The sequence below is a fragment of the Phyllostomus discolor genome, chromosome 5 (genome assembly GCF_004126475.2).
Source record: "Phyllostomus discolor isolate MPI-MPIP mPhyDis1 chromosome 5, mPhyDis1.pri.v3, whole genome shotgun sequence".
Classification (NCBI taxonomy): domain Eukaryota; kingdom Metazoa; phylum Chordata; class Mammalia; order Chiroptera; family Phyllostomidae; genus Phyllostomus; species Phyllostomus discolor.
The window spans coordinates 37,182,343-37,326,521 of record NC_040907.2 but is presented as its reverse complement, the minus strand read 5'-3'; the positions used below and the strand labels follow the sequence as shown (position 1 = coordinate 37,326,521).

General features: G+C 38.3%; 3 protein-coding genes, 1 long non-coding RNA gene and 1 other non-coding gene across 10 annotated transcripts in view; 2 read left to right on the top strand and 3 right to left on the bottom strand.

Annotated features, from left to right (window-relative positions):
• The window catches only part of ECHDC2 (enoyl-CoA hydratase domain containing 2), a 16,299-nt gene extending 10,233 nt beyond the window's left edge, over positions 1-6,066 (top strand). For 3 of the 5 annotated variants that reach the window (XM_036026094.1, XM_028513989.2, XM_028513988.2), the window contains 5 exons: positions 465-521; positions 737-924; positions 3,229-3,279; positions 4,685-4,732; positions 5,420-6,066. In XM_036026094.1, coding sequence (XP_035881987.1) covers positions 465-521; positions 737-924; positions 3,229-3,279; positions 4,685-4,732; positions 5,420-5,497 — 422 coding nt within the window. In that variant the 3' untranslated portion in view covers positions 5,498-6,066. The remainder of the gene's footprint in view (positions 1-464; positions 522-736; positions 925-3,228; positions 3,280-4,684; positions 4,733-5,419) is intronic. The other 2 variants (XM_036026093.1, XM_036026095.1) reach the window with 1 other exon arrangement.
• A 156-nt stretch (positions 6,067-6,222) lies between these two features.
• Positions 6,223-60,990, bottom strand: ZYG11A (zyg-11 family member A, cell cycle regulator). The gene is given in 15 exon segments (XM_028512636.2): positions 6,223-8,069; positions 14,080-14,177; positions 14,569-14,630; positions 19,105-19,299; positions 20,250-20,294; positions 20,371-20,532; positions 23,924-23,977; positions 24,070-24,169; positions 25,530-25,594; positions 27,245-27,421; positions 29,718-29,858; positions 36,718-37,259; positions 37,262-37,468; positions 43,065-43,230; positions 60,781-60,990. Coding segments are annotated over 15 exon segments (2,268 nt in total). The 5' UTR covers positions 60,871-60,990; the 3' UTR covers positions 6,223-7,905.
• A 1,723-nt stretch (positions 60,991-62,713) lies between these two features.
• LOC114498257 lies at positions 62,714-62,817 on the top strand. Its single transcript, XR_003684699.1, has one exon. It is a non-coding gene; the product is annotated as a U6 spliceosomal RNA (small nuclear RNA).
• Positions 62,818-74,403: 11,586 nt separating this feature from the next.
• Positions 74,404-142,181, bottom strand: ZYG11B (zyg-11 family member B, cell cycle regulator). 2 transcript variants are annotated; one of them, XM_028514171.2, is made up of 14 exons: positions 141,975-142,181; positions 119,004-119,169; positions 111,201-111,955; positions 105,306-105,446; positions 102,283-102,459; positions 101,136-101,200; positions 92,825-92,924; positions 92,550-92,600; positions 88,710-88,871; positions 88,565-88,612; positions 86,010-86,207; positions 85,825-85,877; positions 84,169-84,266; positions 74,404-78,070 (listed from the first exon to the last, which is right to left on the bottom strand). In XM_028514171.2, the coding sequence occupies exons 1-14, from the start codon at positions 142,002-142,004 to the stop codon at positions 77,880-77,882; spliced, it is 2,235 nt and encodes a 744-aa protein (XP_028369972.1). In that variant the 5' UTR covers positions 142,005-142,181; the 3' UTR covers positions 74,404-77,879. The 2 variants fall into 2 exon arrangements, with proteins under 2 accessions (XP_028369972.1, XP_035881985.1); XM_036026092.1 differs by lacking the exon at positions 141,975-142,181 and adding an exon at positions 125,946-125,967.
• Positions 98,464-98,912, bottom strand: LOC118500629. Its single transcript, XR_004903204.1, has 2 exons — positions 98,753-98,912; positions 98,464-98,556 (listed from the first exon to the last, which is right to left on the bottom strand). It is a non-coding gene; the product is annotated as an uncharacterized LOC118500629 (long non-coding RNA).
• Positions 142,182-144,179: the final 1,998 nt, after the last annotated feature.

Sequence of the window (144,179 nt, the reverse complement as noted above, 5' to 3'; positions counted from 1 at the left end):
ATGTGGACAGAACACAGGGAAAGTTCAGGCTGATGGAAAACTGGGAGGAATAACTGGTGGGAGGCAGAGCTAAGTTGCATGAGACAGAGAATATTAACCCACAAATAGGTATTGGGCATCTTCCAGGAGCCCCCTCCTTGTTCCATCACCATCACCATTACCTCATTTGATCCTTAGCAGCTCTTTGAAGCAGGCCAAAAAGGGGCAGTCATCTTTTTTTCCACCTATGAGGCTTAGAAAGGGTGAGAGACTTGCCTGGTGATGCACACCCCCAACCCCCCACACTGGTGGGGGTGGCAGGATGAGGGCCTGGGCCTCCTGACCTCCAGGCCAGGGCTCTTCCAAAGGCAGTGGCCAGGCCATGATGGAAGTAGTTGGCTGAAGGGGTGAGCAGAGCCCAGAGGTGGGTGTCACTTCTCCCTAAGGACTGGCATTTGAGGAGTGGGGCTTCACTGTTTACACAGCTTCCTCGGCTGTCATGGGGCTGATCGAGACCACCCGAGGGCTCCTCCCAGGAGCAGGTAACATCACCCACAGCACCCATCCTCTTCTACCTGCACAATTCCTCTATCCAGAGTACTTCCTGGCTTTCCTCTTTTGCCCTGTTTTCTGGGCTCTGCCCTTCTATCCTAACTCAGTCTCCTTCTGAGAAGAAGTCTTGGCTGACTCCCAGCCTGGGCCTTCTCTGGGCTCCCACTTCCCATGCTGACTTACTACCCCTATTCCGTCCCGGCAGGAGGGACTCAGAGGCTGCCTCGATGCCTGGGGGTGGCCCTGGCGAAGGAGCTCATCTTCACAGGCCGACGACTAAGTGGGGTGCAGGCCCAGGCCCTGGGGCTGGTGAATCACGCTGTGACCCAGAACGAGGAGGGCAATGCAGCCTACCACCGGGCACGAGAACTGGCCCAGGAGATCCTGCCCCAGGTGCAGCCCAGCACAGGAGGGAGGGCTGTGCCATGGGGGACACAGGTGTGGGGAGGCTGGGCCATGCCACAGGGCCATGCAAGACCCACTCACCACTTATAAAATCCACCCTTTCTGGAGTTTGTATCCATCTAGCCATCTAGCAAACAAAATTAAATCAAATTTTAGGTTAAAATGAAAACTGAATTCTGAGGGACTGGAATCAAATCTTCAGAATAGCGCCGTCCATGAGAAATTTCTGAGATGTCAGAAATGTTCTACTACACTTGTGCTGTCCCTAAGGCTGCCTCTAGCCACATGCAGTTATTTAAATGTAATTTAAAAATTTGCTTTCTCACTGGCACTCCCCACATTTCAAATGCTAATAGCTACATGTGGCTAGTGGCCACTATACTGGACAGAACAATGAGTCCCCAAAACTAAAAAAGCAAGATAAAGAACCGTAAGCCCATCTTCTGGCCATATAGCACAGTGGGGAAATTCTTGGAAGGTGTCGTGTAAGACATTAGTTAGGGCTCATTTTTTAAGCCCTCGAAGAGCCTCTGAGCAAATCCTCGGAAAAGGTTCAGAGAATGCGGGATTGGGTGAAGGCTCTGCCTAGGTGCAGCACTAGCGGCTGCCGGGCCCAAAGCCTTCAGCAGGATGCCTGGCCCTGAGTGACATGAGAGCCTCTACCAGCTTCTCATGCTCCAATACAACCCAAAGGTAGGTCCCAAGTTTCCATTAAGGTAAGAAAGCAGCTGAAATGGAGCCAGGTTTTACTAATTTAATATAAATATTGACTTAGCCCACATGGAGCACCTCCACCCATCAGACACAATCCTAGTGCGTCCATGACCAGAACCCAGCTAAGCTGATTGTCCTCACTGTGTGTTGTGGTATGAGAGACCCAAAAAGCTTAGGTGACTTGTTCATCAGGGTCACAAAAAAATGACTGCAATACAGAGAGACAATACTGGTATTTTGGCATTTATTTTGCATAATACAAAAACTACATACAATATAAAAACTAGTGTTTTATTCTCAAAAGTACAGAATATGTACAAAATTTCAAAAACAAACTATTACATTTCAAATATGAAGTTTTACAAACATTACAAAACAAAAAGTGTAAATCTATAAAATTGTTATCCATACATCATTTTAATACTAACAAATAAAACAGTATGAATTGGGAGGGGTAAAAAAATTGTTTGAATTATTAATCATGAAAATAAGTATTTTACTTTGGAAAAAAATTCTGTATCTCCTGTTTAAATAATCCTATCTCTTTTTATAAGTTTGAGGTCTTCCTTGAGGGCAGGGACTATAACTTTTAAAAACTGATAGTGAGTTTGGTTTAAAAGAAAGCATGTTTTGTCTTCTTTATTTTTAAATTTCATCACATATAAATGGAGAGTCCAAAGGTGTTGCCAGGACTGCTCTAATGCTGTCAGATTTCTATTACACTCAGTCACAAATTATCTGGACCAACACAAACCTGACTGACTCAAGGTAGTGGCTGACTGCACTTTTTCACAGAGGGGCCCGTCTACCAAGACTTGTAGACTGGAAGATTTATGTCTTTCTGCAAAAACTGTGTGACTGGATCTTTGAACTTGATCTCAAGAGGATTCTGATTTCAGATTTTCAGTATACTGAAATAATAGTATTCCACTAATGTACGTACTAGTATTTCAGTACTTGAAAGCAGCTTTGCACTCCAGAACACCAGCATAGCAAAAACTAGCACCACAGTCACTAACCCATGCCAGACCACTTGACACAGCCTAAAATACAAATCTTCAACTTCCAGCAATTGCTGGATATGTGGGTGCTAGGGATGGTGTGGTAGATGGCTTCCCTCTAGTGGACAAACCACCAAGATTAGGGAGTCAAATGGTTCCAGATATTAGGGCTCAAAAAAGATTTTTAATAAATGCAAGGCCTGCAACTTACCACTTAGATTTCCCCTCTAGAGTAACTACTCATTATGCTTTAAAATATGGATGTTTTTTACTTGAACATAATGTGGCCATAGTGTGTGTGACTCACTTCACAATTCCAAATAACATGGAATTATTAGATTTCTCATAGATATATCTTTATACTCAGAAACATAAATATGCTAACACAGGGAGGGGGAAAAGTAGGTTTACAGCTGTGAGTACATGAAACAGTTTATTCTTGCATTATTTATCATTATTATTGCTATTTTATATTCTTTTGATTTATATTTTAGGTAATGATGGCTGGTAATTTAACCTACTTTTGCCCACCCCCATCAGCACTGATCCCCTCAACCAAGCTTTTCCTTTTCCCTAGGCCCCCATTGCTGTGCGGCTGGGCAAAGTGGCCATTGACCGAGGAATGGAGGTAAGAGGGCCCTGGTCAGGACCTGGGCCCACTGAAGCCAGTGGGGTGGCTGGGAGGCAGAGCTCTCACGGCTCACGACTCTGACAGCACAGCTGGAAAGGACTCAGGAACTAGACTCTTCTTATAATAACACACTTCAAAGCTGGCTCTCCCTTTTTGTGCCTTAGTTTACCCATCTACAAAATGTAAAGTTTGGCCAAGGGGATAGTCCAGATTACATCCTCATCTTTTTCCCTTGGAGAGTAGGAAACAGGTTCAGAAAGGGTAAACAACTCATCCAGGGACACAGAGCAACTAATAAAAACCAGGTCTGTGTGGCTCCCAGTCCATGTTCTTGGGTTTATGCTGATGGTCAGTAATGTGGCCTCAAGGACAGGAATCAGTGTGGAGTCTTGGGTGCAGCTAATCCACCCTTACACATCGACTGACTTAATCATACATCACACACTGAATCTAGAGCTGAGCCAGACATTGGGACAGAGATAAGTCAAATATGGCCACTGCCCCCAGGGTGGGGAGGGGGACAGACACAGACCCAGATCACTAATAAAAGGTCAGGGGTACCAAACAGACACCCTGGAAAGGTTAGAGCTGCACTGTCCCACTGGGTAGGGCTGAGTTAGAGAAGATTTTCTAGAGTTGGGCCTTGGGAAGGATGAGAGAATTCCAGAAAAAAAGGGAAAAGTATGAGCAAAAGCACAGAGGCGACTTGACTGAAGGGGAGGAAGTGGTGAGACAACAAAGCATGGAGGTCGGGGGCATGGGCTCTGGTGTGGGGCTGTCTGGGCTCAAAGACCTGTTTTTCTGCATACTGCTGTGACAAATTCCATCACCTTTCCATGCTACAGATTTCTGAACTGCAGAGTAGGGATAGTAACCCTTGCACTGAGTTTACATACATGCAGTACTTCTCTCAGAACAGTACTTGTTAAGCAGTAGTAATAGTAACCTGGGCAGTCAGTGGAGGCTGGGAAGTTGCCAGGGGCCAGGTCATGAAGGCCCAGGGCTTTATTCCTAAGAGCAAGGGAAAGCCTACAGAGTTCATTAATGGGGGTGGTGACAGGAGGCACAGTGAGGCTGCCCACGGAGAGAACACTGGCTGTGCAAGCACAGCTCACGCATGCCCTCCTCAGTTTTAAGAGCTGTGTGCAACCCACCCCACTGTTCTCACAGCCCCCACTTGACCCAGCACTGTTTAGTCAGTTACGGTGTTCCCTCTCTGGGCAGGGAACTCCTTAGCATAATCATCGCTGCTCATGACTGGCATACAGGAAGCCTCAGTAATTCTTTGCTGGAGGAATCCACAAAACAGTTGGAAATAGTATAAATAGAAGGGCAGCTGGCTCTAGTGCAGATAGAGGTGGACAAGGTCAGGCTGATCCAGGTACTGCCTTTTTTCTCACAGGTGGACATTGCATCAGGGATGGCCATTGAAGGGATATGCTATGCCCAGGTACATGGTTGCTGCCAATCAGTCCATGCATGCTTGTAAGGAGGGGTTGGGCCCTTGTGCAATACATGACCAATTTAGTAGGTTCCTACCAACCCAAAGGGTCTTGCTCCATACTACTTGCTCCTCACAATCAGCCTGGGGTGATCCCAGAGGAACCGCATTGCTTCCCTCTGGGACTGTTTTTTCTGCCATCTAATGGTACTTGGGAGAGTTGGGATGTCAAGGCCTTGGTTACTATAGCCTGCAGGCTATGCGTTTGATTGTGGGGTGATCAACCTAGGGCTGACCTAGTTAGCCCTGACTCCTGGGTGAGTCAAAAATACTAACCTCCAGGTCAACAAGTAACCAAAACACTATTAAATGCGAGGTGCGGGGGAGCATCCTGGGACTTGCAGGGCCTGGTGTAGATTCAAAGCCAGATTTCTTACTGCAAAGCCTCATCAGACTGTTGCAGGAGACTGTCAGTTCTTTGGAGGCATGTAAGCAGCATGCAAGTGGAGGCTGTAACCATAAGAGGCGGCCTGCCTTCTCTAGGAGACTAAGGAGCCACTGAGGCCCATACCTTGGCATGGCCCAACACTGGAGCCTGCAGACAATGGCAAGACTTGTCAGGGACTGGACGAACTTAAGCAAATCTTCATGTTCTCTGGCCCTGCTCCCCGACAAACTAGTATTCTGTTGTTTCAGAACATCCCCACCCAGGACCGGCTAGAGGGCATGGCAGCCTTCAGGGAGAAACGACCCCCAAGATTTGTGGGCAAGTGACTCCCACTTAACCTCTAGCATGGGAGATGCATACCTTGAAGTGCAGGATCCAGAAGGAAAATTTGCAGCGTGACTGCCCTCATTATTTCACCTCTCTGGGCTTCGGTTTCCTCACAAGGACAATGACGGATATAAAACAACTGATATGGTGCCTGGTACTAAGGTGCTGACCATGCCAAAGACCGCTACCTTCATCATTCACCCTGGCTAGCTAATAACTGGGGTCAGGTTTACTTGGAGAATACCCGTGTCTCCCTATTTGAATGATAAACTAAGAATTAAAATCGACTCCTCTGGGTTTTTGTATTGTTGGCTCTCAGGCCTGACCTCTGCCTTTAAGTTATAAGGTACTCACCAGAAATGGCAAGAGGTTGTAAGATTCCCACCCCCACCCCGGTTTCTAACTGTACAGTTGAGGTCATAAAAACACCCTGATAGGTGAGTAGGTGCCAGGAATCAGGCTGCAGATTCCAGCTCTCTGCCAATTACTCACTGTGTGCCACAGCTTCATCTTCAAAATGAAACTGTTGTGAGGATCTTTTTAAAAATAAAATGCCTCATGTTCAATATATGAGTTATTAATGTGTAGTGTTCTTGTGAGAACCGAATGAAAGCATTGCTGTGAAAACCTTTTGTAAACTACAGGGTGGCAGGCCAATCTCTGCAGGTGCACGACACACTGAGAAACAAAGGGGGCCGATATGCATATGTGCACACTACTATCAGGCGCCACCCTCCTGTACCAAGGCACAGGAACAGAAGGCTACATCCTTCACCAGGGCCTCGTGGTCATTCTTGAACAGATCTAAGCTTCCTAAGCCCATGCCTGGCCTAGAGTCACTCAGTCATGGGCATGGACACATACCAATAATATTAATTTACTGTCAAATACAAAAGTGCCCCAAAGCTGTGCTCATTTCCTAGAAGGGAAAAGAGCCTAGACTTTAGAATCAGCTGCAAACTACTCAGGCAAGTAACAAAACTTACTGAACTTCCTTTTTTCATCTGTGAAGTGGGGGAGATTAAACCCCCAGAGGACTGTTGTGAATAAGACGAAAGTCGGAGGGGTACCTAGTGTAGAATTAGACCTCAACAAGCACAACATCCCACACCCTTACAACTGCAAAACCTAGTTAGTATCTCGTAATAGAATATTCTGAACTACTAGAACCGAGAACAGGAAACTAAGATGGCTTCTGAAATCACACAGAAAAGTGAATGAAAGAAAATACAGTGCAGTTTTGGGACTGTAGGAGGAAGAAGGTTACAAATTCACCTTATCCAGTGGGACACTTGGTGAGCAATAGTTTGGAATATGGTTTAGAATAAGCCTCATTTGATTCCAAAAGATGGTATGTAGCATTCCAGTTAAGCATGTGGCCACCCTAAGAGAATAAAAATCTAGTCCTAAAACACGCTACTAATAAAATAGGAATTGATTTTTCTTTGGAAAACTTAAAACACATGAATGGCAAAACATGTTTTGTTAGTTGTCAATAATATGTCAAGGAAGGAGCCCACACTCTCTTCTACAGAGGGGATTTGAAGAGGGCACAAACAAAAGCTTCTGACAGTTTATATAGTGACTGAGGCTGGTTCTCAGAAATGTCTGTATTTTTCCTGTCTCCATGCTAGGTAAGAGACCCTCTTGAAATCTTCAGAAAAGGGCTCTTCTATCCCTCTCAGTTCTAATCACAGTCATACTCAAGTTTGAAGGATTGAGATATACAATTCCCAATCTTTTACTTACATACCATTCTCAGTCCTAAATCCTACCATGCCCCTCCAGCATACCCATATCCACAGAATGTTATGCCACTCAGTTTAATGTGTAAAGTTGGAGGGGGAAAGGCCACAAGGAAAATATTGAAAATTGCAAAAAAAAAATTATATCTTCCCACCACCCTACAAATAGAAGGTACTTTAGTGTCTATATTCTTAAAAAGGTAGTTTTTTTCTACCTTCCAACATAAGTTCTGTCTTCCAACAAACACATTTATATAAGCATAGGTTTCTCAGGCTACTTTTCACGTACTTCTTTTCTAGTGGCTGCACATAACCAGGAATAACAACTCAGGAAGTTTCTTTCAAACACAAAATTTAACATAAATATCAAGGTCTCCCTGTAGGCCTTTCTTTTCCCCTTCCAATGACAAACTCCCAGAGTTAAGGAATTGACCAGGGGCTAGAGAAAAGTGACTGGCATCGGTGTTTCCACACAAGCTCACAGGTCTTCCCGGAGCCCAGGGCTTGACTTTTCAAAACTGCTACAGCAGTGTTCTCAGAACAATTCTGACCTGATTTAGGATTAAGACCTTCATACAAATGCAGCCATCTGGTAACTGACAGACAGGGTGGAAGACCTGCCTGCCACTGAGCAACAAAGAGCACGTCTGCAGCCCCTCGGCTTAACGCAAAGGGAGTCTCTGATAATTCATGAAGTGCATTCTGAAGTCATCCAGAATGGAGGTTGCAATCTTCTGTGCTTGGGCGTCTGCCTCACTGTGCTCCTGGATGTCACACAAAAGCTGCAATCCTTTTTCTTCAACTAACATTTTGCAGTATTTGCTGGCTGAAAGAAAATCAAGCAAAAACCTTGATGGACAAACTGGTATTTTAAATATTCCCACGTCACCACCTTCACCCTTTTGAAGAAAGGGCACAAAGGTTTAAGCCTTTTGACATAAGAAATAACCTAAAATGAGTCAATTCAAAAGAAATATATCAAAATTTATATACTACTCAGCTTGTATAGTGACAGAACAGGTGATTATTTTAGTATGTTTACTTCCAGACAATTCTATGCTTCACATATCTCCAATCTTAGGAAAAAGGGATAAGGACAAGAATACCTTTTATTACAAAATTAATACACATTTCAGGTCCAGGCAATAAGGTGATCTAGATAACCTGAAAGCACCATATGCTAGATAAAATATAACTGAAAAAATTTAAAGGCAATAAGATGAATGTACAAAGTAAAAGAAAAATGCCCAGAAGCCAGACACAAAGAGAAGCAAGCACCTAAGGTGTATAACCTAACCTGCAGCTCTTCTGAGGCAGACAGGGACTGTCAATTTCAGTAATCTAGGAATTGAGACTCTAATTTAGGACGTCAGAAGCAAAATCAGTTCATAAAGATGGTCCCTCAAAAAGGCTAGATAACAGAAGGGATAAAACAATGAAACATCTTTATCTTGGCCTGGGCTCTAGGAATAGAGAGAAGTCCTTCCTGAGAATCCATAACCTCAGTTCCAAGTGGGTACAGGGTTTGAATTAATACCACCTAAATGTCCTAGAAACCCTTAAGATGAAAAATTAATATAAAAATTAGTCTAATCCCAGGGAAATTTCTACGGCACTTGACAGAAGCAAATAAACTGTGTTGAAGACACATGTCAACAATTCAGCCTAAAAAGGATTCTCTTTAACAGCCCAAGAACTGATTAGATAGAGAAAAATAATGATCCCAAAACACTAAGGTAATTACCAAAAATACTGCACACAAAAAAGCAAAGATACAGAGTCTATTTTTTAAAAAAGGTTACAACCTGCACAATCGGCACGTCCACAGCAGTCACTGCCACAACTTGCAGCCAGCTGCACCAGGGGCCAGCCCCAAATACCAGTGCACCTGCATAAGTTATGGCCCTGCCTAACCAGAAGGGGGCAGCAGCCCACTCAGGGGACAACCCCGGGGCACCTATCCCTGGTGGTCTGACGGAACTGGACTGCTGAACTCAACAGGACCTGTCCAACATAAAACTACTTCTTTAAGAACAGGAAACAAAGGTAATCACAAAAACAAACCCAGAGGTTTAGGCAAAATGAGGAAATGGAGGAATACGCACCAAATAAAGGGCAAGACAAAAAGCTCAGGAAAAGAACAAAATGAAACAAAGATAAGCAATCAACCAGATAGAGTTCAAAGTAATGATCATAAAGATCCTCATCGAACTTGCAGAAGAATGGACTAACACAGTTAAGAACTCCAAAAACAATAAAGAAAATATAAGACAGTAATAATCAGAGCTGAAGAAAACAATAACTAAAATGAAAAATACACTGGAGGAAATCAACATCAAATCAGAATACACAAAAGACTGAATCACAACACAAGAGAGCTGCTGGCCAAGACAGGTGTAGGTAGATATGCTTCGCTTCCTCACACAACTAAAAGAAGGATAACAACCAATTAAAAAAAAAGAACTGCCAGAAAATCAGACTCTGGAAGTCTGACAAACCAGGAGTTAAAAAAGAAACATTCATCCAAGTTGGTAGGGGGGACAGCGATGGGGAGCTGTGACTGGTGGACCAGGTAGTGAGGTGCCAGCAAGTGGACGGGGTAGCCCCACATTTGCCTGTGGCTAAACAGGAGGAACAACTAGGGAGTGAGACAGACCATGCAACCCAGGGTTCCTGCACTGGAAAAGAAAGTTTCAAAAACCTCTAGCTGTAAAAACCTGTGGGAGTTGTGGCAGTGGGAGGAACTGCCAGTCTCACAGAAGAGTCCATTGTAAGGGTCCATGAGGTCCTGGAACATATACAAGCCCATCCACCCAGGAATCAGCCCCAGAAGGGAGCATTTTGCTTGTGGGTAACAGGGGAAGTGACTGAAAGTGGGGCGAGAGCCAAGCAAGTGGCATTGTTCCTTCTCTGACCCCTCCCCCACATACAGCGCCACAATGGTGAAGTGTGTTGCCCTGCCTTGGCAAATCCTAAGGTTCCACTCTTTACAATGTAACAGGAGCACCAAGGCAAAGAAATACAGCCCAAATTACAGAATAGATAAAAATTCCAGAAAAAGAATTAAGCAACAAGGAGACATATCAGATGCACAGTTCAAAACACTGCTAATCAGGATGCTCACAGAAACGATTGAGTACAGACACAAAATAAAGGAAGAAGTGAAGGCTATATAAAGTGAAATAAAGAAAAATATACAGAGAACCAACAGTGAAGAGAAGGAAACTGGGACTCAAATCAACAATGTGGAACAGAAGGAAGAAATAAACATTCAACTGGAACAAAATAAAGAAACAAGAATTCAAAAAATTGAGAAGAGGCTTAGGAACCTCTGATACAACTTTAAATATTCTAACATCCAAATCATAGGGGTGCCAGAAGAAGAGGAAGAGCAAGAAATTGAAAACTTATTTGAAGAAATAATGAAGGAAAACTTCCCCAATCTGGCAAAGGAAATACGACATACAAGTCCAGGAAGTTCAGAGAGTCCCAAACAAGTTGGACCCAAAAAGGAACACACCAAGACACACTGTAACTGCCAAAGATTAAATAAAGGAGAGAATCCTAAAAGCAGCAAGGAATTCTCATAAGATTGTCAGCTGATTTCTCAAAAGAAACCTTGCAGGCAAGAAGGAGCTAGAAAGAAGTATTCAAAGTCATGAAAAGCAATGACCTACATCCAAGATTACTCTATCCAGCAAACCTATCATTTGGAACGGAAGGGCAGATAAAGTGCTTTCCAGATAAGGTCAAGTTAAAGGAGTTCAACATCACCTAGCCCTTATTATATGAAATGTTAAAGGGACTCATCTAAGAAAAAGAAGATAAAAAATACAAATACTAAAATAACAATAAATATATAAGTATCAACAACTGAACCTAAAAACAAAAACTAAGCAAACAACTAGAACAGGAACAGAATCACAGAACTGGAGATCACATGGAAGGTTATGAATGGGGAGGGGAGGGAGAATGGGGGAAAAGGTACAGGGAATAAGAAGTATAATTAGTAGATAAAAAATGGACAGGGGGAGGTTAAGAATTATATAGGAAATGGAGAAGCCAAAAAACTTACATGACCCATGGACATGAACTAAAGGAGGGGTGGATGCTGGAGGGAAAAGGGAGTTCCAGGCAGAGGAGAATAAAGGGGAGAAAAAAGATTGGGGCAACTGTAATAGCATAATCAATAAAACATAAAAAACAAAGAAGAAAAGAAAAACAAGCTGAAGAAGACACAAATAAATGTAAAGATGCACTGTACTCATGGATTGAAAGACTAATACTGTTAAAATATCCATACTACCCAAACAACCTGAAGATTCAAAACAATCTCTATTAAAATTCCAATGACATTTTTTCAAAGAACTAGAACTGGAGAAAATAATCCTAAAATTTGTATGAGACCACAAAAGACCCCAAACAGCCAAAGCAATTTTGAGAAAGGAGAACAAAGCTGCAGGTAATTATGATTCCTGATTTCAAACAGTACTGCAAAGCTATAGTAACCAAAACAATGTGTTACTGGCGCGCGCGCACACACACACACACACACACACACACACACACACACACACACAAGACATGTAGATCAATGGAACAAAATAGAGAGCCCAGAAGTAAACCCATGTTTATATGGTCAATTAATCTATGATACAGGAGGCAAGAACATACAACCTCATCAATAAATGCTATTGGGAAAACCAGACAGCTACATGCAAAAGAATGAAAATGAATTACTTTCTTACAACACATAGAAAAATTAACTCAAAATGAATTAAAGACTTAAAATAGGCAGTAAATCCACTGATCTTGGTCTTAGCAATTTTTGGATCTGTCTCCTCAGCCAAGGAAAACAAGAACAAGAACAAAAACAAACAAACAGGACATCAAACTTCAAATCTTTTGCATAGCAAAGGAAACCATCAACATAACAAAAAGGCAACCTATGGAATGGGAGAAGACATTTGCAAATGATAGAGTCAATAAAGGGTTAATATTCAAAATGTATAATGAACTCATACAATTGAACAGCAAAAAAAATACAAATGTGCATAATATTTTGACTCAGGAATTTTAAGCATTCCACAAATTAACTCATGTAACTTACTTGTACTGTGCTGTCAGCTAAGCAATGTTTTAAATACTTAAGTATTAACCCACTTACTTTTCCTAACAGTCCTAAGAAGTAGGTATTTTTTATCCCCATTTTATAGATGAGGAAAGTGAGACACAGATAGTTTAAGTAACTTGCTCAAATTCTCAGTTAGAAAATGGCAAAGAAAGTAGGAATAGAATACAGGCCGTCTGTTCTGGTGTCTGTCTTCTTAATTATCATACATGCATTTCCCCTACTTTCGCTATACACATACATGTGCCATTATTCACACACACACACACACACACACTTCATAGAGCCAGTTTGCAATAGAGAGACTGGAAAAAAATGTCCATATAAAGGAGGCTGGTTCAATCAATTACTACGTCTCCACAGTGAAGAAAATCCTAAGTGGTCTTACAGTGGTGATCTGGAGTAAGGTCAGTAGGTTACAACCCTGGCTCTGCCACCTGTGTGCTATTTTAACTTTGGGCAAGTTACTTAACTTCTTTGTGCCTTGTTTTCTCATCTGTAATAGATGGATAATAATAATAACGTTCTCTCCTAATTGTTAAGATTAAATGGGTTACTCATAAAGAGGTCACGACACTGCACAAAGTAAGTATTCAACTAAGTTCTAGTTGTAAGAGTTCCTGCTGTTGTAAGTGAATATAATGGTCTGTTTCTGGGCTGTTCTTACCAAATGTTCTGCCTCTACCTATTCATATGCCAGCACTATTCACAGTATTTTGGTACAATTTAAAGAGAAGTGTTAGGTCAAGCTCTCAAAACCATTTTCCTTGTTCAGTTCTTTCCTTTTTATTTTGTCAGATTAACTTCAGATTAATTTTCAGATCCTTCATCTCTTACTCATTCACTTCAATTGCATTCTATCCATAAAGTAAAAAGAACTGACATCTGTACCTTAAGCCTTTCTATCTCGGAGTAAAGTATCTCTCATAATTATGTCAGGCTTTTAAGTTTTTTCTCACAGTTTTCTGCATATAGGTCTCATTACTTGTTAAAGGTATCTTGAGATAAATTTTAAGCTTTTGCTGCTAGCTAAACCCTTAATTCTAAAAGTTATCGCTTTATTTTTTAGCATAAAAGTATAGCCCATATTTCTTTTATAATAAAAGCCAAACATTTTACAATTATCTTTAGCAGAAGAGATGTCAAATATTCTCAAAGGGGGATTTAAAACAACAAAACATGGAAAACATTTACTCTAGCTGGGAAACAACTCCTGACCCACCCAGCCTCCCACAAATCATTAATTACAAAGAGGCAGATCTATGTATAACTATTGGAAGAATATTCATGATAAACTGTTGAGTGAAAAGAGCATGCTATACAACAGAATGAGCCCATTTTGTTTAAAAACATTATCATATTCATATATAACATTATATACTATAGTATGTACACAGAAATGCATCTAGAAGAATAGTTATAGCTATTGACATTTTTAAAAAGTTGTTATAGGAATTTGAGTCAAACTGAAAATATGCCAGGGAACACGATCTCAAATGCTCCCTATAGCTATCAAATTACTGACAGTGCCTGTAGGAGACAGGCACTTTCTATGTTGCCTGACATTCACTCCAAATATATTATAATTCTGTTGTCCTTTTTAAACTAATAAAGTTTTTCAGTTTCTTTTAAAAAGGAGTTGAATTGAGGACATAAAGTTTTTTCAAATTCCATATTGAACTTTATCATTATACTAAATACATACGGTTTTTACTGCAGACATGATACATAGCCCATAGTGCCCAGAGCTGAACCTCTGGTTGAGAGAAGTTGCCAAGGAGTGGGAAAAATGCCTTGAAAGATCTAAAAAGGTACAAAGAAGATGTTCACTCAGAATTCAGGCTAACATCAGGGATATAAGAATAATTTTCAACATTTTCTCCATATGGTCAATTCCTCCCTGAGGCAGATGCATTATAGAAAATACAGTGGGAGCTAGAGAATCCACTGTGTCAGACACTCTATACATGCAATATCTCATTTCATCCTTCATCTTGCACACTGTCGGCCTCATTTTACAAATGAGGAAAACTGAGTCTCAGATTTCCTAAAAGTGATTTCCCAAATCACAAAGAAATAGGACTTGAACACAAGGCTATTTAACTCTAATATTTTATCTTTGTGCCATGGCCTCTGCACAGTGAGTAGAGTGAAGATGAGCTTTAAGAAAAGCACTACACCATCATGAAATTACCTGTAGGTCACCAATGCTGTCATCTTACAAGTTGAACTTGGCCAATTCTGGATGGTTGCATACTATACAAAGAGAAAAATGAGGATGATAGTTATCCATCATTTTTAAAAGGTTATGATAAGCTGTTTCATGTATAATTATATATATATGAAACAACATAAAATTTCAAAATACAGAAATAATTACCCTAACTTAGGTACATCTTCTGGCCAAAATATTATTTAGGTAAACCATTATATAGAGAGAGAACATGAACAAAATCATATGGAAAACAAAGAAATAAAAAGGGGCTTCTGGACAGCATGGATGGAACTGGAGACTATTATGCTAAGTGAAATGAGCCAGTCGGTGAAAAACAAATACCACATGACCTCACTTATAAGAAGAATCTAATGAACAAAATAAAGTGAGCAAAATATAACCAGAAACATAGAATCATGGAACAGACTGACAGCTGTAAGTAGGGAGGGGATAGGAGGGCTGATTAAAAGAAGGTGAAGGGATTAGTCAAAGAAGATATATGAAAGACCCATGGACATGGACAATGGTGAGGGACTGATTATGGAAGTAGCGGCAGGGCTGGGGCAGGGCAAAGGAGGGGAAAGTGAGAAAACTGTAATAGCATAAACAATAAAAAAATCCCCAGCAGATAAAGTAAACAAAAAGGGGAGGGGGCTTTCTTTAAAGATGCAGAACTGAGCATGCAATCACTATTTTCCTAAATCCATAATTCCATACAGAATAATACTTCCAATTTGAACAGACACCCCCCCCCCCGCCCCCCTGCAAGAGACTTAAAAAGGTGGCACACCAGGAACTGAGAGATTAAAGGTGGGGTCAAAAATAAGAGGATTGGTTGAAAGTATCAAAGAATCAAGACTCCCAGATCTTATCTCTCATCCTCCTGTGTATACTGGGCAACCGCATGAACAACTGGGGGATGGAAGAACCATGGTAAAAACAGAAGGCTGGAGTGACAATCTATTGGGTTTGCCAAAAAGCTTGTTGTGTTTTTCCTATAAGATGGCTCTAATAGCATTTAATTTTAACTTTATTGTCTTTAACTTCATTCGAAGTAATTTTGTTAGATTGTATTGTGACAGCTATCATATCAGTTTATATTTTTAAAAAAAACAACCAAAATTAGTGAATTTTTGTATAGCTATTTTCATATAGAATATAAAAGAAAATAACCAACATTTTTGACATATTATGCTTTATTATTGCAAGAAAGGTAAAAACACCCTGACTGGTGTGGCTTAGTGGGTTGGGTATCGTTTCATAAACCAAAATGTCACCAGTTTGATTCCCTGGATTGTGGGCCAAGTCCCCAGCTGGGGGTTGGGGGATGGAGGTATGTGAGAGGCAACTGATACATGTTGAAACAAACTGATGTTTGTTTCTCTCTCTTTCTCCCTCCCTTTAAAAATAAATAAAATCTGCCCTGGCTGGTGTAGCTCAGTGGATTGAGCGCAGGCCTGTGAACCAAAGCATCGCTGGTTTGATTCCCAGTCAGGGCACATGCCTGGGTTGCAAGCCATATCCCCTGTATGGGGTGTGCTAGAGGCAACCACACATCGATGTTTCAATCCCTCTTTTTCTCCCTCCCTTCCCCATCTCTCTAAAATAAATAAATAAAATCTTTTAAAAAAATCAGATCTTTAAAAAATAAAAAAATAAATAAAAAATATTTTTTTAAAAGGTAAAAATGCAAAAATAGATTTGTGCAGTGTATGGAGAACATGCTGTGACTGACTAAATGCATCAAAGGTGGTTTACAAAATTTCATGCTGGAGATTTCTCACTGGACAATGGTCCACGGTCAGGCACCACTTGAGGTTGATAGCAATCAAATCGAGATATTAACTGAGAACAATCAATGTTATACCACACGGGAGATAGCTGACATACTCAAAATATCCAAATCAAGGGCTGAATATCAATTGCAGCAGCTTGGTTATATTAATTGCTTTGATGTTTGGGTTCCACATAACAGAAAAAAACCTTGACTGCATTTGAACATTTAAAAATGAAAATGTTCCATTTTTAAAACAAATTGTGACGACAATGAAAAGTAGATACTTTACAATAATGTGGAATGGAAGAGATCATGAGGCAAGTGAAATGAACCACCACCAACCACACCTAAGGCCAGCTTTCATTACAAAGAAGGTGATGTTATGTATATGGTGGGATTGGAAGGGAGTCCTATATTATGAGCTCCTTCCAGAAAACCAAATGATTAATTCCAACAAGTACTGCTCCCAATTAGACCAACCTTAAGTAGCACTTGACAAAAAGTGTTGGAATTAGTCAACAGAAAAAAAAATGCATAATCTTCCATCAGGATAATGAAAGACTATATTTCTTTGATGACCAGGCAAAAACTGTTACAGCTTGACAGGGAAGTTCTGGTTCATCCACCATATTCACCAGACATTGCACCTTCGGATTTCCATTTGTTTCAGTCTTTACAAAATTTTCTTAATGGAAAAAATTTCAATTCCCTGGAAGACTGCAAAAGGAATTTCCAACAATTCATTGCTCAAAAAAGATAAAAAGTCTTGGGAAGACAGCATTAGGGAATTAAGAAGTTGCCTGAGAGATGACAGAAGGCAGTGGAACAGTGAATACGTTGTTTAATGAAGTTATTGGTGAAAAAGTCTTTCAGTTTTACTTTAAAACCAGACTAACTTTTTGGCCAACCCCATAAATACAAAATGCTGAGACCACCCTGCCCTCAATTCTTTTCCTCTTGTGGGCGTTCAGACTGTTAGCAGTCAAGCTTATAGTTTTTAATCAGGAGAACAGAAGATTCTTTTTCAGATAAACCCTAACTAGTTCAGGACAAAAGATCTAATGACACTGACACTGAGGCACAACTAATCCAGGTCACTCTGCAGTGAAGCCCACAGTTTACAAGTTCTATCCATAGGCACACAGCCTCTGAATAGCCGAGGATCACCACACACTTTAAGAAAATCTATAACATATAGGTACAAAAATAGAGGGGGAAGCAACCTAAAGGAAACAGGGACCTTGGAAGAAGAGAAAATCTAAACCCCCAAACTATCATGAATATCTTTGAAGAGCTAATAGGGGCTGCTCTTGGAAATAAAAAAATATCGAAAATGCAATAGAAATTGAAAAGGATAAAAATAGACAGATGAGGGAGTAGATAAGAAAAGATGAGTCTGGTAGGGCCAACATCCCCAAAAAAAGGAGTGGAAGAGAGGAATAGGGGAGGAAGGCAGAAATTTCCCAGAATTGAAGAAAATAAGCTCCCAGAGATGTAAGTAGTCAAACATAACAGATGAAAATATACCCACAACAAGGTGTATCACTGTGATTTCCAAACACCAAGAACAAAGATCTTAAAGCTTCCAAAGGAAAATGGCAAGGGACTTCTCAACAGTGATACTGAGAAGTAGAAGATAACACAGCAATGACTTATAAATGTGGAAGGGAAAATATCTCAAAACTAAAATTCTATACTCTGCCATTGGATCAACTAAATGTGAAGATGTTTTTAAAAAGATAAGATCTCAAATTTTCTCTTTCACTCATCTCTTCATAGGAAGCTACTAAAACTATGATCCAACAAAATGAGGGAATATACCAAAAAACAGAAAGGCATGCAACCCAAGAAACAGGAAATCCAATACAAGAGAGGCAAAAGGAATCCCCAGGCCCTGGGTGCGTAATTCAATTAGAGCACTGTCCCACAAACAAAGTTACAAGTTCAATTCCTGGTCAGGGCACATTCAGGAAACCAAAAAAATACATAAACAAGTGGAACAACAAATCAATGTTTTTTTTTTCTCTCTCTAAAATCAATCATTAATTTTTTTAAAAAAAATTCCCCAGGATGATAGTAAAGGAATATCCTGGGATGCCAACAATACAGCAGATATAAAGCCCTGGCTAGTGTGGCTCAGTGGACTGAGCGCCTGCCTGCAAACTAAAAGGTCGCTGGTTGGAATCCCAGTTAGGGCACATGCTTGGGCTGCAGGCCAGGACCCTGGCGGGGGGTGTGCAAGAGGCAACTGATTAGTGTTTCTCTTACACATTGGTATGTCTCTCCCTCTCCTTCTTCCTCCCTTTCCTTCTCTCTAAAAAATAAATTTAAAAAATTTTTAAAAGGAGAAACACATGTTAGAGATATGGAACATATGTTAGAGATAAATACCAAAAGAAATAGCTTTAAAAAGACCTGAATGTGGGAAAGAGAACTGGAATAAGCCATATACAATACTCGCATACATAACCTTTTTATAAAAGAAAAATATATGGTAATAGAAAAAATACAATGAAGATTTTTAAAAAGAAAGAAAACTATCAGAAGAAATGCAAAAAAAAATGTTAATAGAGGTTAGCTTTGAAGGGGAGGATATGGGTGATTTACAATGTTTTTTATACTTTCCTGTGTTTCCCACTTTCTACAATGATACATGTTTCTAACACTCTTGTGATCTAGAAGAACAGGTTTTCTCCGGAGATTATGCTGGGTTCTATAAAGAAGAACAGCTCTTGTACCAGATCTTGGAGAAGAGCACTCCTCTGAAGGTCACAGGACATCCAGGGCTGTTTGTCAGATGTCAGGTGGGCTATGATGCCTGCAGCAAGATAGCTCACTTCCATTTCTTTGCTATGGAGCAAGATGCTAACATGCTTCACCACATCTTTGGTCACCAGCTTGGCAGAGAGCTCTCTGACTTCAGCAACATTGTTCTACGGGTCAAATGGAGCAGAGAACAGAAACAGCAAAGACAGAGAATCAGGAACTGGCTCCTCCCACTCTCCTATTGCTCAGCTCAGATACATTCATGACACTCGGTCCTGCCCTGCCTCTCATTTAGCCTAACACCCGCAATCCCACCCCTGCATAGGATGCTCAGCAATAACAAATCAGTCAGTAAGCACTTACTAAGTGCCAGGCACTGTACCACACAGACGAAAATGTCTTTTTTAATCTACCTTATTTCATCTTTAAAATAGTCGTATAAAAAAATATGACACTCAGACTAACTTGTCTGTTTCACATTGAACTAGGATATAAATCCAGGCCTGACTCAAATACTTAACATTCCTGGGGGCCTACTATATATTATATTAGCTTGAAGTTTAACAGTAACAATGAAAGGCAGGTAGTATTTTCTTTATTTTATACACTGTATTCATTTTCTATGCTGTGTGACAAAACCAGTGGCTTAAAACATACGCACATTTTTGTCTCTTAGTTTCTGTGGGTCAAGAGCCCAGGCATGGCTTATATGGGTCCTCTACCCTGAACTGTCACAAGGCTGCAGTCAAAGTGATAGCTGTGCCTCATTCACATCTCGTCCTAGCTGAGCCGTCAGATGACTGCAGCTCCACAAGTAACTCCACATGAGATCAGCACCACCACACCACTGAACTGAATCCAAGCTGCTGACCCACAGATTCATAACTAAATAAAATGGCTGCTGTTTTAAGCCATAGTCTGTTCATAGCAATAGATGACTGATATATAATGATATTTACTTTAGAGTGATAACATGAAGATTAAACAAGTTAATGCATGTCAATTGCTTACAAAAGTGCCCAGCATATAGTAGGTACTATATAAGTGTTAGTTTTCTGATTTTTAGTAATTAGAATTAATTTTTAGTGATTAGAATTAACTCAAAACAAAACCTTACCAAAAGACCAAGTACTTTGCTTTGTATTGCTGACTCTGAAAAAGTCTGTCAAAAGAATATGCAGGTTACTTTATCATGAAGAAAATGACTTTTATACATAAACTCAATCCTGAATTCCCACCTCCAAGACTTGGATGAAGATTGCCAATCCCTGATTTTCAATAAAGTGTTTGCAGGCAGCTGGAGACTCATCTGTAAGATTCCAAAGTGCTTTCAAAGTAAACAAGAAGGTGACATCATCTAAATTCTCCGTAGTCTTTTGTTTTACTATTGCTAGAAGCTCCTATAAACAAAGAGACGGAGTTAGACATAATGACCAACTCAATTCCAGTATAAGGAAAGCAGCAGGTAAGAAAAAGTTTAGATCAAACCTGGGTTCTAAATTCAAGTTCTTCTACCTAATATTTTGTGATCCATTTCTCTCTATAAGTTACATCTATCTCCTAGGGTTTTTATGAAGATGAAATGAAAAAAATAAAGTTTAATAAGCACTTAAGTCTGGTTCTTGGTGTTTGTTAATAAACCTCATAGTCAAGTACATGTCAGCTTTCCATGAACTCATTTATTTAGAATGTCTAGTTATCACCTTCTGGAAGTCAGACACTTATTCAGGTAAGAGAGATAAAAAAATAGTTGGTTTTTCTTAGCTAAATAAAATAATTTTAAGTTTTGGTAAGTGCTCTGAAGGAAACACATAAAGGCTAGAGGATAACACTAATATAGCCATTATGTCCTAACAGTTTGAAGAAACCACTGGCAACAGTTATTCCAACACACCATTTCAGGTCAGAATATTTCTGGATAGAGTTAAGGTAGTATTTGTGCTTTCTTTCAAGCATATTAAACTGTTAGTGGGAAGGGAAAAAAATACAGCCCTTTTCAAATAACAAGCTAATGAAAAGATACATAAAATATAATAGCACTAAACAAATCAGAATGTCTGTTTTCAGAAGGAATGGGACATCTGAAATGTTTTACCCAACCAGAATGGAATGTACCAACCAAGTTCACTGCAAAAATACAGCTGTGGGATCCAAGAGAATATAAGTGAGGCACACAACACTGGTCACATTCACCCAGACAACAGGGTGAATGACAGCAAGACAAGGGAGGGAGCACGAGTGAGGCTGACCCTGAAAGTAATGACTTACAGCCAAGCCCGTGCTTAGATACTTTATGTATTTTATCTTAATGATACTCAAAATAACTGAAATACAGCATGACTCCATGAAAGATGCCTGCTTTTCAGATGATACCAGTTTTCCAATGAAGAATGTGAGGCACGAAGGGGATAAGTAAATTATCTAAGGTCTTATGGCTCACGGATGAAAATCTGGTTTCTTCTCATTTAAAGCCTGAACTACCTCAAACTGTTTCTCCAAAAACTACAGTGCTATCCTTCCCTCCGTGTCACTTTCAGTTCTTGCTCTCTATCAATATCAGGATCTTTATCTCTCCATCTCGATCTCTATCCCTATTACCATTCTCAGCAACTTCAGTGTTCTTCCCTCACATCATCTTGGCAAAACTCCTACCTCAGTTAAATCCTGCTTCGTGCCCCACCCCCCAAACATCTGAATATTAAAATCACTGTACTTGAGTCACTTTCATTATTACTCCCAAAATTTTAAAAGGGCATTTAACTGTACCTGCAATCCTACTGCATTTCTCAATAAGTATGCTCTAAAGAATATACTATTTCATAATTCTCTCTCCTCAAACTTCAATCCCTATCTGTTTACCCCTCTCATTTGATCACTTCATCTAATTTTTCACTGAGAACTATAGCTATTCTTCCCAGTATCTACCAAACTACCTGTACTTGCATCAATGTACTCGGACTTCCTTTCTGCTCTAATCAAAAGACATCTTTTCTTCTGCTCTATATACAATTCCTGTACACACATAAAGATTTGGCACCAAAATTATTTCCTTCTGTCTTCCCTATGCCATCAATTGTTCCCTCTTTTCAAAATGAGTCCCACAATCATAAAACATGTCTTACTGTGTAACCCATCTTGGAAAAAAACTACTGGCCCCTATAAAGTATCTTTTATTTCTCTGCTTTCCTTCTCATTAAAATATATCAAGCCCTGGCTGGTGTGGTTCAGTGCACTGAGTGCTGGCTCGCAAACTACAAGGTTGTAGGTTCGATTCTCAGTCAGGACACATGCCTGGGTTGTGGGTCCCCAGATGGAGGCATACAAGAGGTAACCAAATGATGTATCTCTCATACACTGATGTTTCTCTCTGTCTCTTTCTCCCCCCATAATTGGTAGGTACAAAACAGATGGGGAGGTTAAGAACAGTATAGGAAATAGAGAAGCCAAAGAACTTATATGTATGATCCATGGACATGAACTAAGGTGGGGGGAATGCTGGAGGGAAGGGGGATACAGGGTGGAGGGGGATAAAGGGGAGAAAAATGGGATAACTAACAGAATAATCAATAAAATATACTTAAAGAAGAAACTATAGATAAAAAACATGTGGTCTTTTTAAAAATAAAGTATGCTATCAATTCCAGAGGCATAAAAGAATAATTTCAACCACATAAACATTTTTAAATTATTTTATAGCAAAACATGCCATCAAAAATAAAAACAAACAGCCAACTGAAGAAAAATGCATGTATCACATATCATAGTCAAAGGTTTACTTCCTTAATATATAAAGAAATATTCTATATATTAGGAAAAAGCCAACAACCCAAAAGAAAAACACAAAAGCCATGAATAGATGGTTCCCAAGAACTACAATTCTTTTTTTTTTTAAGACTTTATTTTTTTTAGGGAGAGGGGAAGGGAGAAAGAGAGGGAGAGAAACATTGATGTGTGAGAGAAACACTGATTGGTTGCCTCTCATACGCTCCCAATCAGGCATCTGGGATCTGGTCTACAACCCAGGTATGTGTCCTGACTGGGAACCGAACCGGTGACCTTTCATTTCACAGGCCAGCACTCAACCAACCAACTGAGCGACATCAGTCAGGGTGGAACTACAATTCTTTAAAAAAAAAAAAAAGGCTCAAGCCTTATTTTAAAATAAGTGCAAAATAAAATGACATACACGTTTTAGTGAGCAACATTAGAATAATCATAATATAAACACTACTGATTAATATTGTGATATGTTTATTGTAGCTGGGGAGGAGATAATTTGTAGAGATATGCAGGAGAGCTAAGTCCTTTACCATAGCAGCAGAATCACTAGATAACATCTAAAACCAATAAACCAAGAATTTGAGAAAATTTTAAAAGTTGTCATTACTAAATAAACACATATTTAGCCCTGGCTGGCGTAGCTCAGTGGATTGAGCTCGGGCTGCGAACCAAAGCATCGCAGGTTCGATTCCCAGTCAGGGCACATGCCTGGGTTGCAGGCCACAGCCCCCAGCAACCGCACATTGATGTTTCTCTCTCTCTCTCTCTTTCTCCCTCCCTCCCCTCTCTAAAATAAATAAATAAAATCTTAAAAAAAATAAATAAACACATATTTAGAAATGTGGAGGTAAACACCACAAGAAACAGCTATTAACAGTACAGAGTAACTTCTTCTGGGGAGCAGGTCTTACAGGTTTTTCATTTTTTAGGCCTAAATGATTTGATTTTTAAACTATGTTCATAAATTACTTTCATTAACAAAAAAAGTTATAAAAGTGACAACCAACCTACCTTAACTGCCATGAAGAGTTCTTCTTTAAGTTGTGCTGCTTGCTCAGGTGAAAGCTATAAGCAAACAAAAAGCTGACGGTGAAATATCAGATCTTCATCAAGGCTCGACTAAGGGAAGACAGATCTTGCCTTTAGCAATCACATACCTGCAGGGCTAGAATGGAGGTGATGCTCACTGCCATCGTTTGCATCTTGGGGTTTTCATGCTTACAGAGCCACCTCATAACAAATTTGGCAGCATCAAACCTGAAAAGCAGTATTTTTTTCTCACAATGAAACTTGTAAAACTGTATACGAGGAATGGAGGAATCACTTGGCCAACCCCAACAAATTCTGTAACAAAAGTAGTCTCAACTCCTAAAACCTCACCTATGAAAACCAAAAGCAATTGGTAGAAAGAGATCAGAAGGGGAAGAGGAGATGTGCAAGTGAGAGTGTGAACAAACTGCACAGGATTCAAAGACAGATGGACAGATTTAAGAAAGTTCTTTTTTTTAGCATTTAGTTTCTATTATGATTGGTCTGAAAAAGAAAAGGTTCCTACGCCCTGGCTGGCGTAGCTCAGTGGATTGAGCAAGGGCTGTGAACCAAAGTGTCAGGGTACGTGCCTGGGTTGTAGGCCATGACCCCCAGCAACTGCACATTGATGTCTCTGTCTCTGTCTCTCTGTCTCTCTCTCTCCCTCCCTTCTCTCTCTGAAAATAAATACATAAAATCTTTTAAAAAAAAAAAGAAAGAAAAGAGGTTCCTGAGAGATAGTAAACTATAATCTGAACTACAGCAAACAAATCAATTAGCTAGAGAGAATCCACACTCTGTTACAGGGGCAGCTGTTACTCAGCTCTGATCCCTGCTATGTAGGAACAAAGATGAGGTTGAGAAGGATGTTTTCAAGAGAAGGTAGAAAGAGATGTTTTTTAAATGAGAAGGACCACCTTCCCCATTGTATTTTAAAAAGTCAACTCCAATTTTAAATACACATTTCCATTAGATGTGAGAATGGCTTAGCCTACACCATCACCCATAAATCACATTGCTCATGCCAGCCTGTGCTTAATTTTCCTGATGTTGGCAGCAACTATCATAAATGTTTTTTAACTCATGAATCTGGGAGATTACAAAGACCTGAAGAGTAATCCCTCTAGAGTCTAGGGTGAGGATTTTTAAAGATTATTATCAATAAAATAATGAAAATAATGACTAATGTTCAGGACAGCTTGTACTTCTTAGGCTGGACACTGTTTTAAATACTTTTATAAACATCACTGTATCTAATCCTCATAAGTTACTATTTTACAAATAATAATACTTACCACAAAGATAATAAAAGGGCTAGAACTTGAATTGGAGTATGTTTAACTCTCCGGAGCCCCTGGTCTTACTATTCTGGAGCCCTGAACTGGAATCACATTTTGGGAAACAACATTTATAGGCAGGTTACTTCTAATCACCTCAGTGGAAGAGGCTCAACAGAGCATTCTCCCCAGGCACTTTCTTTATCCCAGCCTTAATCAGACTTTTGCTAAGCTAATAACCCAAAAGCCAACAATGCTCAGAGTAACACTGGGCAACACCCCAAAATAAAATGACCAAGTTTTCTTCTTGCCTGTCAAATGGAACATCCACAAGAATCCTGGAGTTGGTTAAGGAAAGAAGACAATTCTTCTGTAACTTTAAGGAAATAAAGAAAATTAGTTCCAAGTAAATCCATGCAAGAGGCATTTCTTTCACATATCCATGTTTCTTTCACACATCCATGTCTCTCCCTTTTTCTCCCCCTCCCCCTCTCTGTAAAAATAAACAAAATCTTTAAAAACAGAAAACAAAATCAATTTCCAGTTTAAGTACACACTTCAATTAGTTTGATACATTCATACAGCTGTGTAACCACTAACCTCTACCCACAACCACCACAATCAAGAAAAAACCTGTATCACCCCAAAGAGTTTCACTTTGCCCCTTCTAATCAATCCAGACCTTGCAAACCTTTGCCCCAGAAAATTACACTGTTATCACATGTTAGTCTGTTCTAAGTTTCCACATAAATGGAATCATATAGTATCTACTCTTTGTGTCTGGCTTATTTTTGCTCAGCATATAATGTTTTTGATAATCATTCATATACTTCAATCAATACTTCATTCCTTTGTAGTGCCAAATAGTATTTCCTTACGTGAATATATCACAATCTGTTTATCTATTCACCTGTTGTTGAACATTTGGTAAGTTTTTAGGTTAGGGTGATTATGAATAAAAATATTACAAACAGCTGTGTACAAGTGTTTTTATGGACATATGTTTTCATTTCTCCATGAATAGAATGACTGGGTAGTAGGGAAAGGTATGTCTAACTTTTAAAGAAACTATAATACTGTTGAACTGGTAGTTGTATCATTTTACATTCTTAACATCATTATATAAGAATTTCAGATGCTCCATATCCTTGCCAACACTTTGTATTGTCAGTCTTTTAATTTCAACCAATCTAGGGATTGTGTAGTAATAACTTATTGTGGTTTTAGTCTGCATTTCCCTAATAACTGAAGATAATAAGAAACTTTTCATGTGCTAATTTGTCACCTGCATATCTCCTTTGGTGAAATGTCTTTTCAAATCTTTTGGCCTTTCTACAAATTGGTGTGTCTTTGTTATTGAATTAAAAGTTCTTTATATTCTGGATAAAAGACTTCTGTCATATATACAGGGTGGGGCAAAAGCAGGTTTACAGTTATTTGTATGGAAAGTAATACAATTAGTAAGTAATGATATAAGAATAAACTCTGTTTCATGTACTCACAATTATAAACCTACTTTTCCCCCACCCCATAAAATGAACATTTTCCCCAACCTATGGCTTACCTTTTCATTTTTTAAAATGTTTTCATGTGTCTGAGATAAATTTTTTGAATTCTAATTTATTTTTCTTTTATGATGTATGTTTCTTTATCCTAAGAAAACTTTGCCTACTCCAAGGTCACAAATATTTTCTATGTTTTCTTCTAGTTTTATGGTTTTAACTTTATATTTAGATCTATGACTCAATTCAATTTAATTTTTACATATAATGTAAAGTCAACAAGGATGTACCAAAAATGTTAATAGATGTTTCTGAGTAACTGGTTTCTGAGAAATTTTAAAAATTTAAACTTTACTGCTTATCCATATTTCCTAATTTTTCTACAATAAGCATAAATTCCTTATCTGTTCTTTCTTGTTTTTTCACTCTCTCTTAGCTAAGATGAAAATTCAGAACTAAATTATACATAGTTTTCACATATTTGTCCCGAAGTAAAGCGGAGTCAAGTATTCAATTTAAATTACCTGCTGGTAATGGGGGAAATTTTTCAGAGCCTTGAAAAGTAGACAGGTGACCTCTGACAACAAACGAACAGGCATTCCCCTGGCCAGACCCTGGCGTGTTAAGTTGAGAGCACAAGCACTGGCTGTGAACTGCACTGGCAAATCCAATGGATGGTTCCTCATTCCTAGAGCCACAAGCTGGAAATGAACTTGTTTTTAGTGGCTTATGACAACATTAGCATTCTTTATACTGTCTTGTGTTAGTTGGCAAAAGTATTTGCTTATTGGCAGAGACTAACAGATTATCCCTATCCTCAGCATTTATTTTTAGAACATCAGCAATACCTTCTAATCCAAATGCAGCCATTAACTAGCTGTGTGACTTCAGGCAAGTCACTTGCCTTCTCTGGATCACCATTTCCTCATCTGTGACTTCATAATCATTTACTTAGGCTCACATCATATAAGGCATTACAATAAGCACTACATGGAACACAAACATGAATCACTTATAACCCTAGTCCTTAGCATAAAACCTTGTGAGAGAAATAAGGTATATACACAAATAACATTGTGAAAGATGTCAAAACATGGGAAAAAAAAACCGGAAAAAGCACCATAAAAACGGCATAAATAAAGTGCTGCCTAAGGTAGTTACAGAGGAAGAAATTATTTCTGGCATGAAATCAAAGAGTTTAATTCCAAGAGCACAATTAGGCAAGAGTCTCAGATAGGAATGAACAAAAGCAGATGGAGGAGGAAGAAATCTGAATTTGAAAAGTGGTAAAACATAGCAGCAGAATGCTAACTAGAAGACAGGTTGTGGAAGACCTAGAACCTAAGTGTAAAACGAAGGTGTTGTGTCACACTTACACCACACCTGCTCTAACATTCAGGGACAATATGATTGATCTGTTTTGTCTATCAAATAGGGATAATCATTCCTACCGGTCTCAGCCATAGGTCTGCTGATACTCACATAGCCATGATTTTAAGAGACAAGATACCTTCACCCTGACAGCTGCATGAATTCATGGAGCTTACAGACAGACAAAATAAACATGACAGACTCACATAGCCATGATTTTAAGAGACAAGATACCTTCACCCTGACAGTTGCATGAATTCATGGAGCTTACAGACAGAACCTGTCCCGCAACCCAGCCATGAGCCCTGACTGGGAATCAAAGTGGCGACCTTTTGGTTCACATGCTGGCACTCAATCCACTGAGCCACACCGCTAGGGATGTTTATTATTTATTTAATATTCATATAACTCTTCCTGGCTACCACTGAAGTAATAATTTAAAAAAGTCAAAGTTACCCTCCTGATCCAAACCATAAAATCAACAAGTAATGTGAATAAAACTAGACAGACCTGGGATATACTTACTTTTACTGTGGAAAATGACTCTTTCTAGATTGCTAAACTACTCTTAGGATTTCATTAGATTACCATTATCTGCAATTTAAATATGCACAAACCAAAATAAACATAATCTTCAAAAAATCAGATTCTTAGATATGAAAAGAACTTTTAGAGCATCTTGTTACAGATGGGAAACAAAGGTCCAGACTTTTTTCTTTATATAGTACTGCTTTTAAGTTATGAATTAAATCTCCCATGCTACAAAAATAGTCATAATTTTTAAAGAACAGCAAAGAATTACAAATAATAAAGACAAAGTGACTTTTAAGACTTTACTTTCATATTTCATTTAATTTTAAGTCATTGCAATTTTCTTTCCCAAACCACTTAATACTTTCCATTATATTTAAAATAAATCCACCCTTCCACAAACCAAAGCAAGGTCTGACCCTATCAATACTGGTAATTTTACTTTATTCACAAAATACTTTAAATAGAAGATTTGGCTACCTTCAATTATTGTTATTTTGTTCTGTTCTTATTGGAGATACTGTTATCACTTTCTTTTAGAAAAACCAGATGTTAGATTTTACAGAGTAAATAAATAAGAAACAACATTTAGGGCACAGAGAATTCATGTTTACAGATAATTAAGTCCTATTTAGCAAAATGGTACAAAGGTCCTATTATCCCTTTCACAAACTGAATTTTAAAAACTGGGGGATGGGCTAGGTGTAGAGGATTCAAGCAAAAAAGGAAAACAACTGACGGACACAGACAACAGTATGGTGATTTGTGAAGGGGAGAGGGGTGGGTGGAGGTGAAGAGGGTATGGGGGGATAAATGATAATGAATAAAAATTAAAAATGAAAAAAAAAAAAACAAAAACAAAAACAAAAAAACAAAAACAAAAACAAACCCTGGATGACTCAAGTTGATTCAGATACTCAAAATGAGATGATCTGGCAGTTAAGCCTAATACTGCTTTCCTTTCTCTTATGAGGGCATTTTGATTCACTATAGAATGAGGCACACAAGTTACTATATTCAGTGTGTCTAGTGAACAACTTTAATGGAATCAAATAAGAAGAAAAAATAAAAACTACCTTTCTGAGGTATACTTACCTTTAAAACAGCAGGCATGGTTACCTGCATTGAAAATGTCTCTGTAAAGAGCCTGTAGAGGGCTTCCTTCGTAAAACAAGACCTGTTTCTGTACTGGCTCAATGCTTCTGAAATCTGAATCATATTGGCTTCTCCAGCAACCTGAAAAGCAAAGACATTACCAGTAGGTTTCACTGTTCATCTCCAAGTACAGGCTTTAGAGGCCTCAAGTGTTCAATTAAATTTTTCCAGGTACTACTATGCAAAGTTGCTCTCATTCAATCGTAATTCTAAGTAAGGGTTCTCCTCAACCTCATTTTGATAGACGGGTCCAGAGAGGTGAAATATGCTGCTATGTGTAACAAACCAATTAAATGGAGAAGCCAGTCTTAAACAAATACCATCTCCTATAGGGCCTACAACTATATTACAGTTAACACCTCAACTGAATAATGAGTAGCATATAAATTTTTAAATAACCAGTAACCATGAATGCATACGTCTTCTAAGTACGCAATAGGACAGACAATAAAAGACAAAAAGCCCACATAAAATAACTACAATGAAAAAGGAGTTGACCTTTTCCGGTAGTATTATTTTTACTTATTATTTATGTGTTTCTTTTACATATTTATTTATTTATTTTTAGAGAGAACGGATGGGAGGGAGACAGAGAGGGAGTGAAATATCTGTGTGTGAAACATCAATTGGTTCACCCCTAACCAGGAACCTGTCCCGCAACCCAGCCATGAGCCCTGACTGGGAATCAAAGTGGCGACCTTTTGGTTCACATGCTGGCACTCAATCCACTGAGCCACACCGCTAGGGATGTTTATTATTTATTTAATATTCATATAACTCTTCCTGGCTACCACTGAAGTAATAATTTAAAAAAGTCAAAGTTACCCTCCTGATCCAAACCATAAAATCAACAAGTAATGTGAATAAAACTAGACATGACAGGGAAAGGAAAGAGGAAGGGAAAGGAAAAGGAAAGAGGGAGAGAAGGATGAAGGGAATTTCAGGACCTGGAAAAATGAAAACAAAAATAATTCTTTCTTCACTTCACCAAGACCAGTAACATCATCATCCACTGAAGAAATCTCAAATCACTAAATTGATAGGAGAGTGCTTTTGAATTAGGAATCCAGTGAATGCCAATAAATAAAAAGATTCAAACCAAATCCATGTAAAGCTCCTATAAGAGAATGTTTTAAAAAGCCAATCTATACACTTCAGCTGAAAAAGTTCTTCCTATAAACCAAAAAATCAGAAGGAAATTGTTAATACAGCAGTTTAAACTGAATTAAATATTCTCAATTTGCATTTTGGGATATGAAAAAAATGTAAACAAAAAGATGATGGACTCATTAAATCAAGAAAGAAAAATCATATTAAATATAAAAATTAAGTTACAAGGAAGGATTTAAATAAAAATTTACTAACAAGAAGAAATGCAAGGAAACAAAAACAATTTTAAAAGTAAGTAAAAAGGATGTAAGATTGAGTGTTGATATGAAAGAAGACAAAGATCCAACATATATGTACTTGGAAGTTCCTGGGCAAGAAATGAACAAATACTTAAAACTATTATCAAGGAAAACTTTTCAGAAATATGAAGACCTAAATCAATACACTGGAAGAACCCACCAAGTACCTGGGGCATAATGTGCAACCTACTCTCAAATTGTTCTAAAAAAAAAAAAAACTGTGCATATGGACAGCTGATATGATAAAACAAATGTGGCAAAATATTTCAAATTTGTAATCTGCAAGTTAAAAATTATTTTAAGACTTCCGGCCAAGATGGAGGAGTAGGTAGACACGTTGTGCCTCCTCGCACAATCAAAAGGAGGACAATTTAGAAACAAAAAACAACCAGTACTGGCAGAAAATTGAACTGTATGGAGGTCCAACAACCAAGGAGTTAAAGCAGACACATTCATCCAGACCGGTAGGAGGGGCAGAGTCCGGTGGCCTGGCAGAGAGGGGGCGAGGCAAAGTGGTGGCTGGGGCACCCCAGGAGCACAAGGTGGCAGCAGTGGACCCAGAGAGGATTGTGGAGGAGCGCACGCAGCACAAGAGGTGGCTGGAGGACTGGGCAGTCCCACATTCACGTGCAGATAAATCAGACGAAACAAAGGGGGAACAGGCCAGACCGCACAATCCAGGGTCCCAGCTTGGGAAATAAAGACTCAAAACACCAACTGAAAACACCTGTGGGGGTTGAGGCGCCCAGAGAAACTCCCTCACAGGAGAGTTTGTTGGAGAGGCCTAACAGAGTCCTTGAACATACACAACCCCCCCGCCCCGTGGGAATCAGCACCAGAAGGGCCCAATTTGCTCAGAGGAAGCAGGAGAAGTGACTGAAATATGGCAGAGAACAGAACAAGCACCATTGTTCCCTCTTGGACCCCTGCCCCACATACAGTGTCACAGCCCAGAGACTTGGTTGCCCCACCCTGGTGAACACCTAAGTCTCCGCCCTTCACTACGTAACAGGTATGTCAAGACAAAAAAAAAAAATGGCCCAAATGAAAGAACAGATCAAAGCTCCAGAAAAAATACAACTAAGTGACAAAGAAATAGCCAACCTATCAGATGCACAGTTCAAAACACTGCTAATCAGAACACTCACAGAATTGATTGAATTTGGTCACAAATTAGATGAAAAAATGAAGGCTACGCTAAGTGAAATAAAGGAAAATGTAGAGGGAACCAACAGTGATGGGAAGAAAACTGGGACTCAAATCAATGGAGTGGACCAGAAGGAAGAAAGAAACATCCAATCAGAAAAGAATGAAGAAACAAGAATTCAAAAAAAATGAGAGGGCTCAGGAACTTCCAGGACATCTTTAAATGTTCCAACATCTGAATTATAGGGGTACCAGAAGGAGAAGAAGAACAGCAACAAGTGGAAAAGTTACTGGAACAAATAGTAAAGGAGAACTTCCTCAATGTGGCAAAGGAAATACACTTCCAGGAAGTCCAGGAAGCTCAGAGAGTCCCAAAGAAGTTGGACCCAAGGAGGAACACACCAAGGCACTCAATAATTACATTAGCCAAGATTAAATATAAGGAAAGAATCTTAAAAGCAGCAAGAGAAAGGAGAGAGCTACCTACAAAGGAGTTCCCATCAGACTGTCAGCTGATTTCTCCAAAGAAACCTTGCAGGCAAGAAGGGGCTGGAAAGAAGTATTCCAAGTCATGAAAGGCAAGGACCTACACCCCAGATTACCCTATCCAACAAAGCTTTCATTTAGAATGGAAGGGCAGATAAAGTGCTTCTCAGATAAGGTCAAGTTAAAGGAGTTCACCATCACTAAGCCCTTATTATATGAAATGTTAAAGGGACTTACCTAAGAAAGATACAAAAAACATGTACAGTAAAATGACAGCAAACTCACAATCATTAACAACCACACCTAAAATAAAACAAAAATGTACTAAGCAAACAACGAGAACAGGAACAGAACCACAGAAATGGAGATCACATGGAGGGTTAGCAACAGTGGAGTGGGAGGAGGAGAGAGGGGGAAAAGGAAAAGGTAAAGAGAATAAGCATAGATGGTAGGTAGAAAATAGGATGAGGGTAAGAATAGTATCGGAAATGTAGGAGCTAAACAATTTATAAGTATGACACATGGACATGAACTGAAGGGGGGAATGTGGGTGGGAAGGGAGTGTACAGGGTGGAGGGGAGTGAAGGGGGAAAAATGGGACAACTAATAGCACAATCAATAAAATATATTTAAAAAATAAAGAAAAATAAAAATTATTTCAAAACAATTTTAAAAGTATTATACACTCATATGTGGAAGTTAATGAATAAAATGAACTAACAAGCAAAAGAGACTCACAGAAAGAGAGCAGGCTGACAGTTGTCTAGTGAAGCTGAGGGATAGGAGGGCGGAAAGACTGAGCAAAAAGAGGAGGGAGGGAGGGAAGAAGGGAGGCAGAGCAAGAGGGATGGGGGGGAAGACAGAGAGGACACTCATGGACAGGGAGAGCAGTGTAGTGATTGCAGGGGGAGGGAGGGAAAAAATGGTGATGGGAAAAAGCAAATGGACAGGGATGGATGAATAGATAGATGGACAGATAGATAGATAAAAAGTATTATACAGATACATCAATTGCCCAAGGACCCACACATTATTAAGAATCTGAACAAAGGATATATTCTAGGTGGACAACTGGGGAGTGGGGGTTAAGGGGTAGAAGGTTTGAGCAAAAAGGAAAAACAATTCATAGACATGGACAACAGTTTGGTGGTGACTACAGGGGTAGGGAGAATAAGGGGGTGAAATGGTAATGAAAAAGTCTAATTAAAAATACAATTAAAAAAAGGAAAAAAAGGTTCTGTGATCACCATGATGTAAGAAGTGAAACAAAGGATAAGCCAGAGCAAGACCAAACAGAAGAGCCCTGGGCTGGTGTGGCTCAGCAGGTTGAGTGTTGTCCCACAAACCCAAGGGTTGCTGGTTCAATTCCTGGTCATGGGCCAGTCCCTGATTGGGGCAGGGGGTGTGATCAATGCGTCCCTCCCTTTCTTTCTCCCTCCCTTCCCCTTGCTCTAAAATAAATAAAATCTTTCTTTTTTTTTTAAAGACCAAACAGGAGACTAGATAGCCACTGTATCCTTCTCTCTCCTTGGCTTCCTAGAAATGCCACTACAGTACAATCCTCCTAAGGGATATGTGCTGCATCCCACCAGTGGATCAATGAGAATTTCCTAGCAAATGACAATGTTTCATGGCTTTTTAAACGCTAATTTAGGTGGCTGTCCTTTCTGCTCATTTAATTTTTTAAAAAATTTAACTATTAAAATATAGTTAACATACAATATTATATTAGTTTCAGGCATACAAGTTATTGAACATTTATATACCTAATGAAGTGATCAAAACAAACCATGTAACAAAGTACAAAGTTATTACCATATTATTGATTGTATTCTCTATGCTGTGTATTATATCCCTTGATTTATTTCGTAACTGAAAATTTGTATCTTCTTCACTTATTTTATTTATTAATTTATTTATTTTAGAGAGAGGGTAACGGAAAGAAAAAGAGAGGGAAAGAAGCATCAGTGTGTGGTTGCCTCTTGCACGCCTCCCAGAGGAGAGCTGGCCTGCAACCCAGGCATGTGCGCTAACTGGGAACGAACCAGTGACCCTTTGCTTTGCAGGCCTGCATTCAATCTACTGAGCTACACCAGCCAGGGCTTATTCACTCATTTTAAAGGAATTAAGTACATATATGTTTCCCATTCTAATTTTGGGTGCAAGAATTAACATATTTGTTCTGTTTCAAAGTTTTCACTAACACTTAATTTTATCCATTTTAATGTAAGCAAACTTTTGATCAGCCCAACAAAAATATTTAGTATATTTTGCATCTAATTTGAAAGATATGCATTTCTTTTAAGCAAAAGGTTTTCTGAAACACACCTTTTAAACTTACAGTAACTTACACTCCACATAAGGCTGAATTAAGTAAGACCTTTATGAATGAAGATCTTTACAGTTCCTTAGTAATGGGAAGATTATGATCTCTCCATCCCCCAATATCCAACACTGTACATACTGCATAATTGAAAAATTTCAAAATAAACTATGCTGACGTGTATTCCAGATAAGTTTACTGAAACAAAACTTCCCCTTTTCTGTTGTTGTACCTGCTTTAGTAGTTAGTATCTTAACTACATTACAGCACTTGTCCTATATTATTGTATATACCAAGTGTTTATGTGTTAAAATCTATTTTTTTATCACTGTGGTCTTTTTGGATCACTGTGCTATTAATCTTAAACCGGCCTAGATGTACATTTCTGATAAACAATTCTCTACTGTACATACTTAACTGAAAGTTCAAATTATATCTCTATTTCAAGTCTAATGATATCTAACTGATGGCTTCCACCTTCATTAGAGAAGCCAGAAAATTAAAAGGACTTTAAAATACAACAATTGCTGTTTTCAAATTAAAGGAATAAAACGTAAAAACAACTAATAAGTACAAATCACTTTGTTCTCTCATCCTAAGGAGCATTACATAAGGTATAATCACAAAAGGTTCATTTTAATTAGGCAGTGCTTCTGCACTTTGGCTGCACATTAGAATTACTGGAACCTTTTAAAATCTTGACTCCCAAATGGGCTCATGAACATGGACAACAGTGTGGTGATTGCGGGAAGTGTGTATGGGGGGTGGTATAAGAGGACTAAATGGTAATGGAAAAAAATACAATAAAAAATAAATTAATTAAAAATAAAATAAAATAAAAATCTTGATGCTCAGGCCAAATCCTAAACATATTAAATCAGAATCTTTGGGGGGTGGTACATAAGTATCAGTATATTTTAAAGCTTCCAAAGTGATTAAAATGTACAACTGAGGAAAAGAACCACTGTTTTAAAAAAGAAATATTCTAGAACATATTTAAATTATGCTACTTTAAAAATAGCACCATGAGAGGCTATAAACTTATTCTAGCAACATTCAAAACTTTTCTTAAGAATCTTTTAAAATTGCTTTGTGTCATATATTCACCAAAAATGGTGCTAACCATGTTGATCACCTACCTTATTAATTATATTTAGCTGTTAATAGAGGTGAAGAACAAAAGTTTTAGAGTCACAAAGACTTGTGTACAAGTCCAAGGTTCTATGGTTGTGGATAAGTAGCTTAACCTCCCTGAGCTCCCATCCCCTCAAGTGTAAAATGGGAGGATTAAAATAGAAAACAACGTGCACAGTATGTATGGCAGACAGGAGGTGATACATAAATGAATGCACCGTATCATTGCGAAGCTAGACTAGAACACGTGGTGGCCAGGACTGCATCTTTTTTAAGATTATATTTCTACAACCTACCACATAGCAGCAACACCATAATTGTTATGTTCCCCAAGGACTTATTATCTGTCTCTGGAACCATCATACCTAGATTCAGACATACAACAGATACTTAATAAAGGTTCTAAACAAATGAAACAAACTTATTTCAGATAAGAACAAACCCTCAAGCCTTGTTTTGTAGCAAAGAAGTCAGAATGACCAGCATCTGTAGCAAACAGTCCCACAAACTGCATCGTAGGCCGCTGTCGTATAAACAGTTCTACAGCTCCATCGGTGATGCAACTGCCCCCCGAAATATCCAGCGATACAAGATTAGGTAGAATATCCTTCTGCTGTAGCAAATGAAAAGCTAGATCTGACTTGAGTTCCCTGTGATCAGAAATATCAAGGTGAAGCAGACATTTAAGTTCTCTAATGACTGCAAGAATTTGTGGTTTGGTCATGGTCAGGCATTTCATATAGTGCATTGTGAGAGATTTGAGTCGATCCTTACAGGTAAGTAGTGCAGAGATGTCAGTGACCAGAGTACTAGAGATATCCAAGCTTTCCAGTTTTGGTAACCGAGAAACATTAGCCAGGTCTTCATTATGAAAATAAACATTGAAAACACTTAAAACACGAAGACCAGTGAGCTGATGAAAGAACAGTGGTCTCGTATCTCGAGGGATGCTTGTCAAGTCCAACAGGAGACACCGGAGGTTTGCCGGATCCAGCTATTGCTGCAGAGTCCATGTATAATATCTGGGGTTGCAAGGTCACCACGCACTGCAGTAGCATCCAGTTCAATGAGTTTGTGATGGCAGAAAGCTTTTATGAAAGCAGTTGTAGAGATTTTAGCTTTTTGAATATTGACCAGCTTCAGTTTCATTTGGTGGCCTCGGAAAATGCTCGCTGTTCTATCAGTCAACTTGCCTACAAAAGAACCAGAACAAGTTTGTGATAATTAAATCTCATGCCTTTTCCAGGAGGCATCATGGCCAGTGAACTATGATGGATGCTAATAATAACAATGAGTACATTTGCTGCTTACTCTGTGCCAAGCATTGTTCTAAATGCTTTACTCAGATATTATTTACTGTTTGCAACAACTCTATAAAAAAAAACAAAAAAAACTATTCCTATTACCAGCATGTAGCTGAGCAAACTGAAGCTTAAAAAAGTTGAGTAAATTGTTCAAGGCCCAAATATGTGTCAGAATCAAGAATCAAAGCCATTTGGACTCCAGAGCTCAGTTTTATCTGTATCAATCTTGTTCAAAGAAAAAAGAACAAAATAAAGTAGGTTATTTTTAAGCAAATTAATGGATAGCCTTTGACAAAGCCATTTACCTCTCAGGGCCTCATTTTCCTCATCTATAAAATAGGTGGGTTATACTAAACTTCATTTAGAAAAGGTTTACTAAGCATCTTCTATATGTGAGATCCCATGTTAAACAATGGGCACACAAGTAGAAACCTGTAACCACAAGGAATTCAGTCTAGGGATGCATGTAAGGTAAATAAATTATTATAATAGTCAATTTTGTGAATATTTTTAAATTTATTTTTAGAGAGGGGGAAGAGAGGGAAAGAAACATTGATGGGCTGTCTCACTGGGCTGCCTCTTACTGCCCCCAATTAGAGACCTGGCCCACACACAGGCATGTGCCCTGATCAGGAATCAAACCACCAACCTTTCAGTCTGCAGGCCAGTGCTCAATCCACTGAGCCACACCAGCCAGGGCAATAGTGTATTATATGTAGTGGTGATTCATACCAGGTATTGAATTAGTACAGATGAGATTAACTTTCGGTAAAGATTTGAAGACTAAATATCACTTTGTCAAGAGGAAGGTGAAGGGTGGAAGAATATGTCAAAGACATGGAGGCATAAAACAGATTATTCAGAACAACCCTAAAGCAAAATGGCACTACTGGAACAGTGTCCAAGGGAAGGCAGAGCTGAAAATGAGTCGAGAGGAAGGGAAAAGGTAGATGAAGCCTATATACAAAGCTAGAAAATTCAGACTCTAGGAACAACTCTAAAATTTTAAGCAGAAGAATGGTCATAATTATATTTTTAGAAAGACCAATTATGTTACAATGTAAAGGAATTAGGACAGTGTTTAATGGGAGTGAGACTGAGCAAGAGATTACTAATAATTTTAATCAGAGATAAAAATGTAAACTAAGGCTGACAGAACAAGAGGGCTGAATAGGCTGGAGGAAAAGGACCAAGGAAAAAGTATATAAGCTGATTCCCAGGTTCACGGTTTGAATTGGGCTAAGCTACCAAGATAGGAGGAAGGAAGCTCTTATACTTCAGCTTTGAGAAGAAACTTAGTGCCTTCATTCATATATTTATTTAACAAATATCAAAGTGTTCACTGAATGCAAAGTGCTATGCTAGATGCCAAGAATGGTGAATGAGCCCTGGCTGCAAACCAAAGGGTCACCAATTCAATTCTCAGTCAGGGCACATGCCTGGGTTACAGGCCAGTCCCCCAGTGCAGGGCATGTGAGAAGCAACCACACATTGATGTTTCTCTCCCCTCTTTCTCCTTTCCTTTCCCTCTCTCTAAAAATAAATAAAATAAATAAAAAAAAAAGAATGAATGGTGAATGAGACAGACATGGCTCCTGACATCATGGAGTTTATTCACATTCTAGAGGGAGAATACAACAGACACAAAGAATACAGAGCAAGCTCTGGCTGGTGTGGCTCAGTGGGTGAGTGCCGGCCTGCTATCTGAATAGATCACCAGTTCGATTCCCAGTGAGGGCATATGCCTGGGTTGCCCACCAGGTGTCCAGCTGGGGCCTGCGAGAGGCAACTGATTAATGTGTCTGTCACACACAGATGTTTCTCTCCCTCTCTTTCTCCTTCCCTCCCCCCTCTATAAAAATAAATATTTAAAAAATTTTTTTAAATAATAAAAAGCCCTGGCTGGTGCAGCTCAGTGATTGAGTGCTGGCCTGTAAACCAAAGAGTTGCAGGTTCAATTCCCAGTCAGGGAACACGCCTGGGTGGTCAGCCAGGTCCCCAGTAGGGGGTGTGAGAGAGGCAACCACACACTGGTATTTCTCTCCCTCTCTGTCTCCTTCTCTTCCCCTTTCTCTAAAAATGAATAAATAAAATCTTAAAAAATGAATCTTCTGTCACTCCGTACGGTTTGATGAGGTAACAGTTAAGCTGAAACCTAAAAAATATGAAAGACAAAAGTAGCTGTCAGTCCAAATAAAGAGAGGGGCTCAAGTTCTGATACAGGGAAACAGCTTGGCTTTCTTTGTGAAATGTTTGGTACTGAAGTTACTGCTAGTGCAATAAGAAACAGAAGTAGACGATACAGATCAGGGAAGATATAAAACGGTCTTTGTTCACAGATGACAAAATCATATATGAAGAACATCTGAAAAGAATCTCAAAATAACTCTTGGAACTAATAAGTGATTATACCAAGGTTGCAGGATAAAAGGTTACTATACAAAAGTCAATCGTATTCCCATATACCAACAATGAAAAATGGAATTTTAAATTAAAACATAATAATATTTACATTAGCACTAAAAAACAACGAAATACTTAGGTATCAATCTAATGAAATATGTGTAAGAGCTACAAGGAAAATATAACACTGATTAATGAAACAACTTATAACTAAATAAGTAGAGACATATTCTATGCTCATGAACAGAAGACTCAATATTGTCAGTATATCAGTTTTCCCCAACTTGATCTACAGATTCAATGCAATCCCAATAAAAATCTCAGCAAGTTATTTTGAAGATATCAAGAAACTGATTCTAGGTGACAGAATAAACAGTAAAACAAAACAAAACAAAAAAAAGGGAAGAAACCGATTCTAAAGTTCATATGGAAAGGCAAAACACCCAGAAATAGCCACATGGTATTAAAAGAAAAGAACAAAGTTTGAGGGCTGACAACACCCTACTTCAAGATTTATTATAAATCTACAGTGATCAAGACAATGTGGTGCTAATAAAAATAAGAGACAAAACACATCAATGGAACAGAACAGAAAGCCTAGAAATAGCTACATAAACATAGTCAACTGATCTTTGAAAAAGGAGCAAAGGCAATTCTGTGTAGCAAAAATAGTTTCTTCAACAAATGGTGCTGGAATAACTGAACATCACATTAATAAAAAATGGATCTAGACACAGACCTTATACCTTCACAAAAATTAACTCAAATATAAAACTATAAAACTCCTAGAAGATAACATAGGAGGAAAACCTAGATGACCCTGAATGCAGTGATGACTTTATAGATACAACACCAAACACATAATCCATGAAAGAAATAACCGATAAGCTGGTCTTTACATTAAAATTAAAAACTTCTGCTATATGAAAGACAGCATCAACAGATTTAGAAGACAAGCCAGCCTGGGAGAAAATAATTGCAAAAGATCTATCTAATAAAGGACTTACCCAAAATATACAAAGAACTCTTATAATTCAACACCAAAATATCCCAACTATAAAATGGACCAAAGACCCTAACAAACACATCACCAAAGAAGATACACAGTTGGCAAATAGACATATGGAAAATGCTCCACACCATGTCATCAGGGAAATGCAAATTACAACAATAAGATATCACTCCATGCCTATTAGAATAAACAAATCCAGTACACTGACAGCACCAAAAGCTGGGGAAGGTATGGAGCAAAAGTAACTCTCAGATATTGCTAATGGGAATGCAAAATGGTACATTCATTTTGGTAGATAGTTTGGCAGTTTCTTGTAAAACTAAACATATTCTTACCATATGATCTAGCAATCACATTCCTTGTTTTTTACCCAAAGGAGTTGAAAACGTATGTCTACACAAAAACCTACACACAGATATTTATAGTAACTTTATTCATAATTGCCAAAACTTGGAAATAACGAAGACATCTTTCAGTAGTTGAATAAATTGTGGTATATCCAAACAAGGAACTTTTTTATTCAGCACTACAAGGAGTTATCAATCTACAAAATACCTGGAGAACCTTAAATGTGCATTACTGAGTCAAAGAAGCCAATCTGAAAAGGCTACATACTGTACAATTCCAACTACACAAAACTATGGGGACTGTATAAAGATCAGTGGTTGCAGGAATGTGAGAGAGAGATGAATAGGCTGAGCACAGAGGAGTTTTAGTGCAGTGGAATACTCTGAGTTAGAACGATAGATACATGTCATTATAATTTTGTTCAAACCCATAGAATGCACAACACCAAGCATGAGCCCTAAGGTTAATTATGGACGTTGGGTGACTATGATATGTCAATGTAAGGTCATCCTTGGTAAAAAATGTAACATTCCTATGAGTGATGTTGATACTGGGGGAGGGTATGTATATGTGAGGTAAGATTAATGAAATGTCTGTGTATCTCACTCTCAATTTTGTTATAATCCTGAAACTGCTCTAAAAAAGATCTTGAAACACACACGCATATACAGGGTCCAGCAGAAGTAAGGCCTGCTTGAGTGCTTAGAAGGGTAATAAATATTATGGGTGAAATAATTGATAATTTTCACTTGAACATTTCACCTAAAATGTCATATGGTGTCCTTAAGTGTGATATTGTTATGTTACAGAATTACATGCTTATGATTTTGTAATAAACAATCTTGTAATACAAAAAGGGTGTTACTTGTGCCAGCCTGTGTGTGTTGGGGGGGCAAAATAATACAAGAGATAGAGGGGAAGCCTGTAGATTAAAAGAGGCTTAAAAGTCTATCAACCAATCACAATACATGGATACTAATTCAAACAAAGGTTTGTTAAGTTTTAAGATAATCAGTCAAAATGAACACTGACTGGATAGTTGATAATGCAGGGATGGGCAAAAGTAGGCTTACAGTTGGAATACACAAAAACATAGCTTACTCTTTTATTATTATTATTTATTGCCCTGGTCAGGTAGCTCACCTGGTAGGAGCATCATCCCTATAGCAAAAGGTTGTGGGTTCAATCCCTGGTTGGGGCATGTGTGGGAGGCAGACAATTGATGTTTCTTGCTCACATCAATGTTTCTTTCTCCCCACCCCCCTTTCTCTCTCTCTTCTCTTCCCCTTTCTCATTAATATCAATAAACATCTTCTGGAGAGCATAAAAAAATTTTCAATGCAGCCCTTTGAACACCCCACTAAATAGTAGGTTAAAAAAAATTAGTTAAAGGCTCATGGTCACAATCAAAAGAATGGGAGGCAAAACTACAGGCAACTGCATTTCAGCAGCTAGAGAGCAGATAGCTAAATGGTGGCTTGACTTAATTCTCCACTCTCTTCACTGAACAAAGCAATAGCAGGACAAGCCTAGAAGCAAGACAATTTCCACCAAGGGATCCCAGAGGGACTGAGACTCAGCCTCCACACAAACAAAATAGGAATGATTTCTCTATCTCCCACCAGGTTATTGTGAGAAACAAAATAGGAACTGCAGGTGAAAGTACTTTTCAAATTATAAAGAGTGCTCTAAGAGTACGCAATAAAGGAGCCTAATCATTACCTTGCCAAGTCATCACCCCAAGGAATCGATCGGCTAATTCCTGAGGGAAACTCCAATGCTCCGGAAGGCATAGTGTTCCATCAGGTCTTTCAGAACACAATTTCTCCAGGTTAGTAATCAGCACATTCAGGCAGATGTTGACCAAAGAGTAGGGAGACGCCTCCTCCTAGCAAACAAATCCCCAAACAAACTTTGTTAGAATACATGTACAAAAATTCAACATAGAAGTGGTCATGCCATACATAAAAACTACTTGATGAGTACATCTGAAAACACATTCTCACACTGGCTGGTACGGCTCAGTGAACTGAGTGCCAGCCAGCAAACCGAAGGGTCTCCAGTTCGACCCAGGTAGAGCACATGTCTGGGTTTTGGGCCAGGTCCCCAGTTTGGGGCGCCTCAGATGTAACCGATTAATGTTTCTCTCCCTCCCTTCCTCTCTCTATAAAAATAAATAAAAATAAAAACACATACTCGGTCTAATAATATTTTGTAAGTAATGAAAGCATTCTATTCCAACTGTTAACTAAACAGAAGATTTCACCTGTTTTACCTTGAAAAATAAATTCTTGCCCTGGCTGGTATGGCTCAGTGGATTGAATGCCAGCCTGCAAACCAAATGATCACAGTTCAATTCACAGTCAGAGTACATGCCTGAGTTGCTGGCCAGGTCCCTAATAGGGGGCATGTGACAGGCAACCACACACTGATGTTTCTCTCCCTCCCTTCCCTTCTCTAGTAATAAGTAAGATCTTTAAAAAAGGGAAGGAAAAGAAAGAGAAAGGGAAGGGGAAGGGGAAGGAAAGAAAAATAAGTTCTCTAATTTCTTTACTTATCACCTGTTGTGTGCCGTGCACTGAAAATTCAGGGATGAGTAAAATTTAGTTCTAATCCCTTTAAAGCTAACAGTTTAGTGGGAAATACAACCAAGAAATTTGACAATCTCAATACAACATAAAGGACTCGTCGAGCTGAGGTCACATGATCATCCATTCAACAAATACTAATTTAGGGAGCATTGAGATCTCACTTCCTGGCATGTTGTCAGTTTGGGTTAAATAAATTCTTCCAAAAAAAAAAAATAATATTAGCCCTGGCTGGTATGGCTCATTGGACTGAGTGCCGGCCTGTGAACACAAGGGTCACCAGTTCAATTCCCAGCCAGGGCACAAGCCTGAGTTGTAGGTCAGGTCCCCAGTAATGGGTGCACAAGAGGCACCCACACATTGATGTTTCTCTCCCTCTTTCTCCTCCCCTTCCCCTCTCTCTAAAAATAAATAAATAAAATCTTAAAAAAAGAGAATATTAACTCAGTGATCACTATGTGCCAGAGGACAGGAAGGCCTGCCTATTCTTACCCTCAAAAGCGTTCACAGTGTAAAAGTCTGCTATACCCAGGGCGCTGTAAAAGAGTAAGAACTGACAGAAAAGTGAGACTATATAGGTATATAACCCTTTTTCCTCAAAGACAGGGATGGATGTGTTCACTCAACAAATATGTGAAAGCATGTATTAGACATGAAGAGACCATTATAAGCCAAGTAGAGACTGCCATCTTTGTCAAAGACTTGAATATGCAATAATTAATTGATCTCCACACCACTTCCAAATGATTAAATTCCCTTCATGGTCCAAAGTATAAATTACTCCTTTGCAAATAACCTCAACTCCTTCTTCCCTCCTCCATTATACTCTCTAGACAAAACACCGTCCTGGGAGAATTTCACTACCTGCCTTTTTTTTGGTGGCAACACCCAGCAGCTAATCATCTATGAAGAAAGGAAAGATTCACACAACACAGTGTGTCAAGGCAAATTCATAATCATCAACATAAACAAACTCTAAGTAGCTGAAAATCCTACAAGGTCTCTTTAGAAAGAACACTCTTCCACCATTGGGCAAGAATTCTTTTCAGCCCTAGCTGGTGTGGCTCAATGGACTGAGTGCTGGGCTGCGAACCAAAGGGTCGCCAGTTTGATTCCCAGTCAAGGTACATGTCTGGTTTGTGGGCCAGGTCTCCACTACGGGGTACTCAAGTGACAACTACACATTGATATTTCTCTTCCTCTCTTTCTCCCTTCCTTCCCTTCTCTAAAAATAAATAAAATCTTAAAAAAAATTTTTTTCATGCCTTCTACTTGTTCTTCAAACCCATTTTTTGTGCCAAAATCACTGATTCACATCACTGGGAAAAATGAAGTCATCTCACTGTCAAACTTAGCTGGAAGCTGCATGCATATTTTCCTTTATTCTTCTCTTACACGGAAACTTCCTTGCAAAGACCAACACTGCCACATGTGCTGACTGAATGTCATCCTCTTTCCTTGGCCCCTCCTGTTGTTTCTTCATTCATACATATATCCTCAAACTCTCCTTCTCAAATGGATCATTTTAACATATAGTTTTGCTCTACTATTTGTCTAAAAAACAAGAAACCCTCGGTTGACCCCCACATCCTCTTCAGTTACTCCGCTTCATAACCAAATTTCTCCAATAAGTTTACTCTACATGCCATAATCACACTCCTCCTATTCATTTCCTTTTGTTTTAATTGAAATATAATTTACATATAGCAAAAAATGTACTTTTTGATGTATAGCACAGTCGTGTACCATCATCAGAACAAAGACAGAATACCATTCCATGACCTCAAAAATCTCCTAGTGTCCCTTTGTAGACCACCTCTCCCACCAACTCCATATAACCACTTATCTGTGTTCCGAGTTCTGCCTTTTCCAAAATGTCATATAAGTAGAATCACACAGTAGGTAAGATGTTCAAAGCTGACTTCTTTCACTTCACATAATACATTTGAAATTCATCAGTGTTGTTGCAATTTTTTTCTAATTCATTCCTTTTTATTACTGAGTACACCCTACATGTACCACAATTTTTAAATTTACCTACCAAAGAGCATTTTGGATTGTTTGACATTTTGAACAATTTTTAATAAAGCTGCTTTATAAATATTCATGTAAAGATATGTGTGAACAGTTTTCATTTTTCTTTGATAGCTACCTAGGGATGGGATTCCTAGTCGTTGGAATTCCTACATGTAAGTACTTCCTACATGTAAGTGTGTATTTAAGGAAGCGCTAACCTGTTCTTTCAAAGAAGTTTTTACCATTTTGTATTCCCCAAAGAACATAGCAGAGTTTCAGTTGTTCCAAATCCTCACCAGGTAAGACTTCATGTCAGAAAAAGAGCCAGGGACCCTGACTGAGCACCAGTCTGTGAACCAAAAGGTTGCTGGTTCGATTCCTGTTCAGAGCATATGCCTGGGTTACAGGTCAGTTCCCGAGTTGGGAGACAATATATCTCTCCCTTTCTCTTTTCCCCCTCTCTCTAAAAATAAAGAAATAAAATCTTTATTTAAAAAAATTATTTTAAAAAGAGCCAAGAAAGAAACAAACAAACAAAAAAAGAATTCCCTCAGTCAACAGACTTCTACTTGGGTCTCAAAAGCCAGAACTGCTTCATATGCCCATGAGAAAATGGAGATTATGTTTCCTATGGGTAATACCTATAGCTCTATCTTCCTGGCCACTACTTCTCTACTCAGTGGTGTTCAGTTCTTCACAGTCTAATTGTATATTGCCCTTTTTTAATTTTATATTTTATTTCTTTAATTTAAATACATTTATTTGATAGTGTTTCAATAACTCCATCTTCTGAAGTCTCAGAGCATTTAATTCCGTTAGCTGTTGATCATTACTCATGGAGGTTTGTGTTTTGTAATTTAAGGTTGTAAGCTGGTCTTCAATGGGATTTTATCTGTAGAACTCCTATGAAAGCAGGTCACATCAGAGATAGTCTGCTAAATGCTAGCTACCCCAGGGGCATTACCAGGAATCACTCTGAAAATTTCTCAGCTACAAATTTCCTGAATCAACCAAGAAATAAATGTCAACTAAAACTCTTTGTGTGAGAACAAGCCTACGATAACAAATTTTTAGGAGACATTTTTCTCATTCAAAATCCAAGCCAAAACTGGCAAGATTCCTTGTTTCCCTTTCCCATAAACAGACTTTTTTATTTATTTATTTTTTAAGATTTTATTCATTTATTTTTTAGACAGAGGGGGAGAGAGGGGAAAAGGGAGAGAAAGAAACATCAACGTGTGGTTGCCTCTCACACATCCCTGCTGGGGATGTGGTCCACAACCCAGGCATATACCCTGACTCAGAATCGAACTGGCAACCCTTTGGTTTGCAGGCCGGCATTCAATCCACTGAGCCACACCAGCCAGGACCAAACAGACTTTTTTAGATCTACCATTTCACTTAAGTATAGCCAGCCTCTGTTAGCCCATGTTAGACAGGTAGATATACACACACACACACACACACACGGATGGGCAAAAGTAGGTTTACAGTTGTGAGTATGTGAAATGAAGCGTTTATTATCTACTAATTATTGTATTATTTATTTGTATTACAATGGTAAACCTATTGCCCACCCTGTATTTGCAAAGAACTATCTCCAAATAATGACACAATTCAACCCACTACAAATGATTTCCTCAGCTTTCTCCCCTTAAGGTTACCTTGGGCTGGCTGGGTTCCCCCAAACACTTCTTTAAAATTAGCCCTATCCTGACTGGCGTAGCTCAGTGGATTGAGCACGGGCTGGGAACCAAAGTGTCCCAGGTTCAATTCCCAGCCAGGGTACATGCCTGGGTTGCAGGCCATAACCCCCAGCAACCGCACATTGATGTTTCTCTCTCTATCTCCCTCCCTTCCCTCTCTAAAAATAAATAAATAAAATCTTTTTAAAAAAAATTAGCCCTATCTTCTTGCTATAGACTAAATGGTTGTGTTCCTCCAAAATTCTTATGCTAAAATCTAACCCCAATTTGAAGGTATTTGGAGGTAGAAACTTCTAGGGAGTGAGTTAGGTCATGAAGGTGGAGCCCTTGATTGAAATTAGTATCCTTACAAAAGAAACCCTAGAGAGCTCATCTGCCACATGAGAACACAGCAAAAAGATGTCCATGAATGAGGAAGAAAGCTCTCACCACACACCAAATCTGCCAGCATCTTGATCTTGAATATTCTAGCCTCCAGAACTGTGATAAATTTCTGGTGTTTAAAAGTCACCAGCCTACAGTATTTTGTTATAGCAGCCCAAATGCACTAAGTCACTTCTGGTAGGTCTTCTGCGTGTAGGGGTGGCAGGCAATAGCTGGTGTTATTGGACATGGAGTGGTGCATTATTGTGTTCTTACATACCCCATCCTTATTATCTTTGTAAGTAGTCCATAATTAAGCTATGGTTGAGTCATCCGTATTCTGAATATGACATTTGTTTCCTGCTGCAAGTATGACTGTTAAACCTCCCAAATAAATTTCTAATCCATTACCTTCTTTCTAGCTCTACTAGCAATTCCTAATCCAAATTACTACCTAGAATACTGAAAAACTACAAATGAGTTTCTTTACTTTTGCTCCTAGTCCTTTCCTAATGCATCTCTACCCAGAGTCTAGATTCATCATTTCTAAAATATGTAACTCTCCTGATTAACGTGTTTTAATGGGTACAAGGTAAAAAAGCAAAACAGAAAACTATTTCTATATGCAACCAACAATTGGAAAATCAAATTTTTAAAAACGTACAACAGCATTATTAAAACTTCAAATATAGGCCCTACTCAGGAAGACAACAAAAATCTATACTCAAAGTAGCATAACTTACAATAAAATATCAGACATGGTAAGAAGCAGGCAGAAAAACAAATCAGACAACAGAAAGAGATCCAGAAATAACTGAAATGATACAACTGGCAGACAAGAACATTAAAACAAATACTGTAATTCATCGGTATAAAGGAAAACATAGACATAAGAAGGCTGATAAATACGGAATCTCAACAGAGAAATGGAAGGTCTAAAAAAGACCCAAAGAGAACTTCTAGAGTTGAAAAATATAATCTAAAATAAATAATACATGAGATAACACTTTCAAAAATTAGATACCACAAACTTAGAGATCAATAAAGTTAAAGGTAATGCAAAAACAAAACAAAACTAAGCAGAAACAGAAAAATGAAGAGAAGCACAGAGTCCCAAGGAGCAATCTTAAGCAATCTAATAAAAATGTGTAATTGAAACACCAAAGAGAGGAAGTATTAAGGAAAGAAAAAATATGTTAAGAAGTAATGGTCAGAAAAGATAATATCCTATACATGGAATCTATAAAATTGTTTTATAGTTTAATATTTATTTAATTACACAGTTAATTCACTGGATACAAAGAATAAAACAAACCTGATTACTTCTTTAAAAAAAAGTCAAAACATGGTCAAACCAGATTCAAAATACAAACCCACTAATCCCAGAAGCAAAATTAAAAAAAAAAAAAAAAACGTGGCAAATGCCTAAAAACCAATGACAAAGAGAAAAATATTTAGGTGGATTTGTATGGACACAATTTTTAAAAAAAGGTATGATCACTAAATTTTTATCCGAAGCAATGCTAGCCAAAAGACAATGAAATAACATTTTTAAAGTGCAGTAGGGAGAAAAACTAAGTGCAATGAAAATATTTTTCTTTTTCTTTTCTTTTATTTTTTTAGTATATTTTATTATGTTATTACAGTTGTCCCATTTCCCCCCTTCTCTCCCCTCCACCCTGTACCCCCCTCCCGCCCACTTCCCCCCCTTTACTTCATGTCCATGTGTCATACTTATGAGTTCTTTAGTTTCTACATTTCCCGTACTATTCTTGCCCTCCCCCTATCTATTTTCAACCTACATTCTGTGCTACTTATTCTCTATACCTTTTCCCCCTCTCTCCTCCTCCCACCCCCCTGCTGCTAACCCTCCATGTGCCCTCCATTTCTGTGGTTCTGTTCCTGTTCTAATTGTTTACTTAGTTTCTATTGGTTTTGCTTTAGGTGTGGTTGTTAATATTTGTGAGTTTGCTGTCCTTTTACTATACATGTCTTTTCTTTATCTTCTTTTCTTAGATAAGTCCCTTTAGCATTTCATAAAATAAGGGCTTGGTGATGATGAACTCCTTTAACTTGACCTTAGCTGAGAAGCACTTTATCTGCCCTTCCATTCTAAATGAGAGCTTTGCTGGATAGAGCAATCTGGGATGTAGGTCCTTGTCTTTCATGACTTGGAATATTTCTTTCCAGCCCCTTCTTGCCTGTAAGGTCTCTTTGGAGAAATCAGCTGACAGTCTGATGGGAACTCCTTTGTAGGTGACTGTCCCCTTATCTCTTGCTGCTTCTAGGATTCTCTTCTTCGTTTTTACCTTGGCTAATGTAATTATGATGTGCCTTGGTGTGTTTCTTCTTGGGTCCAACTTCTTTGGGGCTCTCTGAGCTTCTTGGATTTCTTGGAAGACTATTCCCTTTGCCAGATTGGGGAAGTTCTCCTTTATTATTTGTTCAAATACGTGCTCAATCTGTTGCTTTTCCCCTTCCGATTCTGGTACCCCTATAATTCGGATATTGGAACGTTTAAAGGTGTCTTGGATGCTCTTAATCTTTTCCTCAATTTTTTGAATTCTTATTTCATCTTGCTCTCCTGCTTGGTTGATTCTATCTTCCTTCTGGTCCACTGTATTGTTTTGAGACTCATATTCCTTCCTTTCACTATTGGCTCTCCTCCGTGTATCTTCCTGCATCTCTTTTATGGTAACCTGCATCCTTTCATCTAAATTGTGCCCAAAATCAACCAGTTCCGTGAGCTTTCTGATCACCAGTGTTTTGAACTGCGCATCTGATAGATTGGCTAATTCTTGGTCGCTCAAAAGGATGAGTCCTGGGGGACTGATCTGCTCTGTTGAAAACATATTTTTTTCTCCTGTCTCTCCTTTTTTTTTTCAGTCTGGTTGCTCTTGTTACAGTGGGGGGCGGAGCCTTAGGTGCTCACCAGTCACTAGATTGTGACGTTATATGTGGGGGCGGGTGGGAGCGGGAGCGGGGACGGGAGAAAACAATGGTGATAGTTCCTTTCTCCTGGACTCAGACCGTTGTCTGGGCTTCCGGGCCACGAGTTCTGCCCTGGTCCACAATCGCTACCCCTCTGGGTCTGCCAGCCGCAGCTTGCGTACTCAGGGATCACCGCTGCCTTCTTGCGCCCCCGGATGGCTTTTGCGCCGAGTTCGTGCCAAACTTTCCCCCCGACCTCCGCGCCCCGCCAACCCGAGCCAGCCCTGCGCCCGCCCGGCTCGTCTTCTCCTACCAGTCCGGATGAACGCGTCTACTTCAACTTCTTGGCTGCCCGACTTCCATTCAGATAAATCCTCTGCCGGATCTGGGTGTTATTCTGATAGTAAATTATTGTTTTTCTAATCTTGGTTGTACGAGGAGGTACGGTGCGTCCACCTATTCCTCCATCTTGCCGGAAGTCGAAGTGTGAAAATATTTTTCAAAAATAAAGGTAAAATAAAGATATTTCCAAATAAAAGTATAGACAAATTTTCATCAGCAGATTTACACTATAAGAAAAGTTCAGCCCTGGCTGGTGTAGCTCAGTGGATTGAGTGCTGGCCTATGAACCAAAAGGTCACCAGCTCGATTCCCAATCAGGACACATGCCTGGGTTGCCAGCCAGGTGCCCAGTAGGGGGTGCGGGAGAGGAACCCACACATTGATACTTCTCTCCCTCTCCTTCTCCCTCCTTTTCCCTCTATCTAAAAATAAATAAAATCTTTTTTTAAAAATAAAAGGTCAATGTTCTTTAAGCTGAAGAAAAATGAAACAAGGCAAGTGTTTGGGATCTAGAGAAAAAGAAAGAATGCTAGAAAAGGAACATGTGAATAAATACAAAATTTTTATCTCCTAATTTCTTTAAGAACTGATTAATCAAGGCAAAAATAAAAATAGTATATTGTACAATTTATAACATGAAGAAATAAATATTATACAATATCATCTCAAAAGCACAAAGGAAAGGCTAAGAGGAGGGAAATAAAGGAATACTCTTATAAGGTAAAGTAATATGTTTAAAAGTAGATTGTGTTAAGTCTTTGTATGATAGAATCTAGAGCCATATTTCTCACTTTTTGGTCTTACGACCCCATTATAATCTTAAATATTGGGTTATGTCTACCAACATTTACTACATTGCAAGTTAAAACTGTTAAGTGTCTTTAAAGTACACATTAATTCATTTAGAAATAATACATGTTAAAAGACCAATCTTAGGTTGACAAACATTTTTTTAAAAAGCTGAATTTTCAAAAATAATATTCAAGAAAATAATATTCAAGAGTTTAGTGACAAGAGCAGCACTGTTTTTACATTCTTGCAAATTTTACAATGTATGACTTAAAAGGGAAATAATGGGGTCTTAGGGACCCCAGAGATTCTAAGGCTACACTGTAAAAATTGTCATCTTTGAATGATCAATAAAGGAAAGAAAAGGAGAGAAACAAAACTAGTAAGATAAAATGGAACTTTAAAAATATTCAATTCAAAAGAAAGCAAGAAAGGCATGGCTGGTGTGGCTCAGTAGATTAAACATCAGCCTGTGAACTGAAAAGTCACCAGTTTGATTCCCAGTCAGGGCACATGCCTGGGTTGCAGGCCAGGTCTCCAGCTGGGGACATGTGAGAGGAAACCATCGATGTCTCCCTTCCACACTGATGTTTCTCTCCCTCTATCCCTCATTTCCCCTTTCCCTAATAACAAATAAAACCTGTAAAAAAAAAAAAAAAGAAAGAAATCAAGAAAGGAAGAAACACAACAACAAATAGGACAAACACAACACAAATAACAGATACACTTATACCCAACTATTTTGATAGCTACGTGCATTCTAATTTAAAAGGCACAGCTTAGACCAGGCTATGGCTCCCCCTCTTCCTAGTTCCTACTCCCAATGGCCCTCAGGGTGTAAGGTCCAGGGGGACCCCAAGAGTAGGAGGAAGGGAGAGCAGGTGTGTGGGTGCAGGTGTCAAGTGGAGTATGAGGCAGGAATTGGAAGAAGTTAAGAGCAAGGATAGGCCCAGGAGCAATGATGTCCAAAAAGGAAGAAGCGATAAAAAATCTCAACATGGAAAACGCCAACCAGAAAAGTGGGGGGAAAACCCCAAAAGAATGAAAAGGAGCAAGAAGATGCTAATAAAGGATAGCCCTTGGCTCTCCCTTTGGAAGCTGGTGAATATTGTGTGCCTAGAGGAAATCGTAGGCAGTTACATGTAGGCAGTCTATCCCGCAGCACAGGCAGGACTTGAGTCAGAGGCTTGGAGAGCCACAGGCAAGGATGAGATAAAATACAGAAAAGAACTTCTGGCCAAGATGGAAGCATAAGTAGACACACTGTGCCTCCTCGCACAACCAAAAGAAGGACAACAAATTTAAAAACAAAAAACAACCAGAACTGACAGAAAATTGAACTGTATGGAAGTCTGACAACCAGGGAAGGGAGTTAAAGAAGAAACATTCACCCACACTGGTAGGAGCGGTGGAGATGGGCAGCTGGGTGGAGAGGACTCAAGGCAAGGCAGTGGCTAGAAAACAGGTGGCTTGCAGACAGGGCAGTCCCACATTCATGGGCAGATAAACCAGAAGGAACAACTAGGGAGCAAGACAGGGCAACCTAGGGTTCCAGCACAGGGAAATAAAGCCTCAAAGCCTCTGACTGAAAACACCTGTGGGGGTCGAGCTGGCAGTGAGAAAAACTCCCAGCCTCACAAGAGAGTTCGTTGGAGAGACCCACAGGATCCTAGAATGTACACAAATTCACCCACCCAGGAATCAGCACCAGAAGGGTCCAATTTGATTCTGGGAAGTGGGGGAAGTGACTGAAAACCAGCAGAGAGCACAGCAAGGACACTGTTCCCTCTTGGACCCCTCCCCCACACCCCACATATAGCCTCAAGGTAGCGACTGGGTTGCCCTGCCCAGGTGAACTCCTAAGGCCCTGCCCTGTACTGCGTAACAGGCGTGCTAATACAAAACAAAACAAAACAAAACAAAACAAAACAAAACAAAATAGCCCAAATGAAAGAATAGATCAAAGCTCCAGAAAAAAATGCAACTAAGCGATGAAGAGATAGCCAACCTATCACATACGTAGTTCAAAACACTGGTTATCAGGATGCTCCAGGAACTCACTGGGTACTTCAACATCATAAAAAAGACCCAGGTAGCAATGAAGGTTGCATTATGTGAACTAAAGAAAAATCTACAGGGAACCAACAGTGACAGGAAGGAAACCAGGACTCAAATCAACGGTCTGGAGCAGAAGGAAGAAACAAACATTTAACCAGAACAGAATGAAGAAACAAGAATTCAAAAAAATGAGGAGAGGCTTAGGAACCTCTAGGACAACTTTAAATGTTCCAATATCCGAAGCATATGAGTGCCAGAAGAAGAAGAGGAAGACAAGAAATTGAAAACTACCTAAACAAATAATGAAGGAGAATTTCCCCAATCTGGCAAAGGAAATAGACTTCCAGGAAGTACAGGAAGCTCAGAGTCCCAAAGAAGTTGAACCCAAGAAGGAACACACCAAAGCACTCAATAATTACATTACTCAAAATCTTAAAAGCAGCAAGAGAAAAGGAAAGAGCTATCTACAAGGGAGTTCCCATTACACTATCAGCTAATTTCTCAAAAGAAACCTTGCAGGCAAGAAGGGGCTGGAAAGAAGTATTCAAAGTCATGAAAGGCAATGACCTACATCCAAGATTACTCTATCCAGCAAAGCTATCATTTAGAATGGAAGGGCAGATAAAGTGCTTCCCAGATAAAGTCAAGTTAAAGGAGTTCATCATCACCCAGCTCTTATTATATGAAATGTTAAAGGGACTTATCTAAGAAAAAGAAGATCAAAACTATGAACAGCTGAATGACAACAAACTCACAGCTATTAACAACCCAACCTAAAACAACAACAACAACAACTAGAACAGAAAGAGAATCACAGAAATGGAGATCACATGGAGGGTTATCAGTGGGGGAGTGGGAGGAGGAGACGGTGGAGGAGGAGGGGTACAGAGAATAAATAGCATAAATGGTAGGTAGAAAATAGACAGGGGGAGGTTAAGAATAGTACAGGAAATACAGAAGTCAAAGAACTTATATGTACGACCCATGGACATGAACTAAAGCTGGGGAAGGCGGGTGGGAGGGGGTGTGCAAGGAAATAAAGAGGGGGAACAGAAAAACCTGTAACAGCATAATCAATAAAATATATTTTTTACAATTTTATTTATTTATTTTTAGAGCGGGAAGGGAGAGAGAAAGACAGAGAAGGAAACATCAATGTGCAGTTGCTGGGGGCCATGGCCTGCAACCCAGGCATGTGCCCTGACTGGGAATCAAACCTGCGAAGCCTGGTTCGCAGCCCAAGCTCAATCCACTGAGCTATGCCAGCCAGGGCCAATAAAATATATTTTATAAAAAGAATACAAAAAGGATGGAGAAGCTGAGAGGGCTGACAAAAATGCTAATGAGCAAGCAGTTCAGTCATAGTCCTAAAGGCACTTAGCACTGACACCCTACTCCCATTACCAACACAGTGAGTTTTGTTTTTCTAAGATATTACTTATTTTTAGAGAGGGGAAGGGAGGGAGAAGGAGAGGGAGGGAAACATCAATGTGTGGTTGCCTCTCACATGACCCCCACTGGGGACCTGGCCCACAACCCAGACATGTGCCCTGAGTGGGAATTGAACTGGCAACCCTTTGGTTCATAGCCCATGCTCAATCCACTGAGCTACACTGGCTGGGTTTTGTCTTATGCCTGAGAAACCTCATGTCTTCTGCTTTGAAAACCCCTCAAGTTAACAGGAGGATACATCTGCTTCCTAAACTTACATATTTGTGACATACCTTCCTTTAAATCTATGGTTGATACTTGTTTCCTGTGAGTCTCGTATTACCAGGTTCTAAATGAATGTGTTTTGGTCCAATTTATAAGTTTGTGTCAGCAGGAGAGTTTTATATATTGCATGAAAAAATGCTTATTACATATTGTGAAGTTAATAAAGCAGTTTAAAAAGCAAAAAATAATAAAAAATAAAATTCAATTCCATTAAAAATAAAAAATGAAATGAAATGAAATGCAAATTGTCAGACTGGATAAAAAAAAGTGAGCCCTGGCTGGGTAGCTCATTTGGTTAGAGGGTCCACCCAACATGCCAAGGTTGCAGGCTCAACCCCTGAGTCAGAGCACATATAAGATTATCAGTCAATGAATGCATAATTAAGTGGAATGACAAATCAGTGTTTTGCTCTTTTTTCCCGTCCTCTCTAAGATCAGTAAATAAAAATTTTTAAACATGTTTAAAAAAGTAAGACTGCTTTTACAAGAGATGTGCTTTAAACAAAAAGAATACTACAAAGTTATTAAACATTAATCCTAAGGAAGCTTGGGGGTGATTATGTTAATGCCAGAAAAAGAATGCTGCACGGCAACATTACCAAAAATCAGGATAAATGTCTGGCTGCTGGGGCTCAGCTGGTGGGAGCATAGTTCCTTCTCTCACACCAATGTTTCTTTCTCTCTCTCCCTCCATTTCCCTCTCTCTAAAATCAACAAGCATGAAGCCCTGACCAGTGTGGCTCAGTTGTTTGGGTACTGGTCTGCAAAATGAAAGGCTGCTGGCTCTATTCCCAGTCAGGGTACTCGCCTGGGTTGTGGATTCCATCCCCAGTAGTGGCTCAGTATGAGAGGCAACCAATTCATGTTTCTCTCTCAAATGGATGTTTCTCTCCTTCTTTTTCCCTCTCTAAATAAAATAATAAAATCTTTTTAAAAAAAATAAGCATGTCCTTGGAGGGTGAGAGTGAAAAAAAAGATTGATGCCTTAATGGTAAAAGAGTCAATTAAGATGTAATTCCTAAATGTATACACACTTACTAACAGCTTCAAAACTCATGAAGCAGCCCTGAAAGATGTGGCTCAGTTGGTTGGGCATCGTCCTGCAAAGCAAAAGGTTACTAGTTTGATTCCCTATCAGGGTACATGCCTGGACTGCAGGTTTGGTACCTGGTCCAGGTGTGTACCAGGGGCAACAGATCAGTGTCTCTCCCACATTGTCTCTCCCTCTCTTTCTCCCTCCCTTCCCCTCTCTCTAAAAAAAAAAATAAAATCTTTTCTAAAAATTCATGAAGCAGAGGCAAAAATACACAATGAGAAAGTAACAGTTTCTTAAAAAATGTTAGAGAACTGGAGAGATACACACAAGAAAATGAATCTGGAACCATTTCAAATACCACATACAAAAATAATATCAAAATGGATCAAAATTTATGAAGCAGAAACTGAAAAGAGAAAAATCTGTAATTACAGTAGGAATACTCATCTTCAGTAATTGATACAAACAGGTAAGAATATAAACATTATCAACCAATTTGACCTGACATTCATAGAATACTCTACGCAATTGCAGAACAGATTCCTTTTTAAAGATTTTATTTACTTATTTTTAGAGAGGGGGGAAGGGAAGGATAAAGACGGGGAGAAACATCATTGTGTGATTGCCTCTCATGCACCACCTACCAGGGATCTGCAACCCAGGCATGTACCCTGATTGGGAATCGAACCAGCAACCTTCTGGTTCGCAGGCCGGCAATCAATCCACTGAACCACACCAGCCAGGGCATATTCCTCTTAAGTATGTATGAACATGCACCCAGATATCTAAGCCATAAAAACCAATCTCAATAAATGTACATGGATTGAAATCAGAGTATGTTCCCTGACAACACAAAAACATTAAAAGTCAACTGGGGGTAGGGGGATATAAGGGGACTAAATTGTAATGGAAAAAATATAATAAAGAGTTTTTAAAAAGTCAAGTAACACATTTATGACAGCATGGATGGACCTAGAGAGTTTTATACTAAGTGAAATAAGCAGAGACAGACAAATACCATATGTGGAATCTAAAGAACAAAATAAATGAAACAACAAAATAGAAACAGACTCATAGGTACAAAAAATAGAATGATGATTGCCAGAGGGGAGGGGGGTTAGGTGGCTGCATGAAAAAGATGAAGGGCACTCACAAAATAGTCCCAGGGATGTAATAAAGTACAGCATAGGGAATATAGTCAATAGTCACAATATGTATGGTAACAGATGGGTACTCAAAATATTAGGAGGAACCATTTTGCAAAGGATATTACTATCTAACCACTATGCTGTACACCTGAAACTGATACAAAATGAATGTAAACTGTAACTGAAAAATAAAAAATTTTAAGACCAATATTAAATAATAAAAAAATCAAAACAAGATCTGTAGAATATCCAACTATTGGGAAATTAAGCAATAACTCTTCTAAATATCTCATGGGTCAAAGAAGAAACCATAATGAAACTTAGAAAATATTTTGAACAATATATAAAAATTTATGGGCGTTAACCAAAACAGTGTAAAAGCAGTATGTAGAGCTCTATATGTATAGCTATAAGTATAGCTGTAAATAGTCAAAAAATATTTTAAAATGACCTAAGTATCCACCATAAAAAAATGAAAAGTTAAACCCAAAGCAAGCAGAATAAAGGAATTATAAAGAAAATTTTTTTAAAAAGATGCACAATGGATATAAAACAAAGCCAAAAGATCAACAGTATTATTATTAAATCCCTAGGTACAGTACAAGACCAAGAGAAAGAGAAAATGCAAATGACCAAAACCAGAACAAAACAGGGAATCATTACAGATCCTATATGCATTAAAGGATAATAAACGAATTGTGTGGACAATTTTGCCAATAAATTGGATAACTGGGTAAAATGGGCAAATTCCTTCACCGACAAACTACAAAAACTGGCAATCTGTAAGTGTACACATTTCAGAATGTTATGGCTTCTTGATGAATTGATGCTTCTATTAAGTATAGTATATAATTAAATTCTTCCCCAAGAAATACACATAATTAAAAACCTTTCCTCCCCGGCCCTGGCTGGCATAGCTCAGTGGACTGAGCGAGGGCTGTGAACCAAAGTGTCACAGGTTCGATTCCCAGTCAGGCTACATGCCTGGGTTGTAGGCCATGACCCCCAGCAACTGCACACTGATGTTACTCTCTCTCTCTCTCTCTCTTTCTCCCTCCCTTCCCTCTCTAAAAATAAGTAAATAAAATCTTAAAAAAAAAAACCTTTCCTCCCCACCAAAGAAATTAAAATTTTCAGTGGCATCCCTGCTGAGTTCTATTAACACTTAAATAAATAACACCAATCCTCCACATACTCAAAATTTAATAGGAACTAACGGTCCCAATTCATTTTTTGAGACCAGCATTATCCTGACACTAAAACCAAACAGAGTGTTTCTAAAGAGCAATTCCCTCATAAACGTGGACGTAAGTAAAAACATTTAACAAAATATTAGCAAACTCAGCCCTTAACCGGTATGGCTTAGTTGGTTAGGCGACATCCCCCAAAGCGAAAGGTTGTCAGTTCCACTGTGGGTCCGGGCATGTGCCTGAGTTGTACAACATGTTTATCGCACACACAGATGTTTCTCTTCCTCCCTTCTCTATCTAAAAATAAATAAAACCTTTGAAATATTAACTAAATGTGAACTCTCATAAAGAAAATAAACGTACATGGGACCTGACTCACAAAATAGACTGGTTTTATCTTACTTCAAAAAAATCTTGTATTTAGCCCCGGCTGGTGTGGCTCAGTGGATTGGGCTCCAGCCTGAGAACCGAGAGATCACAGGTTCGATTCCTAACCAGGGCATATGCCTGGGTTGCCCACGTGGTCCCCAGTTGAGGGCATGTGGGAGTCAACTATTCAGTGTATCTCTCACACATTGATGTTTCTCTCCGTTTCTCTAAATACAAAAAAAGGCACTAGTAAATCAAGTACACCCTCAACCAGAATATTTCTTTCCCTCTGTACTAATTTTTGGGTTAGGCCATCACTTGATGTTTACTTCTAAGAGTGTGTTTTGGGGTGTTTGTTGTAGAATGTGGAGTCTGACATAATACCTGATGTCAAGCTCAAATTCATAAGCAGATAATCGGATTTACTTTAGAAATGCTATACTACTTAAAACAACAGTAGGCGCCAAATACTCTTTTGGCTTGCATTTCGCTCCCAGTTTAGTTTAAAAGGTATTCCAGGTTTAAAAAAAAAAAAAAAACACACCGTGAAATGGAAAGAATTTCAGTCTTTGGGGTTTCCAGTTCCCCCAGTCTCAGGAGGGTCTTCCGGTGACGGTCCCCGGACCAGAAGACTCAGGTAGTAGGGGCCGAGGGATCACCGCCTCAGGGGAGTGCCGCGTCCGCGATGCACGTGGGGAAACCGTCGAGGTTTGGGGCATTTGTGTTCATTACGACAGTAAGCACCCCCCCCCCCCCCCCCCCCGTCCCCTACGGGGCGGGCCTGACGCCATGCTCAGCACTTACGTCTAACCTCACCCCACAGGGTGAAACAGCTACAGCCAACAGGAGAGTCTTAAGATCTGAGGTGGTGACTCGTCCAAGGTCACGCGGGAAGCGGGACTCGCTCTCGTGTAGCCTCCACTCACCTGCTCAAGATCACCGCGATCTGCCCTGAGGCTCAGACGCCCCAGGCGGGAAACTCCCCTCAAGTTTGCACTTCCCCTACAACGACGGGAGTCTAGCGGGAGCTCAGCCTCTTCAGGCTTTACCCCCCCGTCAGCCCAACGACCCAACAAATGCCTTCGCAAGGTCCCCGACGACCCGCCGCGACCTCCCGGATCCCCGCACCCTGCCCCGTGGTTCGCCCCGCCGTGGTTCGCATCCCCGCCCGCGCCCCAGCGCTCACCAGCACCACGCAGCGGCCCAGGGCATCCTTCTGAGCGTCGGGAGGGACGATGGTCACCGGAGAGAGACCCGGGTGCAAGAAATGAACCATGGCAACTACGGCCGGTGAGGCGTGCGGAGAGAGCGGGCGTCGAGGGGAAGCCCAAATTACACAGGAGGTGGGGCGAACCGGTTCTGGGAGACTGCTGAACCGCGCCGGGTCCGAGCGCCGCGCACGCACCGTCTGCGCGGGTCCTGGTAACCAGGCTTTTGAAACGCCCGGCGTAGCGACGCGCACGCGCCGGCGCCCGCAGCCGCCTCACCCTGCGCCCGCAGAGGTCGGCCCTCCGCAGACCCGCCCCCAGGAGGAGCCCTCCCCCTCCGGCCTACCGACCACCACTGCACCCTATCAGGGCCGGAGGGTCCCTCCTCACCTACCTTGTGCTCGGGAGCCCGCTTTCAATCCTGACCGCAAACTCGCGCAACTCCGGCTCAGCCCTGCGAGCTCAGCCTCCGTCGGCCCTGCACCTCGAGGCTTGTCCATACCTCATTACTCTTCTCTTGTCCCTCAGAGGTGTGTGTGCCCGCCACCCGCTTGTATAGTTAGGAAGTAGAACATGTATTTTTAATACTTGAAAATACATTTTTGGCCCTGGCAGGTGTGGCTCAGTGGATTGAGCGCCAGCCTGCGAACTGAAAGGTCGGTGTTGGGTTCCTGGTGGGGGCACAGGCCTGGGTTGTGGGCCGGGTCCCCAGGTGGAGGCGCGTGAGAAGCTACCAATTGATGTCTCACAAGTCGGTATTTCTTTCCCCCTTTCTCCCTCCCTTCCCCTCTCTCTCTAAAAAAAAATACGTAAATATAATCTTTAAAGAAAAGAAATAAGAGCCCTGGCTGGTGTGGCTCAGTGGATTGAGTGCGGGCCTGCGAACCAAAGGTTCGCTTGATTCAATTCCCAGTCAGGGCACATGCGTGAACTGTGGGCCAGGTCCCTGGTGAGGGGTGTTGAGAGAGGCAGCCACAGAATGAGGTTTTGCCCCTTTTCCTTTCCTTTCCCTCTCTCTAAAAATAAATAAAATCTTTAAAATATATATGACTAAATATATATATATATATATATATATATATATATATATTTTAAAAGAGTTTTCTCCTAAAAATCGTGCAACAGCACCTCTCATATCAGTCCTCTGTTTCAACTCCTGCTTACATTAGATGGCTCAAATATCAGAGGCTCTTTTAACCTCTTAAGTAACAAAATGAACTAAGCTTTCTTGTTCCCTAAAAAGTACCAAAAAAAACTCTTATAACTTGCTCCAAGAGAACAATAAATTACTACACTTTAGCTAATCAAAACGAAAATCTGTCTTGGAAGAGGATAGTTCTGGGCCCTGGATTTGAATCCTAGTTTGGGTTGCCACTTTGCTTCCTTACTAACTTCTGAGCCGTGGGCAAGATTCTTAAATACTTATGAAGCTCAACCTCCCAAAGCAAAATGGGATGAGAATTCCTCACTTCTCGAGGTCGAGGTCGATGTGAGGATTAAATAAGATAATGTATGTAAAACACATGACAATGCTTACAAAGCAAGTCCTTGATTAGTGGATTCAAATGTTAAAATTATTTTTCAAGTACAAATAACTGCAAAATACTTTTCTTTCACATTTATTCTTTTACTTAATCCTCATAAAAAAAAATTCTGGGCTGTAGATATCTCCATTTTATCCACAGAGAAACTGAACACCTGAGAAGTTATGTAGACAAATTGTTTTATCCTCCTGATGAGTGGAAAATCTGGGAGTCAAAATTGAGTTTTCTAAACTCCAAGTCCAAATCACTTTTTTTTATTTTTTAAGTGGACTATTTCATAATCTCCCCTCTGTCCTCAAACTTTCAACACCTCCTCTCCCCACCGAACTCTCAACTTCCTCTTTCCCTGAAAAGAAGAAAAGCAACTGTGCTGGTTTGGGCAGCACATATACTATTATTGGAATGATACAGATATTAGCATGGCTGCTGCACAAGGATGATGTGCAAAGTTGAGAAGCTTTAAAAGGAAAGAAAGAAAAACAATCAAAAAGGAATGTCTTAAACTTCTACTATTACATCTACCCACCAGTATAGATTCTTTGTCTTTGCATTCCCTCCCATTACTATGAACGTTTTTGCTCTTATCTAAGGCCAACCCCTGGATGTGTGCACTGTCTCATCCCCTCCTGCTTGTTCAAAGACATCATCCAGCAATACCCATTTTTTTCTCCTGCATTATCACCATTTCCCTCTTTTTTGGATTATTGCCACCAGCATATAAACAAGCTGACATTTTCCATAATTAAATAACAAAAGAATGCTGCTTTTTCTCTAATTTCCCTATTCAGGTATTATCCCTATACCTCTGCTACCTTGCTGTCTCCAATTTTTCTCCTACCAATTTCTTTCCTACCCACCATTCCACTAAACCATTCTTGCCAAGAACTGCCATTCCTCATCTTATTTGACTGTTCAGCAGCATTTGACCCAAATGGTCACTTTTTTCCCTGAAGTTCTCTATTTAAGCTTCCAGGACACATCTTGACCTCCTCCTCCCCATTGCTTCCTTTCTTCTTTCTTTCCCTTCTCCTCCTGCCTCATGGGCTGCTCCTTCTCATCCTCTGGATCCTTTACCACCCAGACTCTAAATATTTGTGTACCCCAGGGAGCTATCCATTCTCTTTTACTTGTGGTGATTTTATCTAGTTTCATAACTTTAAAGTCAATCTATGTGCTCATATACTCTTATTTCATATGTCTAGCCTATAGCTCACTTTTAAATTTCAGAGTCATATATCCAGCGTCTATTCAACATGTTCACCTTGTTATCTAAATGGCCTTAATGTATCAAAAGTAGACTCCCAGTGGTCTCCCCTCAACCTGCTTTTCCTACCAGTCTTACCCAGTTCGGTTATGGCAACCCCTTCCTTTCAGTGGTTTATGACAAAAACCTTGGAAATCATTTTTAACCCCTCTATTATTCTCATATCCCATATCGTTTTAGGGAATCTTGTTGGCTCTATCTTCATTTTTTAAAAATTGATTTTAGAGAGAAAGAGGAAAGGGAGGGAGAGAAACATCAATTTATTGTTCCACTTATTTATGCATTCATTGGTTGCTTCTTGCATGTGCCCCAACTGGTGATGGTACCTACAACCTTGGCTTATTTGGATGATGCTCTAACCAATTGAGCTATCCAACCAGGACTTGTCGGCTCTGTCTTCAAAATATATTCAGAGACTGTCTATGTCTTACCTCTCCCATCACTGCTATTCAAGTCCAAGCTTCTGTCATTACCTACTTGGATTTTTACAGTATTCTTTTGTCTGGTTTCCCTGTTTCCACTCTTGCTCCATTAATATCTACTCTCAACATAGGAACTAGAGTGATCAATTTAAATGATCATGTCACTCTCCTGCCCAAAACTCTCTAATAGCTTCCCATCTCACACAGAATTAAAAATAAATAAATAAATAACAATAATGTTCTACAAGGTTCTACATAATCTGTCTTCTCTATGCCCTTCCCTCACCTCACCTTCTGTCACTCTTTCCTTTTCTTATTCTACTCCAGCACTATTGGATTCCTTGCTATTCTTATGGAAGGCTCTTATTTCCTTCAACTTTTTTAAAAGATGTTATTCATTTTTCAGAGAGAGAATAAGGAAGGGAGAAAGAGAGGGAGAGAAACACTGATGTGTGAGAGAAACATCAACTGGTTGCCTCATGCATGCCCCCAGTTGGGGATCTGGCTCACAACCCAGGCATGTGCCCTCACAGAGAATCAAACCAGCAACCTTTTGGTTCACAGGCCAGTGCTCAGTGTACTGAGCCACACCAGTCAGGGGTTAGTTACTTCAAGTTTTGCTCAAATGTTGCCTAATCAATAAGGACTTCCCTCACTATGATGCATTAAATGGAAATCCTCACCACCATCAGCACATCCTCCCCATATTTCTTATCCCTTTTATCCTGCCTGCATACTTAACACTATTTGTCATGCTATATATTTATTTTATTTCTGTTTATTTTCTTCCTCTTCCCACTAGGAAAAATACTGTAAACCACAGGAAAGCAAGGACTTTGTTTTGTTGTATCCCCAGGCTTAAAACAGTGCCTAATTTATGCAAGGTGATTGATAATATTAGTTTAAAAAGTACATACAATTGTTAACTGAAACAAATGAATTGTAGCAGTTGGGGGAAGTTTCTCTCTGAAATCAGACATGGTTGCATCTATTTAGAGAGGGGCAAGTTTTGGAATAACCTATTCCTCTACACTTTCCTTCCATAATCTCCTCTGTATCTATCTCATACCTACTCTCCAATTTTCCCCTTCAGTCTAACAAATCATTTCTGAGGATTTAGTTCATGCTCTTAATTGTCCTGTTACCAGACTCATTCCTTCCAATCTTCTACCTAAAACATAAATCTGATCCGTTCTCCCCAGTATAAAACACTTGCATGGCTCCCCATTGTCCTCAAAAAATGAGAAGTAAACAACTTAGAATGGTTTCAGATGGGCCTTCATGATCTTGACTCCTGGTTACCTCTCTAGCTTAAACCATCAGTATTCTCATTATAACCTTTCTTTTGGTCATTATGTACTGAAATTGTTTCAGTTCTAGAAATATACTTCTGCATATTCATTGTTGTCCGCTCTGGCTCCCTCTAATAAGTAATTCCTATTAATCCTTCAGGTCTCACTTAGATGTCACTTCCTCTAGAAAGCCTTCACATGTGTAACCCACCCTCTTCCCGCCAACTCTATAGAATAGGTAGGATAAGTATGGTGCAGATACAGATAAATTGGGAAGTTTAAGGAAATTAAACTTCTGAAATGAAGTTAGAAAACAATAGTTGAGATCTCTTTAAATCATGGTTTGAGTTCTTTAAGAACTTTGCATAACATTTTTCTTTATTGATTTTACAGAGACAGGAAGAGAGGGAAACATCAATTGGTTGTTCCACTTATTGATATATTCATTGGATGGTTCTTATAGTGCCTTGACCAGGAATTGAACCCCACAATCTTGGTGTAGCAGGAGGACACTAATCACCTGAGCTACCTGGCCAAGAGATCAACTTTGTAAAGTTTTTAAAGCTTTGTTGCCATGAAGTACAGGGAAAGATCATGAGCTTTAATGTCAAAAATCCTGAATTCAAATTTTATCTCCACCTTTCCTTTAGGTAGTTACTTAACCTATGAGCTTCAGTTTCCTCTTCTGGAAAATGAGATAAATAATATTAAACTTGCAGAATTTAAAAAACTAAGAGACTGTCTAACCCCTGATGTGTTATTTTTGTCTTCTCAGATGGATGCTTTCTAAGGGAGAGGGTTCTGTCTTTGTCTCTTTCTGGGCATAAAAACACAAATGTTAGCTGTGAAGATTTGTGATTTGTGTTAGCTTTGGTTTATTTCTCCCAGGGTAGTGATCAGCAGTAAAACCTTTATTGTAGAAAGGGCCTGCCCAGGAAATGAAGGAACTGGAACCTTACAGGGGTATCAGCAGCCCTAAACAGGAAAGGGTTAAGAGGACTCCCTGGAGGATCATTGGGAAACAATCAAGTAATGAACTTGAAGAGAAAGGGCTCTTGGGGAACCAAATTAACTAGGGAAATGGTCCCCTGAGGCTATTTCATAGATTCTTGCTGTCCTTACTTAAGTCATCACCAGTAGGCAGAAATGAGTAAAATAAGGACAAGTAATACATATAAAACTAAATGCATATGCAGGTATTTAAAGAATTGTCCTGCCCCTGGCTGGTGTGGCTCTGTCAGTTGGAACATGGTCCCCTACCCAGTCAGGGCCTGTACTGGGAGGCAACTTATTGATGTTTCTCTTTCTTCCTTCCTCTCTCTCTAAAATCAATAAATTAAAACATTTTTTAAATAAAATAAAGGATTGTCCTTTATTCTGACATGATGTCTTCCTATTCATTGGTGTTAACAATTTTTTTAAATGAACTTACTGTGAGCCCTGTTGGGAGAAAAAACCCCTCTGCCAATTTAGGTCCAGTTGGTGGATCTTGAACTAACTGACAATAAATAAAGAGGAGAAAAGTTTATTTCTAGAAATACCCTATAGAAACTGGCTCCAAGAACACCTGGAGGTAAAGGTTTATATGCTGCTATGATAAAGTAGGAGAGTGGTATAGAGTTTCCAAGGATTGAAGGTTCTGATGAGTGTTGTTTATACCATCATTTTGTAATGTCCCGGTAGCTGCGGTCCGTGCCTTCCTGACTGAAGGCACATGGGGTTTGTGGCAGCTGATTCACGTACAGATCGGTTCTAGTCAGATAAGATTTCTTTCTGTAACTTCTGTAACTTAGATGTTTTCACATTGAGGTGATCTCTATAAGGAGTTTCAATTTTGTGGGTTGTTGATCTCTTTAGCCCCACCCAAGAAATTTTCTTCCCAAATGTGTAAAATGGTACATTTTATTGTGGGGCCAATGAGGTCAAAAAATTGTAAATTTGGAAAGCTGTCAATGGGGTCAGTTCTTTGAGATAGGCCAAAAAGGTGTGTAGAAATAGCCTTAATAGTTAAATTGGATTTTTTTTTCCCTTTATAGCTCAGGTTTAAGAGCATAGATTTCAGACTTGGCCCCTGGCCAGGGATCTTGGTTAGAGTGCCACGCCACTACTCGAGGTTGCAGATTCCATCCCAGTCAGGGCACATACAAGAATCAACAAGTGCATAAATAAGTGGAACAACAAATTGATGTTTCTCTCTCTCAAATCAATAAACAAAAGAGGTTTTTTTAAAAAAGAGCATAGACTTCAGAGTCTGATAGACCAGAGTCTGACAGACCTCCTAGCTTGTGACTATGGCAAAATTATTTAATAACTCACAACTTCCTTATCCACAAAAGAGAATAATTATCTTCTTTAGAAGGCTGTTGCAAGGCTTAAGTAAGAAAATACACACATTTGCACATTAAAAAGGCTTAGCATAGTGTTTGCCTTGATATATTGTACTTTTTGGCTACATTGGAACTCCAAGTCAGCTATTGGAATCGACTCAATATCTAGTGGTATTTGAAATTATAGACCCTTTGCAATAGTACCTGGTTCATAGTGCTAACTGATTGACCCTGTTAAAGAAAATCCAGAGGCACAAGATCACTTGTATTAAAACTGAAAATACCAACTGGAGATTTAATATCTGACCTAATTGCTGTTTCAACCTCTCCCAGAAACATAATCCTAATCAACCAGTCTGGAGTTTTCTGGTCAACACCCATGAGGTAATCTGTCAGGTAGACCCTCTCCATTTCCTGCCCCCCCCAAAGGAAGATGAGATAATATGCATGATAAAAACCCAAAAGAATGTGTCCTGCTCTAAATATATGTAATCCTTTCTTAGCTTTTGTTAATAACTCCCTTGCTTCTCCCTTCTTCCTATAAAAACTTTACATTTTGCACAACCCTCGTGGAGTGCCCTTCTAATTGTTAGCTGGGATGCTGCCTGATTCACAAATCACTTGGTAAAGCCAACTAGATATTCAAATTTACTCTGTTGAATTCTGTTCTTTAACCACCCTTAATTCTAAACTATAGTTGATAAATTCCCGTAGGTTTTTAAAAAAGATTTAAAAAAATATTTTGTTTATTTTTACAGAGAGGGGAAGGGAGGGAGAAAGAGAGAGAGAGAGAAACATATAGATTGATTTCCTCCCGCACGCACCCAACTGGGGTGGGGCTGCAACCCAGGCATATGCCCAACCCTGGAGTCAAATCCGGTAGCCTTTTGGTTTGGGGGAAGACACCCAACCCACTGAACCACATCAGTCAGGGCCCCATAGGTTTTTAAAGGGGTGGACTCTAACTAAATCCATAATCAATAATGTGATTTGTTTCATGAACCAGTTTCAGAGGGCTCTTGATTACACTTTTGTCCTCATATACAAAGATAGCATTACTGAGATTGTACAAAGCAGCGAAAGGTTCTATAAAGAGTGGGGATTCTGGTGTCAAAACAGTGTCTAGGTTTTAACATAAAAGTTCCTCTACTTATTACCAATGTGAATTGTTGCAAGTCTTTTGACAATAGGCTTCCCCTTATCTGTAAAATAGGAGATAATTATCTCCCCTTATAAGATGTTGGAGGGTTAGATTGAACACAGTACTTGGCTCATTATTCATATTTGCAGTTTTGAATTGATGAGATCAAGAATTAGGTAGAAAATTTATTTGGTAACTCAATCTCCATATTCAAATATGATAATCACATTCTAAATATGTGTTTGAAATGGTTCCTTTAAAAAAAATTTAAAAATTTGCCCTGGCTGGTGTAGTTCAGTAGATTGAGTGTGGGCCTGCAAACCAAAGGGTCACCAGTTCGATTCCTAATCAGGGCACATGTCTGGGTTGCAGGCCAGGTCCCCAGTAGGGGGTGCACAAGAGACAAGCACCCATTAATGTTTCTCTCCCTCTCTTTTTCTTTCCCTTCCCCTCCATCTAAAAATAAATAAATAAAGCCTAAATTTTTTTTTTTTAATTTCACCCTGGCCTGTATGGCTCAATTTGCTGGAGCATCATCCCATAAACCAAAAGGTTGCAGGTTTGATCCTCAGTCAGTGCACATACCTAGGTTGCAGGTTCAGTCCTTGGTCGGGGTATATACAGGCAGCCAATAGATGTTTCTCTCTCTAAAAAGCAATGAAAAAAATGTGCAGGCATGAGGATGAATTTTTTTTTTAAATTACAGTTGACATATAATATAATATTAGTTTTAGGTATACAAGATAGTTATTAGACATTTATATAACTTACAAAGTGATCACCCCCATAAATTTAGTACCTCATCTGACACCATACATAGTTATTACAATATAATTGACTATATTCCCTATCCTGTACTTAGATCCCTGTGACTATTTTATAACTGGCCATTTGTACTTCTTAATCCCTTTACCTTTTTCACTCAACCTCCCAACCCCCCTCCCATCTGGCAACTGTCAATTTGATTTCTATGAAAAATGTTTCCTTTTATGTGTATTAATGTAAAGTGAAAGGAAAGCAAAGGTTTTTTTGTGTGTGTGTTTTTAGTTCTTATATTTGCATCCCATTCTAGGAGAGACACTCATTAGAGATGGTCCTTGACTGAGTCATTGCAAGATGATTTCAAACAACTGTCTTATTCAATGCATGGGAGAAAGCCATTCACCTACAACTTCTAGTCACTGGTGCCATTTCCCCAAACCTGCTCCAAAGATTGGCTTCTGGAAGCCGAGAGCTCAACGTGGGTACTCCCACTCTATGACTTACTCTTTCGTAGATTGGAGCCTCTGTAAAGATTGAATTTTGAGACTGCATTAGGATCAAATCATAGCCCTGGTCAGGTGGCTCAGCTGGATGGAGCGTCTTCTGTACATCAAAAGGTTGCAGGTTTGATCTCCAGTCCAGACACATGATTGGGTTGCAGTTTTGATCCCCAGGGGTGCACGTCTGAGGCAAGCAACCGATGTTTCTCTCTCCCCGCCCCCTCTTCCTCTCTCTTTAAAAGTCAATGAACATATTCTCAGGTGAGGATTTAAAAAAAAAGTTTATAAGAGACAAAAATGACTTATGTGAGTCCTCAAGATTACTGCCTTTTCACCTCTTCCTCTCAATTTGAGGAGCTATGCAGTTAGTCAGACTAGTTCATTAGAATATCATGATGCAGATTAAGAATGGGGAATTGGAGATGGCAGGGTAATCAGAAGGAAAGAAAAAATTAGCCAAGACAGAATGGGTCTATCTACACAATAAAAATAGTGAGGAAGGGTGGGGGAGGGTGAAGAATGGAGGAAGGCTTTTAATTTTTAATTTTTAATTTTTCAAGTGCTGGCTATCAACAACACAGCTCAACAACTGGTTGGTTTAAATATTAACCTAAGATATTTGTTGTCTTTGTTGGTATGTATAACCCATAGTAACACTATGTAACTTTTGAGTTAATTATTGGACAATGAACAGTTAAGAAAAACCAATAAACAACTTTTAAAATCACTATTACTCCAATACATCTAACCTGACATTTCTGTTGTGAAGTAGTAGTACTTATAGTGGCCATTCATTGGCAATTCTATAGCATCTAAACACTGCCCAGTAACACCATCCTCAAAGGACAGTTCATCTCTACTCTGACAATTTGGTGCACGTTCTTTTCTGTACCAATTCTATCTATGTGAATAGTTGTTATACTCTATTGTTCAGGGAATAATAACAGAAAAATAAGTCTGTACATGTTCAGTACAGACACAATCATCATAGGCCTAATTACACAGTACACAACATCAATAATCGTGTTTTTCCAAGTATTTTCCACCCAGTGTTGATTGAATCCACAGATGCAGAACCTGCCATTCCAGGGGTCAATTGTACTGCCTAAATCTAAGAAATCTCATGCTATTATGCAATAGTATGGTGTGTGGTGGCAGAATCCATTGGATTGGAGGTTGGGAAATAAGAATTGTGGTGGAGTTTGTTACTGACTTGCTGTGAGACTTGGGCACATTCATTTTACCTAAGACTTAGTTTCTTCAAATATAAAATGAAGTTTCTGAAACTAAAATCACTAAGGATTCTTCCAGGTCATGGGGTTCTTCTACAATATTGTACTTTGTTTTTTGGTAATTTTACTGACTAAATGTACTTTAAAGACATTCATTATATCAGTTAATTATCTCAATAGTTTTGTGAATGAATGTCAACCCAGACATTCTGTTCTCTAGTAAGTCTACTTGGGCTGTGTAATGGGTGTCCCGTTTGGTTTAGATGTAGTCTCTGTACCTCTGTAACAAGCACTGTGGACTGGTCTGTAATGCGATGTTAAATAATATTTATTTATCTACTTATTTAATATTTCCTCTTCACAAATATTTAATTTTCCTGAGGGATTTATAAATGATATAAGTTCTAACACTTAAATAGTACCTGGCATAGGTATTCAATGAAATGAATAAATGGAGCTCCAGTACTGGAAAACTTTGCAATAAAACTGAGGCAAGCCCTGGTCAGTAGCTCAGCTGGTTAGAGGGTTTCCCCCATACATAAAGCTTGTGGGTTTGATTCCTGGTCAGGGCACATGCAAGAGTCAACCAATGACTGCATGGATAGGTGGAACAACAAATTGATGCTTCTTTTTCTCTTCATGTCCTCTCAAATCAATAAATAATTTTTATTTAAAAAAGGAAAATAAATTATCTTAAAAAACTGAAGCAGAATGATAAGAAGTCAGGAAAATTCTTTGGCAAGTGGAATGGGGAAACTGAGACAAGGAGCTAATTCATCAGGCCTCATATCCAATACCCTGACTGGCTTAACTCCTTCCTTCTTGCAAGACCACTCTCTTAAGCTTTAAGCCCTAGGGACGAGATCTGATTAGCATCAAATAATCTTTAGGAACAAAACCTGGGGTCTATTTACCATAGAGATAGGGTTTTGGTCAAACTAGAGATAACATCTCGGCTTCATTTGTGTTTCAGCCCCAGGCCCAGAAAAGCAGCAAAATCAGAGGAAGCAAAGCCATGGCTGCATCAGGACCAGATGCAATGACCAATAAACCTCTATGACCAGAGTAGAGACCACGACCCTGACCTATAGACCTGGAAAACTAATGAATATTCTGTTGAGATCCTCCCCTAAAATTCCTGCCTTTAGAAAACAGATAAAAACCTTTAAGAACCAGTGTGTTCACACTCAAGTGCACTTGCTCTCGCTCTCTCTCTGCCTCTCCCTCTCAGGGATATCCAACCTTCGGCCCATGGGCCACATGTGACATAGGATGGCTATGCATGTGGCCCAACACAAAATCATACATTTACTTAAAACCTTTTTTCATCAATTTTTGTGTTTGTGTATTTAATATGTGGCCCAATTTTCCTGTGTGTCCCAGAAACATCAAAATGTTGGACACCCCTTTGTCTAGGGCAAGACCCTTCCTTCTTCCTTTAGGCATGTATATTTGCTTTTCTTTCTCCTAAACTCTAAGGGGCCCCATGAGACTTGCAACCAGGGGAGCAGGGGGCAGCAGCAACTTTCCTGGGCTAACCCCCTGAACCTGTCTCCATAGGTCCTCTTTTTGCTTCTGTAACTTGTGTCCTGAGTCCATGTGGCACAGGTGCCTCATTTCTTCTGCCTCTGTGACTTTTGTTACTAACAGGCCAAGGCAGCTCTCCGAGCAGCCCGCTTGAGGCTTCTTTTCGAGTGTACTTTTGCTTTGCATCTTAAATATACTTCCTCTTATGTTCGAGTCTTGGCTCTGAATTCTTTCTTTGCTGAACTCAAGAACCAAGAGCTGACAATGACGGTAACTAAACCATTGGTCTTTTTCAGAAAGTAATTGTTTTTTTTTTTTTTTTTAACAATCATTTCAAAGAATTTTTTTTTTAAGATTTTATTTATTTATTTTTAGGGAGGGAAGGAAAGGGGGAGGAGAGAGAGAGAGAGAGAGAGAGAGAGAGAGAGAGAGAGAGAGAGAGACATTGATGTGCGGTTGCTGGGGGTTATGGCCTGCAACCCAGGAATGTACCCTGGCTGGGAATCGAACCTGGGACACTTTGGTTCCCAGCCCGCAGAAAGTAATTGTTACAAAAGGATAACTAAGGAATTGAAATCTTGCATTAGTATTACATTTTAAAGCAAATGTCTAGAATCAAAGTAGACAAGACACACTTTACATAAAATTTATAACATTTATTTAGGCAAAAAAAATTCCCAAAACAAAAATCTGTACACACAACATTAAAACCTAAGTGATGTCCTGATTTAAAATATAGCATGATTCATGTACAGAACACTGCCATTCATCTGGCCACTGTGAGAACAGTGCCAGCAGTCCAGATAACTAAGAACCTTTGAAATGTATACACATTATACTTTCCAATACATTTTTCAAATCCTTTGAAAGGAGTTCAACTAAAATCTTCCATTAGAATTCAAGCTAAAGATAGCTTTTCTCACACACACAAGTCAGAATTTGACAGTGGGGTTTTTACAAAAGTCAGGGATTTTAAAATTTTATTCTTGGAGGTTATCTGAGAATACAAATCTTAATATAACATCTTCCCATTGTTAAAGGAAGAAACCACTCTGAACCCAATTTGAACAGTTTTTCCAAAAGTGAGTCCCAAATTGAGCACATACTATTAATGAACTAGATTTACAATTTCCCACAAAATAATTTTGATAAATTTGGATTTTCTAAATATTCTTAATAGTCACTCTGTCTAGCTATAAAGTTAGGTTGTGCTGTCCCAAAGAGCACTGCTTCATCCAGAGAAATAAGAAACAGCATTGATTTTCTCATAGATTACCCCAAAAAACTGGGGGATGGGAGAAACAGGCAAAGAAAGCTCTTTCTTAGGCTACCTATCAGTTAACATAGAATGTCTTACATTAAGATTTGGAAACTAAAGAATGCATAATTAAGAGTGTACCATGTCATGCAAAGACTATGTAATACTAAAATAGATAAAGCAATTGCTCATTTAAAGCACATTCAGCAAATTTTCCTATCATACTGCTATTCTCATCACTGGATGAAGGCTGGATATGCATTATTTCTAAAATAAATAGTTCATGAGTTAACACTAAAAATTAAAAATGTGTCAATACAAAGCAAACGGTCAAGATTAAACGTCCAATATCCACACAATCATTTGAAACTGCTACAATGGATTTGAGAGGGAAACCATAAGTTTGCAAATCTCTCTGTAAGCTTAGAAATACTGCTCTGAAGCCCTAGCCACAAAGTCCCCAAATAAGTATCAATAACATACAGATAAAACTGCCCACAGCCGCTGACAATGTGATAGTGCCTTTAACTTATACCTTCAGTTTAATAATACTGCTTATCCCAAGATAAAGGTTGCACAATAACCAAACAATAAGTTTGTTTTCCCTACTACTCAAGACCTCTATTCAAACTTGGGTCCTGCTGCACATTGTTCTATGGCAGGGAAGGGGTGGGGCATGGTGGTGGTTGGGTGTCATCCATGCTTTTTGAAACATTAAGCCAAAACCAGAATCCATTCATCTAATCTAATACCCCTGTTTAGCACATAAAATGTTTTCATTAAAACATGTTTCAAAGGGCTAGAAGATGACCCAATGCTATCTTAACGCACAGCATAATAAAAAAGCCAAATGAAAGTGACTGGGGAGAAAAAGGACCAACTCCAATGGCCCCACTGGTGAAAGCAACTTCCTAGGCTGGATATATAAGATTAATGGTTTTAAATATGGGTCTTTCTTTGCATGTTCACCATCAAAAGATAAAATTAAATTCTCACAGCAGCCTATGGTGATTCACCACCACCTTGGGTAATTCACTTAAATTGACTGGTGCCACTAAACAGCATTTCTACCCAGGAGTGAGGAGCAGCAATATTAAAGTCAATTCCTGAAATTGTGGGTCTGATATGATTTTTTAAATCCTCAATTAAGGTCAGTAGCCACGGAGTTCTTGGCCAGAGGGTAAACTAACCCCTTATCACTACTTGGTTTATGTTTCTTTTCAACTGCAAAAGGAAAAAAAATGATTTTTTAGAGTACAAAGATCACAGGAAAACTTACTTGATGGAAACAATGAAATGGCTTAAATATGTTTGCTTTAATTTCAGAATGTTCTTGTTGTACTCAATGACACCAACATGCATCATTATACTCTAAAAAGCCTAATTCAATTTCCTTTAGCTCTAACTCTTGCTGTTACTTATGGACTGATGTAGTGGTATTTTACAATATCTGAGTGCACCTACGATTTTGAGCAATGAGTGGTTCAACCCTAGTCTAAATTGTGCTTGAAACAGTACCTTTAAGCCATTGAAGAGGTAACCCTTGAAGGCACCAAGTACTGTTAAATTCTATTATCTAAATGTAAAAGGGAGGCCTAATAGATGCTAGCTGTAGAGACAGGCCAGTTACGCCTTATCATTTCAATATACACATCTATTATATTTTAGCCAAATTCAAGACCTTAGAAACAATTCTGAGCCTTAATTAGACATACAATTTAAAGAACCATCCCAACAATAAAGGCACTACAATTTTTATATATTTGGGATGTGATCAATTATTTTGCTTTTAAGAATCAGAGATATCTGGCCATCACCAGTGTTCAAAGTAGTAAATTAAAATATTTTTGAATCTTCATCTATCAACAAGTTATTCTGCATAATGAAGAGATTTATTATTTTCTGTACATTTGTAGCCATTTCTAAAAACAATTTGTTAAGACAAAAATCTAGGATTAGCCCATAAGGAACATGCACTTTTGTCTTAAATGGGATATAAGAAAAGCCTGAAGCCAAACTTCTCAAATAGGCTTTCCTTTAATTACACAAGCTAGGAGACCTGGAAATGGTCAACATAGCTACTAGTAACTTCCAAGCTACTGCAGGCTGTCATTTTCTATGTTTTGCCATAAACATTAAAATTCAAAATAAAAGGTGGGGAGGGAATTTTAAAGAATTTTCTATTTCCTCTGAAACAGACTTAATGTGTGAAAATTTATGCTGGACTTGTAACATTTTCTTAAACCAATTAAGTCAAAATTAACCCACAATTTGATTTTTAATGGTTGTAAAAAGCTTTTCAATACTTTTTTAGTTTAAGTTTTCATCCTTGTGGAGGAGTAGCAAATAATTCAAGTGTGATTATTTTAATAGTGGTATAAAATGTGTACATCAAAAATGTTATCAGCATACTAATAAACCAGCTCCTTTCTAAATTGTTTCCAAATTATCACAATAATTTAAACATACCATTTAAAATCCCTATTGAAAAAATTTTGGTCATCTATGAAAAGAAATGCAGTCATATGAGACTGTGATTAACCTTATTCACAAACTAGAATTTGAAATGGGAATTAAGTTTCTTGGTGACTTGCTACCTCCTAACAGCCATTATTGATATAATGATACTGACTCTTTACTATACTGTAATAGGTATATTAAAGAAAAGGCAAATGTCTAAAAAATAAAACCATCAAAAAGTATTTTCTTTCATGCACTGCACCTGGAATCACCACATTTAACAACAGTCTAATTCTTGTTATTAATTTTTGGCAGTGAGATGTGGACATCTTTTCCCAGCATGAAAACATTAAGATACACATAACTTCTTGTGGCAAAATTTACTGTTGTCAACTGTATTTAACTGAGCAGGTGATATCATGTGTAGTCTCTATTCCACTGAACAAAATGACTTTGAAATAGAGGGACAAGAATGGTCAGTTTTAACGAGACAGTTTAAAGATTCACATTTTCACAACAATGTGACAGATAGATTCAGACAGTCAATCTTTAACACAGAATGCTGTAATATTTTACACTATGATGCTGAGGGAAATATTTCCAGAAAGTAACCAGCAATCTGTGTAGGAAGCAGAAACCCATGCTTCCAGGAATAAATATGAAGAAGCAGCTACTGTTCATGCCCTAAGACAGGTGAACTCCAGAAGGATAGCCTGCTCCAGTTTAAAAACTATACCATAAGACCAGAGCTTTTCCCAATTCTTCAACTCTGGTCTCCCTTAATAGTTTTTCTTTTTAATAAATTTTTCTTCCAGCCATCCAGGCTCCAGCCAGTGAGTAGCTTTCCCAAGGAGAGGATTCAGATTTCTATTCTTTCACACTAAGAAGGGCATCTTATAAAACGTACACAGATAGAGAATAAAGGTATTTTATACAGAAGCAATAAAAAATGTACAACTGAAGCAATGCCAGAAATCAGGTCAACAGCTTATCTGGAGCTGCAAACTGATTGGAAGGGTCTTTAAGATCAGGAGTTTCTGGTCTAAAAGTTCGTGCAAATTTTATCATAAAACTGTAGAATTTCAAGCACAGGTAAGTGCAAACACTGAAAGATGTGGAAATTTTCCTAAAAAGCAATGATGAAGGAAAAGACCCTTCTTACCTCATAAGTTAAAAATCACAAAACAAATTAGAGACCGTTCACATGGGTAGTACTGTACATCATCAGTCTAAAACTGATCTAAGATTCTTGTCATAGAAACCCCAAAACATCAGAGGGTAAAGATATTCCAAATGAACCTATCACAAAAAGGATTCTTGTGATTCAATTATCCAATGCCTATGGCTATCAATTTAGTCTGGCCTGGGGCTGCTTTTTACAGGGAGGGGGTCTCCCATGGCGCACAATGTGTTTTTCTAAGCTGTCCAGAATGGCCACAGCAATCTGTTGGACGTGGGGATCAGTCTGTTCATGTTCTTTGATGTTGTACAAATGCTGCAATCCTCCTTCCTCAATCAGCATGCTGCAATACCTTGACGCTGAAAGAAATTAAGAGAAAAAGCTCTTCTTAAATTACTTAAAAATTATTCCACAAAAAAGACTTTTCACTTAAACTTTAGCTGTTTTCTTATAGACTAACATATACTACAGCTTGATAAAATACCTCTGCAATGATTGTTATGTCTACACTTCAAGGTTCCACAGGTAACTAATATACATACCATGCATATATTTACATTTATATTTTAATCATAACCTTAAGACATAGACTATCTGGAAAAAACGTTTTTAAAGGCTTTATTTATTTATTTTTAGAGAGAGGGGAAGGGAAAGAGAGGGAGAGAAACATCAATGTGTGGTTGCTGGGGGCCATGGCCTGCAACCCAGGCATGTGCCAACTGGGAATCGAACCTGCGATGCTTTGGTTCGCAGCCCACACTCAATCCACTGAGCTACGCAAGCCAGGGCTAGTTTTTTCACTTTCTTGATGGTGTCCTTTGAAATACAAAAGTTTAAAAATATTTTTATTACATCCAATTAAATTACTTTTTTTGTCACTCTTTTGGTTTCTTTCTAAGAAACAATTGCTTAATTCAAGTTCACAAAGATTTGTACCCGTTTATTCCTAAAAGTTTTATATGCTCATGTTTATATAAAAGTAGCTCTTACTTTTAGGCCTATAACCCATTTCAATTTTTATGTATGGTATGAGGTAAGAGTTCCTGTTAGTTCTTTTACATGTGTCTATTCAGTTTTCCTAGCAGCATTTTGAAAAACATATTCTTTCCTCACTGAACTATGTTGGCACCCTGTCAAAAATCAACTGACCATAGATATATGGATTTATATCTGCATTCCCAATTATTTAAAAAGTTTTTTTGTTTATTGATTTTTAGAAAGAGAGGAAGGGAGACAGACATTGACTTGTTGTTTTACTTACTTATGCATTCATTGGTTGCTTCTTGAATGTGCCTTGACTAAGGACTGAACCTGCAACCTTGGCATATCAGGACAATGCTCTAACCAACTGAGCTACCAGGCCATGACTGTATTCTCAATTTTAATGCATTAATCTATATATTTATCCTAATGACACTGAACACTTTTCTCATGTGCTTATTCACCATCCATGAAGGATCTATTCAACTCTTATCCATTTTTATAAACTTCTATTGTTTTCTCATTACTAAGCTTTGAGAGTTGTCTATATATTTTTAATACAAGTACTTAATCAGACATGTAATTCACAAATATTTTGACCCAGTGAGTATATTGGCTTTTCATTCTCTTAACAATGTCTCTTAAAAAGCAGAAATCACAAGCCTTGGACTTCTAGTCAAGGTGGAGGGATAGGTAGACAGGCTTCGCCTCCTTGCGCAACCACAGAAAGAATTCCAACTAGTTCTCAGAATAAAGAACACCCAGAAAAGTGAGCTGTATGGAAGTCTGACAACCAAAGATTTAAAAAAGCCACATTCACCCAGATGGGTAGGAGGGGTGGAGTCAGAGAGATGGTTGGAGGGGCGTGGAGACACAACAGGTGTGGGGCCGGTGGTGGTGGAACAGATGGTGCCAAATTCACCTATGGTGGATGAAAATCGAGAGGGACACCTTGGGATCAAGGGATACCTTGGGAACAAGGGATCCCAGTGCCAGGCCAGAGCACACAGCCAAGAATATGGGTTCGATCGCCAATCAGGGCACATATAAGAGTCAACCAATGAATGTATAAATGAGTGGAAGAGCAGGCTGATGTTTCTCTCTTTCTCTCTCTCAAAAAAATCAGTAAATAAAAAGGGGAAGGGGCAGGTAGTAGGGAGATATACATCTGAAATGCTGGCTTACACACCATCCTGAGCATATGCTCACAACTCAATATGAGCAGGACCAAGGAGTGCCCCCACTAAATATTTTTCTGTTTTTATGGTGAATCTGGGGAAGAGGGAACGGGAAAGAATATGGGTATGACTATGTAATTCTTGCCATGGGAGAATATTGGTAATGACTTTTCTATTTTCTTCTTTTTTATCACTATATCACTTCAATTTTGGAAAATCCCTCTACCTGATGCAGTGGTCACAGGACCAGAGTTGCAACGACAAATGCTGAAAACAGTGATGATACTGAAGAAGAGCAGAACAGGCCACTCCAAAATGTGCCACTTTGGCATGTGGATTATTTTGAGCTGAAGGTAATCAAGACCCAATCAAGAAAAACTTTTACCTGTCCTGTAACTACCAAAAGGAATTTAAATAGGGGGTCTGGCCCAGAAAGAGGAACTATTACCAGAGACAACTTTTATTCAAACAACCTATCTGAAAAGGGCAAATATCTTAATAACAAACCTCCTGAACAACTCTCCTCCCCTTTGAAGCCCAGGCCCCTTCCCATTCCTTAGCTTAGGATGGCATATAAGCCTCATGCAAAACTTGTCCTTGAGCCTCATATTTTTATGGGGCTCCAGTACATAAGAAATTAAATATATTTTTCTCTTGTTAATCTGTATTATGTCAATTTGATTATTATACCAGCTAAAGAACCTGTAAGGGTAGAAGAAAAATTTTTTCCCTGCAACAGTTTTGGCAACTACAAAGGGACCTTCTTTAGCCAGACACTGTTCACTCTAGGGCTACTGCAGCTGAGAGATCCTGGGAACTCTGACAAAAGACTGCATAAAGTAAGAATTCTTACCCTATCAGTCTCCCAGACCTCTGTTTGCAGGATCTGATGGCGTCTAGGCTGGTAAGAGTTCTTTTCTTTTACAAAATTTAGATTAGAAGAAAATATTTGTGTGAGCTGTTCCTTAAGTACAATGGCTTTGCTAAAAATTAGTTTGGTAAAAATGAGTACTTTTGTGCTGATCCCTTTCCTCCCAGAGATCTTCATTCTTTCACAAATTGATTTTTATTTCTTTTTAAAAATATTTTATTTATTTATTTTTAAAGAGAGGAGATAGGAGGGAGAGAGGGAAACATCAACATGCGAGAGAAACAACAATCAATCGGTTGTTTGCCTCTCACACACTGACCAACTCAGGACCTGGACCACCACCTAGGCATGTCCCCTGACCCGGAATCGAAATGGCAACCTTTCACCTCACAGGCCTGCACTCAATCCATTTATCTACAGCACCCAGGGATGACTTTGATTTTTTAGAGGGAGGGAGAGAGGGAAACATCAACTCGTTCCACTTATTTATGCATTCACTGGGTGATTCTTGCATATGTCCTGACCCTGCCTGGGGATCAAGCCCACAAGCTTGGCGTATCAGGATGACACTCTAACCAACCAGGGTATGGTCATTGTTTGCTTTTGTCTCTGTCTTGTTCTATGTCATGAGAACTTGGCTTTATGACCATCGAAAATATTTTCTCTGGTCTCTGCCAACCAGATACCGGTGTATATGATGGAAAAATAATAGGCTGTGGCTCCAATAAGCCCTTTGACTGACTGTGCCAGGTCTCAGGGGAGTTTGTTGTAAGGGGTCCTGGTCCCTGAGAAGCCTTTGTTGTCTCAAGCTCCACTCACTCTCTTTTTAAAAAAAAGTTTCACCAGAGGGCATGGTTATTAATTTTTTTATTTTTTATTTAGAGAGAGGGCAAGGGAGAAAGGGAGAGAAAAACATCAATGTGAGAGACAAACATTGATCATTTGCCTCCAGTATACACCCTGACTGGGGATCAAACCCACAACCTAGGTATGTGCCCTGACTGAGAATCAAATCCATGACTTTCTGGTATATGGGACAACGTTCCAACCAATCAAGCCACACCAGCCAGGGCAACCCTTGCAACCTCACTGGTGCTGAAAAAGTCCCATTCCAACAGTACCTGTCTGGCATCAAAAATTAGCAGTTCTGTGACAAAGGAGTCTCATGTTCTTGTGGAAAACTAGAGATACTGTTTATACTACACCATTCTTACCACCTGTGGCAATGAAATATAATGTCTCTCAGTAAAGCTTTCTGTTGTTTTTGTCCATGCACAGTCTCACACAACTTGGTTAGATACATCCCTAAGTATTTCACAGTTTTAATGTCATTTGTAAACTTGTAAATGTCACTTGTAAATGTCATTTTTTCTGTTTATAATGGTAGTTGCTAATATACAGAAATGTAAATGATTTATATATATTGATCTTGTATATCCTGGAACCTTGCTAAACTCATTTACTAGATCTAGTTGCCCCTTTGTAGATTTCATGGGAGTTTTCTACATAGAAAACCGTATAATCTGTGAATGGAAACAGTCTTACTTCACTCTTTGCATTCTGATGCCTTTTGTTCCTTTTTTGATCACACTGGACAGAACCTCCATTGCAATGTTTAATAATGGTGTTCATAATCACTATGCTATACTATCTCTTAATTGTCAAAAACTATAAGCAGCATTAAAACTTTTTATAAATTCTACTTAAATATAAACAGAATACACCAGGGAAGCAAGAAAGTGGGTACTTAAACTATCTGAGTTGGAGATAAAATATTCTAACATTCCCCAAATTACAGTACATTTTAAAATAAATTCTTCAGAGTGGTCATTCCATAGCATAAACTTAAAAAAACACTGACATCTAAAAGTAGTCAGAAAAACAAACACTTATATGAAAATGAACTATTATTTACTTATTAGGTTTTATTTGCTCCCATGGAACTGTGAAAAGTGCATTCCTTGAACAGTAAGGAGAGAAGCCTAGAGGTTAGAGGCTGAGTATAAGATGGGACAGACTGTTCAGAAGCCAGGGAGTTCTCAGAACCTGTGTGTACAGTGAGAGAAGAAAATGTTTACAGCAGAAGCTGTTTAATATAGCCAATAAGACAATCTTATGTTTATGAATGAACAAGTCTGCTTCTGGGAAATGTAGCAGGAAGGGTGAGAAAAGCTTCCAGGTAGATGTTTAGGTGGAGCACAAAGCAGTTTTTCTTTGTCCCATCCCATTCCCTAAACCATCCTCCTCTGTCCAGCTAATACAGAAGAGCTTTCACTGAGTTATGCACTTACTGTGGTATACACTGAGTTTTCACTAAAGAATGCAAAGAGAAAGACTCTGACAAAATGTTGCTGCTATTTGCTTTAAGATTATTGTTGAAAACAATTCCCACATTTCCTATATAAGGCTATTTATAATATGGTCACTATTAACGTCCTATGAAAGCAATTTAATTTGTAGTTAACTGCTTAGAAAAGCTTTACTTCTTTCTCAGGATATAGAATGTTTTGTCCTCTCACACAAAAAAAGAACCATGTAGCTGATTATTTGCAGCCCAGCTACAAAAAGTATATGAAGCACTACATATGTATCTATATTCTATTTTCCCTCCACTCCATCCTTTATTTTTTTTTTTTAAGATTTTATTTATTTATTTTTAGAGACGGAAGGGAAGGAGGGAGAGAGAGAAAGACAGACAGACAGACAGACACATCAATGTGCGGTTGCTGGGGGTCATGGCCTGCAACCTAGGCATGTGCCCTGACTGGGAATCGAACCTGGGACACTTTGGTTCGCAGCCCGCGCTCAATCCACTGAGCTACACCAGCCAGGGCAATCCTTTATTTTCTTTTCCAAATTATTTTTCCTTGGTCCTAATTTTTAATTTAAAAACATTTAATTTATACTTTATTATGAGTGTTTCTATGTTTTTCTTGTGCAATGTTTCAAATCATTTATGGAAGGAGCTTATATTAATAAATAACAAAGAGTTGCATCACAACCTTCAAAAAAGAGTGATATAAAACCTGATCTAAATGTTTCACTTCTCCATAGACCATGGGTACAGACAGCAACATCTTGAACAAGAAAATTTTATATAGATGAAGATTGGGCACTGGAATGTACCATAAACAGTGGATCTCCTTAAGACCTTTTGCTCAACAAATGAACTCACTGTAGGCTCCTTATCTTTATAGTCCATGATGTTAGAAGAGTATGTCTCATTCACCAGTGTCATTCAGTATGTACTATTACAAGCTCATTCTGAAAGAATACATTTAGTTTATAACCTAAGATTCTCTTACATTATATTTTTTAAAGTCTATGTCCTTAAAAAATCACTTTAATACACAATTTAGAAATGGCTTCCCTATGTAAGGAGAATATTCCATGAAAAAGAAAACCACAGTTTCTTTCTGGTACATACGATTCTTGCTGCAGACATGCTGCATGGCCCACACTGCCCACAGCTGCACTCCTGGTGTTGTGAAACAGCCAAGCAATGGGAAAAATGGATTAAAGGACCTAAAAGTTCAGAAGAAAATAAAAGTTATGCCTTACCCTTAGTGTCATTTTCTTTTTTTTTTTAAGATTTTATTTACATTTAGAGAGAGGGAGAGAAACATCAATGTGTGGTTGCCTCTCACACCGCCCCCACTGGGGACCTGGCCTACAACCCAGGCATGTGCCCTGGCTGGGATTTGAACTGAGGACCCTTTGGTTTGCAGGCCCGCACTCAGTCCACTGAGCCACACCAGCCAGGGCCTTCGTGTCATTTTTCTAAAGCAATGATTCCTGAACTTTTAATTTTAGAAATTTCATCCAACTATTTTTAAACTAGTACGAATGAGCTATAGTATATCTTTCCTTTGTCTTAGCTATTTGAAAAAGGACCATATTCTGACAAGCACTGGTAGAGAAGATGGAAGGTGACTAGAACAAGGTACTAACACAGAAATTTATTTTTTCAAAAGTATTATTTTGGCCCTGGCAGGTGTGGCTCAGTGGATTGAGCGCTGGTCTATGAACCAAAAGTTTGCCACTTCGATTCCTGGACAGGGCACATGCATGGGTTGCGGACCAAGTACCCAGCTGAGGATCTACAACAGGCAACCAGTCGATGTTTATCCCCCTCTCTTTCTCCCTCCCTCCCCTCTCCTAAAAATAGATACACAAAACCTTAGAAAAAAAATTTTTTTGTCTTGAAGACACATATTTAAAGAATAGCAGATCTTGGTTGGAAAACTTAGAAATTAGTTGATAACTAATTGATAGAACACCATGAAGGAAGTCTAGAATTAGCCTTTCTATTTCTACTGGTCTTTTTGCCCCAAAATGGCTAGAACATAATTTGGGGGAATCAAAAATGTTGGCAGCATCAGCATTTATGAAGCAGACAACAAAATTAAGTTGTAATGATATTATTTATGTAGCAATCTGAAATACTTCAGGTAATCAGTAATTAGCTATCAAGTCACCTAATTTTCATAAACAGAGTTAGGCATCCAGTATGCACTTTAATACATTATTACAAACTTTCCCTAAACTAATCTGGTGGTATTTGTAGTTCTCTTAATGTGCCATCTTGTTTTGGAACTCCTCGTGTTAATGTATTGTTTCCTGTTCCTAAAATCTTCCATCACTACTAAATCATCTCTCAAAACTCAGCTCACTATCTTCTTCCTCTGGAAGCTTTTAACCATTTTCCACTGCATATTTATGTACTCTCATCTTTAATTTTATAGCATTCTATGAACAAACTGGAATAATAGTAAATTATATCTGATTTATATTTAGTCTTCCTCACAGGGCTGTAAGGTTCTTGTGTGTAAGCACCACATCTTATTCCTCTGTGTACTTCAACAGCACAGAACAAGTCCCTGGTGCTCATCTTCACTAAATGTGGAATGCAGGAAGGACTGATGAATGAGGGGTAACAGAAAAGTATAAACACTTTGCTTCATTTAAAGCCAGTAGAAAGAGAGATGCCCGAGTGAAAAATTATAAATCTAGTAGGAATGACCTTTCTAAGCAAGCAAAATGACTACGTTACTGTCTTAATATTAATTATCTTGCTAATTACCTGTATGCTACCATCTCACATTCTGGGGTTGGCCATTTCAAAATAGCTGAATGCTGTAAGACACGAGACACACAAGAAAGGATTATAATGTTTATTAGCACTGCATTATTGCATTATAAGGCTTTGACAATTTAACCACTCTGAATATTACTTGTATGCTTTCAGAGAACACCAAATAATCCTACCAAATCATCCAGGAGAGAATTCCTCTGGCTACGGCTCAGTGTCCAAGCTTGTTCACCTCTAGATATTAAATGGGCAATAATTCCTGCTGCAAAGTAACTGACTTCCACTTCAACACTATGTAGGAGGCTACTGATGTGGTCTATAAAATCCTTCCACATTAATTCAGAATGCAATTCTTGTACTTCAGCTATATTGTTCTGGAAAAAAAGATATAAAAAATTTAAAGTAATATGTATAGTAAATGCCTAATGGCCCTTTATAGCCTAAGAAAGGACAGAGGTTGCAATGATTTAAACACGCATCTACATATGGACAATAAGTGAAGACTGTTGCTCTCTTAGCACTGTGGGAGTATAGGTGACTTTTTTCTCTCCTCTCCAAACAAAGTAATAAATAAACAGTAGTGAGTTACTTTTCAGGCAAAATGGCAAAACAGATAACCTAAAATCTTCCTAATATAAAATACCTAGAAGTGCTGGGTGAAAAATAGCTGACAACCTTTGAATACACAACTTCGCTTGGTGGGGTAAAAAGCACACAGAGAACAGGCCACCACCAACCTGCAGGAGCAGAGAACTAGGTTTTAATAGCCATGAAAGGGCAGAAGGTAAGGCCTAAAAATTAGAACTAAGGCTTCACATACAAAAATTAGAACCAAGGTGTTACACCTCAATAAAATATTAGACTGACATAGATACACGAGAAAAAAAAACCTATAAAGACAAATATAGGTTAAAAGTAAAAGAATGGGAAATACAAACCATGTTAACAGTCAAGAGAAAGCTGGAATGGCTATATTAATATGAGACAAAGGGTGTTTCAAAGTAAAGAACATAAGCATCCCTATATTCACTGCAGTGTTGTTTACAGTCGCCCAAGATATGGAAGTAGCCCAAGTGTCCATCAGTAGATGAGTGGATAAAACAACTATGGGACATTTATACAATGGAATACTACTAGGCAGTGGAAAAGAAGAAAATTTTACCCCTTGCGATAGTATGGATGGACCTGGAGAACATTATGCTAAGTGAAATAAGCCAGTCAGAGAAAGACAAGTACCATATGATCTCACTTATATGTGGAATCTAATGAGCAAACTGAACTAACAAGAAAAATGGGGACAGAGTCATAGATGGAGAGCAGGATTATAGCTAGTTGGGGCGGGGGGCGGGGGCAGAGGGATTAAACAAAAAGGAAAAAGGATTCATGGACAACAGTGTAGTGATTGCTGGGGGAAGGGGTATATAAAGGGACTAATGGTAATGAAAAAAGTACAATAAAGAAAAAAAATAGTACCAGGGTTAAAAGAGGTTATTTTATATGACAAAGGGACCAATTTAATCAAGAGAGGATAACATTTTATGAGCCTAACAACAGAGCTTCAAAATGCACAATGCAAAAATTGATACAACTGTAAGAAAAAATAGACAAATCCATAACCAGTTGAAGCTTCTGACACTCCAGTCAATAATTGCTAAAACAAGTGAAAACATGGTAGACCTGAAAAATATCAGTTAACAAGACCTGACTGACACTTACAGAACATTATATCCAGCAACAGCAGCACACACATTATTCTCAAGTACCCATGGACCATTTATCAAGCTAGAGCATGTTCTAGGCCATACACAAATCTCAATAAACTTAAAAGAACTCAAATCAAACAAAGTATGTCAAATTAAAAAATTATGGAAGGTTGGGACAGAGTCTTAAACTTCTAAATACATTTTCTACTGGTTTACCAGTTGTAAGAAGCATGTATTCTTTACACTTTTAAAAAATAATTTTTAAGCCCTCTGAGACCTACTTTTCCTCTTGTAATGACTTAAGCCAACTTCTGTATCTAACAATCCTGTGAACCTCGAATGAAACAGTCAAACCTACATTTTTTTTTAAACTCACTAATCTATGCCTCTTACAACCTAATTCCTCAAGAACAGAGGTCTGCTCTGAAATGGCTTTTACCACATGCACTTTGCCTCTTGCAATGATTAAAACATTTGATCCTTCATCTTTGCCTCAAAATCCAAGAGGGCTCACTTTTACCTACATCCAATACATTTATAGAATATCTCATTTGTTAAGCAGTCTTTTAAGTAGCAATTATTAATTACCAAACATAGCATCTAAGAATACTTTTAGGTTAGTGACATTTTTTAATGAGATTGTTCTGATTATAAAAGTAAAACATGCTCACGGGGATGCTTTATATTATACCAAAAATTATAAAGTATGTAATTCATATTTTTCCTTTTAATGTGGTGAAATCTTTTTTTAAATTTTATTTTAATCATTGTTGAAGTACAGTTTTCTCCCTTTTACTCCCAATCCAGCCCACCCTCCCTGCCCTCCCCTATTCCCTCCCATTACCACCCTCCCCTGAAAATCTTGATATATATATATATATACAGTTTTGTACACTGCTTTTTTCACTTAATTATAACGTATGTATTTTCTAATGTCATTCTACATAAATAGAGTAGCAACTTCACTGCATTAGTCAGACTGAAAACAATTACAGCTTTAAATTTAGCCAGAAATGCTTATATCTCACCAAAAGTCCTAGGACTTTCTGTTGAATGGATGACTCTGTTGGAAAAGACTGTAAAAAGAAAGAGAAAACTGTAAGCAAAGAACCAAATAAAATCAATAAATCAATCAATAAATGTCAAAACTGTAAGCTAAATTCCCTTTCTAACCTCTAGAACCCTCATGAAGAGTTCTAACCCTTGGTTTTCAATAAAGTGTCTGCAAGTGGTTGGAGATTCATCTGTGAGGTTCCAAAGTGCACTCAAGGTAAATTTCAAAGTAGTGTCCACTGAATTTTGATTGGTTTTCTGCTTCACTATTTGAAGAAGTTGCTGAAAGAAGAAAAATTGAATTAATTTCTCATTAACGAATTGTTATTGCTACTGCAATTATTAGTGGTAATAACCACAAGTCCATGAGGTTTCACCTCATGGCTTAAAACATTTCATGTTAAGGTTTTTATAAGTACAACAAACAACCTCCTGGATCAGACTTTTCCTTCAACAAGAAAAAAGCACAAGGACTTCATAAATACTTCTATACTATTTTGATGGTACCTACAGTCTAATCACCTGTATATAAAATGAAAAGCAAAATGATTAAAGCGTAGAACCAACTATCTTACCAATTGGTCCAACATATACTCATTTTAAATTATGGAATAAAAAAGGTGATGGGGAAGAAGGGGAGAATGAAGCAAACGATTATTTAGCAGCAGCAAATTATATCCTAAATTGCAGTGCTACCCTCATTTTTTAGAAGAAAAAATTGAGTCTGAAAAGTATTAAGTAAATTTGATCATAGTCAACTTACTAAGAGAACGTAAGAACTGGAAAATCTAATTCTAACTTCAACTTTTTCTTAAGAAAAAAATAATGAAGGAAATATAACAGTAAGATAATTAAAATTTATATTGGATTTAAAAAAGATATCTTTGAAATTCCACTTGTAAATGATCTGTATCAGAGCTTTAACCTAAGAAATTTAAAGTCTGAAAGATAAATGTTTTAAAATCTACATAACGCATCCATAATTCCATTTTTAGATTATATTTTGGGGGGTAAGAGGGAGCTCTGCTAAAACACATATAAGAAAACATTAATGAACATTTAAAGTTACATACAGTCAAGGAAAAATTTTTAAAGAAATACAAACACTGCCCTGGCTGGTATGGCTCAGTGGACTGAATGCTGGCCTGCAAACCAAAAGATCACCAGTTTGATTCCCAGTCAGGGAACATGCCTGGGTTGCAGGCCAGGTCCTCGGTGGCTGGGGCAGGATGCAAGAGGTAAGAGATCAATGTATCTCTCTCTTGCACATTGATGCTTCTTTTCCTCTCTTTCTCCCCTCTCCCCCCCTTTAAAAATAAATAAAATGTTAAAAAAATAAAAAGTAAACTAAATAAATATGAAAGTAATAGGTGATTAAAAAAAAGAAATACAAACATTTAGACATAATTATTCAACTTAATAGCAAAGTGGCTAAGAGTGTGGCATTAGAATCCGGTTACCTGAACTTTAATATAATCTCTGCACCTGATTAATTGTGTAACCTTGTTTGCCAATTCTTTGTTTCCTCATCTGTAAATTATGGGCGATAATTAAAAACTAAAAAAAAAAAAGCTAGCTATCATCATGATTACTACTACTACTACTAATTTCTGTTAATTCCAGCTTAAACTAAGCTTAATTTTCCCCAAGGCATATGAGAAGACTATTTCCCTAAAATCTTTGAATATATCTCCGGCCAAAATTACTGAAACACACATACAGTAATAAAAAATATATAACTCAAATGTCATCCCTGAGAATAGTGAAAATAAATAAAATCAATATTCTTTTCTACTCATCTAATATATATTGTATTTTGTGCTAGACACTTAGCATATATATTCCTTCAATTACTTTTTTCCTTTTCACTTAATTTCCTTTTTAAAATATTTTTATTGATTATGCTATTACAGTTTTCCCAACCTTTCCCCTCTACCCCCCCTCTGCCCTGCCACCCAACCCTCCAGCATTCCCCCCCTTAGTTCACGTCCATGGATTGTACATATAAGTTCTTTGAGTCCTCTGTTTCCCATACCATTTTTGTCTCTCCTCATTTACCTTTTGCCTACTAACCATGCTGCTTCTTCACTGCACCTTTTCCCCCCTATTCCTTCTTTCCCCCTCCCCACTGAAATCCCTCCCTGTGATGTCCATTTCTTTGATTCTGTTCTTGTTCTGGTTGTTTACTTAGTTTTTGTTTTCATTGTATTTCTTTTCTTTTAGGTTCATTTGTTGATAGTTATGAGTTTGTTGTCTTTTTACTGTTATTTTTTATCTTCTTTTTTTTAGATAAGTCCCTTTAACATTTCATATAATAGTCTATAGCCATACCACCCTGAATGCACCTGATCTCGTCTAACATTCCATATAATAAGGGCTTTGTGATGATGAACTCCTTTAACTTGACCTTATCTGGGAAGCACTTTATCTGCCCTTCCATTGTAAATGAAAGCTCTGCTGGATAGAGCAATCTGGGATGTAGGTTCCTCCCTTTCATGACTTTGAATACTTCTTTCCAGCCCCTTCTCGTTTTAATTTTCGTAATAACTACATAAAGTATTTCTTATCACCCTTAAGAAAATGTATGTGACTTGTCCCAAATCACACCACTAGTAACATAATTAGGAATAAACCTAGATATGTCAACTTACAAATTCCAACCCTAGCCCTGGCTGGATAGCTCAGTTGGCGTCCTGATACACCAAGGTTGCAGGTTTGATTCCTGGTCAGGATACAAGAATCAACTAATGAATATATAAATAAGTGGAACAACAAATAAATGTTTATTCTCTCTCTTTAAAATCAATAAATTTTTTAAAATTCAACTCTTTCTACTTACCACCACAGCCTTCTCTTTATATTACTTTTTTTCATTCATATCATTATTATCATACTTATTAGATTATATTACAACTATGTCTACTATAGTATAGTAAACAACTATAGTGTGTTTACTATACTATGAGTTTCTTATGGGAGGTTATTAAAGATATAATTCAGTGTGAATCCCTAACATTTTAAGGTGGTAGGGGATGAGCATTATATAATTATCAAATGAATGACTTACTTTGTCATTACAAACATAATTTGTAAGTCAGAGAAAAAGGGAGTCTCTCACTCAACTTTTTTAACATATATTTTTATAAAGATTTCAGAATAGTTTTGATCTTTTTAAAGAATGTTATTTATTTTTAGAGAGAGGGGAGCAGAGAGAGAGAAAGGGAGAGAAACATCGATGTGAGAAACATTGACCAGCTTGCCTGTTGCAGGGACCCTGACCAGGGACCTGGGCATGTGGCCTGACCAAGAATCAAACTGGTGACCCTTTGCTTTGTGGGATGATGCCCAACCATCTGAGCCACACCGGTCAGGGCATCTCATTTGACTTTTCTATCTATTATGGTTGTTCAAACACCTCATGCCAGGATTATAACTGGAAGTCTCTATGTGGACTTTTTGCCTCCAATTCTCCCTAAGATACTGTTGATGTTTACTTTCTTTAAAGCTTTTTGACTTTTCATGGTTCACTATGTTATTTCCTCAACTGTGTAAGCAAGCAAAATACTAGATCAACTATTTAAATATCTTTTTCCCCAAAGCATCTAGCACAGTTTTATGCCTAATAATAATCTTTACATTTTTTCCATAAATTTAACAAAATCACAGAATTTTAGAATTAGATAGGATCTTAAGGCTTATGTTCACCCCAATAGTTGAGGTAATTTGTCTAAATTCACAAAATGATATACAAATTAAATCCTAGGTCATCTGTCTCCTAGTTTAGGGTTCTTTGCATCTCTGTTAAGGAGTTTACCTGCCTCTATGAAAAGAAATGAATACACTCACTTAGAAGTAACAAAAAAATTTTTTAAATATAAAACATCAGAAGATACACAGTACTGCCTGAAAACAATGAAAACAAAAACTGTTAATGGTCTGCATAGAGGAGATAACACTTACCCTGACAATGAAGAGCTCAGCACCAAGTTGTGCGGTTTGTTCTGTAGAAAGCTGCAAGCAAGCAGAGATAGTAAATGTCCAAGAACCTACATGTGTGACTTTACTATCATTCACTGTAACAGACTCCAAAGGTAGTACTAAAATCTCTGAGCAACCTGGAATTCTGCAATACTGAATGCAGCTTGAATAAGCAAGCTGGCAAAGAGACTTCCTAATCTTTGTGGCTCACAGATTTTGGGAAAATAGTAACTATAAGGGGATATGAGTTCATGTACCTTGGCAGCCAGGATGGAAATGATAGCAACTGCCATCCTTTGCATGTTTTGATCTTCATGGTTGCAGAGCCACTGCATGACAAGCTTGGCTGCTTCAAACCTGAAAATACACAAATGGGTTTATGAATTAATCCTGGAGGCCCAGGCACAGTTTCAGATCCCAGGCTGGAAGATGACACTACAATTTAAGTGGGTGAGAGGGAAAGGGAAAATTACTGTTAAATAATAGAGAACAATAATTATACTTAGAGTTCTGGAGATGGTATATCATTATTAACTGACAGCACTTGGTAAAGAAACAAGTGTCAAAACTATTTGGCATTCAACTTCTAAAATTATAATATATTTCTATTATATAGTGATTTCTATACTATAGTGTTGGGGACCATTTTGTGTGGCATCAGGAATTGTAGCCCCAAGCAAGTCAGGCCTTGAATAATGGCCTGTAAGTCTGGACCAGAACATTAGGGATGCTGGGAAGCAGGGCTAGGGTTCCCGTGGGAAATCAGGCCTAAAGAATGCATTAGCCCTGGCTGGCGTGGCTCAGTGGATTGAGCGTGGGCTGGGAACCAAAGTGTCCCAGGTTCGATTCCCAGCCAGGGTACATTCCTCGGTTGCAGGCCATAACCCCCAGCAACCGCACATTGATGTTTCTCTCTCTCTCTCTCTATCTCCCTCCCTTCCCTCTCTAAAAAATAAATAAAATATTAAAAAAAAAAAGAATGCATTATACCCCTTGAGGCTTGCTTTGCTTTGTATAGCCCTGTTGACAGGAATGTTATCTAAATCCAAGTAATAAACTCCTAATCTCACAATCCATGCCTTAAGGACCCTCTGGAGTCAGCTTGTCTAACAGACCCTGACCTGAGGCAGATCTCTGTGCTTCCTCAACTGTTATCTAGAGATAATATCTGTTTTCTGTAACTATAGCCTTTAGACGTTGAATGATGAACTTTGCACGCATGCTATGTACATACCTCTGCACATATCATTCTCAATAAAAGCCTCAGGAGAAAGGACTTTGAGGCTCTTCTCAAAAAATCTCTCTGAGAGATTAGCCAGCCTTTTCTCCCCAAACAGATCTTGTGTTGGTAGCCTTATTTCAGCCATGACTCCAGGGGTCACTGTGGGACTGGGTCCCCCACACTATAGTAATAAGTTAAGTATTTTCTGGGTTCCTCACAGTACCTAGCACAATGGGAATTCATTCATTCATGAACATTTATTGAGCTCCTGCTTTAAGCTGGACATTGTTCCTGGTGTTGGAGATAGTGAATAAAATAAAAATATCTCTACTCTCACAGGGCTTAAACTCTAGACAGGAAAACAGATAATAAATCAGATAAGTAAAGTATGTGGTATGATTAAGTTCTGACATATGCTACAGAGAAAAAAAAGCAGGGAAAGAGAAGATATGAAATGTTAAAATTTTAAGTAGGGTAGCTAGGGAAGGTCTCACTGAAACTTCTGATGAAGTAAGAGCTAGCTAGACATGTGGATATCTAGGGGAAAAGTATTCTAGGCAGAGAAACCAAGAAACTCAACAAACCCGAAGTGAGAGTGTGCCTGGAGGTTTTGAGAAATAGTATGGAGGCCAGTGAGGCCAGGACAAATAGAAGAAAGGAAAGAGCAGTACTAAGAAACGAAGCCACAGACTTCCGGTCAAGATGGCAGCATAGGTAACATGGCTCATCTCATCACAAAACCACATCAAAATTACAACAAAAATAGAGAAGAACCATCATTCAGAACAGTCAAAAATCAAGTTGAATAGAAGTCTTGACAACCATGGAATTAAAGAAACCACTGCCTGAGGGAGTGGGGGGTGCTGGGTAGAGGGTGGCAAAAGGGAAAAAATTGGGACAACCGTAATAGAATATTCGATAAAATGTACTGTATTTTGCCATGTATAATGCACCCCTGTGAATAGTGTGTACCCATGTGTTTGGCCCAAACTTTCAGGAAAAAAGTCTTTCATTTTAATTTTTTAATTCAATTATTTGTTTATATTTAGATACTTGTTTTTTGTAGTATAAAGGAATTTTAGCATTTATGTTTTTACATATTATGGTACGAGGAATTTTATGTAACAATTACAAAACTGAAGAACAAATACAAGGTATTTGTATAATGTGCATTGTCATTTTTCCCTCAAAAATTTGGGCAAAAAAGTACACATTGCACACAGCAAAATATGGTAATTTAAAAAAAAAAAGAGAAAAAAATAAATGAAGTCAGAGATAATGGGACAGTCATATCACATAGTATTTTTTTTAAATCCTCACCTGAGGATATGTTTATTGATTTGAGAGAGAGAGAAAGAAAAACATCAATATGAGAGAGAAACATTGATCCATTGTCTCCTATATGCACCCCAACCAGGGATTGAACCCACAACTCTTTTGGTGCATGGAATGATGCTCCAACCAACTGAATCCCCAAGCCAGGGCAGATCATATAGAACAAATTAACTTTTACTTTGAATGAGATGAAAAGCCATGGCAGAATTCTAAGGAGAGAAATGACATGATCTCACTTATGTTTTTAATGAGATTATTCTATTGGTAATATTTAGAAAACTTAACAAGGGCAAGGACAGAAACAAGGATATCAGTTCAGAGGTGACCACAGTAATTCAGGAGAAAAGTCACTTCCAATCTAATTCAAGCGATAGAAATAGAAGTGAAGACAAATGGCTCGATTTTGGATATATTTTGAAGACGGAGCTGGTTTTGTCAAAGGACTGAATGTGGGGTGTGAAATAAGAAATCAAGGATGACAACAAGTAAAATATCTGATTATCATACCCATAATTTTATCTTTCAAGACTCAGGTCAAATAGTGCCATGTCCTTTGAGAAGCCTTATTTGACAAGGTTTATCATTGTCTTCTCACTACTCCTTATCACTTGTTTATAACTCTGTCAGGCAGTTGTGATTATCTGTAGATTCACCTGAATCCCCCATTGGCATGTGAATTTCTTAAAATTTTTAAAAATCCTCTACCTGAGGACTTTTAGAGAGAGAGGAAAAGAGAGAGGAAGGGAGAGAAACACTGATGCAAGGGAAAAGCATCAACTGGTTGCCTCCCATACATGTTGAGACCAGGGATTGAACTGGCAACCTAGATATATGATCTGACTGGGACTCGAACCCACAATCTTTTGGCCATGGGCTGATGCTCCAACCAACTGAGTCAAACTGGCCAGGACTGGCACATGAGTTTGTTGACATAAAGGACCATATCCTATTTATCCCTTTATACCATGAACCCGAGACAGTGCTTTACACACAAACATTGTTTAATACATTTTGGCTGAATGATTAGAGTGAGTAAATAACTCCTCTGCAACTTCTTCAAATTTCCTGTTACCTGTTTCTATTCTTAAGGCCACTCTGATCAAGCCCATTGCTGACATTCTTCCCCAACCCTGCCCTGGCCCAACATTACAGCACACTGACATGTCTTTTAAGTGCCTTTTAAGCAACAGGTTTCTTTTACAACTCCCTCCTCCCCTCCATCTCTTTGCCAATTATTTGATAAAGAAATTGGATTCTTCACCCTGTAGAAATTCCCAGTCTGGATTTTACAGCTTGTAGCCCTGTGGAGCTATTTTTTGTGTTTGTTTTTTATTTTTAAATGCCATTTTTAAAAATTATTGTTCAAGTAGTTTCTATGGAGCTTTTTAACATGTTCTTCTACCATCAGTATTTCCTATAGATTGGTAGTTAGATTTAGACATTTAATCAGATTTATGCTTGATTTTGGGGGACAAAACTACTCCATGGATCGAGTTGTGCTTTCTTGTCAGAAGGCACATAATGTCTAAGTTATCTATCTCTCTTTTTGTGGTTTTAGCAGCCATTGGTATTTATTACTTATATCCATTAGTTAATGAGGAATTATAAAACAGTGACATTCTTATCCTATCATTCTTTCTTCATCTATTAGTTGAAATACAAATAACTGAATACATCTACTATTTGATTATCTAACAACAGAGTTCATATAGGAAAGGCAGGATAAATGTTTCATTCTTTCCCTTTTTTGGCCAGTTTTTAAAATAATGAGTGGTTTACTATAATCTTCTAATGATGACCAATTGTTGTGGGTGTTTTGTGGTTTTTTTGCTTTTTTTTTTTATAGTATATGCCAGGGAGTTTCATACTGAGGCATCCCAGAAAGTTGTTTAGGATTCCTTACATAGCTTGTACTTTACCATGATTAGGGCTGGTGATACAGAACATCACAGGGCTGAGCCTTCAGGACCCCAGCTATGGGGAAAGGCAGCTGCAGAGGTGGAAAATGAGGCAGACCTTGACAGAATCAGTCCACCAACATTTAAAAAAACAATTATTCTAATTCCCACTCCTCACTCCCTCTCTTTTGGCAACCATCAGCTTATTCTATGGATCTGTTTCTGTATTTTTTTGTTTATTAATTTATTTTGTGTTTTTTAGATTTCATATATAAGTGAGATTATAAGACATTGTCTTTCAATGTCTGACTTGTTTCACTAAGCATAATATCCTCTACGTCCATCCATGTTATCACAATGGCAAGATTTCATTCTTTTTTTATTTTTAAATATTTATTTATTTTTAGAGGGAGGGGAAGGGAGGGAGAAGAGAGGGAAAAAACACATTAGTGTGTGGTTGCCTCTCACGCACCCCCAACTGGGGGCCTGGCCTACAACCCAGGCATGTGCCCTGACTGGGAATCAAAACAACCCCTTGGTTCACAGGCCAGCACTCAATCCACTGAGCCATACCAGCCAGGGCTCATTCTTTTTTTAAAAATAAAATTATTTTCTGTTTTAAAAAATTTATTTTATTTTTCAATTATAGTTGACTCAATATTATTATATATTAGTTTCAAGTGTATAGCATAGTGATTAAACATTTATATAATTTATGAAGTGATCCCTCTGATAATTCTAGTACCCACCTGGTATCATACATAGTTATTTACAATATTATTTACTGTATTCCTTATGCTGTACTTTACATACCCGTGTCTATTCTGTAACTACCAATTCGTATTTCTTAATCCCTTCACTTTTTTTACCTAGCCCCCCAACCACCCTCCCATCTAGCAACCCTCAGTTTGTTTTCTGTATCTAGAGTCACTTTCTGTTGTGTTTGTTCATTTATTTTGTTCTTTGATTCCATATATAAGTGAAATCATATGGTATTTGCTTTTCTCTGTCCCACTTATTTCACTTAGCATAATATCCCCTAGGTCCATCCATGTTATCACAAATGGCAAGGTATCATCCCTTTTGTTTCTGATTAATATTCCATTATATAGATAGATAGATGGACCACATCTTTACCTATTCATCTATTGACAGACATGTAGGTTGCTTCCACATCTTGGCTTTACTAGTAATGTTGCAATAAACATAGGGGTGCATATATCTTTTTAAATTAGTGTTTTTGTTTTCTTCATATAAACTGGCATTCTCCTACAGTAGATTCCTAGTGGGTCTCTGCCTCCATTGCTTTCCCTTCAATTTGTGCCTACACATTGGTAATAAATAAATCTGTCAGAGGATTCAGGAATGATGTCAATCCATATACTAACATTATTTTAGGACTCTAGCAATGGGCCCATACACTCAAATGTTTTTTCCTACGTACCCTATGCTTACTGCAAAGTGGACTGCTTATTAGTCCCTAAATATACCCGCAATTATAAGTTAATACAGCTGCTATTTAAGAACACAGATTCTGGCCCTGGCCAAGTAGCTCAGCTGGTTAGAGCATTGTCCTGATATACCAAGGTTGCAGGTTCAATTCCTGGTCAGGGCACAGATAAGAAGCAATCAATGAATGCATAAATAAGAACAATAAATCAACCACTCTCTCTCTAAAAATCAATAAAAAAATAAAAAAAAGAAGATCCTTTATTAAAAAAAAAGAACACAGATTCTGAAGTTCTTTGGATTTTGGGATTTAAATTCTAGTTATACCCAGCATCAATGATAATAATAAAATAAATTATTTTATCACGTGAGGCAATGTAGTCAAGTCATTAGAAACATCATAAACTTGCCCTGGGTAGTGTGGCTCAGTGGATTGAGTGTGGGCCTGTGAACCAAGGGGTTGCAGGTTCAATTCCCAGTCAGGGTACATGCCTGGGTTGTGGGCCAGGTCCCCAGTAGGGGGTGTGAGAGGCAACCACACATTGATGTTTCTCTACCTCTTTTTCTCCTTCCCTTCCCTGCTCTCTAAAAATAAATAAAACCTTTAAAAAAATAAATACATAAAATCTTTAAAAAAAATCATAAACTTGCCCTGACTAGTATGGCTCAGTTGGTTGAGCATCATCCTGCAAAGCAAAAGGTTGATGGTTTGATTCCCAGTTAGAGCATATGTCTGGGTTGTGGTTTGGGACCCCAGCTGAGGTGCATATGAGAGGCAACTGATTGATATTTTTCATATTGATGTTTCTCTCCCTCTCTCTAAAAATAAATAAATAAAATCTTTTAAAAAAATCAAAACATCATAAACTTTGGAGTCAGCCTGGATTCAAATACCATCTTCTGTCCTGGCTGGCACAGCTCAGTGGATTGAGCGTGGGCTGAGAACCAAAGCATCTCAGGTTCAATTCCCAGTCAGGGCACATGCCTAGGTTGCGGGCCAGGTCCCCAGTGAGGGCCACATGAGAGGCAACCACACATTGATGTTTCTCTCTCTCTCTTTCTCCCTCCCTTCCCCTCTCTAAAAATAAATAAATAAAATATATAAAAAAAACAAACAAACAAAAAACAAGTATCGCCTTCTACTACTTACTAACTTTGGGACCCTGGGCAAATTCCTTAATCTCTCTGAACTTCAATATTCTCATCTGTAAAATAAAAAGATCTCCATAGGACTGTTGTGAGGATTAAATAATATCACATATCATGATTAAGACTTAAGAAGTTGGTACACCTAAAGCTTTTGATAAAGGTTATTTTTTACTAGTATTACTATTGACCTCCTCTGTGCCTTTATTTGTACAGTTCACAAAATATAAAACAACTCAACTAGCTTCACCTTTAAAGCAGTATAGCATGGTGTAAAAAGTAGAGGCTCTGAGTCACTCTGGATTTAAATTTAAATTCTGCTACTTACTACCTTACCATTTGAGCAAGTTACTAAACCTCTCTGTGCTTCTGTTTGCCCATCTATAAAATGAAGATTACGAGAGAAACAATTTCACAAGACTGATGTAAGGAATGAATAAGCATATGTAAAACACAGCACAACGCCTGGCGATATCAGTGTTTCATACATGTTAGTTCTCTTTATTATCTCCCGTGCCATCACCAATATGAAATCTTTAGTGATCACCAATCAGATGGAATCTTTCCCTCCTTATTTGAGGTCCCAATGTATTCTGTCATCCTCTTCTAAGAAAAATTCTGTCTTCTATTACAGTCATTCATTCATTCATCCTTCCATCCATTAAACACCCACTTAATCACTAGAAACAAAGAGATTAAGCAATCACAATCTCTGACCACAAAGAGACTCAATTCTAGTAGAGTGCATTGGCTATAAAATAAAATTAGTAATCTACATGAAATGTATATAGTTATAGTTTATCCAAACTATTTATTTAAAATGGTAAATGGGACACCTCATTCCTCAGCCAGGCCAGATAACAGTGGTTAACAAAATAAAAGTAAATCACAGTAAAATTGCTGCTTGGGAAATATACTTTTCATTAAATAATAAAGCATAAATTTGTTTTAAAATAGCATCATTAAAAATTATATTTTAAAATAGTAAAATAAAAAAATCACCTTTTTAGCTCCCAAATTATAACATCTTATAAAGTAAAAGAACCCTTTATACTTACTGAAATCTAGTCTTCCTTTAACCTCTGCTTAAAAGTTTCTTCTTAAAAATTTCTTCTGTAATTCAGTATCAAATAGAGGTATGATACAAAGAAAATAACACTGGACCTAGAACTAGAAGACTTCTAGCCTGGAAGTTACCAGTCACAAGACCATGGGCAAGACACTGACTCTCTCTGTATGTTTCACTTTTTTCAGCCCACATTATTGTGTGGATACTTTAAAAACTATAATCAATAAAACTCTTAAGCAAAAAGCCATGAAAACAGGAGCTAATCTGCTATCATGAACGTTAAAGCGCTAACCTAGAGAAAGTAGATTTGGTGTTCCATAAGGCAACACATAATCCCATCCACTGTATTAATCATACACCAGGGATATCCTAACTGGTAAGAAATGACCCAAGACAAATTTCTATAAATTCTGTTTTGTCCCGCTTTAGGTTACAGGACTATCACTTGCCTGTTAAACGGGACATCTTGAAGGATCCGGTCACTGCAAAGTGAAAGGAGGCAATTCTTCTGTAACTAAAGAATCAAAGGGAGAAAAAAATCCTGAATAAAATATTACTTTGTTGTTTTTTTAAACAGAGGTAGTCTCTATTTTAAAAAAAGGAGGAAGACTGATGAAACACCACTTATTTCTTACAACCTTTATTCTGACCACCTACTTCCACCAAACCCATGTAATTTTACCGGCACCTATTTTTAAATATTTTTATTTCTTTTCCACTAGGTGAGAAAAAGGAATAATAGAATAATTCCAGGTACTTTCCTCTGTTCTGGTAGACTTTGGGTGGGTCCTGCTTTGTCTTCTGTCCACCTGGCTTCCAGAGGCCATAAAAAAGAAAGTCTAAAGTTCATCTAGTTTGAGGGAAGCTGGCTTTAATGATCCACTCACAAATCTGAGTTGACATTTTTACTTGGTTTTGGACCTTGCAAGTATTTCTTATAAACTTGCCAACTCACTGCTACATTTTAAAAGTTAAAAATATCATTTAAGCTGTATTTTGAGTTTTTATCTGAAGGATAGGCTAGGATCTAAGTGTGTCAAACTCATTTTTACCAGGGGCCACATAGGCCTCACGATTGCCTTCAAAGGTCTGAAGGTAATTTTAGGACTGTATAAATGTAACTACTCAACTACTCCTTAATAGCTAAGCTAGAGCTTGGTGCTGCCACCAGGTAGAAACAAGGTGCCAGCCAGATAAAACAAGGTAGAGGGCCCAAGTTGGCCCACTGGCTTTGTGGTTGCCATCTGTGGGCTAGGTAATGTAGCCTACCATACGCTAGAAATAGAAAATCCATGTCTTCTTCATTTCTGTATCCTACTACTTGATAGTGTCTGGTCCAGAACAGATTCTCAATGCCTGTTTATTGAAATTATCACAAACTCAAGGTCTAGGTTGAAGATGAGTTTTATATGGGCTTGCACTATTTCCCTCAATTTTGGATTTAAATCCTGTTTCTTACTTCTCTGTTGCCCTATACTCAGTCATGCCACAAACTTATTACTTTACAGCTTCCAAAGGCATTTGAATTATGTGGAGGCAGGAGATGGACAGCAGACACTAAAAGGACTATTTGAATGGAGATTTCCATATGCTTACCTGCTGATGATTAGGAAAATGTTCCATGGCTTTGAGCAGTAAATGGGTCACATCAGCCAGGAGTCGGACAGGCATTCCTGCAGCAAGATCCTGCTTGGTTAAGTTAAATACACAGGCGCTTGCAGCAAGTTGCACTGGCAAATTCATAGGGTGGTTTCTCATCCCAGTGACCACAAGCTGGAAAAAAAATTAGTTGTCTTAATCTACTTTATAAAGCTAGGCCCTCTTCATGCAACAGCACTATTTTGTTGATGTATAATAATTTCTAATATATCTTAAGTATCTTTTTTATCCACATGTGCAAAGAGCCTAGGACATAGCAGTTACTTGCTAATACTTAGTTGCTGCCTACCTGGTGGAAGTAGGCATCAAGCTGTTCTATCCAGAGATTTTTTTTTTTTATTTTAATCATTATTCAAGTACAGTTTTCTCCCTTTTACTCCCATTCCAGCCCACCCCAGAGATTTTTCTGTAAGGCTAATGAATCTTTTCTATTCAGGTCATTTCCGAAACCTCGCCCAGTGCCTGTTATATGCTTAACACTAAATAAATTCTTACTGGCCTGAATAGAGTAAAACAGATGCAAACTTCACTTTCAGACAAGATTGGGCACGTTCATCTGATATGGGCAGTAGACTAAACTTCATTCTCTTTTTTTTCTACTTTTACCTTTATTGGCATTTATTTTACGCCGAACTTACTCCTGAGCCATAGTTTTTTGTTTCTTCACTTTCTCATGGGATGTATTTTTCTTCCCTGTAACTTCCTTTTCTGGCTTAGGAACAATCCACTCTTTTTCAACAGGATCATCTCAAGGTGGCAGGGAGAGCTCATGCATAGGTTAATCCACCCATGAGTTCTGTAAGTTCTGCACCACATCTTCGGAGCTTCGTTTCCCTGGATGTGCTCAATGACCAGAGAATCTACACCTAAACCCTTAAATTCAGTGCTACTCTGCATTTTTAAGCACGTGCAGCAAAAATTCAGCACTCTTTTTGGGCCACTGACCCCATGTGCTGTTTTCTCCCACTGTTTGGCCTGAGCAAACTTGCCAACTCCACCATTCTAATGACAGAATGGCACACATTGCTTTTGTAAAGTGACATCCTTCAGATACTTGGTGGCTTTTCAGATACGCACACTATTGATGGCCTGGGCAATCTCATGAGCGTCCTTAAAGTGAACACAAGGGTTTGAATCTCTTGATTTGCATGACTTTGTGGGGTTCTCTGGGTCAAGTGAATAGCAAACCATTTTCAGATGTCACTTCAGACCACTTAGGGGAAGAGTTAAACTTTACTTTCAAATTCCAATATTCAGTTCCTTGAGAACACTGCTACAGGTAGAGTACAATAAAATTCATTCACTTCGCTCTAGTCTAGGTAATTATTTTTCACCTTTTCCATTCTAATCTAACCCCCATCAAATCTTCCCCATTCCTCATTATGAGCTGAAAACCTTGCTTGCAACTAAAACTGAAGCAATCAGAAAAGAGCCAGATTCTCACTACCACATGTACCCTCTTACCAGCCTATATACATGCTCACATGCTACCTTCCTGACTGTTAACATACATGATTTTTGTGGGTTCCTTCTTCAAGGTAATCCCTCTAGTATGTGATAGATCCTACATTTCCTGTCAATTCAATATTGTTTCAGCTGTTCTCCCCTCTCACTTTTACATCGCTTTAAAATTCTGTACTAGATCATTCATATCACCATATAAACAAACTACTTTTTAAATTTATTTTGTGTGTGCATCTACAAGTATTTTGTTCTTTATTTTTATGGGTGACAGTATTGCAGATGTCCCCATCTTTTCCCAAAACAAGCTATTTTGTCTCCCATCTTAAAAACAAACAAACCCACTTCCTCAGCCAACTACTACCTTTTTTCTTTGCTCCCTTTTGCAACAAATTTCCTTAAAATAATTGCTTATATTATTACATTTATCTGTGTATCATTCTGTGAATGAATGGATGACTAAATATTTCAGATCAGGACAAGAGGTCTAGTCCTTTGTTGCTCCAGAAAAAAAAGAAAAGGTAATACATATACTCACTGTGCCGATATCCTCTGGTACGTATGGAGGGGTGATAGGTGTTGGGGTTAACATCCTAGGGACTAAAGTGTACTTGTTCCTATCCAAGCACTCCATTCTCAAAATTTAAGATACCTGAAGGTTAAGTCATTTCTGGTTGTGCCACTAATTTATCATTATTTAATCTCACAGACTCTCAGTTACAAAATTTATAAAACAGAAGATACAGCTTATCAACTGGAGTTGTTGTCCCCACTAAATGAGGTACCAAATATGATATAGTCCTGTACTCACTGACTTCAAATATAAATGTGCATAAAGATTATCTTGGGAGATTATTAATGCAGATTCCTGTATCTAATCTAGTCTTATTGAATCTATATTTCTTGGGGTGGGGTTCACAAATCTGCTTTCTAAAATAAGCAATATTCCAGACTTCTGGTGGACAAAGACCACATTCTGACAAATACCACTCTAAGCAATCAACAAAATTAAGAATCTTCCTTTCTTGCCCTTTAAAAGCTGTCTTGGTTAAAATAATATGGATTAGTTATGAAAGCACAGGTAAATGGCATGGAAAAGTGCCTTATAGAATTCCAATATCGTATGTCTTAAAAGAGCCTTTATGGAAGCAATGCAGGGCTAATACAAATTGCAGAGTCCTGATTCCAGTCACGTACTTCCATTCCAGTCACATACTCCAAGTGGTAAAAAAAAAAAATATTACACTGGCCACTGATTTTAGGTCGTTAAATATAATCTCGAAGGCATTTATATTGCTTAATGAGACCACTATAAAACTTCAATAACATTATGCAACTATCTTCTCTCTTTGTCATTTACTGCTAATAACTGAAATTACACATCATGGATCCTATTACCAAAAAAAGTCAAAGACTAAATGCAAATTTTCACCAGTTTTCTTTACAAAACCATCAGGCAGATAATTTAAAAGTGTTCATATCCAGTTTCTTATTCTTACCTTTAAAATTTCTGGCTTTGTTTTTTCCATCACATGTGTCAGGCTAAAAAGGTGAAACAGAGCTTCTCGGACAAAGAATGCCCGTTCACTGTACCGCTTCAATGCTTCTGCAATCTGAGTTTCATTGGCTTCTCCAGACACCTTTGAACATACCCAGAAAATTAGCTTTCAGGATTCCTTGCAACCCTCTAACTTTCTCTATCCAAACATCATTTGTATAGACAGCACCCAGGACAGCTATATAAGACTTAAAACAAATAAGAAAGAAACTTTCCAACCTAATCAGAATAATCATCCTACAGATGTGTACATGCTAAAGAGATACATTTTAGATAGACTCAGACCCTACTCTAAGCCTATGGGTAAAATTTTCTACACTCCACCTAAAATAAACCTCAAGTTACCTAACACTATCTATAAGGTCTTGCCTTAAGATCAGGCTTTTACCTGCCTCTTAAGAGAGGTAACCCTCTCCCCCAAGATACAATGTAATAGCCACATTGGTTTTTTTCCTGATTTTCCTATACACCAAGCTCTTTCCCAGCAAAAGGCCATTATACATAATATCCTCTGACTAAACTCTTCTTCTCTTTCTTTGACTAATTTCCACTGACCTTTCCCAATTCAAGTAAAATACCACTTTAGAGAGGCTTTCTCTGCACCACCAATCTAAATCAGGTCCCTCTGAAACATCTCCTTCAAAGCTATTATCATAAACCCCCCACTAGACTGATCCATTCATCCTGTATCCCAACAACTAGCACTATGTGTGCCCCACAGTAAGCATTCAGTAAGTATTCATCATATAAATGTATTAATTTCCTCAGGTTTATCAAGCTCCCACTCAGCATCAAAAGGTTCTGTTCAAAATTAAGTCCATCTAGGAATTTCCCATTTAAACAAGGCAATACACTTAAACTACGGTTCATGTACCACTGGGTAATCAAATGCATATAACAAGAAGTGGCTCTTTATAAAAGTAATCCAGTAAATGAAGAGAAATTCTTAGAATAGCACCATAATCTCCAACTAATTAATGGAACTAGATATTAAGTATCAACAACTGTAACATCAGAGAAAGAAAACAACCAGACATTATGTACATCCTTAATGAAGGAGCACAACACTTTAAGGGTCCTGCCAAAGATATCAAACATGAGTGTGATTAAGCCTTCAAATCCAGGTACCAATTTGCAGAAAATTCAAAGATAGAAAAATATGCACCAAGAGAAAACAATCCAGAAAATCCAGATTGAGGGAAACTCTACAAGTCAAAAAGGCTCGATTCTTTAATAGATAAAACATAAGGAAAAGGAAGAAACAGAGAGGGAACCTATAAATAAAGATACTCAAAAGACGTAATTTTGTAAAATGGGTAAGATAATTGCCTAGAGATAAACACGTGGGTCATAAAACTATAGAGAAAAGCAAGGACATGATTATTATCAGAGCCAGGATCAAGGTTACTTTTGTGGGGAAGAAGAGAGCTGTAATCAGGATGGGACATATGGTGGCTGTGTCCAGTCCTGTTCAGGGTGGCTGACAAAGTTCTACTGATCAACCTGAGTGATGGTCTCAAGTGTGTTCACCTTATTTTCACTCACTAAGCTATACATTTGTTATTTATTATCTTTTTTTTAAAGAATTTTTAAAAAGATGTATTTAGTTATTTTTAGAGACAGTGGGAAGGAGAAAGAGAGGTAGAGAAACATTGATACATGAGAGAAACATCAATGCATTGACTCTTGGCCTACAACCCAGGCATATGCCCTAACTGGGTATCCAACCAGTGGCCTTTCAATTTGCAGGCCAGTGCTCAATCCACTGAGCCATACCAGCCAGGGCTAATTCAGACATCTTTAAAAAGTACTTGGCAGATGTCTTAGAATGGATCAACTTCACTTGATGTTAATTACTCCAACTTGAATCAGGAGTCTTAGTTCAAGAGAGAAGTCTAGGCTAGGGATTACATTTGGGAGTCATTAGCAGATAGGTTAAGGACAAGGCCTCCAATATTTAGAGGCCTGAGACCTGAGGAGGAACCAGCAGAGAAAATTGAGACTGAGAAGTCAGAAAGGTAGAAAAAAATACTAGACAAGTGTGACATCCTGGAAGCTATGTCAAAAAAGTATTTCAAGGAGGGAAGACAAGATCAATTGTGTTAAATACCATTTTAGGTAAAATAAGATGAAGACTGAGAATTGATACTAGGTTTAGCACACTTCCAGTGATTCTCATGGGAACCACCTCTTGGTAGACAACCCCAGAGTCTGGGAATGAGGTGGCCCACAAACCTAAGAGTCTTAGTTGTGGAGAAGCAGAAGGTTCAGGATGGTGACAAAAAAGCAAACTGGGTAGGGAAACAGTGATGACAGAGTTGGAAATTCTATGGTAAGGAAGCCCTCCGTGTTTGGACTAGAAACTGAGAAAAAGGGAAAGAACAAAAATACTCAATTAGAAGTGATAGATGTAGCAGAAAGGACATACACTCTGGAATCAAACAGTCCCAGGGTACAGAGCAGGCTCTAATGTTATCTGGTTGTGACCCTTAATAAAACCATTCCTTCTCACTGAGCCAAGAGATCAAAATAAGTAATATACATACACATAAGTAAATAAGTAATATATATATACATAAATGCAAAAAAAATCCTTATAACCACCCCACTCAGAGTACCATATATGTACACTAGGGAGTCAAACTGTGTCTATTTCTTGCATCTTTTAGTGTGACCTAAAAAACTCAGGAATGTAAAGACAAGAAAGCCAATTTAAACTAATTTAAAGCATCACAATATTAAGATAATCATTTCAGACAAGTTTTTCAACTTTGCTAAGTTAGACGATTCTATAAAGAGGTAACATGGCAATCTCAGCTCTCCTACTTTAACACGACCTTTCATTTTTCAGTTGTCAAATCAGTAGTCAAATAATTTAAAAGGAACATCAATTTTTGTACACAGTTGAATAAAGGGAAAAGATTCAATGATCTTTATTTTTTAAAATATTTTTAAAAAATGAATCTCACTTTCAGCTGCATATTACAAATACCTACGCAGCTTTAAAAAATACTGAAGCCTAAGTTCCACCTCTCTGTGACTCTGGTTTAATTGTTCAGGCTTCCCAGGTTATTTCTTTTTAATTAAAAACTTTTTTCCAGCTTTAGTAAGAATGACTGAAATAGAACACTGTGTAAGTTTAGGGTGTACTACATGGTTTGACGTATGTGTATACTATGAAATGATTGCAATTGTAAGGTTAGTTAACACAGCCATTATCTCACATAATTACACTCCAGCTGATTTTAATTGTAGTCAAGGTTGAGGATCAGTGCTTCAACATGTACAGAGGAGGAAATTAGATAACAATAGCAAAGTGTTTGCTAGGTTCAAGATTTCAAAGTAATTTGAGTTGCATTTGTGAAATCAAACTTATTTCACATAGGCATCATGGAATATAGATGTCCTAATAGCCTCGATTTTTAAATTTAGGCTAATTCACTGCTCTTGGATAATATCTTTTTAGGATATTTATCTTGAGATTATTTAGCTTAATGTGCCAGGGGCACATTCCTTTCATCCTTTAGGAAGCAGGTCTGGCTTACCTCTTCTGCGAAGCCCTTCCTCAATTCCCAGCACAAAGGGCTTTCTTCCCCTATAATTTTTTACAATTCTTTATTATTTGATCCAGGGCCTTTATCCCTTTAACTTGTACAATTCTTAACGATCTGACCGACTGTTAGGCAATTAAGTACAATATTAAAGTGGTAATTTACATTTTTGTGCTTCTTTCATCAACAAGCCATATACTAGAAATTTAGCTTGTTCCATAACAAGTTTTCAAGTAAGTTCCTCCTACTTCTTGTTGCTCTGCACCTGGCTGATGCGATGCTTCCGAGCCTGGCCCTGGTACCTACTTCTCCAACTTTATTTCATCACTCTCTGACTTTTTACTGTTGAGCTCTAGCCAGTCGGCTTCCTTCAGTTCCTTGGATGTACTATGTTCGTTCCTACCACACATCTATTGCATATATTATTCTCTCTGGGAAAAGAGAATAAGTTTCCTACCAAGTTACTCACCCTTAAGATCTTCACTTATTTATTAGTTCCTCAGAGAAGGCTTAAATTAAGTCGTCTCTCTCTTAAACATTCTTTTTTTTTAAGATTTTATTTATTTATTTTTAGAGAGGGAAGGGAGGGAGATAGAGATAGAGATAGAGATAGACAGATAGATAGATAGATAGAGAAACATCAATGTGTGGTCGCTGGGGGTCATTAGCTTGCAACCCAGGCATGTACCTACCCTGACTGGGAATTGAACCTGGGACACTTTGGTTCGCAGCCTGCACTCAATCCACTGAGCTACGCCAGCCAGGGCTTCTCTTAAACATTCTTATATACAGTATTGTGTATCTTCTAGATTCTTAGCACTACTAAACAGTTTAAGATATATGTGTGTATATATATAACATATAAATATATTTGCATATAATGTACACATTTCAAGTGCACACACACACATATGATATTAGACTGTCTGACTCCCTTGCTAAATTACAAGCTCCATGAGGGCAAGATCTTGTCTCTCTGGCCTCACCATCAAATCCCCATGTCCAGCACAGTAATAAGTGTACAGAGGCACCTGATAAAACTGTATTGAGTAAATGAATAAAAAAGAGTAACTCAAAACCATTTTCTACATTCTATTTTTTAAAGTCTAAATTTACAAATAACCTAGGAATTGAATGTTTATAAGATATTTAAAATTAACCTTTCCTTCTCCTTTATTGAGGTCAATGATAGTTGCTCAAAAAGGGTGTCTTGCCACCTTGCCATTTAGCCACAACATTCACTTCTAGGCCATCCCGGACTCTGCTCCAAGAAAGATCAAAGAACGCTTCTGCTTATGTTGTATAGGTAACAAGGGGGGAAAATGGGGCTCTGGAACTAGACATATAGATCCAAATGTTAGTTCTTACTAACAGTGAATCATAATTTCTGAGCCTATGTTTGGCTTCTATAATATGGGGTTAATACCTATGAATATAAAGCATCTAGAGGATACAATGTATGTTAGAAGATATTAGTATTCCTTAATGTTGTCACATTCTATCCCTCAAGGTCTGACTCAGATACCATCTTCTCCATTAAACTCCAAATTCTCCAGGTAGAAGAAATTTCTCCTACTCTCCTACAGCAATTGTACCTATTTTTGGCTTTATAATTTTTTGTTGTTATTGTTTCTGTTTTTTGTTTTGGTGATTATATCATTACCACTCCTATTAGACTAAGCTCCTAGGAGGCAGATCCTGCATCTCTTATATCTTTGAATGCTGAACTGTGTCACAGCTCAACAAATGTTTGCCAAACTGAATTTAAACCATTAGGCACAGGAAACCTAACAAAAGCAAAAATTGACCATTTCTGCAACAGAGATCTCCTTGGAGAACTTGATCTCTCACCAGATATTCAAATCAACAAGGAGTATCCTTAGTTTTTTTGAAGTGATTCATTAGAAGTGGTATGTTAAAGTGGTTCAAAATATCTAAGCATATCATCATGAGAACCATCATTTATCCAGGGCTTACTATGTGACTTGCACTTTACATATATAATTATTAATCTGCAGAAGAATTCTGCAAGTAGGAATGATATCTACTTATAAATAAAGAAATGGAAACTCAAAAAGTTACATCATAGCTTGCTCTATGTCATAAAGTAAACAAGTCCTTAGGACTTACAATTAGGACTTTGACTCTAAAGCAAGATCTTTCCTTTATACAAATGCCCTGTTTCATGAATATGTTCCATGTATCATTATACATTCACTTTAATGTAGTCTTACACAACAAGACATTGGCCAGCCTGACAAAACAACACATTTTTAAAGTCTAACCTTCAAATGCCCTCCGCCTGTGAGGAATTCAGAGTAACCAGCATCAGTGGCCAGCAAACCTACAAACTGCATGCTGGGCCGTTGTTGTATAAAAGCTTCAACAGCTTTATCTGTCACGTGCTTTCTCCCAGAAACATCCAAGGAGACGAGGTTAGGAAGGATGTCCTTTTGTTCAAGTAAACGAAGAGCTATGTCTGATGTAAACTGTTTATCATCTGAAATATCAAGATGGTTCAGATGTTTTAGTTCTCGAACAACATCCAGTATCTGCGTGGTTGTCATTTTTAAACATTTCAAGTGGTGCATGGTAAGAGACTTGAGTCGGTCTTTGCAGGCCAGCAGAGCCGTGATGTCTGTGATCGAGGTGTTAGAAATATCCAGACTCTCTAATCTTGGCAATGAGGCAACTTCGGCCAGGTCTTCATTGTAAAAGAGAACGTTAGTGATGCTTAATGCTCGAAGACCAGAAAGCCGGCTGAAACACCGCTCATAAGGATCTTCAAGGGACAGAGTTAATGAGTTCAGCACCAGGCACTGCAGATTTTGCTGGATCCATTTATTACTGCCAAGCCCGCTGATGATGTCTGTAATCGTGATGTCAGCATTCACACCTGTTGCATCAAGTTCCACTAACTTGTGGTGGCAGAATGCTTTCCGAAAAGCAACAGCAGAGATCTTGGCTTTGCGAATGCAAGCTCTCTTTAAGCGCATCTGGTTTCCCCTAAAAATACCTACAGTTCCATCATTCAGTAGACCTGAAAAAAAACAAAACAAAACAAGCAGCACCTTAACTTCAAAAAAAAAAAAGGTTAAAGAAAATCTAAACTTTCCAGCATATTTTACATTTCCAAAGCACTCCCATGTAACAATATCTCATTTAATATACACAACAATCGACTTAGGTAAAAATATTATCATCAACAGTTTATAGAAGAGTGAACTGGGGCTGGGAAAAGAGGCCTTCCAAGACCACAGAGCTAGGAAGTGGCAGAATCAGGACTGAGGCAGACATTACTGATACAAACATCTGGTTCTCCTTGTCTCCCTGAACACATGGACAACTACATTTTCCAGTCTACCCTAGGAGTCAGATGGGGTCATGGCCCTTTTTCTGGCCAGTAGGCTGCAAGCTGAGGTGCCTGAGAGCTAGTGCATGATTTTCCATGCTATCTTTTCCTGCTATGGCAAATGAGGAGCCTTCAAGTTCTAGACAGTGTAGCTCTATGAGAGTGGAGCTTTTATCAGCCTAGGTCCTAGGGTGACCATGGAGAAGAACCCTCCATGGACTTGCAACGTTTATGCACCGTGAGTGAGGTGTAAACTCTGTTATGCTACTAGATCTGGGAGTTAATTTATTACTAATGCCTTTCTAGTCTATACTTTAAATTCACTGTAACACATTATTATACACACAAACACATATCTACATACAAATATAGTTAGCATAAATGTCCATGGTTTATTATTAAACCACTAGCTAGTAAGATCTGAAATCTTATTTAAAGAATCTAGAGATTATAGCACCTCCCTGTCAGATGAATTCAAATGAAGTGAACACAGTAACCTCTTAAAAGTCCCTAAGAGATTAAAAAAAAAAAAATCACTCATATAAAAGACCAGTAAGGTCTCAAGCTGAATAAAAGACAATCTACAGATGTCAACATGGGATAACAAAAATGTTAAAATTATTAGACAGCCCTCACTGGTGTGGCTCAGTTGGATGGGTGTCATCCCACAAAGCAAAAGGTCACCAGTTTGATTCCAGTCAGGGCATATGCCTGGGCAGTGGGTTTGGTCCCCAGTCAGGGTGCATATGAAAGGCAACCAATTGATGTTTCTCTCTCACATTGGTGTTTCTTACCCCTTCTCCCTCCCTTCCCCTCTCTCTAAAAATAAATAAATAAAATCTTTAAAAAATTATTTGACAAATATTTTAAAGGAGCCATCATAAGAATGCTTAACTGAACAACTACAAACATGCTTGAAACAAATGAAAAATAGACTGAGCAAAAAAATAAAAGATGTAAAGAAGAACCAAATGGAATTTAGAACTGAAAAATACAATAATTGGGTTCAACTAGATGGGAAGGGACAGGCAAAAGAATTAGTAAACTAAAAGATAAAACAACAAAAATCACTCAAATCTAAATGGAAAAAAAATAATACACTGGAAAAAATTGAACAGAGCTATTTGTGTCGTTGAAGTCCCAGGAAGGGAGGAGAGCGAGGGCAGGGCTGAAAAAGTACTTGAATAAATAATAGCTATACACCTACTAGAATAGCTCAAATAAAAACCTGTAATAACATCAAAGGCTGGCAAGTGCGTGTAGAAAATGGATCAGTCACATATTGCTGGCAGGAGTGTAAAATGGTACTACTACCCTGAAAACAGTTTGGCAGTCTTCTTAAAACCTAAACATACAACTACCATGCAACCAGCAAGAGCACTGCTGGGTATTTATCCCAGTGGATGAATGGCTACACAAACTGATGTACTTCATGACATGGACTACTCCTCAGAAATAAAAAGGAATGAACTGATATACACAACAATCTTGGAGGAATCTCCAGACTAAATTATACTGAGTCAAAAAAAGCCAATCCCAAAAGGTTACATACTGAATGATTACATTTATATAATATTCTTGAAATGACAAAATTACAGAAATGAACAGAAATGGTTGCCAGGGCTCACAGAGGAGGAAGGGGCAGAAGAGAAGTGATTGTGGCTATAAAGGAGCAACATGAGCCCTGGCTGGTATAGCTCAGTGGATTGAGCACAGGCTTGTGAACCAAAGGGTCACTGGTTTGATGCACATGCCTGGGTTGTAGGCCAGGTCCCCAGTAGGGGTGTGTAAGACAACCACACATTAATGTTTCTCTCCCTCTCTTTCTCCTTCCCTTCTCTCTCTCTAAAAATAAATAAATAAAATATTTTAAAAAATAAAAGAGCAACATGAGGGATCCCTAAGGAGATGGAAATCTTGACCACATCAATCTCAATAACCTGGTTGTGATTACGGTTTTACGAGATACTACCCCTGAAGAAAGAGGATATCATCATCTGTATTACTTATTTTCACTCTATGTGAATCAACAACTGTCTTAAAAATAGAAGTTTAATTTTGAAAAAAGATCATTACAGAAAATTTAAAGATATGTTGATATGGAATTAAGGAAATTCCATCTGATGGCTTCAATTTTCTTGCTAAGAGTAAGTAATAGGAAGTCCAAGAAGAGTAAAGAACATCTGAAACAATTATTAGAAGCACTAATGATGATCAGAGAAATGCTCAAGAATTCCTGGGCAATGCTGAGGGGCCTTATAACTCACCTGCTTCCTTTTCATCATTCAGGTCTCAGCCTAATCATCACCTCCTTAGAGAAGCTTTCTTTCATCATCCAGGCTAAAGTAGATGCCTTCCTTCTTTACCTTCCCTGAGAACCATGTTCTTTTTCCCTCAGAGGATCTATCATAATTTGTAATTCTACGTTTGTTTGCTTCTTAGTTACACCTCCCACCGTACTATACACTTCATGAGAGCAACATTTATGTTGTAGTCAAATACCATACACTCAACATCTGACATAGTGGTCAATAATCTTCTCCTTTGGAACTTCCTTCTTATACATTTTACTTACATTGAACCTCTTCTGCACTAACTAGTAACTCCTTTCACACACATGTTAAGGATCTTCTGTTAAGGATGCTTGTAAAAAAACAAAAATGGGAATAGACCTTGAGTTAAGATCACTGTTTTACTTGTTTATGCCACAAAATAAATCTTCACGTTTTTAAATGTTAATTTTATTTTTTACAGCTAAAACTTCAGACTCTTCAGTTAATTAAGACTGATTTTAATCTTAGTGGCTATTGCAGCACCTTACAAATTTTGCTCTCAAGTTTTGATATTGTATACATATATTTAATAAAATGGGTTATTCCTGGCCTCTTTGGGTCAGTCCACATCAAGTGAATTTTTCTAATAACTAAGTTTAAGTGTCTATATTTGAAAGTAATGGAATTATAAGAGCAAAAAAATTAAAATTTTAAAAAAAGACAAAAATAGACCTGTGTTTGAGTCCTGGTTCCAATATTTATTTGTTATTTGACACTAGACAAATTAGTCCACATGTCTAAGATTCCTTATCTGTAAAATGTGAATAGTTATATCTCCCTCACAGGGATTGCTATAAAGATATACATAAAAAGCATTTTGCAAACTGAAAGCACTACACAAATGTCATTAACTGTATTCTATGAAAAATCGACATCTTTTCCTTCTTTCAAAAATAAATGTACTGAAGAATCACCTTATCTTTTTCTATGACCAATAATTGTACTTGCTACAATGTATTTAAGCTAAATCTTCCTTAGCTGTCATACTTGGGTTGCAGTAGGCAGCCTTCGGATTACCAATTCTTTTTTTTTTTTAATATTTTATTTATTTATTTTTAGAGAGGGAAGGGAGGGGGAGAGAGAGAGAGAGAGAGAGAGAGAGAGAGAGAGAGGGAGAGAGAGAGAGGGAGAAACATCAATGTGCGGTTGCTGGGGGTTATGGCCTGCAACCCAGGCATGTACCCTGGCTGGGAATCGAACCTGGGACACTTTGGTTCCCAGCCCACGCTCAATCCACTGAGCTACACCAGCCAGGGCTGGATTACCAATTCTTAATTTGCTGTGGTTAAAGAACAAAGGTAATTAGAACTGTGTATATTTAAGAATCAATCATCTAAATGAAGGTTCCTCAAGGGGTTCTTTCAAGGAGTAAAGTACAGAAGTCTTAATGTGAGGATTTTGCTCCAAAGCATTTTTTAAATTTCCTCCTAGTTTAGTCTATAGACAGCGGAGGTGACCAGTAATGTGACAACCTCCAGGTAAGTGACCCCACTAGACTGGGGGCATAAGCCCTCAATCACTTAGAAAGTCTACGTGGCTACAAAAGGATGTAATCCATGTTCCAATTTAATCTCAAACCCGAATATGTTAAGATGTATCAGTCTAGGGTAGACAGACACATTATCACTAGATGGTAACATCCTTATTCTGATTCCTAGCTTGTACATGCTCAGTTCCTGGAAAATTTTGAGCACTGAGACACAAATTGATAGAATGACCAAAGATTACAGTAAGAGAATTATAGATCGCAATAAGTAAAATTTGCACATCAGGTTTATTTTAACAAAGACTATTACCAATATCAGTAATCCTTTGAATTGGGTAAATAAGTAAAAAATTTTAAGTGTAAATAATATTTTCTAAAATCATGACGCTATTAGGAAAATACAGTATCACCAATTTTAAAAGAATTCTTGGAACTTTTTTCCCATTTGTTGGGATAATTTTTGAACACAGAGAAAAAGTTATGAAATAACCTTTTAAAATTGTGACAAGAATTGGCAATATGTTCTTTTTAAAAAAGTATGTTTATTGATTTGAGAGACAGAGAAATGTCAATGTGAGAGAGAAACATTGCCCCAATCAGGGATCAACTCTGCAACCTGGGTATGTGCCCTGACTAGGAATTGAACCTGCAACCTTTTGGGTATACCAGATGATGCTCCAAACAACTGAGCCACACCTGCCAGGGTGGCAATATGATCTTTTTGCATAGTAATACCCACTCTTGATTATTTGAAGGTGAGTAATATTTTTTTAAATTTATGTTTTTATCTTCACCTGAGAACATTTTTTCATTGCTTTGAGAGAGAAACATCAATGTAAGAGGGAAGTACTGATTGGTTGCCTTCCATATGCACCTAGATCAGGGATTGTATGTACCCAGACTGGAGATCATACCCACAACCTAGGTATGTGCCCTGACCGAGAATTGAACTGGCAACCCTTCGGTTATGGGATGACAGTCCAACCAACTGAGCCACACTGGCTAGGACAGATATGATTTTTATGAAGAGATTAAATAATTTCGGAACACTTTTTGGTGAATAAGGCAGGTAATCACATTGGGATAATACAAATGGGGGCAATATGTTATTTCTCTGACCCTCAGTTTCCTTATCTGAAAGCAGTTTGAAAAGAAGTAGAAAATACATTTTGATCAAGCATATAGCCTCTCTAAGACGCTAGTCTTGAGAACAATTACTTGGTTAGACTGACTTAAAAACTATTGTACTTCCATTATTTTACACATTTAAAGCAGTTGCCATTGTATTTTATTATAAAATAATAAGCATCCAATACAGGTTAGTGGCTATCATTAGCTATCAGTAGTTGTATTTCAAAAGGAATCTCGCAAAGTTAAAACTTTTAGTTAACATTTACTCTTAATGTGTAAGACTAGTTATATGTGTATATATACATTTAAATTTTTTTAAATTTTAGTTATTAATTTTATGGAGGGAAAGAGGAAGAGAGAGAGAGAGAGAGAGAGAGAGAGAAACATCAGTTTGTTGTTCCACTTATTTATGCATTCATTGGTTGACTCTTATATGCACCCTGACTGGAGATCATATCCACAAGGTGTATGGGAATGACGCTCTAACAAACTGAGGTCTACCTGGCCAGGGCCTATATTTAAATTGATTATGTTCATATATATTTAAATAGAATATGTTAAGCATAATCATTAAATTGAGACGAGAAACCTCAGTTTTCTTATCTGTATTGTAAATGGAATAATAATAGCTTCCTTAGAGTTTTTTGAGAAAATTCAAGGAAAACATATAAAATGCCTGGAATATAACAGGCAATCAATAAATGATATTATTATCGCCACATTTTCATTCTACTTTATGATTGTAGACAAATTATTTTCCCTACTGTAAGAATTTATAAACCCTGCCCTAGCTGGTGTGGCTCAGTGGACTGAGTGCCAGTCTGCGAACCAAAGGGTCACAGGTTCAATTCCTAGTCAGTCAGTGCACATGCCTGGGTTGTGGGACAGGTCCCTGGTGGGGGGACGTGCAATAGGCAACCATACATTGATGTTTCTCTCCCTTTCTTTCCCCCTCTCTTCCTCTCTCTAAAAATAAATGAATAGAACCTAAAAAAGAAAGAATTTATAAATCCTATCTATAAAGGTATTACAGCTCTTTCAACTTAAACAGAAGTAAAAAGAATCCTTAACATACACAACCAGAATTTCACAGATGAGACACTCCCAATATATTTTTAAAATTTGTTTTTGAAAACAAAAGTACTAAATTAGCTATGATTTCCCATTTCAGAAGTCAAAAACAGAAACTACTTTTGCTATAATAGTGTTTATTGATTTTCCTGCTGCCAAATAAAGATGTAAGGTATTTTTTTACACCAGTAGACTTCTAAACAGATATTTTGAAAGAGAAGTTATTTTTGCCATGAAAATGGCGTCTCAAAGGGAAAAAAAAAAAGAAGAAGAAGAATGAAAAAGTAATTTGCCCAAGCCTGCCAGGTAGCTCAGTTAGTAGGAGCATTATCCTGTACACCAAAAGGTTGCAGGTTCCAATCCCCGGTCAGGGCACATACCTAGATTGAAGGTCTGATCCCCAGTCAGAGTGTGTATAGAAGGTAACCAATAGATATTTCTCTCTCACTCTCTAAAATCATTAAAAATATTCAGTGAGGATTTTAAAAAAGTAATTTGCCCAGATTAGGAAAAAAACAATGAAAAACTGCTTATTTCAAAATACACAAAAGTGACAGGGTAGGCAAAAATAAATAAATTTCTTTTCCTGGAATCAGGCTCACCTGGTCTTTTCTGTTATTGCTAAGAAAATAATTAAATGACCACAGTGGCACTTCAAAATCCAATGTCAATCAACAGCACAAACTTTATCTCCTATGTTTATATTAGTTTTTACCATGAAAGGCCATGGTCTGAAGCAGTCGGTCAGCTACTTCCTGTGGGAATACTCCAGGTTCTTGCAGACACAATGTTCCATCTTGTCTTGCTGAACAGAACTTCTCAAGGTGCGTGGTCAGGAAATTCAAGCAGATATCAAGTAAGGAATAGGGAGATGCCTCCTCCTTGCAGCCCAGGAAGAAACAAAGGGAACACAAAAGCCAACAAGTTAGTTTCCAGAAAGTAGAGAACAAAATATTCATTTCCACATTCAACGAGTATTTTTATTCAGTGTGTACCATGCACTAGATACTGTGTTAGGTAACACATCATGTGATCCATGTTTTCAAGTAGACAAAGAGAAACATTAAACAAATATTTACATAAAGCCTATTACATACTATAATAGAGAGCATACTGGGTAGTATGTAAGCACATAGCAAGGTGCCCTAATAGGTCAAGGATGGTCGGGAAAGACATCAGAGATTACAGCAGATTAATCTTCCTAAATTACCACCTATGATCTCTCCACTGCTCAAATCTTCAATGGCCTTCCATGGGTCTGAAGACCAAAAAACAAAAAACAACAGCAACAAAAAAAAGAAAAAAAAAACAAACCCTTAGATTGTTAGATTGATGTTTGAGTTTGAAAATCTAGCTTCAATTTACTTTCCAACTTGATTTCCCACAAAATCCACATCTCTACCTATAGTTCAAATATGATAAATTTTGGGGGGTAAAAGAAAGTTTATTATAGGTGTTAGTATTCTCAAAGAACAAAAAGTTAACCTGGCCCTGGCTGGGTAGCTCTGTTGGTTAGAGCATAGTCCCAATATGCCAAGGTTGTGGGCTTAATCCCTGGTCAGGGCACATACAAGAATCAACCAATCAATTTATTAAGTAACATAAATAAGTGGAACAACAAATTGGTGTTTCTTTCTCTTTTCCTCTCTCTCTCCAAAATCAATTTTAAAAACAAAAAAAAAAGAAAGAGAAAAGTTAACTCAGTTATTACAGTTTGAGAAATAAAGACCTAATCAAATAAGCAAAAAAATGTAAGCGTAAAACTTTTATTTATAAACACTCTAAATGTCCCCAAGAACAGTAATTATAATATAATTATGGTAGCTACTATCCATTAAGTGCTTTCTTTTCTTTTTTAAGATTTTATTTACTTTTAGAAAGGGGAAGGGAGAGAGAAAGAAAGGGAGAGAAACATCAATGTATGGTTGCCTCTTGCACACCTCCTACTAGGGACCTGGCCTACAACCCAGGCATGTGCCCTGACTGGGAATGGAACCAGCAACCCTTTGGTTCACAGGATGGCACTCACTCCACTGAGCCACACCAGTCAGGGCCCATTAAGTGCTTTCAATATAACTGTGTTGAGTGTTTTACATGAATTATTTATTATTTCACTTATTCCTCATCCCAAAGTAATTCCACTCCTAGGTACCCAAGAGAAATTAAAACATGTCACATAAAAACTTTTACATGAATGTTTATAGAAGCATTATTCATGATAGCTAAAAAGTAGTAACAACCCAAATGTCTATCAATTGATGGATGGATGGATAAAACAAATATAGTATATCTATACAATGGAGTGTTATTCATAAAAAAAAAAAAAAGGAATTCAAACACATCACATAATATGGATGGATCTTGAAAACATTATGTCAAGTGAAAGATGCCAGTCACAAAAGACTACATATTGTGTGATTTCATTAATATGAAATGTCTAGAATAAGCAAATCTATAGAAAGTATATTTGTGGGCCCTGGCTGGTGTGACTCAGTGGATTGAGTGCTGGCCTGTAAACCAAAAGGTCTCCAGTTTGATTCCCAGTCAGGGCACGTGCCTGGATTGTGGGCCAGTTCTCCAGTTGGGGTCCTGCAAGAGCAACTGATCGATGTTTCTCTCCCTCTATTTCTCCCTCCATTTCCCTCTCTCTAAAAATAAATATGTAAAATCTTAAAAAGAAAAGAAGAATGTATATTAGTGGATGCCTAGGGCTGGCGGAAAGGAGGGTTGGAGGAAAATGGAAAGTGAATACTAATGAGTATAGGAGTTCTTTGGGGAGAATTTTATGATATACAAATTAGATTTTAATAAGAATATCATACAAATACCCTGGCTGGCGTAGCTCAGTGGATTGAGCACGGGCTGGGAACCAAAGTGTCCCAGGTTCGGTTCCCAGCCAGGGTACATTCCTGGGTTGCAGGCCATAATCCCCAGCAACCGCACACTGATGTTTCTCTCTCTCTCTCTTCCTCCCTTCCCTCCCTGAAAGTAAATAAATAAAATCTAAAAATAAATAAATAAATAATAATAAAATAAAAAAATAAAAAAAGAATATCATAAAAATAGTTTATAAAACTGTAAATATAAGACAAATAAATACAACAATATGTTAATAGTAGTTAACTCTGGGTAATGTGCTATTAGTTTTCTTCTCTGATAAATCAAACTTTCTATATAGCATGTTATTTCAATAATCAAAAGGTTAGTAAAATATTTATGATATTTTACAGTTTACAAAGTACTTTCATATTGATATATTTAATATTGCAATGACTGAGTAAGGTGGGTAACAAAGACATTATAGATGAGGAAAGACTTCATAAAAGTTAAATGGTTGGTCCCAGTGTGGTAAAGACTGTTAATTATTGACTCTAATTCTGTTCTTTTCTTCTTCCACATTAATAAAACTTTTTATTTTTATGTGAGCACAAAACCACCTGTAATAAAGAATATATATACCAGTCTCCTCTACAGCTAAATGTAGCTGAGACAAAAAAGAAAAGTTCACAGGAAATGATCAAATTCAACTTCTGCCTCATAGAACTTTGCTTATCTTTATTTCCTAAGTTGTAACAATTAATTCTTTTTGCTTTTTTTTCCTCTAGGAAATGTACCATGTTCCTAAATGTTTAAAATTGATCACTCAGATGAAACAAGCTGCCCTTTTACCTCAAATTTCATCTAAATTTCAAAGAAATCTACTTGTTTTGTAGAAAAGAAAATAAAAGTTGGGTAACTGTCAGAGGAAGATGTATAAGCCTTCTGAGTTACAATCCTTAAAAGTCATTTTAATAGAATAAAACCAGGCAGTAATATATGAACACTTAGAATATTTAATTAATCATTCTAAAAACTTTTTTTCCAATTGTTAAAAGTTTGTTCAGCAAGCCCTGGCTGGTGTGGCTCAGTGGATTGAGTGCTGGCCTGCAAACCGAAAAGTCACCAGTTGGACTCCTGGTCTGGGCACACACCTGGCTTGCAGGCCAGGTCCTCAGCTGGGGGCATGTGAGAGGCAACCAATGTATGTTTCTCTCCCTTTCTCCCTCCCTTCCCCTATAAATGAATGAATGAATAAATGAGTGAAATCTATACATAAATAAATGAAATCTTAAAAACAATTTTAAAAATGTATGTTCAGGAAGGTTTTGGGACTGCACAAGCTTTTCCTTTTGGGTTTTGGGTTTTTGGGACTGCACAAACTTTTCCTTTTTAAGAAACTCTCCCTTATCACTATGTTAATTTCTATTAGCAAGCATAAGACTTTTCTTCTGTTGGGAAGTGCATCTTCCTAATAGTTAGTAACCTGGGCTTTGAAACTAGAGTGTCAATTCAGACTTCACTTGCTAACTGTGTGACAGTATACAAGTTACCTAACCTCAATTTTCTCATATTATAATACAGATAATAGTAATACATACCTCATTAACTTGTTTTGAGGGTTAAATGCGGTAAATCAGGAAGCATACAGCTTATATGGGACAGAGCCAGGATTCAAACCAGAAAATATGGCTCCAGAAATTGTGTCCTTATCCATTGTAATATATTACCTTGCAACTTTACCACCTCCAAATACATTATTATATCACCTGATATTCAAAGCAGGTCTATGATGTGAGCAACAATAATGATCCCCATCTAAAGATAAAAAATAGACAGGTATGTATCAAGCAAGTGACAGCACTAGAACTGTACTCAGGTTACCTGAGATATTTGCTGTTAGAAAGTGGAAAACCAGGAACCTAAAGAATAAGTGTAAACACTTTAGCACGGTATTCAAAATGTTTTGTTAATTGGCCGCGACCTTCCTTTCTAGCTTCATTTTCTACCTTCTCCCTGCAAATGTGCTACCTACCAGACCCACTAAATTGAGTGTTCCTTAATGCAACCTGTTCCCCAAGCACTGTAACAGGCATTTTTACACTTCTAAGCCTTTTTTTTCCCCAATTAGTCCTTCTATGTGGCAAAATCACACACATCCTTCAAAATTCAGTCAAACCTCACTAGCTCTGCCATGACTTTTCTAATTTCCAAGGCAGAATTAATTTTACTCTCAGCACCTGAGAAATTAAACTGCCCATTAACAACAGCTATTATGTACTGAATGACAGCTGTGTGATGCCAGGCAGTATTTCAGCCACTTTATATATGTATACAGTTGACCTGAACAACATGGGTTTGAATTCCACTTACACATTTTCTTCAATAAATACTGTAAAGTTATTTTCCTTATAATTTTCTTAATAACAAATTCTTTTCTCTCTTACTTTATTGTAGGAATACAGTATATAATACGTATAACATATAAAATAAGTGTTAATTGACTTAATTTTATTGGTAAGGCTTCCAGTCAACAGTAGGCAACTAGTTGTTAAGTCTTTGGGGAATCAAAAGTTATACATGGATTTTCAACTGCACGGGGGGTTGGCACCCCTAACCCCCATGTTCTTCAGTGGTGAGCTCGCAGTCTTCAAAACAACTTTGTTTTGAACAGGTAGGTAAACTGAGGCTCAGAAGATTAATTTACACAGCAAAGATAAAAAGAGCCAGCAGATACCAGAACAAGAATAAAAATGACAACTGCTATCTTTCATGAAACATTATGTCTCTGGTCTTGGTTCAGAGTTCTTGAGAAACATGAACTCTTTCAATTTCTACATCTTATGAGTTAAGAACTGTTCTAATGAGCATTTTATTTATTTATTATTTATTTATTTTTAGAGAGAAGGGAAGAGAGGGAGAGAAACATCGATGTGTGAGAGATAAATCAATGATGTGTGATACATCAATCAGTTGCCTCTCACACGCCAGACTGGGGACCTGGTTTGCAAACCAGGGATGTGCCCTAACTGGGAATTGAACCAGCAACCTTTGGGGTTGCAGGCCAGCACTCAATCCACTGAACCACACTAGTCAGAGTCCAAGATGCATTTTAAAGATGAGGAAACAGGTTTAGGTTAAATATCTTCCCCGTACTCACATGGCCAGCTTGTTGCTAAACTAGAACTCCAACTCAAGAATGAGGCCAAAATCTATATTTTTAATCTCTTAATCACTATACTATAACATCATAATCATTATTGACCTCGTACTTTTTGTTAATATATGCTATGTTCTATATACTATAAACTCTGCTAAGTTAAGGTCTATCAGTGTGCCTATTCTACAAAGATGAGGACACTGAGGCTTAGAGGGGCTGAGTTATTTGCCCAAAAATGATACAGTTAATAAATGGTAGAGTCAGGATTAGACCCCAGGCAATCTGACTCTCAAGTTAAATCTACGCTTTTACCAATACTATATAAGCTGCCCTTTATGTCTGACTCCAAAGCCAGTTTTCTTTTACAATTCCATGCTACACCATTGTTATTTATGACTGCATCTATCTCCCCTACTAGATCAGGATGGTTTTTCAAGTTTGAGGAAACTGTCCCACGTATATCTACCAAAACGCAGGTAGATATAATTACACTACACTTTGTATATAGTCCTATTAGTTATCCACTGTATAACTTTTAAGTTTAGATGACGGTCCCCTCCTCTAGACTGAGTTCAAAGAAAGTTAGCAGTTCCTAAATGTTTTTTGTTTGTCCCACTTAGGTGAAGCAAAAAAACCTTTTAGCTTCCTCACCCCTCTTGGTTCCCAAGTTACAGTGGAAAACATCGTTAACAATGAAGTATCACTGCAAGGAAATCTTATAGATATCTGCTCTGACAAGAAAATGAATGTTTTCTATTTGAAAAACAACACATGCATTGTAAAAATCTGAATTTGGACATTTTTATGTCAAAAGTGTTATTGAGGCAAATATACATCACTCACACTAGATAAACCAAATAAACCACAACAAATGATACCAAATAAAGTTAAATTAATGATAATTCATCATTAAGATACAAAACTAGCAACAAAAAAACTACCAACCCAAAACAACACTGCTGATGTACTCATTACAAAGCTCTCTTCCAAGAAATTAAGAGACATTCCAACAAGTTACATTTGTACGTATGTAATAGGAGCTTTACAACATTTCCAAATGTCAGACTTCATAAAAGGCTAGAGTCTTCCTCAGTGAACTCCAGTAATCGGCTAACTTTAGCTTTATGATTCCTAAATGACAGTAATTCTTAGTAGCTCACTGAGTAGTTCTCTAGATGGAGCCCTTAATAGAAGATAAAAATGAAAAGTCTGGAGAACGGCATCATTAACCAGCCCGTAGGAGTTAAAGCACAGATGGCAACCACAAGCAAGGCCCACGGGCCGAATCCAGCACGCCACCTTGTTTTATCCAGCCGGTATCTGGTTTCTACCTGGTGGCAATGCTGAGCTCTCGCTTAACTATCAAGTAGTTACATTTATATAGTCCTAAAATTACATTAGGCCCTTTGAAGGTCACCGCGAGGACCCCGGTGAAAATGAGTTTGACACCCCTGAGTTAAGGAAAGGATTTTTAGGACAGTTCATCATGCATCAGGAGGAGCTCTGTGTCCCAGACATTGAAAACCACTAGGGTTAGGACCAATGCCTACATTCTTCCGTATCCCCTACTCCAAAAACAGCAAATGCTCAGTATCTGTTGGGCAAGTGAATAAATGAACTACTTATAAGCAGATTCTCTGCTTTTGAACCACTGCCTCTTATAAAAATACAACAGCATACCTGGGGGCATGGGGCAATAAAGACAGGGCTCTCAGAAAGGAGTAGAAGAGCTCCCAAAACAGCTTTTCAACTTGACTACTTTTTGTGGCAGGTACCAATTTCTAAGCAGGAAAAGGTCCGACTCAGAGATCAACCCCCCCACACACACTACAGAAATGCCACACCTGCACTTACAACAGTACAGTATCTTTCCATTGGCCTTCCAGTTCTTCAGAATCCAGCTCCTTATCTCCCTGACAACAAAGAGGATTACTACTTATCTATTGTTCATTATTAATCCAGGTCCAGTATTACTCCATTTACTAAAAACAATGCCTCTGGCAAAGCCACTTTGTTTTGTGCCTCAGCTTCCTTATGTGTAAAGTGAAATTTGTGAATACTTTTCTTTTCACTTCTTAAGGTTATTGTACCACATGAAATACAGGACATGACAATGGTTTGGGGTTTTTTAAAAGATTTTATTTATTTATTTTTAGAGACAGGGGAGGGAGAGAGGGAGAGAAACATCAATGTGTCATTGCCTCTTGTGCGCCCTCTACTGGGGATCTGACCTGAAACCCAGGCATGTGCCCTGACTGGGGATTGAAGTGGAGACCCTTTGGTTTGTTGGCCAGCATTCAAACCGCTGAGCCACACCAGCCAGTACAAAAATGTTTTGTTTACTGTAAGATATTGTTACCAGCATTATCCATAAAGTATTTTTCCTTATAATTAGCCAAGAGAGACTTCATTGCTCAGATTCTAAAGGCCACAGGGTCTGTCTTTGAGGATTCTCATATCAACATTCATTAGCCCTATCTAAACCTTCTCATGGCTTTCTTTTAATCTCCCTTAAAATGTTTTTTGGCTTTCATATACTCTCCTCCCTTGAAGTATTTAGTCATATATACAACACTCAGGTATAGGCTTTCTGTCATTTCCCCATAATTTGGATATCTATTTTGTTGGTTGGTTTCTTTTACATGTTTAAAAACTTCAGTCTGTTCCTGTATTGCCAAGGTCACGTCAAAGAAGCATTTTAACGTTCTGAGCTCGGCCCACCCCTTTCTACCAAGTAGGGAGGTGGGGAACACTGGAAATTGACTATGTATTATAATTGTATTCTACTGTTAGAGGGGACAAGGAATTCTACTGCTGTTGATATGACAACAATGAAAAGAATACTCACAAATCAGGCATCCTTTATACCTAGAACTAAAGCCCCATAAAATGCACCCAATAAATTCTTTGTTCAATGAATTAGTGAGTCACCAGATGGTAACCTGCCTCAAAACTCATTTCCCTTGTACTTTATAAGGATATACCATAGAGTTTTTTCTTTTGGCTTTTAGACTTCTTTGGCAAGTCTTATTATCTTGTAACAGTGTAGGGAACAATCTATGACAATAAATAAATGTTCAAAACTACAAATTTTAATAAGGTTTTTGATGCATCCAGTTAATCATTCAAACTCTGGTGCTTATAACAGTCTGGTGTGTGGAATAATTTATTGTTTAAGCAACTGCTATTGGAGTCCTCAATAACTTGGAGCAAAAGCATTCTAAGTAATCCATAATTACATCATTGACGTCATAAGGGAATGTCACCTACTTTTCTAACATTCCATTCTAAATAAGCTCAAATTGCATATTAAACATTTTTAGCAAAAATAGAAACAAGATAATAAAACTTTCTGATATTAAAAACTCATTTTACTTCTCTTTGTAACAACACTATTACATCTGATATAAAAAGTATTAAAATTGTCTTAACTCCTCAAGACAGACCTTGACTTTGTGGACTTTATAATCACTGAGTAAGGAGGTCTCTCTTTTGGTTAATTATAAGGAAAAACACACTTTATGGATGATGCTGGTAATGTCTTACAGTAAACAAAGCATACTCATATCTTTTATTTCATGTGATACTCAAAATAACCTTATGAAGTGAAAGGAAAAATATTATGACTTCAATTTTACAGATAAAAAAGCTGAGGTACAAAAATGAAGAGACTTGGCCAGAGACATTGTGGTTAGCAAGAATATTACACCTGGATTTGAATTCTAGTGGTGTTACACTGCAGAGATCTAGCTTTCGTGACCCTAAGTTCTGTCTTTTGTAGAACGGGGATAATATGGTACTAGTACTTATCTCATGATGTTATTTTAAGATGAAGCACAGACATATATGTAAAGCCCTCAGCACAATGCCTGACAGAGCAATTACTCAATAAATGTTCCCTTCCCACCTACTAGACGTGACATTGCACAAGTAATATAAATGTATGTTTCAGACACAGAGGACAGCAAATTCATGGTTCTAAATCCTCAAGAGAGACTTTTCCCATTCAGAGTCCATATCAAGACCAAAAAAGCCTCTTTGTCTCCCCACATCATCAGACAGATATTTTTTAGTCTACCTTTTCACTAAGGGTGTAGGCATTTAAAAATCCTGATTTTATGTAGCTGTCTCAGTTCCAACTCATGAATCAGGCTTAAAATCTCATCTCCTCCCTGCAAGTTTCCTAAAACTTACAAATCCTCCAATAGAAAAAGATAATGGCTCTGACAGCGCTTCATTTTTCTGTATCTGTGGATGATTTTTTCCTAAAGACTGTGCCAGAACCAGGTAACTACAAAGATTACAAACTTGACAATTTTATGATTATAAATAAATTTTTTATTGACCTCTCTCTGCAGGACTGTGTAATACTGTGGGTGAAAAGTGTGAGGTTGGGATTCAGACCACCTAGGTTAAAATGCCAGCTCTACCACTTACAAAACTACGTAACCTTAGACAATGTACTTAATCTCCCCAAACCCCAGTTTCATGATCTGTAAAATGCAGACAATAACAGTAACTATATCATAGGATTGTTATAGGATTAAGGAAATTCTAAGTGAAAGACACACAGAATAGTGACTGGCATATATTAACTGCTAAAGAAATGTTGGCTATTATTACAGAATATAAACTCCATAAAACGAACACTATGTTTTGTTATTGCTAGAACCTAAAACAATGCCTACTACACAGTGGGCACTAAATGTTTATTGAATGAACAAATGAACAAGCAAGCACAAATTTATTGTTAGGTATATTTAAAATAATTATTTCCCCCTAGAGAAAGAGACTGTATGTCCAGAGAAAAATATAAGCCCCAAGTCCAGCTCTGAAATTATAGAATGGAATTGATGTGCTTGCTTCGGAGCACGTATGCTAAAGAATGGGACTGAATGGCAGACAAGTGTCATTTGAGTTCATGGGTATAAGAAACTTCAGCTATTGACAATTTTTCACTCTTCATTTCTATAGTACCCTATGGGAAATCTCTCCTTTGTTTATGGGTATTTTCCCCTAATATTTTCTACTACTAATTCAATCAAGTCAGACTTCCAGGAATAAATACTAATATAACCTTAGATATACCTAACCTTTTCCTTCCCCAAACACATCACTCCACAAATAAGGAAGGTCAAGAAGATAGTACCAAAGGCATAGATATATTGTGCTCAAGGGTACAGATATAATGAACTATTTGGCATGGGCAATGGAAGAGTATTTTTCTTTTTTAAAAACCACCAACTGCTGAGCCCTGGCTGACATAGCTCAGTGGATTGAGCGTGGGCTGCAAACCAAAGTGTCACAGGTTCGATTCCCAGTCAGGGTACATGCCCGGGTGCAGGCCATGACCCCCAGCAACCGCACATTGATGTTTTTCTCTCTCTCTCTCTATCTCCCTCCCTTCCCTCTCTAAAAAGAAATAAATAAAATCTTTAAAAAACACACACACACAAAAACACCAACTACTTTCAGAGATCCCTAGATGTCAAATAATGCAAGTAAGGCAAGCTTCTTGCATATTTTACTACAAGGCCTAGCCAGTGTGGCAAACGACTCTATGTGCTAAAGCTTAAGAGTCTAGAGTTCCATCTATGAGAGATCAAGGCCTAGAAGGGTAAATAAATCCCCTTGCCTTCCATCTTAGCCCACGTAACTAGTCCAAGAAACAAAACTAAAATTCAAGTCAGTAATCACTGAGCTGATGAGCAGATCATAGGAATCACTAACTTAAAGAGATATTTAGCATTATTTTCCTCTTAACTTACCAGCATGAGTTTTGAAATAGAATATGGTAAACAGAGAAGCCAGGTTTGTAATGGAAAGAGCAGTAGGCTTGCAGTCATTTCTGGCTCTGCTACTTACAAGCTGTGTGACCTTAGGAAAATAAATTACCTTCCCAGTTTTCTTATCTGTAAAACTGATGCTAAACCTCTATCTTGACAATCACACAAAATGGTGGTAAAAAATAAATGGGATGCCTATGAAAATGCCTTTAAAATACTAAAGTACTACGCAAATACTAACACAATTGAATGGTTTCTGGTATGAAAACTTGGGTAATATATTCAAGGAGGTAAGAGCTCAAAAAACTTAAAGCTATAAAAACAGCTTGCCATAATCCCACAGTACAATAGCTAGCAGGACATACGTACTCTACTATAATACTTCCCTTTAACTTACCAAAATTGTACTATACTTTTTAAAAAGATGTTATTTATTTATTTTTAGAGAGAGGGAGAGAAACATCAATGTGTGGTTGCCTCTCACACGCCCCCTACTAGGGACCTGGCTGGCTTGCAACCCAGGCACGTGCCCTGAGTGGGAATCGAACTGCTGATGCTTTGGTTTTCAGGCCTGCACTCAATCCACACCAGCCAGCACAACTATTACACATTTTTGAGAGGTGGAAGGGATCACACAGATATAAAATAACCTTTTCATTTTGTAGATTTAAAAATGGAAACATAAAGAGGTGAAATTATTTGCCGAACTTTACAAAGCCCATGAAATGAAATTGATATTACATAACCAAGAACATTCAAACTTTTAATTTTTTTTTAATTTATGGATCTTTTTTGAGAGAAAGAGTTGATTTGCTGTTCCACCTATTCATGCATTCACTGGATGATTCCTGTATGTGCCCCAACCAAGGACTGAACCTGCAATGCCCTAACCAAATGAGCTTCCTGGCCAGGGATGGTCTTTTATATATATCTGCCATGTTTCTACTAAACTTTCTGAACATATAAATATATTTATAATAACTGTTTTTACTGTCCTTTGTTAATTTTAACATCTGGGTCAGGTCCTGGCTGGTGTGGCTCAGTAGATTGAGTACTGACTGACCTGAGAACCAAAGGGTCCCTGGTTCAATTCATAGTCAGGGAACATGCCAGTAGGGGGCATGCAAGAGGCAACCACACATTGATGTTTTTCTCCCTCTCTTTCTTTTTCCCTTCCCCTCTCCTTAAAAATAAATAAACAAAATATTTTTAAAAATGTTAGCCCTGGCTGGCGTAGCTCAGTGGATTGAGCGCGGGCTGGGAACCAAAGTGTCCCAGGTTCAATTCCCAGCCAGGGTACATTCCTGGGTTGCAGGCCATGACCCCCAGCAACCGCACATTGATGTCTGTCTGTCTCTCTCTCTCTCTCTCCCCCTCTTCCTTCCCTCCCTAAAAATAAATAAATAAAATCTTTAAAAAAAATCTTTATTAAAAGAAAAGATCTGTTAGTTCTCGGTCAGTTTCAAGTGACTAATCATTCTCCTTATTGTGTTTTTCTATCCCTTTGCATACCTAGTTTTTTAAATTTTAAATCAGTTTTTACTGATTTTTAGAGAGAGAGAAGGGAGAGGCATACAGAGAGAGGGAAATATCAATTTGTTGTTCCACTTATTAATGTATTAACTGGTTGATTCTGTTATGTGCCCTGACCAGACATCGAACTTACAACCTTGATGTATCAGGACAAGACTCCAACCAACTGAGGTACCAGGCCATGGCCAAGAACATTCAAACTTTTAAAAGGCATTTTATTCTATTTTTAATATATTTTATTGATTATGCTATTACAGTTGTCCCATTTTCTCCCTTCACTCCCCTCCACTCTGCCCACCCCATCCCACCCACATTCCCCCCTTTAGTTCATGTCCATGTGTCATAAGTTCTTTAGCTTCTATATTTCCCACACTATTCTTGCCCTCCCCCCATCTATTTTCTACCTATTGTCTATGCTGCTTAACTCTCTGTACCTTTTCCCCCTCTCTCCTCCTCCCACTTCCCTGTTGCTAACCTTCCATGTGATGTCCATTTCTGTGGTTCTGTTCCTGTTCTATTTGTTTGCTTAGTTTGCTTTTGTTTAAGGTATGGTTGTTACTAACTGTGAGTCTGATGTCTTTTTTTACTGTTCATAGTTTTGATCTTCTTTTTCTTAGATAAGTCCTTTACATTTCATATAATAAGGGCTTGGTGATGATGAACTCCTTTAACTTGGCCTTATCTGAGAAGCACTTTATCTATCTGCCCTTCCATTCTAAATGAAAGCTTTGCTGGATAGAGCAATCTTGGATGTAGGTCCTTGCCTTTCATGACTTGGAATATTTCTTTCCAGCCCCTTCTTGCCTGCAAGGTCTCTTTTGAGAAATTAGCTGACATTCTGATGGGAACTCCTGTGTAGGTAACTGTCCCCTTATCTCTTGCTGCTTCTAGAATTCTCTCCTTCATTTTTACCTTGGGTAATGTAATTATGCTGTGCCTTGGTGTGTTCCTCCTTGGGTCCAACCTCTTTGGGACTCTCTGAGCTTCCTGGACTTCCTAGAGGTCTATTTCCTTTGCCAGATTGGGGAAGTTCTCCTTTATTATTTGTTCAAATAACTTTTCCACTTGTTTTTCCTCTTCCCCTTCTGGTACCCCTATAATTCGGATGTTGGAACGTTTAAAGATGTCCTGGAGGTTCCTAAGCCTCTCCTCATTTTTTTTTTGAATTCTTGTTTCTTCATTCTTTTCTGTTTGGTTGTTCCTTTCTTCCTTCTGGTCCCTTCCATTGATTTGAAACCCAGTTTTCTTTCCATCACTATTGGTTCCCTGTGCATTTTCCTTCATTTCTCTTAATGTAGCCTGCATTTGTTCATCTAATTTATGGCCAAAGTCAACCAATTCTGTGAGCATCCTGATCACCAGTGCTTTGAACTGTGCATCTGATAGCTTGGCCATCTCTCGTTTGCTTAAAAGTACTGGCCGAGGGGCTCTTAATTCTGTTTGAGCCATCTTCCCCCCTGCCCTTTGGTCTCGTTGCGCCTGTTACATATTGAGGAGCGGAGCCGTAGGTGTTCACCAGGGCGGGGCACCCCAGTCGCTGGGTTGTGACGTTGTATGTGGGGGCAGGGTCCGAGAGGGAACAGTGGCACCCGCTCTGCTCTCTCTAGGACTTCAGTCCCCTTTGTCGCTTCCCACAAGCAGATTGGGCCCTTCTGGTGCTGGCTCCTGGGCGGGTGGGTTTGTGTACTTTCTTGGACCCTGTGGATCTCCCCAAGGAGCTCTCCTGTGAGGCTGAGAGAATCTCCCAGCCTCAACTCCCACAGGTGTTTTCAGCTGGTGCCTTTAGGCTTTGTTTCCTGGCACTGGGTCCCTGGGTTGCGAGGTCTGTGTCGCTGCCCGTTTTTGCTTAGTTTGTCTGCGCTCGAATGTGTGCCTGCAGACATCCAGCTGCCCTGAGTGCCTCACTGGGTCTGCTGTTGCCTCCCACGCCCAGGGTCTGCCATGGGTCCGTCAGCTGCTCCTGCGCTTCTGGGGTCCGCCAACTGCCGTATGCACCCTGCGTGCCCGAGTCTGCCCCAGCCACCACTTTTTCCTGCTGGGACCCTTCAACCCCTCTCCATAGGCCTCCGACTCCACCCCTCCTTACTGATCTGGATGAATGGTAGTTAGACTTCCGTTCAGTTCATTTCTCTCTGTTCTGGTTGATTTTTGTTTCTAAATTTTTGTCCTTAGTTTTGGCTGCGCAAGGAGGCACAGTGCGACTACCTATGCCTCCATCTTGGCCAGAAGCCTATTTTTTTTTAATTAACATTTTTATTTATTTATTTTTAGAGAGGGGGGAAAGGAGGGAGAGACCAGGGACACCTGGCTGGCAACCCAGGAATCAAACCAGCAACCTTTTGGTTTGTAGGCCAGTACTCTCAATCCACTAAGCCATACCAGTCAAGGCTAAAGGCATTTAAAAAACATGTTTAGGAAAGGAGACTATGACATTGAACAGGCATTAAGATACTGGAGAGCTAAAAAATGTTTTTACAGAAAAGAAATGGAGATAGGAAAAAATAAAAACAAACGATCTTCATATAGAGTTAATAAAATATTTAAATGATTAACCACCCCTCTAGATTTACCTGTAACTGATTCTTTACTATTTGCGTTTAAATATTCTATTCTCTGGAAGGACACCTCCACACATTATAAACAAGTAATTTGCAAGTATTTATACAAAGGGATATTATTTTGCAATTCATCTTGAAGTCACTTGGCTTCCTTCTTAACTCTTCCAGCTCAACTCTTCTGGACAGAAACATGTATCCTAGGTCAAAAGTACCATTTAGGGTAGTAAGAGAAACTATCTGATCAAACATTTCTTACCCATCCAATCTCTTTTTCCTCCTCAGAGGACCTGTACAGAGTGTTCACCATTTTTTTTTAAAGGTTTATTGTGTTCTTATTAAATAGAGAGGGGATGGGAGAGGAAGAGAGAGAAACATGGATATGAGAAACACGGATCAGCTACCTTCTGCGCGCACCCCAACCAGGGATTGAGCCTACAACCACAGCATGTGCCCTGACTGGGAATCAAGCCAGTGATGCTTAGGTTATGGGGTGACATTCCAACCAACTGAGCCACATAGGCCAGAGGGAGTGTTCACCTTTTTTGCCCTCTTTTATAACTCACATCCCAGTTAACACCACCTTATTCAATTCTCTACAAAAAACACACATCCTTTCACTAAACAAATATCTTCTTACTATGCCTCAGGCATTATGCTAAATGCTTAAGATTGGAGTTGATAAAACACAGTACTGTCCTTGCCCTCAGGAAGTCCACAAATTGGAGAGGCAGACTTGTTAACAAACAATACCACCACCACAGAATAACCGTTGTAACCAAGACATATACAAAGTTCAGAAAGGCAAATGTAAAAAAGTAACACAAGGCTACCTGGAGGTAATGAAGGCTTCAAAAAGACAGTGATTTTCAACCTTCTTCATCTCATGGCACATATAAACTAATTATTATAATAAAATTCTGTGACACACCAAAAAAAATTTTTTTTGCTGCTCTGACCAAAAAAATTAGGTATAATTTTGATTAATTCACACTGGACAGCTATTGTTGTGTTGGCTGTTGTCATTTTTTAATTTGACAAGCTAAGGGAAAACAGGTCAGTGTCCCTGACTAGGGTATTCCACGTTTTAAAAATTCTTGCCAGTGTGTCTAGTTGAAAATCACTGATTTAAAGTAACATATGAAAGTTGTACAGTCAGGAAGGAGGGCAGAACTCTAGGCAAAAACAAAGTGTAATCAGGAAAAAGAGCATAATGTATGCTATTAAGGAGCATAAAATGCAAACACTTTTCCTCATAAAATGATTAGACCATTAAGTGATTAGGTTGTTGAAGGATTAGATCATAAGGGTCCTAATATACTATTCAAAACACTTGCATTCAACAACTATTTGCCTAGCCCCTATCCTACTATGTGTTGGACTTTGACAAGTAAGTACACAGGACACAGGGCTTTGGAGACCACTGCTGTCCACATGTATGATTGCCACTTGAGTTGTGCAGAACAGCCTGTGTGGCCCCTGCAACACTATAGGAACACTGTAAACTAGTCGGGTCTAACCTGTAGGCTCTTTAAGTCTCATAAAAAGTCCACAAATTCACATTCATACCAAGTATGCACTCTATATAATAATATCTTGAAAAATACAGTTTTCAATACATGATAGACGCTTTTCAATACATGTTAGAATTAAGAGCAGTATCATTTTAAAATGATACTTAATTCCTACCAGCCTTTTGCTTTTCCCCCACATTAATGTATTCTGAAAGTGTATTCCCATATTTCCCAAGCTATCGATGTTAAAAAAGTGTTTAAATACTAAAGACAGAATGGCATCAACATCTGATATTCAAGTGCTTTATAGAAGACAATATGGATCAAGAATCATAAAACGGTACATACCCTTTGATCAATTTTCTTTCATTAAATATAAATTAGTTTCATCATGGAAACAGTGATACAAATATTCCTACAACCTCATAAAAGCCCCAGGAAGGTGTTTGAAATAGCACCAGCTTAGGGGTCAGACAATCCTGTGCTTGAATCCTTCTCTGTCAGCTATATAACCTCAGGAACCTTACTTGATTTCTCAAAGCCTCACTATTCTTATGTGTGCAATGAGAAATATCATCAACCTCATGGGACTGTGAAGATTAATTAGTACATCATCTGACACATTGTGTGTTCACTAAATGAAAGCTATTGTATGAGATCATTCTCCTCTAAATAAATGTCCCAGTATCCAAGAATTATATTTTAACATTATTTTTATATTTTAACTACTGTTAACATTAAAAATGTCTTCATTACATTGTATCTAATGACTATTTCTTCCACTTATTGGTTAAATGTGTTTTTAAGGGCTAGCTTTAGAACCTATGAAAACAGTGTTTTAGCCAGCATTTCCCAACTGCTCAAGTCATTAAATTCAATACTGATGTCTATCTCAAATTTGTGTATTTTTAACCATTTAATGAAATAATATTTAAAAGTTTTCCCCTTTAAAAACAGAATAGTTTGAAAGTATCCAAAATTTTATCTGCTGCACATAAATTAATTAATGAAAATTAAAAGACTGGCTCATGATATTATAATCACTCAATTATTTTAATTTTTAAAAGATTTCATTTATTTTTAGAGAGAGGGGGAGGGAAGGAGAAAGAGAGGGAGAAAAATATCAACGTGTGGTTGCCTCTTGCATGCCCCTCACTGGGTACCTGGCCTGTAACCCAGGCATGTGCCTTGACTGGGAATTGAAGTGGCAACCCTTTGGTTCACAGGCCAGCACTCACTCCACTGAGCCACACCAGCCGGGGCTATAGTCACTCAATTATTATAACTTCATCTGAACACTGAACATCACTGTAGTTTAAAATTATATTTACTCTTATAATGAACTGTTGGTTAAAAACAAGAAACATAGGCTACACTGATGATAAAACAAATAAATGAATGCATTATTTGATCAGGATTCTTTTTTAAAATTTTATTTATTTTTAGACAGAGGGGAAAGGAAGGAGAAAGAGAGGGAGAGAAACAACAGTGTGTGGTTGCCTCTTGCCTGCCCCCTACTGGGAACCTGGCCTGCAACCCAGGCATGTGCCCTGACTAGGAATGGAACCGGTGACCTTTCAGTTTGCAGGCCAGGGCTCAATCCACTGAACCATACCAGCCAGAGCTGATCAGGATTTTTGTTTTTAAGATTTTTTTTACTTATTTTTAGAGAGAAGAGAGGGAAGGGAGAGAGAAAGAGAGGGAGAGAAACATCAACGTGTGGTTGCTTCTCATACACCGCATACTGGGAACCTGGCCTGCAAGCCAGGCATAGCCCTAACTGGGAATCGAACCAGTGACCCTTTGGTTCGCAGGCTGGTGCTCAATCCACTAAACCACACCAGCCAGGGCTGATCAGAATTTTTAAATGGTACTACATCAAGATAGCTCAGTCTCTTTAAGCATTAAAAAAAAGAAAATAGCAAAGAAATGTGGTAATAGTTATCTCCAATTAGAATTTTCATTTATTGGAAATAAAGTATCGATACTTCCAATGTTTTATTTGTGGAGATAAGCTTTCAAGTAGCAGCCTAAAACTATTGCTTTAATTTTGTCATTTAGAAACAAAACAGAACAATTATAAAAACCTGTTGATTTCTGTAAGTACAAAAATGTAATAATTCCAAATTTAAGGTTAGAAAGTAATTTCTTATCTATTTCGATACCATAAATGTAATTAATTTCAATCTACATTGTAATATATGTCCATTTCAAATACAACAAATAATGATTTAGCTCATGTTAAAGTGTCATTTGTAAAACAGGAAAAAGAAATTTGTTTTAATGTATTTCGTTCAAAGTATTATTCAAGAAATTATATATGTAATTTAAAATAAAATATACTTTACTTAAAATCATTCCTTTATCATACCATACAATTTTTAAAATTTGCACTGTCTGGTGTGGCTCAGTGGACTGAGCACTGGCCTACAAACTGAAAGGTCACTGGTTCCATTCCCGTCAGGGCACATGCCTGGGTTGCAGCCCAGGTCCCTAGTTGGGGCATGTGAGAGGCAACCAATCTATGTTTCTCTTGTACATGATGTTATCTCTCTTTTTCTCCCTTCCTTCCCCTTTCTCTAAAAATAAATAAATAAAATCTTTAATAAAAATCTATTTTTAAAATTAAACAAGGTTGGGAAGTGCTGATTCTCTCTACATGATGTCATACATGACCTTTGGGAGACCTGCTGTTTGTAAATAAAGGAGTTTGGTATAGTAAGTGTACTTTAATATTCTCATATATCCCTAAAGGCAGTACCTATGGAAACTGAGGCCCTATGACCAAAATTGCAAAGCTGTTATCAATTCTTTGTTTCTTATACAACTCCATAGTAATGTCTCTATGGAGAATTCACCAAAAGTGGTGTGCCAGATCTTCATATTTCATTTCCCTATATTCTCCTTTCTCCAGTTAAATCACCACCACCATAACAAGGCTAGGGAGAAAGTTCATGTACTTATTTTTTCACTAAGACTAGTGCAACAGCTCTTCCCACTCCGAATCATGTTTCATACTGATTTATAGTGATCATCCTCCAAATCTCTAAATTGTGACATCCCTTCACACACACAAAAACCTTTCAAGGTACTCAGCATCTTCACAATGAGACAAAAACTCCTGAGCCTGTGACTCAAGTTCCTCCACGATCTGACTGTAGGCTCACCTAGTCTCATTTTCTACTGCATCCTCAATGCTAGAGTCACATATTTCCCAGAATACATCACAACTGCTTCTGTCTCAGGTTCAACACTCAGGCTGGTCCCTTTGCCAAAAATGGCTTCCCTTCCTAAATACCCAATAAAATCCCACCTTGTTAAGACCCCCAGTTCAAATGCCCCCTCCTCAACCAAGCTTCCCTCTCTATCTAATCATGCCTAAAGTCATTCATTCATCTAACAAATATTTACTGAGCATTTATACACAAGGAACTAGGTATTAAAGATTCAATGATGAGCTGAACAAATATGGTCTCTACATTCATAGAGCTAGTACTTATTTCATTAGGTTGCTATGAAGATTAAATGAGAAAAAGTATGTAAATCAATTAAGACAAGGCCTATACAGTCATATTAGCTATTAGTGTTGCTGCCTAACCATACTATTTAAAATATCTGCCACATACATACATACATCACTTTATATCTTACCCTGATTTATTATTTATTTATGATTTTTATAAGTTTACTTGAGCCAGACTGACAACATATACTGAGAAGCAAGATCTCAAATTTTCCCTGATTTATTTCTTCTTAGCATTTATAATTACTTCTCACTACATATTTGTTTATTTATTGTGTACCTTACTCCCTCCACAGGGACCAAGTCTTCTTTTTTTCAATCATTGTAACCCCAGTATCTAGAACATCACATGCTGGTTACTTAGAGCTGGCAAAAAAAAAACCCACCTCTGCATCAATGATTTGTATAGTCTGGGGTTGGATACAACTATTAACCAAATAATCACATTCAGAAATTTAAAATTACAGTAGATATGTACACTATGAAAGAGGGTTATATGATACAGGGTTATTTTGTTTTGTTTCGCTTTTGAGGGGTAAGCAGGGCAGATGGGGTTTCCGTGAGTTCCTTTAGCTGAAACCTCTAGAATATGCAAAGTTAAAATGGCCAAACAGAATAGCACCAGTGGTCATTTACATGTGCTATTCCTTCTATCTGGTTTCCCACAAATAATTCCTATAACTTAATACTTCAGTTTTCTTCCTCAAAGTAAGATCCTCTAGGAAACCATCCCTAACTATCCCATACCTTGATTCTGCAACTTTTCCATTTTTTACACTCTTCACATTTAAAATTACTCTTTCTACTTAATGTCTATATTGTACCCACATATAAGATACAAAAAGGCAGGGACTATATCTATTTTATTATTTGTAATATCCCAATGACAGCAGTCAATGGCATTAAAAATTGTTAGATAAGTAAAAAATAAGGATTATATATTAGACTAGTGGTTCTCAAAGTGTGGTTCACAGACTAGGAACATCAGCATGATATGGGTTACTGGTTAGAAATCCAAACTCTCAGGCCCTACTCCAGACCTAGTAACTCTGGATGAAGCAGCCTGAAAGCTCTCCAGGTGATTCTGGTTCATGGTAAAGTCTGAGAACCTCTGCCTTAGACATCTCAACTGCAGTCATGCATTGCATAATGGCACTTTGGTCCATAACGGACAGCATATACAATGGTGTGTACCATAAAGCCAAGGTGTGTAGTAGGCTACACCTAGTTTAGTGTAAGTGTACTTACTCTATGATGTACAAACAATGGCAAAATCACATACCGACGCATTTCTCAGAACATATCCCCATTATATTTAACTGGGCACTGGGAATAACAGGAATAAGTAAGGCACAGTTGCTGTCTAGAAGAACTTATGTCTCAGGGGGAGAACAGGTTAACACAATTGCAGTGTGATGGTTTGTGAACATGAGGGGTTGTTGTGGAGGCAGATACAGGAGAATGACAACCCAAAGATGCAGAATAAGTGAGTTAGAGAAAGTTCACAAATTAAATTATTTCATTATAAACCATTTTCCTAAAAAACAGATAGGGGAAACAATAGAAATTAACTAAGCCCATAAGAGAACATAATTACTAGGACTTAAACTTGACTAGAATGTCTTATTTCTCCCAGAGACCAAAATATAGATTGCTGCATATGATGGAGAAATGTGTTGAGTGACCCAACTCAATGAAAAACCACCTGAAGCCTCAACCTATTACAAAACAGGAAAAAGAAAAATTGCAAATGTATGGGCCACTCAACTAAATTCAGAAAGGTCAAAACCAATGAAGGCATGGAAGGTATTAAAGAGTACTGTCACAATCTGACTACCAAGCTGATTTTCAGTCTTTAGAAGCCCTGGTCTCTGCCTCCAAACAACAACAAACGATTTGTTCTGAGTAATAGTCAAACCTGTAAATAAGTATTTTAAATTTTTCCAAAATTTTAAAATGTACATCCACATTAAAAGGTCAATATAAAAATACATTCCAAAACATTCGAGTTATTTCTATCAAAAGGCTACATATCTCCTAAGGTCATAGTATGCATGCTGACCTCATTCCATCACTCCAAAACATACTTTCACTCAGGTTTTGCAGTGACACTAGGTGATAAGGCTTCGAGGCTCTCCAATACCTGCAGTAACGCCTTTACCCTCCACAAAACAAGAGGAAGAAGAAAGCCAACGAATTCCCATCTGCGCCTTTCGGGAAGCTATCGCCCTCAAATTGCTCCTGCTTAGAGCCCTGAAACCCGGGGAAGGAAATGGGGACCGCTGTGAAAGCCACGGGGAGAGAGGATGGCGGATAAAAGGGAGAGGAAATGTGGATGGTAGAGGTCGAAGGGGAGAAATGATTCGGAAAGGAGCGGGCAATGGAGATAAATGGTGAAAGGGGGTAAGAAGCGAGAGCAAAGAGCAGGAACGAAAAATGGGGAGGAAACGAGGTAAGTAGCAGAGATCACAAAAGACAGATAAAGGCAAAATGGTAGAGAAGAAAGGAAGGTCGGGTTAAAGGACGAAGAGGGGGCGGCAAAGGAGAACGCGAAAGACGCTGTCACTGGGAGTGATTTTAAAAAAGGGTGTCACCGGGAAGGAAAGAGAAAAGGGGGAAATGTCACCCCAGCAGGTGGCCGGGGAGCACCGGGAAAGGAGGACCGGCCGCCGAGGGGGCGGAAACAAGCGGGTGACGGAAAGGCGGGGCGCAGAGGGGGCACCAGAGCTGGGGAAGGGCAGGCCTGCGGGAGCTGGGGTGGAAGGCGGCTACGATTCGGACAGGCCTTGCTCCCTCACCATGGCTGTGCCGGCCTGGTCCTCGGGCATGCAGCCTCTGTCCTGGGCTCGGCGGCGGGCCGGGCCTGAGCCCGCCCCCAGGTTGAGCCGGCGCGGGGGCTCCAGGAGGCTCCGGCGAGCGGCGGCTCCGGGCTCGGCCCAGGCCTCAGCCTCCTTCGCTCAGAAGCTGGAAGTGCAGCACCCGCAGCCGCAGCGGGACCCGGAGCGCAGACTCCGCCCCCGGGAGGCTCCGCCCCCTCCCACGAGCTCAAGCTTGGCCCCGCCTCCATTATCATTGCGCAGACTCGGCTGTGTAGTCTCTACTTGACGCTCCTTTTCTGGCTTCTCCCCATCCATGGCCCTTAAAGGACTCACACTCCGTGAAATGTTATCCTACCTTCAAAAATAAGAACTTTAAACATTACGTCATTACGGGAAACTAGAGCACTGACTCATGTCAGTCACCTTTGGCCCCCAGTGCTTCTGGTTGTCATTCATTAATAGTGTCATAATTCTTGGTGATTTCAATTCTCTTAGATGATTCTTCCAATGCCCTGGTGTCTCAGGTTCCTTTCCTCTAGGGATTGCCCTTGCCTCAGCCTCTCATTTGCACGTTCATACCTTAGATCTCTTCATTACCAAATTGTAACCACTCTAATATCTCAATTTTAATCATCCAACTCTCCCACCACAAACCCCTTCCTTTCTAGCCCTGTTCCTCTAACACCCAAGTCCAAAAATTCTTCAAGTCCAAAAACTCTACCAAGACTCGGAACCCACTGATCCTACTACGTTTTCACTACTCCTCACACTACCCTACATCCTCACTTACTTTAGTGAACAGCTTGGATTCTACCGCCCCTCATGAAAATCATTCCCAGGTTAACCTTCCTTTCTCCAGTTCTGCTTTTCTTTCCTTGTACTCACCTGACAAAACTCTAATCCTGAACCTGCAGCAAAACAGGGTGGGAGTGGGGGTGTTTGGGGGAGTGGAGAAAAAATCCAAGATGATACTGACTGAACAGATTGGTCTCCCTCTAAATTTATCATTATCCTCAAACAGGTCCCTAACGCTTGGCTATACTGCCACATTTTCCCACTTCCATACACCCTTCACCCTACTAGATAACTATTTCACACTCCTCTCTTCAAACTTTCCTTCCTCTCTTATCCCCACTTAACTGATTATTTTACTACTAATTCACTGAGAAATTGAGGCAAAAAAGAAAAAAGATAACATCTTCAATTTCTCACCAGCCACCATGACTTCCAACTACCTACAAGTCTGCTCTGCATGCAACTCTGCTCCTATACACTGACTTCCTTTCTTTCCTACTAATGATTTGTCTTTTATCGGAGGCCTTCTCAAACTATCTCAGCTAAAAGACTTAGTTGTTTTTTTTTAATTCACAATCAGTTACAAACACATACACACATATATATTTAGATTATTTATTTATTTTTAGACAGAGGGGAAGGGAGGGAGAAAGAGAGGAAGAGAAAGAGCAATGTGTGGTTACCTCTCACCTGCCCCTTACTGGGGGCCTGGTGCACAGCCCAGACATGTGTCCTGACTTGGAATCGAACCAGAGACACTTTGGTTCACAGCTGGTGCTCAATCAACTGAGCCACACCAAACAGGGTATGAACCTATATATTTTAAAATGCAATAAAAGTTATTAGAAAATACTATTAAAAGCCAACACACAAATTGTAAGCCCAGATTTTTTTAACCATCATAACCACTTTTAAATGTACAATTCAATAGTATTAAGTACATTCACGTTGTTGTGCTACTATCACCACCGTGGAGCTTCAGAATTCTTTTCATCTTGCAAAAGTGAAACTTCAAACCCATTAAATAATAACTCCTTATTGCCTCCTCCCCACAGCCCCTGACAAACACCATTCTACTTTCTGTCTCTATGAATTTGACTATTCTAGGTCAGATTTTTTATTATTAGATCCAACAGACACAAAATTGCTACACAATATTTAAAGATTTTAAATTTAAATACTCTCAATGTCTGCCATAAACTGGTGACAAATTGTTCGTAGACCATCACTAGTCCATAGATCACACTTTGTTAGCACAGTGCATGGGCCCCTACTGTTTCATTTTCTCAAAGACAACTATCCAGCAATTCTCTCTCTCTTCTACATCATCATTTTTGTGTTTTTACTTCCCATTGACATACCAACATGAATTTATTTCTACCATCTCAA

Bases quoted from the DNA above. Each gene is read 5' to 3' on its own strand.
- ZYG11B (XM_028514171.2), bottom strand. From the start codon at position 142,004: ATGCCCGAGGACCAGGCCGGCACAGCCATG. The intron at 86,208-88,564 runs GTGAGATATAAG...CTTTTTTTCCAG, and splicing joins AGAAAGTCCTAGGACTTTTG to AACAATATAGCTGAAGTACA. The intron at 78,071-84,168 runs GTATGTACCAGA...AATTTCTTTCAG, and splicing joins GCATGTCTGCAGCAAGAATC to CGTCAAGGTATTGCAGCATG.